This window comes from Balaenoptera musculus, chromosome 9 (genome assembly GCF_009873245.2).
Source record: "Balaenoptera musculus isolate JJ_BM4_2016_0621 chromosome 9, mBalMus1.pri.v3, whole genome shotgun sequence".
Taxonomy (NCBI): domain Eukaryota; kingdom Metazoa; phylum Chordata; class Mammalia; order Artiodactyla; family Balaenopteridae; genus Balaenoptera; species Balaenoptera musculus.
The window spans coordinates 73695977-73840155 of NC_045793.1; the positions used below are offsets into that span (position 1 = coordinate 73695977).

The 144179-nt window shown below is 36.3% G+C and overlaps 2 protein-coding genes and 1 pseudogene across 3 annotated transcripts; 1 reads left to right on the forward strand and 2 right to left on the reverse strand.

Annotated features, from left to right (window-relative positions):
• Positions 1 to 19848: 19848 nt before the first annotated feature.
• Positions 19849 to 40546, reverse strand: POLR1F (RNA polymerase I subunit F). Its single transcript, XM_036864107.1, has 4 exons — positions 40245 to 40546; positions 35525 to 35666; positions 23043 to 23251; positions 19849 to 21746 (listed from the first exon to the last, which is right to left on the reverse strand). The coding sequence occupies exons 1-4, from the start codon at positions 40496 to 40498 to the stop codon at positions 21350 to 21352; spliced, it is 1002 nt and encodes a 333-aa protein (XP_036720002.1). The 5' UTR covers positions 40499 to 40546; the 3' UTR covers positions 19849 to 21349.
• Positions 40547 to 53650: 13104 nt separating this feature from the next.
• TMEM196 (transmembrane protein 196) lies at positions 53651 to 104030 on the reverse strand. Of its 2 annotated transcripts, none has more exons than XM_036863677.1 (4): positions 103884 to 104030; positions 62045 to 62101; positions 57767 to 58021; positions 53651 to 53710 (listed from the first exon to the last, which is right to left on the reverse strand). In XM_036863677.1, the coding sequence occupies exons 1-4, from the start codon at positions 104028 to 104030 to the stop codon at positions 53651 to 53653; spliced, it is 519 nt and encodes a 172-aa protein (XP_036719572.1). The 2 variants fall into 2 exon arrangements, with proteins under 2 accessions (XP_036719572.1, XP_036719571.1); XM_036863676.1 differs by having other exon boundaries at positions 103866 to 104030.
• Positions 104031 to 120235: 16205 nt separating this feature from the next.
• LOC118900855 lies at positions 120236 to 120965 on the forward strand (annotated as a pseudogene).
• The last annotated feature ends 23214 nt before the right edge of the window (positions 120966 to 144179 follow it).

The following is a 144179-nucleotide window of genomic DNA, read 5'->3' on the forward strand; positions in this document are numbered from 1 at the left end:
GGACTGAGTTAGTGGCTCCCGTATCAGTTAAAAACTTGATTTTCTTACCTGCCACGTCAAGGACCACCTGGAGCTCCTTGATGGAGACAGACATCTCGTGGTGGGGAGCTGCCAGAATCCCCGGGCCGCCTCAGTCATCTAGCATGGCCATCTCAGGAGCGGGAGTCCCCCTTCCCCTTTGGGACTGGGGAGAGTTCTACTTACAATGATCGGTTTGTTTGCAGACTGGGCATGGACCAGGGGGCTCTTTCTGGCACTTTCGGCCCAGTGGCTGGTTGACTTACATTTGAAGCATTCCCCCTTGTTGGTTTTACCTCCAGTAGATGGTGAAGCTTCTTTGGCTCCCTTGGGTTGTCCTGAGGTTGCAAGGCATGGCTGACAGCAATGACCATCAGTTTTGCATGAGCCCTGGCCTGCCCGCTTTCATTTTGGGTTCTCTCTTCCTCCTCAGCTTGATCTCGATTATTAAATACCCCAAAGGCCACCTCTAGGAGTTGGGTGGGGCATAGGGATTTGTGGGCCTAATTGTAACTTTTGGAGTTTCCGCCTAATATCAGCGTGGACTGCCTGATAGAATGTTGTCCCAGCAGGGGTTGACCCTCATGGGGAGAGGGATCAATGTTAGTAAATTCTCTCAAAGCCTCCACAAGCCATCCCTGAAAGAGGGCTGGGTTTTCTTTTTCTTCTTGGGTCTCTCCTTTAACCTTTTCATAGTTAACTGGCTTTTTGTTACACTTTCTCATCCTTTCTAATACATATTTGATCATGTGGTTCCTGGCTTCTGTTCCCTCCTGGGAATTATAATTCCAAGGAGCCTCTGGTCTGGGACTGTCTCCACCCATAACAGAACATTGGGTTTCATCCCTGGCAAGCTGGTCGCCATGCCCCTGGGTTGCTGCCCAAGTCCTCTGTTTTTCTCAGGGGTACAGCATGTAGATAGGACTATTTGGACATCCTTCCAAGTTAAATCAAAGGCCAGAGTTAGGGCCTGAAACCCTTCAGCAGACTTACTAGGGTCTTCAGAAAATCGGTCCAGTCTCTGTTTGCATTGGGCTAAACCAGTTAAAGAGAAGGGCACGTGTACTCTAATTGTCCCTTCACTGTTTGCCACTTCCCTAAGAGGGCATATTTTCCCTGATCCTGGGTGATAGGAAGTTCACTACAAGTTACCCTGGAGGGACTAGTCTTTCCCTTCTGGGGCAACAGAGGATATAAAGGGACATGGGAGGCAGCGTTTGGTATCTGTCAGAGTCGTCTGGAGAAATAGGTGCCTCCGGGGAAGTAGGTGGCTCTGGAGAGGCTGGTGGCTCCAGAGAAGCAGGGGAGGCTTGGTTTCCCTGCTGAGAGTTAGGGAAGGTTAAAAGGGGGTCATCTGAAATGTCGGGAGTGTTTTCTGATTCCCCAGGCTTTTGATTACAGGCGCTGCATAGAGCAGGATTTTGGTAAAGGACTGTGAAGGCTTGAATACAGGGAACCTCAGTCCCTTTTCCCATCCTGCGACTGTAAAGATCCAACTGCAAGATGGTATTTAATTTAGAGACCCATTTTCAGGCCATTTTTCTCCATTCTCCAACTTATATAAAGGCCAGGAGGTGTTACAGTAGAGTTTAAGTTTTTCCTTTTTCAGCCCCTCTATTTTTAAAATTTTCCGGTATTTAAGGATACACTCCAGAGGTGTTTCTTTTGGCTTAGAAGGGGATCCTCCCATGTTGAGAAACCTGCAACCGAGAAAGAGCGCTCCTAGAAATGAAGTTCGGCCTTCCGGAGACATTTACCAGGAGGCTTTTGTCGGAAGGGGGTCGGAGTGTCCTCTGAATTCCCTTCTTACCTAATGGGATTTTGAGCATCCTCTACTTTCCCATCACCTAACCAGACGACTGTGATCGACCCAGTCCTTTGTGCAAGGGGTCCCCAGGTGGGACCCCTTTGTGCCAGTGCGTTGGCAGGACTCTCCTTGAGGGGGATCTGTTGTCTATAAAGCTTATGTCCTATAATAAGTTTCCCTGTACTGGGGTGTATTCCTCAAGATTGAGCATCTTTAAAGCCTAGGATGTGGGCTGCTTGGAAGTGACCAGCCCAATAGGCAGTCTGTAACAATATATAAGCTGCCAAGGCCTGGAGTGAAGGGGGTCCTAGAAGTGCAGAAAGGAACTCCTGGAGGAATTGGAGTTGGGCACAAAGGAAAATGCCACGGCTTCAGGACCTGAGGGCCTAGAGGTGGGAGTATTTCCACAGGGGATTTTTGGACATAGAGTGAGGTGAGAGACTAGACAATAGAAGAACCCAAACCCTTTCCCCCCATCTGTTTGGCGGCTATGATAAAACTGGGGAGAGCCTAATGATTCCATCTGACACAGGCAACAGCAAGTCTGGACAACGTTTCCCATGTAACTTAACATGCCAAATGAACCCAATTAGTTTAGGATCTCTCTTTGGGATGCTCCAGGGGCCCTCTGAAGCATCTCAAAGTTAGCTGGAGGTCAAAAGAATTTTAATCAGAATTTGATATTTGGGAAGTCTGTCAAAAATTTCAAAAAGTTTTAAAACACCTGATCAGATAGGATAATAGGTTGCTGTGAAACAATACTTATTCCTCAAGCTAAAGTGAAAAAAAGATTTCAAAAGTAAACACAGATCACTTAAAGGCACAGAAACTCACACAATCTGTTATCAAAAGCAGCATGTCAGGAAAACTTTGTTTTCTCTTATGAGAGAGAGAAATCAAATCCAGTCTTTCATCAGCCTACTATTGATAAAATCCACTTACCTAATTATATTTAATCTGACCTTAGAAAGTCCTGACCACATACAAAACTCTTTTCCCAGTGTTCCTTTTCCACAGACCTTCTGCAACTTTCTGTAGCCATATTATTTTGCCCCCGTTTCTTTTCACATTCAGAAACAACCAGCTTTAGGGCAAAATTTCCCTTTTTCCTTTAACAAAATATATTTCCATTTCTCACACCTTCTTTCCTGAAAACACACATCTTACTTCCCTTACGCAACCATGAACTATCTTTTACATTAGTATTCTCTGATTGGAATATACTGTAACCTCTAGAAACATGTCTTCCCAAAGCACAATTTGTTTCCTTAATGTGGAGCAAGACATGTGTCTGATAAACCCAAACATCTTTAGTTTCCCTCTCATAAGAAGACAAAAGTAAGTACACTTACTGTCCTGTTTAGCAATTAATGTTCTCATATTTTATCTTGTTTGAAATGGCCTAGATACTCAATGGATTCCTATCATTTGACTTAATTTAGTTTCAAGTCACCAAAATCTGGAGAGAGTATTTTAGATGGCCATTTCCAAAACATAATTATTCCTATAGAGTTTACCAAAAAGCTTTTATCTCAGTTATATTTACTTAAAAATTTAAACATATCAGGTGTTTTTCCCTGTTGACAGATTTTATAACAGAAACAATATGCATTTATTGACTTCCAGTAACCCTAGGTATAATAAAAGTATTATACTTAATGTTGATGACTGTAAAGACAGGTCTGTATTAATTAAACCCACAAGCTCAAGTTAGCTCTAATACCAGATATTAATTCAATATTGAGTATTTCCCAGATCACATGAACCTGAAATGTATTCTGGCAAATTTTCTTTTATATTTCTGAGAATGTATATAAGTGCTCAGTTTCCTTTAAGCAAATTAAATACAGCTCATTTACAAGTTAATTTTTACTTAAAGACAGACAGAACTAGAGATCGCATAGTTTTCCCACTAGAATTTAAAAAGGCCTCTTTTTTTTCCTCAGTCTGGGGAACTACAGATGGATCAAGTAGTTTCTGAGAGCACAGGCAGAATAGTTACATTGCAAAGGTGAAGAGGGCAGTGTAAGCTCCTCTTTTTTTTTTTTTTTTTTCCTTTAGAATCCCAATAAGTAACCCAAGGCTGGAATCTCAGGCAATGTGGGCTGTGTTTGTATATTTCAAGTCTTAAGCATCCACCGTCCCCACAGTTTTAGCAGAGACTTGCAGGAGCGGTTGGACAGACAAAACTACATAAAACAAAGATTAGCAGTGACAAAAACTTAAAGACACGAACAAGAAGTTTTCAGGATAAAGGGGATGGGAGTACAGGTATAAGGACTGAGGGAGGGGGAGAGGGAGGAGGGACAGAAAAGCCTGAAAAAGAGAGAGACAGCAGGAAAATAAAGGTGAGAATACTGGGACGATAGGACTTCCAGCCACTACATGATACGAGGTGTGAACCTCTATCACTCGCATACATCTCCCATCAGGGAGAGCCCGCGGGACCAAGATCTGTGCGGTGTGAGGCGAGCCTCTCCCATCTCTGCCTGTCACCTGTCAAGGTGAGCCGTTGCTGGCCAGAGGGAGCAGGTCTCACAAGCTGAGAGGAGTGATGCTGTAGCTGCCCGACATCCACTGTCTTGGAAGGAGAGGACAGAGTAGGAGAGGACAGAGAGAGGAGAAGCAGAGGGATTTCAGGAGAGGGAAAGGGACAAAGGGGAGGGGGAAAGCGTTGCCTGAATGAGGGTACTGAAGGCCTCAGTGGCCAGGAAGGCAGACTTGCCAAACGTGGTGACGCTGAAACAGAGGTTCAGGTGGCCACTTGTCACCCACGGGGAAGATGCGTTCAGTGGTCCTGGAGGTGCCCAGATCCTCTCCTGAGAAGGGGACAACTGCCCCATGTTGGGTGCCATAAATCTGCTACCAACCAGGGTTCTTGGCCTTCCTTAATCAATAGAAATTGATAAGAGGCCAGACAAGAAGTTCAGGCAAAGCTTTACTGGGGCCCCTGCTGCAGCGGGGGTGGGCGCAAAAATAAGCAAGCGCGGAAATAAGCCATAGGTTCCCTTGCTGGCTCCCTGGGGGGCGGGGGAGGGCGCAAGCTGGTTCCGTATATGGGGTGAGGCTAGGGGTGTGTCCAGGGGGTGGGCTGGAGGGGTGACTTAGGTGGTCTGCCCACCCCTTTGATGGTGTTGTGTGTAGAGGGCGTGCGCAGCACCCTGCTTTTGCTCCCAGCACCCTGTTTTTTGCTCTTGGCTCTTCAGAAGTGGCAGTGGTTTTTTTTTTTTTTTTTGGTCTTTTTTATCTTGTCCATAATTTGCCGCAGCTGCACATGCATGTAGCTATTTTTAGTCCCTTATAGTTTCTTTGTGTTTTGTTGCTTGATGAGACATTTGTCCAGGTGCAAGCAGTGCAGCAAAGGGTCCCAGGTCCCAGCCTGTCTCACTATCATACTTAATATTTTAAAGGCCTGGTTAAACAATGCAACAAGCTTACTTAATTAACTTAAATTCAGTCCTTACAATAAGCAGACCCTAACAATAGTAAAGGCTCTTTGGTTGCAAGAAACAGAACCCCCTCAAAAGAGTTCAAATTAAAAGGATGTTTATCATAAAGAGAATATTCTCATGGAAAGCTAACAGCAGGAAATATAGCCAGGCCTTACGTGAAGTAGAAATTTGGCTGGCAGCCAGTCTCTTAAACTCTATCCTTTTGGGGACATACTATCTTCTTCTCACAGAAACCCAGCTCTCTTTGCAAGGTCCTAATTTTTGCTTGTCAGTAATTTTAGCTTGCACCAGAATCTAGCTGGTTATTTTCCTGACCTTATCTCTACTCTCCATGAATTTACAACTCCAATCTCCATATAATATGTTGATTCAGTCTCTGTTTCTCTATCCAAAGTTCTTCAGAAAGAGAACATGATTATTTCAGCTTGGATCACTGTTCACCCATTGTTAATGAAATTAACAAGGCTAGAAAACTAGCTGTATGATTCAAAGGCTGCCCTTACTGGGACTGTGGGCCAGACTTGATGGGATTAAAGAGGGTGTACATGGGAAGAGAGGAACTTCATTTCCGGTTATACCTGGAAGTGTATTTCTCGCAACACTTGCTTGTGATGACAGTATTAAATTACATACTTAATTCTTTAGGCTATTAAGTCATATGGGTACATTGCAATACTCTCTATCAGACTAGGTATTTTTACATATTTTTAGGTATTATATATGTCCAAACATATGAAGAAAGCATACCTGAATCAATAATTTAAACTTAGTGAAAGATAAAATAGCCAAAATTTGACATCTGGAAGCTACTACATCATTTGTTACACAGGAGTAAGGCTATTTGATCTAATTAAGATAAACAAATTGAAAACCCATGAATATATTTTTTTGTAATTTGAAATCAAAACATATAAGGTATATTTCATGTAACAACAGTTAAAATATTTTTTTCCAATTACAGGTCTTTAGTTATCGTTGATATAATGGATATTAGAATAATTATTAAGCAAACACCATTAATTCCTTCAAAGTAGTTTCTTTAAATTATTGGCCAAGGTAAAATGATGTCATAAATACAAAGACTTAAAATGAAAAATTATCTTTCTCTGAACTCATCACATCTCATTCTCTGCCTTGTTCACTTTATGATAACCACACAGGCATCCTCGATTTGGAAATCTTTCAGAAATCTGAAACTCAAGACACTCATCCCATCTTTGGGCCTCTTCACTGACTATGCCCTAACTCTGAAATTCTCTACCTCCAGAATCCATCTCCATCAGTATTTGCTCTAATTTCACCATCTAATGAGGCCTGTATTCACTATGCTATTTAAAATTGTCATTGTAATCCTCACCACACTGACATGTCTTTCTGCCTTATTTTTCTCCATAGTATTTATCATTATCTGAAATACCACCTATTTACCTGTCAACGGAGGACAACTAAAATATGTCCTCCATAGACAGGTAATTTTGTCTGCTTTGTTCTCTGATACAATTCCAGTGCCTACATCAGAGTCTGTCACATAGTAGGCATACACTAAATATTGGTTGCATGAATGAATGGCTCAGAGGAAAAAAACAAAAAAGCAAAAATGATCTGAATATAACAAAGCAAATGGCCTTTTAAGGTGAGAGTATATTCACATTCAGCCTCATCAAATAACTTGGGGCCCCCAGAGACTACTAAGTCTAGGCCTTGAGGTACAACATCATGTGGTAAATAGGATATGCAGACTGAAATTAACAGAAGATAAAAATGTTAGTTTAAAAAATATATATTTACATGATAAGTTAAATGTAAAACTTCAATTTTATTGGGATTATAAATATACTTCTAAGAAAAATTGACAGAAACTCCTCTGTTGTGATTTGTAGAACCATACTGATCTCTGTTGGAGATTAGAGCTGTCACTTTTATGACAGTTTATTTGAACTTTTTTGGTCTATAAACTCTATTTGGAAAAAATTTGAAGTCTATTTTGGAATGTAGGTGGAGGAGTCTTACTTATTACTCCAGTCTTCTTTCTTCTCTTTAAATCATAAGTGATGTTCTTATAGCCAGTGGAATAGATTGAGAAAGAAATATATGCATAGAAAATACATTTTAAAACTTTGTCTTGCTACATTTAAAAAAAGAAAAAAAAGGAGTCCAAAAATAAAGTTGGTCATAGTCTTTCTTTCTTGTCTTTTCTTTTTGAGCTTTAGTCATATCTAGTCCAAGTCTGCCTCTGAAGTGTTCTTTGGACATTTTGGCGACCAAGGAGAAGTTTTCACCATTTGCTTTTTAAATGTGTTGGCAGTACAGGTTTTCCATATTTTGAAATAAATCAAAGTCGTAGAGACAGTTAACAAAGGAACACAGATATAGGCTGTTGTGCACATAGTATTTCTCTCTCCCTGTCACATGTGGATTCGTAAAATATACAGTCTCCAACATTTGGCTGGATGAAAACAATACCTCTCTTGGCTTTTCTTTAATCTGCTGATACACACACAAAGGCACTTTGGCAGCCTTCTTTACGTTTTCATTTTTTTTCCTCGCACAGAGCAATAAACAGTGTGCCAGCATCGCAAACCACAGCCTCCAGGGCAATGAAGGCAGATTCAAACAGTTGAATGGGAAGATGAACAAACTGTTCTGCCCCAGAACTGGCTCTAACTAATGAGTGATTTTAAAAATAAATAGCTTCTTTCCCATTTTAAAATTTTTATTATTTTTGAAAGGAGGAAATGGATGAGCCGTGTATTTCATATAATAAAATACAAACTTCCAGTACTATAGCTTAATAAATTTATAAATGCCTCTCTTAATCCTCCCACCACTTATGACCCCTTGTGATGACACAGGCATATTACCTCTGGGTTATAAAAACATAGCATACATCTTCTCAAAGCTGTATGTTCCCAACTTGACTGATTCAGTTAGCAAGAGCCTGAGCCTGCAATTTTCTGGTAGACTCAGATGCTAATAATATATGGATTAGAATGATTCTCCATGACTCTATAATGTTGCTACTTCTATCTCATGTCTTTTTCACTGAAAAGAAGATGCAACTCTGTTAAGAACTTCATGGGGAAAGAAAAAATACAAAAAGAAAATTTCACCATTTCAAAATGCTTAAGATGAATATGTTTATTGGATACCATGTGGGGAAGTCACCCTTTGGAGTATCTGCTATATAATAATGATCCCCCTTTTGGGAGGGCTTGTTCTTAAAAGCCCTCATAAATCCCTACAAATTCTCACAAGTCTGGGAGCCAGGCAACCGTGTTAGTACTACCAGGAGTAGTAGGACATCATCCCCAAAGTGGGCCAGATTCTTTCTTCTAAGAAGAATTTGCCATTGGGACTGACAGCCAAGGAATCACTCTCCATATGGTTGGGACTGCAAAATGTAGGGAATGCCTGCGAAAGATCAAGAGAAACTCTTGGTACTTTCCAGTAACTTCATCTAATCTTTCTTGAAGTCTTGCGGCATTCTTATCCTGGAATTTCAGTGGCACCCCTGAATTATTATAGCAGCTCTCGTTCATTCCCACTTTTCTTTAAGCTTATGTAAATTCTAGTAGTTTTCATTTGCTTGGGAAAAAAATAATTCTAAATTATAATATAGGATTATGGGGAGAGCAGTCAACATATTGTTTGTGAAATTCGTTTGCTCCAACAGAGCCTGTCAAGGTGGAAAATGCTAATTTAATGAGACAAGACAACGTGGCTTTAAAAAACAAAGCAAAACAAAAAAGTTGTTATTATTATGGGCATATAGCTCTAGAGAGTAAAGCCTGAAATATATAATATTAAAGTAGACTTAATAAGTGCTCTTCTTTCCTGAGGGTGGATTACTCAGACCCTTTTCTGCATTCAAAGTGGAATAGAACAAAGATTCTGCTCAGTGGATCTCCTGAACTAAAGTACACTTGGTTCCATGGCTGTCCACTGTATTTCCATAATAATCCAGCCTTAAAGTGGCTAGAGATTACAAAGAGAGAAATTAGAGTGTAATTTTTTCATTCATTCAACAAATATGTATTGGATTCCTACCAGGTGACCAGCAAAATACTAGTGCTCAGAATTCAGAGGCAATCTGGAACAACCATGTTTTTGCTCTCTTGGAGGGAGATAGGTAACGTTCCTGCTCTCATGGAAAAGGAGAGGTAGAGAAAGGAGAGGGAGGGGACTTCCTGGTTTATAGACGACATAAGTCCAAGAAGACAGTTCTGGCTTCAGATTGACTGGTTGTAGGAACTGAAAGAACATTATCACTTCTCTCCATCTCTCTGGCTCTGTGTTTTCCTGATTCTCAATAGGCTTATTCCACATGATAGTCAACACAGTCACCATCACCTTTAGATCCTACTAACAGCTAGTGATCTAGTTAGGTCTTCCAAGAAAAAGACACCTAAACATGATTAAATATGCAAGGATTTTGTTAGGAAAAATGCCTGCGAGAGAAAATGAGGAGGGAACTGGGGAAGACAGGGTAAGCTGTCAGACCACAATGTAACTGAGCCAAAAGGAAAGAGAGAGGGACGCATGGTTAGGCAGAAGGGTTCTAGGTTGCTGTGTAATCTAAAGGGGGTTCAGGGAAGGGCCACCGGGTTGTTTTCAAGTCCAAGTTGGTTGTAGGAGAAGTCAATGTCTGCAAGGAATGAGTCTGCCTTCATATTCACGTGACAAGCTACCTTTGGCTGAGAGCAGCAGTAGAGCTCAGCACAGCCTTGATGCATGTGTGATGGATTTGGATTTCACAGTGAAGCAGTGAGGGCACGTAGCTAATTAAGCTCCCTGTTTAGGAGGTCTGTGAGGTATATTGCCATGGAGGTTGAATGATCCCGGAGCTAAGAACACAACCTTCTCTCCTACAGGATCAAAATTAGTACTCCCAAATCTCCCCTGCTGTTTGCATAATCACATCATTATTTCAGAGCCCGTGATTCATGGGATGGGGTCAGCTGGGGCCCCAGTAGTACTGGGTCCCATGATTTCACAACCCTCTGTGAATCCATGTCGAGGTGAGGTGGTTTCTAAAAAAGGATGTAAGAAAAATTAGCATATATCCACTAGTATGTGTGAGTGCATGTATGTATAAATGTGTGTGTAATGCACCAAGATGTTAGCATTTTGACATGCATTCGTTTTAAAATAAGAAAAAAATACATTAAGAGTAAGCACCTGATGTTTTCTAAAGATAAATCCATTAAATAAAAAGAATCAGTGATTAGTTTCATATTAAAGTTGAAACCGTGGATTCTATTATTGAGTATATAACATATATTTGCATAAATTGTATCAATCTATAATGATATATAGTATATATTAAATTAGAAGATAATAATTGACCTTATCTTTTGGGATGAGCTGGTAGCAGAAGACAGTTTTCCACAAGTCTCTTGCATTTCTGCACATCTTGTGAACAAGTGGCACTCACAGCTTTTGCTCCAGACTAGCTTTTCAAGGATGTTTAAATAGCTAAAGCCTTAGAAAATAAAAACAGTGTCTCCCTCAACAGCAGAGGCCAGGTTTGTTTATCGTCCAGTGTAATAAAGATAACGTCTCCCACTGCAGCAAAAGTTGGGCAGGTTTGCTTGCAACCCTTATAAATGACTAGTCACTAAGCATAGCATTTCTTAGCTGTGACACAAGCTTTCTTCACATACAGCATCCAAATAGGGCCCTCAGCACTGTCCCCAGGGGACTTGCTGGGCAAGGGGAACTGACACAAAGAAGAAGCTCATGCTACTTTTTAAAAAAATTTTATTCTTTTTATTGAAGTATAGTTGATTTACAATGTTGTGTCAATTTCCGCTGTACAGCAAAGTGATTCAGTTATACATATATACATATTCCTTTTTTATATATTCTTTTCTATTATGGTTTATCATAGGATACTGAATATAGTTCTCTGTGCTGTACAGTAGGACCTTGTCATTTATCCATTCCATATATAATATCATGCTTCTTGATGTGCCATGAGTAATAAAATCCCTGTGTCTCTGACCTAGGAGTCTGATGTCTTATGTCAGCATCCATGAAACTGTGGCAGACTAACTTGTTAGCTTGCAAATAGGTTAAAATCTCAGACTCTTTATAGTTCTTAACAGATGCAAGTAAGTAAATGAGATTTCAAGTACATAATAAACTATTTACAAAGACAGCATTATCAGTGTCATTCAGGACTTTATAACTGAAAGGAACCTATAGATCATCTAGCTCCCAATTCAGTGTTCTCATTTTACAGGTAAAAGACCACACCCTAGGGAAGTAAGTGAAATTGTTCAAAGTAACAAATAGATAAGAATCAGGAACTGCTTCAGGGTCAAGTTTGCTTTACTCAACCCTCATGAGGTTAAATCACTGTCATTTAATATGCAAAGGTTATTTAAAAGCAGTGAATAAAAAGTGGGTATGAATATCTTAGAACATGAGGTATTGAAATATTTTTATATAATCATTCATTTTGGAGGATTAGTATTCTTTCAGGCTTCCTTGCACATATGCATGAATACTCACACAAAATATGTTTTTAGATATAAGAATCTTCCTTAACTGGTGATCTGGGCTACAGACAACCAAATCTGAAAGACATTAGACTGTAACAAAGTATGGTGGGATGTAGGATTAACAGGAACTTCTTTCATGTATTAGACGCACTGTGTTTAAATTTCTTTCCTTTCCTGCTCATAATCTCATAAATTTGTAGATCATTATATTTACTAATATATTCTAATTTTAAATTCTAAATTATGGTCCTTTTTAATGGATGTATTACCTTGTATCTCTGTTTACTAAGGCAAGCACTGGCATTTCATTTGTTCCGGTTTCTCCTTGAGTCAACAAGTACCAGAGCATTTTCTAATTATGTCCAGTAAATGTGGAACTAATTACTTATAACTGCTGAGACAGCAGCTTATTTGCTATTGAAATCCTGGTTGCACATATATATTTTTTCTGATTTTGCTTCTATTCTTAATTACTGCATTTTATAATTTACTAAATTTTTGCCTTACAAAAACTTTCAAATAAGTTCAGGGCAAGTTACCAAATTAACATAAGTAGGAACAAGTTTATCAGTCTAATGTCTGAGGAAAGGCAACTGGCCTTTAAGATGATCCAGTGTACTAAATATTTATTTGAAAGAAGAAGACAAAACAATACCAAGAAGTTATTTACTGTTGCCAAGGCAAAGGTCTGAGAGAGAAAACAGTTTAGACCAACAATCTGAGCTTTTTTTTTTTTTTTTAGTGTTTGTTATTTTTATTTTATTTAAAAACATCTTAGAGATGAAATTCACATAACTAAATTCATCACTTAAAAAATAATAGTTAAGTTTTTTTGTATGTTCAGATTTTGTGTAACCATGACCTAGTCTAGAACATTTCTATCACCCCAAAAAGAAATTTTGCACCCGTTTGCTGTCAGTCCCAATTCTCTCCTCTTCCCACTCCCTGGCAACCGCTAAGTTGCTTTCTGTCTCTAGGGATTTGCCTATTGGGAACATTTTGTGTAAATGGAATCATACAACATATAGTCTTTGGTGTCTAGCTTCTTTCTCTTAGCATGTTTTTAAGGTTCATCAAGGTTGTAGCATGAATCAGTACATCATTCCTTTCCATGGCTGAGTAATATTTCATTGTATGCATACACAACTCAACAGTCGATAGACGTTTGGGTGGGCTCCACTTTTTGGCTATTGTGAATATTGCTATTAGCATTCACGTACATTTTTTGTATGGACATATGTTTTCACTTTTCTTGGGTATATATTCAATATCTAAGAGTGGAATGGCTGGGACTTACGGTAACTATGTTTAACTTTTTGAGGAACTGTGGCTATACCATTTTACATTCCCATCAGTAAAATTTCTCCACATTCTGACCAACACTTACTTTTGCTAAAAAAATTTTTAACTGAAGTATAGTTGATTTACAATGTTGGGTTAGCTTCTGGTGTACAGCAAAGTGATTCAGATATATATTCAGATAGATATATTCTTTTACATATTCTTTCCCATTATAGTTTATTATAAGATATTGAATATAGTTCCCTGTGCTATACAGTAGGACCTTGTTGTTTATTTAATATAGTAGTTTGTATCTGCTAATCCCAAACTCCTAATTTATCCCTCCCCTCCTTCCCCTTTGGTAACCATAAGTTTGTTTTCTATGTCTATAAGTCTGTTTCTGCTTTGTAAATAATTTCATTTTTATCATATTTTAGATTCCACATATAAGTGATATCTTATGATATGTGTTTTCCTGTCTGACTTACTTCACTTATGATAATCTCTAAGTCCTTCCATGTTGCTGCAAATGGCATTATTGCATTCTTTTTATTGCTGAGTAGTATTCCATTATGTATATGTACCACATCTTCTTTATCCATTCATCTATTGATGGACACTTAGGTTGCTTCCATGCCTTGGCTATTGTAAATAGTGCTTCAGTGAACACTGGGGTGCATGTATCTTTTTGAATTATGGTTTTCTCCAGATATATGCCCAAGAATGGGATTGCTGGATCATATGGTAGTTCTATTTTTAGTTTTTTAAGGAACCTCCATACTGTTCTTCATACTGGCTGTATCAATTTACATTCCCGCCAACAGTGTAGGAGGGTTCTCTTCTCTCCACATCCTCTCCAGCATTTATTATTTGTAGACTTTTTAACAATGGCCATTCTGACCTATGTGAGGTGATACTTCACTGTGATTTTCATTTGCATTTCTCTAATAGTGATGTTGAGCATCTTTTCATGGGCCTGTTGGTCATCTGTATGTCTTCTTTGGAGAAATGTCTTTTAGGTCTTCTGCCCATTTTTTGACTGGGTTGTTTGTTTGTTTTAGTGATTAAGTTTATTTATTTTCAGCTGCATTGGGTCTTTGTTGCTGCTCGCGGGCTTTCTCTAGTTACAGCGTGTGGGCTTCTCATTGCAGTGGCTTCTCTTGTTGCAGAGCACAGGCTCTAGGCACTCAGGCTTCGGTAGTTGCAACACATGGGCTCAGCAGTTATGGCACATGGGCCCTAGAGCATGTGGGCTTAAGTAGTTGTGGCATGTGTGCTCAGTAGTTGTGGCACACGGGCTTAATTGCTCCGAGGCATGTAGGATCTTCCTGGACCAGGATCGAACCTGTGTCCCCTGCATTGGCAGGCAGATTCTTAACCACTGTGCCACTGGGGAAGTCCCTGTTTGGGTTTTTTTTATGTTGAGCTGTATGAGCTCTTTGTATAGATTGGAAATTAGTCCCTTGTCGGTCACATCATTTGCAAATATTTCCTCCCAGTCCGCCAGTTGTCTTTTCATTTTCTTTACGTTTTCCTTTGCTGTGCAAAAGCTTATAAGTTTGATTAGGTCCCATTTGTTTATTTTTGCTTTTATTTCTGTTGCCTTGGGATACTGACCTAAGAAAACATTGCTACAATTTATGTCAGAGAATGTTTTGCCAATGTTGTAATCTAGTGTCAAGTCTTATATTTGAGTCTTTAAACCATTTTGACTTTATTTTTGTGTAGGAGTGAGGGAGTATTTTAACTTCATTGATTGACATACAGCTGTCCAGCTTTCACCAACACCACTTGCTGAAGAGACAGTCTTCTCTCCATTATATATTCTTGCCCCCTTTGTCTTAGATTAGGTGACCATAGGTGTGTGATTTTATTTCTGTGCTCTCTAATCTTCCCATTGATCCATATATGTTTCTGTGCCAGTATCATGCTGTTTTGATTACTGTAGCTTTGTAGTATGTGTGAAGTTTGGAGAGTTATGCGTCCAGCTTTGTTCTTTTTCCTCAGGATTGCTTTGGCAATTCTGGGTCTTTTATGGGTCCATACAAATTTTAGGATTATTTGTTCTAGTTTTGTGAAAAATGTCATGGGTAATTTGATAAGGATCGCATTAAGTCTGTAGATTGGTTTGGGTAGCGTGGCCATTTTAACAACATTAATTCTTCCAATCCAAGAGCATGAGATATCTTGCCGTTTGTTTAAATGACCTAAAATTTCCTTTATCAGTGTTTTATAGTTCTCAGCATATATGTCTTTCACCTCCTTGGTCAGGTTTGTTCTAAAGTTTTTTATTTTCTTGATGCAATTTTAAGAGGGATTTAAAAAAATTTTTTCCCTTTCTGACATTTCATCGTTAGTGTAAAAAAAATGCAACAGATATCTGTATGTTATTCTTGTATCCTGCTACTTTGCTGAATTTATCAGTTCTAGTAGTTTTTGTGTAGAGTCTTTAGAATTTTCTACAGTGTATCATTTCATCTGCATATAATGACAATTTTACCTCTTCCCTTCCTATTTGGATCCCTTTCATTTCTTTTCCTTGTCTGACTGCTGTAGCGAGGACTGCCAATACTATGCTGAAAAGTGGTGAGACTGGGCATCCTTGTCTTGTTCCAGATTTTAGTGGGATGGCTTTCAGCTTTTCACTGTTGTGCATTACGCTGGCTGTGGGTTTGTCATAAATAGGTTTTATGATGTTGAGATATGTTCCCTCTCTACCCACTTTGATGAGTTTTTATCACCAATGGATGTTGAATTTTATCGAACGCTTTTCTTGCATCTATTGATATGATCACGTGGTTTTTGTCTTTTCTTTTCTTGATGTTCTTTTCTTTTGTATCACATTGATTGTGTATGTTGAACCATCCTTATGACCCTGGGATGAATACAACTTGACTGTGGTTTATGATGTTTTTTATGTGTTGTTGGATTTGGTCCGCTAATATATTGTTGAAGAATTTTACATCTATACTCATCAAAGATATTGGTCTTTAATTTTCTTTTCTGGTAATGGCTTTGTCTGGTTTTGGTATCAGGGTGATGGTGTCTTCCTAGAATGATTTTGGGAATGTTCCTTCCTCTTTAATCTTTTGGAAGAGTTTGAGAAGGATCAGTGTTAAGTTCTTCTTTGAATGTTTGGTAGATTTCCCCAGTGAAGCCATCCAGTCCTAGACTTTTGTTTGTTGGGAGGTTTTATTTGCTTGTTTGCTTTGTTTTTTAAATTACAGATTCTACTTCACGTATCAGTTTGTTCAAATTATCTATTTCTTCTTGATTCAGTTTTTTGTGGGTTGAATGTTTCTAGAAACTTGTCCATTTCTTCCAGTTATCCAATTTTGTTAGCATATAATTTTATATAATATTCATAGTATTCTCTTGTAATTTTTTTTGGTATTTCTGCAGTATCGGTGGTTATTTCTCCTCTTTCATTTCTTATTTTGTTTATTTGGGTCCTCTCTCTTTTCTTCCTGGTGAACCTAACCAGAGGTTTGATTTTGTTTACCCTTTCAAAAAATCAGCTCTTGGTTTTATTGACTTTTTCTATTGTTTTTTAAAAAAATACTTACTTCCTCTCTAATCTTTATTTCCTTCCTTTTGCTAACTTTAGGTTTTGTTTGCTCTTCTTTTTCTAATTCTTTTAGGTGGTAGGTTAGGTTGTTTATTTGAAATGTTTCTATTTTTTTGAGGAAGGCTTGTCTTACTATGAACAGCCCTCATAGGCCTGCTTTCTACTGCATCCCATAGATTTTGTATGGTTGTGTTTCCATTGTCATTTGTCCCAAAGTATTTTTAAAATTTCCTCTTTGATTTCATTGTTGACCCATTGGTTTATTTAGTAGCATGTTGTTTAGTCTCCATATAATCATTTTTTCTCATTTCTCTTTCTGTAGTTGATTTCTAGTTTCATGCCATTGTGGTTAGAAGAGATGCTTGAAATAATTTCTATCGTCTTAAATTTGTTGAGGCTTGTTTTCTTTCCTAGTATGTGGTCTATCCTAGAGAAGGTTCCATGTGCACTTGAAAAGAATGTATATTCTAGTTTTTATGGATATAATGTACTGAAAATATCAAGTCTGACTGTTCTGTCATTTAGGATCTCTGTTGCCTTATTTTCTGTCTGGACGATCTATTGATGTCAGTGGGGTATTAAAGTCTTCTACTATTGTATTCCCATCAATTTCTCCTTTATGCCTGTTAGTATTTGTTTTATGTATTTAGGTGCTCTTATAAATGCTAACAAGTGTAATATTCTCTTCTTGTATTGATCATTTTATCATTATATAGTGTCCTTTCTTTATCTTTCTTTGTAGCCTTTGTTTTATAGTCTATTTTGTCTGATATGATTATTGCGACCACTGCTTTCATTTCCATTTGCATGAAATATCTTTTTCCATCCCCTCACTTTCAGTTTGTGTGTGTCCTTCGCCCTAATGTGGGTCTCTTGTAGGCAGCATATCGTATGCTCTTGTTTTATCATCTAATCTGCCACTCTGTCTTTTGCTTGGAGCATTTACTCTATTGACATTTAAGGTAGCTATTTATAGACATGTATTTATTGCCATTTTAAACCTAGTTTTCCAGTTGATTTTGTATTTCTTCTTTCTTCCTTTTTGTTTTTCCTTTTGTGGTTTGATGGTTTTCTTTTTTTATATTATGCCTGAGTTCTCTCGTTTTTGGTTTTTGTGAATCTATTGTATGTTTTTGATTTGTGGTTACCCAGCTTTTCAAGTATGTTAACCCATTACTATATCTACTTGCTTTAGACTTGTAATCATATAGGATCAAACACATTCTAAAAAAAAAAACTACATTTTCTTACTCCCCTTCCCCATATTTTATGATTTTTCTGTCCTCTTTTACATTTTCATGTTTATCTTTTTGCTATTCATTGTATTTTCACTTTCACAAATTTTCTTGATGTTTAAAAAAATCTATGTACTGTCTTATTTAAGTAATTTACAATTGTGATTTCTTTCCTGTAGATTTTTGCTTCTTTTCTATTTAGAGAAGACCTTTCAATATTTCTTTCAGGATAAGTTTAGTATTGCTTTACTTTTTAAAATTTACTTGTCTGAGAAATTCTCTCTCTTATTCTAAATTATAATCTTGCTGGGTAGAGTATCCTAGGTTGCAGGTTTTTCCTTTTCAGGACTTTGAATATATCTTGAGACTCCCTTCTGACCTGCAATGTTTCTTTAGAGAAACTAGCTGATAGCCTTAAGGTGGTTCCCTTTTAACTAGCTCTTTTTCTCTTGCTGCCTTTAGAATCCTCTCTTTAACTTTTGCCATTTTAATTATATGTCTTGGTGTAGGTCTGTTTGGGTTCATCTTGTTTGAAACCCTCTGTGCTTCCTGTACCTGGATATCTCTTTAATTTTGAGAAGTTTTCAGCCGTAATTTCTTCAAATACATTTTCCATTCCTGTTTCTCTTCCTTCTCCTTCTGGCATCCCAATTATGTGTAGATTGGAAGACTTCATATTATCCCATAGGCCTCATATATTGCTTTCGTTTTTTTTTCATTTGTCTGCTGTTCTGATTTCCATTATTGTATCTTTCAGATCACATATTAATTCTTCTGCATTATTTAGTTTGCTATTCATTGCCTTTAGCTCAGCTTTCATCTTGGCAAATGAGTTTTCTAATTTTAATGGGCTCCTCTTTATAGTTTCTAGTTCTAGTGCATTTCTATTGATAGCCTTTAATTTCTTCAGTATTTTTATTACCTCCTTTTTAAATTCAGGATCTGGTAGACTGGAGAGGTCTGTTTATTATTTCTTTCCGGGGCTTTCTCTTGTTCTTTTATTGGGAGTGGCTCCTCTGCTTCTTCATTTTACTTATATTTCTCTGTGAATTTAGGAGAAACTTATCTACTGTGAAGGGCTGTTTTTATGTGGGAGCATCCCTGTGTAGCCTGTATAAGTCTAATAATTTTGGAGGGCTGTTTTCAGTATGGATGCCTGCCACATTCTTCCTCAGTATGTGCTGGCCATTATCCCCTTGATAGAGGGTGTGATTTGGTGGTGTGGTGACCAGAGCCCTGAAAACATTTCAAACTTCTGATTAATGATTAATAGGAACTGAAGAGAGGATAAGGGGTCTAGTCTAGGCTAGAGGATTTTAATGAGCAAATTCCAAGATAAAAAGGAAAAACCTACATTAGTGTAGCACGTGAGAAGTGTTTTGAAGGCTATATGGAAGATACCATCATCAGAGGTTTCTGTACCAGATGAAAACAACTGTCATTGTTACTTTATTCTAGGCAAGGCAAATGACCAGATCTGCCTTTTCAAAGCTACTGACATTGTGAAAAACCATGAATAAATCTAGTTTCAAGTTCAGCATACGTTTTTCTTCAAAGATGCAAATTATTTTAAAATACAACATTAACAGAAGCAGCAACTGAAGCAAAATACAATAAATATGCAGGAATTTACTTTGCTAAGCCACAAAGTATTTTTCCATGAATAGCATTAATTTAACAGCTTCCTTGGTATTTACCAGAAGGGATTTAGAATTGTTTCACTAAACATTAATTTTTCACATTAAGTCAGACATGATTATAATTATGTATTTAAATTTAAAAATTTAAAGGAAGTATTTATAAGACATTTATAAGACATTTTCTGGGTATGGTACTACATTAAACTCTTGAGAATATGGTATAGCTTGTTTTAAATCTTTTTCAACTCATCCTTCCTTTAAACCAGTGCTGTCCAAAACAAAGATAAGGTGGGCCCCTCACATGCAATTTTTAATCTTTAAAAAAAAATGAAAAAAGCTCATTTAATTGTAACATTTTATTTACCCCAGTGTACCAAAATATTATAATCTCACCAATATACAAAATTGAGATATTTTACATTCTTTCTTTGTACATCTTCAAAATCTGATGTGTATTTTATACTGATACCTCATCTCTATTTGGACTAGCTACATTTTGAGGGCTAAATACCCACATGAACCTAATGATAAGGAAAGACACTGGCCACTGTCTGGCACATGTGCTTGTAGACAAACACTGTGAATGACTGCCACTCTCCAAATTCTATATTCTATCATTACAGATTTGGATCTACTACTATGGGAACCCATACATTAACAAACATTAAACAATGTAAGACCAGTACCATGTCTCATACTAGATAAATGGCAATGACAGTGGCTGCCATGGATCACAACTAACAGTGAGTGGACAATCTTCTTTTTCTTTGTAGCACTTACCACAATTAGTAATTTTCTGTATTTTCTTACTTATATTGTGTATGTGCATCTGTTTTTCCTATGACATTCCATGAGGGAAGGAATTATTTCTACCTTGTTTGCCATTATACCCCTGGACCTTAGCAGAATGTGTTTTACACACAGATCATCAAACACCTGTTAAATTACGACCTTGCATTGATTATCAGGCTGAACCAGCTTGTCATTTCATTCTTCATTGTTTTCCAATAGTTAAGACACATTCCACATTTTCTCAGTGAAAGCAGTGAATAGCTGTTTTCTCTTCCTAATAATTTCTAGTAGCTTAACTCAAATATTAAAAGTAGGGAAATTCCTCACTAGTCAGAATCACATTTTTCCTGTCTTCAGCAGACTCTCCTCCTCTCCCACACACAACAAAAGCAGAATCAGAAAACAGCCTCTCCCTCAACCTCTTAGACTGAGAGAAAAAGGAAAACAACATGCATGCACCTAGAAGAAGAGATAGTGAATATTGTTTCCTACCACACAGTCAGTAGTGGCAAGGTTCTTAAGAGCTCTGGAAACTTCAGAAACTCCTTTGGCAAACCATTCTAAGTTAAACAGTAGAAATACTGTAGTAGCCATGATAAAAGAAGAAATCCTAAAACTGGTAATTTAAACAAAGCAAAATAGCATGTCATGTAACATCATGACGAAATGTGAAACCTGTAACAACAACAAAAAAAAACCAAAAACCAAGCTCAAAACTCATTCTGTATGAAATAACATTGTATTTTAAAAGTCCTTTTGTGGACTGTAGAAATCATTTTATTTAGAATGTATACACTGGAAGAATGAAGGAGTTGAGATTGAGGGCAGCTCTTACCTTTCTATTCTGTATACAGTAAAATGGCACTTTAATAATACTGGCATTTCCCAAATTATCAGTTTTGTAATTTTAGCACCAAAAACTCAACTCCTAATCAAATGTTCCCTGTTCTGCAAAGTATTGGAATACAAAACATTTCACAGTCAGTCACCTGTTTTGTGTAAATCAATTTTTAAAAAACCAAATTGTATTTAAAAATGCACTAAAGAAAATTACTTTTCCCTTTTCTTTTTAGGTGCATGTTCCAAAAGTGGTGGTGTAAATTCAGCCTCCTCACTGTGCTTTCTTTTCTTTTTTTTCTTTTTATGGTCACTTTGGTAACCACTAGAGTCACTGCCTTGGAAAACAGGGTCCTGGTGCTTTTTCTTCTTCTTCTTCTTCTTTGGCTCTTCCTCCCAGAGGCCACTCACATTGTTATTAATCTGCAGATCTGTCTCTTCCTTCATGGTAACATCTGCAAAATCTGCTAGCTCTGTGGTACCACCTTCCACTTCATATGGCTCTGGGTCTTTCTTCTTTTTCTTTTTCTTCTTTCGAGGTTTTTCAGTAGCTTCTTCAGTGCCAGTTTCTGTTACTTCTTCAGAAACTGCAGAGCACTTGGTTTGTAAACTATAAATTAACAATTTAAAAAATTTACAGAACATTAAGCAAAAATGAAAGAACAAAATAAGATCAAGAATATTCCCCACATGCTAAGGTTTTTCTAAATAATGACAGTAGTACAAGATAACATACCCAGGACACAAATTTCAAATATTCTATCCTATTATCCCCCAGCACATTGACATGTCTTGGAAATGTTAAATTTTTTGTTTCCCAAGTACTTTTCCCAGACTGTTTGTTTCACACATAAAAATGACAAACTTTTGTCAAAAACATGGCTTCTAAATTTTAGCTTGGTTCAGAAAACCAAACTGAACACTAAAACAAACATCACCATACTCAGCCTTATCAGCCAAACCAGTGACATTTGATAGGAAAAAAAGAAAAAAACTTCTTGCATCTATCAAAGTATTGGAGTTCCCCATCTACTACCTCAATCCTTGTTTCAAGTAATAGTTCATTGTTCTTCTTAACCTATGCTGAAGCAGTATGACTTCAAAGTTGTGAATATTTTATAAAAACAAGGATCAATGAAGTAGCCCTCTCTCTATAGAACTGCTGTCCCATACAGTAGCACTAGCCACCTATAGCTATTTAAATTTAAGAAATTTCAATAAGATAACTTAAAAAATTCACTTCCTCAAGAGTGAGGCTTGAGCAACAAGCTATATTGCACAAATATAGCACATTTCTATCATCACAGAAAGTTCTTTTGGACAGCTGCTGTAGAACTTGAACCCATACTCTTGTTACTTATCAAGGCCTTATCAAGGCAGAATCTAGAAAAAGTTGCTAACACAGGATGCCAAGAGTCCCCCCCCCCCCCCCCCCCCCCGCCATTAACTTGGCTCCCATGAACCCAGGCTCAGGATCAAAGTAATTCTTACAAGAATTCCAAACAAGAAAAATACAGAAATTAAATGATCCACCTGGTATAGTGACAATAATAAAATAAATTATTTCTGTTTCAACTGTGTAAAAACAAAAGGGTAATAGTTATGCAATATGATTAAGCTTCTAGTAGTCTCAAGTTCAGGGATCAACTTTTAAAAAGATTACCAACAAACTAGACAATAAAAAATTGAATTAATAAAATACAGACCAGTTAGATGCAGAGCTTTAGAATATTCAATGCACTGTCACAGCACTTATGATTCATATTTACATTGACTTTATGGTTTGGAAGTACAAATATTCCAGTAAAAAAATTAACTTTTTAAAAGCAGGACTTATGTTCCCTAAATTCAGAATTAATAGAAACGATTAAGTATCAAAATGATAATAATGTGATTAGGAACTGACCTAGTGATATTTAGTTTTCCCCGAATGCAGAATACTCCAGCAGCATCTGAGTCTAAACGAAATACTTCAAATTCTAGTTCATCACCCACGTTTATCTCCAGAGTCTGCCACTGCTCAGCTGGCATCTGCTCAGGCTTAGGAATGGAGGCATTGAAGCACCCGTGTACTAAACAGCCAATGTGGCTGGAAGACACTTTATTAACTGTACCCTGAGAAGAAGGAAAAAAGAATATTACATCAAGAAGAGAGCCAAAGAGTTAAAAGGTGAAACAAACTTTACAATCTTCAAAGTGATCTTCAAATAGAAAATATCAAAATAATGGTATAATTCAATATCGAAAAAGTTGATCCTCATTTAAAACTTACCACGTTACACTAAAATACCACTTTAGCAACACTGTAGAGTTTTTAGAAAGCTCACCTTGAGCATGGCTATTTTAACTAAACCATAACATTACTAGAAGCTTTGAAACTAACAATACTATATGATTTTAAGGTTAAAATGAAAATTTCCAAGAAACTTAGTTTTCTATTCCCCTAGGAATCAACATATATAATATGAATGAAAACCTGAAGCATTTTTTTAAAAATCACATATTTTGAGTTATAAAACTATAAGAAATATTAACACATATACAGTGCTGTTCAATGGCAGTACCTCCTTCCACATGTGACAGAATAAAACTTACTTGTCTCCTTATAAGGAGTCTGGAGTCCAGAATGGTACCTTCTGGATGGTCTGAAGAATCTGTGCTACATCTATACATTAGAATATTATTCAGCAGTAAAAAGAAATAAGCTATCAAGCGAAGAAAAAGACATGGAGGAACCTTAAACACATATCTGTACGTGAAAGAAGCCAATCTGAAAAGGTTACATACTCTGTGATTCCACTATATGACATTCTGGAAAAGGCAAAACTATGGAGACAGTTAAAAAAAAAAGTAGTTGCCATGGTTTCCAAGGGAGGGAGGGAGCAATGAATAGGTAGAGCACAGAGGATTTTTAGAGGAGTGACCAATTATTCCATAGGATACTGTAATGTTGGATACATGTCATTATACCTTTGTCAAAACTCATAGAATGTACAATACAAAGAGTGAACTCTAAACTATTGACTTTAATAATGTATTGATATTGGCTCAACAATTGTTAACAAATGTACCACATCTGTATGTATGTCAATAACTGAAATAGTATGTTTATGTGAGTTTTTTTGGGGGGAGGGGTGTGGAAGGAGGTGATGTATATGAGAATGCTATACTTCCCATTCAATTTTTCTAAAACTGTTACAAAAGACAAAGTTTTCAATTAAAAAATACTCAATGAGCAAAGGAAAGTCTTTTCAGTGTATGGGTTGAGAACACTGAATATGGGCAAGAGAATGGAGCTCAAGGACCTAGGAAGTACTACACACAAAAAACCAAGATTGATCACAGACCTACACAGAAAAGCTAAAACTATAAAAATTCTAGAATCTTATAGAAGAATATCCTTGCAACTGAGGGGTAGCCAAGTTTCTTAGATAGGATCTAGAAAGTAGACTGCATCAAAATTAAAAGCTTCTGTTCATCAAATGATACCATTAAAAGTTAATAAATAAGACACAGACTGGGAAAGAATACTCACAATACAGTTACCTGAAAAGGATCTGTATCAAAACTATGAAAAGAACAATACAAAACCCCAGTTAAGAAGGGGTAAAGTACTTGAACAGGCCCCTCTTATCGAAACACATGAAAAAGAGCTCATGAGGGAAATACAAATTAAAACCGTAAGGAAAAACTACCGTATGCCCACCAGTAAAATCAAAAGACAACACCAATTGTTGGCAAGAATGCAGAGCAACTGGAAGTACTGAATGGGAAATTAGTTCTCCATAAAGTTACACACGTTTACCCTGTGACCTAGCAATACTGCTTCAAGTTTCTACTTAGGAGAAATGAAAATACGTGTTCACAATAGCTCTGTTCATAACAGGTCCAGACTGGAACCAACCCAAATGTCCATCAATGAGGATGGATAATCAAATTGATAAAGTACATATATACTCATATAACTGAACACCATGGACGATTAGAAGACAGAATCCACCAATATACCCAATAGCATGGATATTACTCAAAAACATGACCAGAAGAAGGCAGACTGTGAGTGTATAACGAAAAATTCCACTAATAAGAAATTACGGAACAAGTGAAACTAATTTATGATAATGAAATCAGAATAGTGTTTGTATCTAGGATAAAGGGGGTTGACCAGGAAAGGGCATGAGAGTCACTTCTAAGGAGAGAGAATGGTATATGCACTTGTCAAAATTCACTGAGCTGCACAGGATGATCTATTGCACTTTACTGTATGTAAGTTAAACCTGATACATTATATTGTATGTAAACTATATCTCATATTATTAAATGGAAAAAAAATGGTCAAATGTATTTGAGGACTGGATCTTATTGTAGGGGATAGAGTAAAAGGGATAATTAAACTTGATTTCACTTTCTGTACAATTTGAATGTTATTTCCATGCACATATTTACATTTATGATAATTCACAAAAAGCAGATGACAGTTTAATTTGGGAATTTTAAAGTACAAATCTACCACCAACTTTAATAGTATGGAGGTTATAGGATCCCAGTTTGGAGGGCGAGGGTACTATTTCTAGCAGTTCAAATGACACCGAAAAACATTTTTAAGTTAGAAAGGCCTTGCAATTTTGTTATAGTGAAATCTGACCTACATTTTAATTAACAGTATCAAGGGCTAGTTAACAGTTCTCATGGACTAAACAATTCCTATAGACATTTATTTTAGTTAAAGGAAAAAATACATATATATACAAGTACATATGAACACAGAGAACTGCTGGTGGGAAAGGATCAAGTGATGTGGATAAATGTATACATTTCAGTAGATTTCACATCAATTTCTGCATTTTCACCTTCTCTTAAAAAAAAAAACAACTGAAAGACCTTCCCCACAGGCCCTTCATTTCCACAGCACAGTATGGATGCCCTGACCCTACCATTCATTGCCATTACCTGCCTGGTCCCACAGCTATTGGGATTTGCAACTCCAGTTTTATATATTGCTATACCATCTGAATCCTATATAAACAAACTATACTTGTATATATTTGAGAAGTTATAAAATCATAAAAAAAAATTTTTTAACCCTTTAAAATCACTCTGATGGTATACAGAGAATAAATTGGATGGGGCATATACTCTGTACATGCATGTCAGTTTTACTAGCATGGAGTTTAAAAACTTGCCTAGACTGCCACTGAACAGAAAAAAGAAAAAAGAATGAAAAGAAATGAGGACATTGTTTAAGTCACCTCTAGGACAATATCAAGTGCAGTAAGATTCACATGATAGGAGACACAGAAGGTTAAGAGAGAAAGGGCCTGAGAAAATATTTGAAGAGATAATAGCTGAAAACTTCCCTAACCGGGGAAAGGAAAGAGGCACTCAAGTCCAGGAAGTGCAGAGTCCCATACAGGATGAACTCAAAGAACATGCCAAGACACACTGAAAAGCAACAGATAACCTACAAGGTAACTCCCATGAGGCTACCAGCTAATATTTCAGCAGAAACTCCACAAGCCAGAAAGGAGTAGCAAGATATATATATTTAAAGTGATGAAAGGGAAAAACCTACAACCAAGAATAAATACTCTACCCAGCAAGGGTCTCATAAGATTTGATGGAGAAGTTAAAACCTTCACAGATAAGCAACAGCTAAAAGAATTAAGCACCACAACATGAGCTTTACAACAAATGTTAAAAGAACTTCTCCAGGCAAAAAAGAAAATGCCACAACTAGAAACAAGGAAATTACCAAATGCAAAAACTCACCAGTAAAAGCAAACATAGTAAAGGTAGGAAATCACCCACATGCAAAGCTAGTAGGGAGGGGAAAACACTAAAGTGGTAAAAATCACCTACATCCACAGTAAGCAATTAAGGGAAACACAAAACAATTAGATGTAAAATATGGTATCAAAAATAGTAATCATGAGGGGAGAAGAGTACAAATTCAGGGCATTTAAAATGCATTTGAAATTAAGAGATTAACACCTTAAAAGCAATCACATATATATATATATATATATGTGTGTGTGATATATCTATATATCTATATAGATATATAGATATATATATATATAGATACAGATATAGATATAGATATAGATATATATATAGACTGCTCTACAAAAACCTCATGGTAACCACAAACCAAAAATCTATAATAGATATACACACACGAAAAACAAAAGGAATCCAAACATAACACTAAAGATAATCACCCATTCACAAGAGAATAAAATTTAAAAAGGGGAAAAAAATAAGACCTACAAAAACAAGTCTAAAACAATTTTAAAAAACGGCAATAACAACATACATATTGGTAATTACCTTAAATGTAAATGGGCTAAATGCTCCAACCAAAGTTCACAGACTGGCTGGAGGGGATCAGGATGGCAGAGGAGTATGACATAGAGCTCACCTTCTCCCACAAAAATATTAAGAATACATCTACTAGTGGAACGATTCACATAGAACATCTACTAAACGCCAAAAGAAGACCTCAGGCTTCCGATCACAAGAAAACCTCCCCATAGCCGGGTAGGATAAAAGGAAAATGAAAAAGAAGGAATCGCAATGGGTCCTGCACCCCAAAGAAGGAGCTGTGAAGGAGGAAAGGTTCCCACACCCTGGGAAGTCTCCTCACCAACAGGGAGATCAGAATGTATGGAGGGATAGCTTCATAGCCTAAGAGGAGAGCGCAGCAACTGGTGTGCGGAAGGCAAAACAGACAATAACATGCACAGAAGATCGGCACTGCCACACTGCATTCCCCAGCCTGAGACACTCCTCTGTTGGTGTGGGTGGGGGCTGGGTGCTGAAGCTCAGGCTTCAGAGCTCAGACCCAGGGAAAGGACTAGGACCACCACGAGTTTCTTTCCCCTGTGAGTGCTCCCAGACAACAGGACACCGCTACAGGAGCTCCAGCGGTGTGCTGAGTCACTGCCACCATGGCAGGCTCCTGAGGCTGGCATGGACCGCCACTAAAAGACCCGCAAGCAGGCGCCAGGCCCTGCCCTGTCCCAGTCCCAGGAGTGCATGGAGAGCAGCCACCCATACGAGACCCTTCAAGCGGGCGTGAAGCTCTGCCCCTGCTGTCCCCGGAGTGCGCAGACAGCACCAGCCCATACGAGACTCATGAACAGGCATCAAGCACAGCCCCCACTGTCCCAGGAGGGTGTGGAGAGTAGTCGCCCATAGAACACCCATGAGCAGGTGCTAGGCCCTGCCCCTGCTGTCCCAGGAGGGCGTGAGAACAGCAGGCAACACGCCCTGCCCCCGGTGTCCCAGGAGTGGAGAGCAGCCACGCACACAAGACCTTTCACCAGGTGCCATGTGCTGCCCCTACTGTCCGGGGAGCATGTAAGGAAGGCTGTACCTACACACCCCATAGCAAGGGGATAATGGCAAGCACACACTGAGGAAAGAGACAGCAAGCATCCAAACTAAAAGCAGCTCCTCAATTCCAGAAAACACGGCAGAGTAGAAGGACCTGAGCTAGCCTCCTCTTGCAGAAACACCAAAATCACAACTAACTGCTGAACAATCATCGATAAAGAAGACTGGAACCCACCAAAAGAGATATTTTATATTCAAAGACAAAGAAGAAAACAAAGTGAGACAGTAGGAGGGGCGTTTTCGTGACATAATCAAATCCCATACCCACCAGATGGGCAACCCACAAACTGGAAAATTAATTATATTGCAGAGGTTCTCCCACAAGAGTGAGCCCCATGTCAGGCTCCCCAGCCAGAGGGTCTGGCATCAGGAGAAGGAATCCCTAAAAGCACTTGGCTTTGAAAGCCAGTGGGGCTTGAGTGTAGGAGCGCCACAGGACTGGGGGAAACAGACTCCACTCATGGAGGGCACACACAAGGCTTCACATACACTGGGACCCAGCATAATGCAGTAACTCCATAGGAGCTGGGGCCGTACTACCTATGGGTCTTGGAGGATTTCTGGTGGGGGAGGTGGGGGTCAGCTGTGGCTCATGGCGGGGGCAAGAACACTGGTGCCAGAGGCCCCAGAGAATACTGATCAGTGTGAGCTCTCCTAAAGGTTGCCATTTTGGCATCAAGACCTGGCCCTACCCAACAGCCTGCAGGCCCCAGTGATGAAAAGCCTCAGGCCAAACAACCCGCAGGGCAGGAAAACAGCCCCACCCATCAGCAGACAGGGTACTTAGAGCCACACTGAGCTCACAGCCACCTCTAAACACACCCCTTGACATGGCCCTGCCCACCAGAGGGACAGGACCCAGCTCCACCCACCAGTGGGCAAGCACCAGTACCTTCCACCAAGAAGCCCGCACAAGCCTCAGGACCAGCGTCACCAACAGGAGGGCAGACACCAGAAGCAAGAGGAGCTATGATCCTCCAGCCAGCGGAAAGGAGACCACAAACATAGAAAGTTACACAAAATGAGATGGCAAAGAAATACGTTCCAGATGAAGGAACAAGATAAAAACCTACAAGAACAACTAAATGAAGTGGAGATAAGACAACTTACCTGAAAAAGAATTTAAAGTAATGATAGTAAAGATAATCTAAGATCTCGAGGGAAATGGCAGCACAGACCAAGAAGTTGCATGAGGTGTTTTTAAAGAACAAACAGATGAACAATACAATAACTGGAATGAAAGATACAGTAGAAGAATCAATAGCAGAATAACTGAAGCAGAAGAACAAATAAGTTAGCTCAAAGACAGAATGGTGGAAATCACTGCCATGGAACAGACTAAAGAAAAAAGAATGAAAAGAAATGAGGACAGTCTCAGAGACCTCTGAGGCAACATTAAATGCACCACCATTTGCATTATATGGGTCCCAGAAGGAGAAGAGAGAGAAAGGGCCTGAGAAAATATGTGAAGAGATTATAGCCAAAAACTTCTCTAACGTGAGAAAGGAAACACTCAAGTCCAAGAAGCACAGAGTCCCATACAAGATAAACCCAAGGAGGAACACACCAAGACACATATTAACCAGACTGACAAAAATTAAAGACAAAGAAAAAATATTAAAACAAGGGAAAAGCAACAAATAACATATAAGGGAACCCCCATAAGTTTATCAGCTGATTTTTCAACAGAAACTCTGCAGACCAGAAGGGAGAGGTGCAATACATTTAAACTAATGAAAGGGAAAAATTTAAAACAAGGAATACTCTACCCAGCAAGGCTCTTGTTCACATTTGACAGAGAAATCAAGTATTACAGACAAGCAAAAACTAAGAGATTTCAGCACCACCAAACCAGCATTATAACAAATCCTGAAGGAACTTCTCTAGGTGGAAAAGAAAAGGCCACAACTAGAATCAAGAAAATTACGAATGGGGAAGGTCACCAGTAAAGGCAAACATAAAGTAAAAGCAGGAAATCGTCCACACACAAACCAGCAATCATGAGAAGAGGAAAGTACAAATGCAGGATATTGGAAATTAAAAGATCAGCAACTTCAAACAATCTTGTACATATATAGACTTCTATATCAAAACCTCATGGGAACCACAAACTAATAATCTATAATAGATACACAAAAAAAGCAATCCAAACACATCATTAAAGATAGACATCAAATCACCAGAGTAGAGAACAAAAGAGGAAGGGAAGAAAAAAGACCTTAAAAAACAAATCCAAAACAATTAACAAAATGGCAATAAAAACATTCGTATCGATAATTCCCTTAAATGTAAATAAACGCTCCTGACAAAAGACATAGACTTGCTCAATGGATACAAAAACAAGACCCGTATATATGCTGTCTACAAGAGATCTACTTCACATCTAGGGACACATACAGACTGAATGTGAGGGGATGGAGAAAGGTATTCCACGCAAATGGAAATCAAAAGAAAGCTGGAGTAGCAATACTTACGTCAAACAAAATAGACTTTAAAATAAAGAATGTTACAAGAGACAAAGAAAGAAACTACATAATGATCAAAGGAACAATCAAAGAAGAAGATATAACAATTGTAAATATATATGCACCCAACATAGGAGCACCTCAGTATATAAGGCAAATGCTAACAGACATAAAAAGAGAAACCAACATTAACACAATAACAGTGGAGGACTTTAACACCCTACTTTCATCAATGGGCAGATCATCCAGACAGAAAATCAATACAGAAACACAGGCCTTAAATGACACAAAGATGGACTTAATTGCTATTTTTAGAACATTCCATCTGAAAGCACCAAAATACACTTTCTTCTCAAGTGCACATGGAACATTCTCCAGGATAGATCACATCTGGGGCCACAATACATACCTCAGTCAATTTAAGAAAACTGAAATCATATCAAGTATCTTTTCTGACCACAACGCTATGCGATTAAAAATCAACCACAGGAAGTAAACTGTAAAAAACACAAACATGTGGATGCTAAACAATATATTACTAAACCATGGAACACTGAGGAAATCAAAGAGGAAATCAAAAAACACCTAGAGACAAATGACAATGAAAACACGATGGTCCAAAACCTTTGGGACGCAGCAAAAGCAGTTCTAAGAGGGAAGTTTACAGCAATACAATCTTACCTGAGGAAACAAGAACAATCCCAAATAAACAACCTAACCTTACACCTAAAACAATGAAAGAAAGAAGAACAAACAATGAAAGAAAGAAAAACAAACAAAAAAGTCAGTAGAAGGAAAGAAATCAAAAGATCAGAGCAGAAATAAATGAAATAAACAAAAAAAAACAATTGAAAAGATCAATGCAACTAAAAGTTATTTCTTTGAAAAGATAAAGAAAATTGATAAAAGTTTAGCCAGACTCATCAAGAAAAAAAAGGAGAGGACTCAAATCAATAAAGTTAGAAATGAAAGAGAAGTTGCAACTGACACCACAGAAATACAAAGGATAATAAAAGACTACAACAAAACAACTATATACCAATAAAATGGACAACCTAGAAGAAATGGAGATATTCTTAGAAAGATACAACTGAACCAGGAAGAAAAGAAAATATGAACAGACTAATCAGAAGTACTGAAATTGAAACAGTGATTTAAAAACTTCCCCCAAACAAAAGTCCAGGACCAGATGGCTTCACAGGTGAATTCTATCAAACATTTAGAGAACAGTTAACACCCATCCTTCTGAAACTATTCTGAAACATTGCAGAGGAAGGAACACTCCAAAGCTCATTCTATAAGGCCACCATCACCCTGATACCAAAGCCAGACAAAGATACCAAAAAAGAAAAATTACAGGCCAATATCACTGATGAACATAGATGCAAAAATACTCAACAAAATACTAGCAAACAAAATCCAAAAATACATTAAAATGATCATACACCATGATCAAGTGGGATTCATCCCAGGGATGCAAGGATTCTTCAAAATACGCAAATCAATCAATGTGATATAACACATCAACAAAGTGAAGAGTAAAAATCATATGATCATCTCAATAGAAGCAAAAAAAGCTTTTGATAAAATTTAACATCTATTTACAGTAAAAACGCTCCAGAAAGTGGGCACAGAGGGAACATACGTCAACATAGTAAAGGCCATGTATGACAAACCAACAGCTAATATCAAGCTCAGTGGTGAAAAGCTGAAAGTATTCCCTCTAAGTTCAGGAACAAGGCAAAGATGAGCACTTTCAGCACTTTTATTCAACATAGTTTTGGAAGTCTTATCACAGCAATCATAGAAGAAAAAGAAATAAAAGGAATCCAAATTGGAAAGGAAGAAGTAAAACTGTCACTGTTTGCAGATCATGATACTATACATAGAAAATCCTAAAGACGCCACCAAAAACCAAGTAGAGCTCATCAATGAATTTGGTAAAGTTGCAGGATTCAAAATTAATACAGTTTAGTCACCTACATTTGAACGAGTTCCATTCTGAGAGCACATTTATAAGTCCAATTTGTTTGTAAGTCCAACAAAGTTAGCCTAGGTACCCAACTAACACAATCGGCTGTACACTACTGTACTATAATAGGTATATAATACTTTTCACACAAATAATACATAAAAAACAAACACAAAAAAATAAAACATTTTTAATCTTACAGTACAATACCTTAAAAAGTACAGTAGTACAGTACAACAGCTGGCATACCAGGGCTGGCATCAAGTGAACAGGCAAGAAGAGTTACTGACTGGAGGAGGGAGAGGAGGTGGGAGATGGTAGAGCTGAAGGATCGTCAGCAAGAGGAGACAGAAGGCAAGCTGTGATTTCACTCACGCCTGACGTTGATGGAATGCATGTTTCCATCTTTGAAAGTTCGCAACTTGAAGGTTCATGTGTAGGGGACTTACTGTATATAGAAATCGGTTGTATTTCTATACGCTAAAAACAAACTATCAGAGAAATTACGGAAACAATCCCATTAACCATCATGTCAAAAATAATTAAACACCTGCAAATAAACCTACCAAAGGGGGCAAAAGACCTGTACTCCAAAAACTGAAAAGAAATTGAAGACAACATAAACAGATGGAAAGATATACCGTGTTCTTGGATTGGAAAAATCAGTATTGTTAAAATAACCATACTACCCAAGGCAATCTACAGATTCAATGCAATCGCTATCAAATTACCGATGGCAGTTTCAGAGAACTAAAACAAATAATTTTAAAATTTGTATGGAAACACAAAAAACCCCAAATAGCCAAAACAATCTTGAGAAAGAATAAGGGAGCTGGAGTTAATTAAGCTCCCAGACTTCAGACTATACTACAAAGCTACAGTCATCAAAACAGCATGGTACTGGCACAAAAACGGACACATAGATGAGTGGAACAGGATAGAAAGCCCAGAAATAAACCCATGCACTTAATGGTCAATTAATCTATGACAAAGGAGACAAGAATATTTAATGGAGAAAAGACAATCTCTTCAATAAGCGGTGCTGGGAAAACTGGACAGCTACATGTAAAAGAATGAAATCAGAACATTTTCTAACGCCACATACAAAAATAAACTAAAAATGGATTAAAAATCTAAATGTAAGACCAGATACTCTAAAACTCCTGGAGTAAAACATAGGCAGAACACTCTTTGACATAAATCACAGCAATATTTTTTTGAATCCATCTCCTAGAGTAATGGAAATAAAAGCAAAAATAAACAAATGGGATCTAATTAAACTTAAAAGGTTTTGCACAGCAAAGGAAACCGTAAACAAAATGAAAAGACAACCTATGGACCGGGAGAAAATATTTGCAAACAATGTGACTGACAAGGGATTAATTTCCAATATATACAAAGAACTCATAGAGCTCAGCATCAAAAAAACCAAACAACCCAATCAAAAAATGGGCAGAAGACCTAAACAGACATTTCCCCAAAGAAGACATACAGATGAAAAGATGCTCAACATCACTAATTACTAGAGAAATGCACATCAGAACCACAATGAGGTATCACCTCACCTTTCAGAACAGCCATCATCAAAAAGTCTACAAACAATAATACTGGAGAGGGTGTGGAGAAAATGGAACCTTCCTACACTGTTGGTGGGAATGTAAACTGATGCAGCCACTATGGAGAACAGTATGGAGGTTCCTTAAAAAATTAAAAATAGAGTCACCATATTGTCCAGCAATTGCACTCCTGGGCATATATCCAGAAAAGACAAAAACTAATTCTAAAAGATACATGCTTCCAATGTTCACAGCTGCACTATTTACAATAGCCAAGACATGGAAGCAACCTAAGTTTCCATGGACAGAAGAATGGATAAAGAAGATGTGGTACACACACACACATGCACACACACTGGAGTATTACTCAGCCATAAAAAGGATGAAATAATGCCATTTGCAGCAACATGGATGGACCTAGAGATTATCATACTAAGTGAAGTAAGTCAGAGAAGGACAAGTATCATATGATACCACTTATACGTGGAATTTTAAAAAATGATACAAATAAACTTATTTACAGAACAGAAATAGATTCACAAACATAAAGGACAAACTTATGGTTACCGAAGGGGAAGGGGAAGGAGGATAAATTAGGAGGCTGGGTTAACAGATACACACTATTATATATAAAATAAACAACAAGAACCTACTGTATAGCACAGGGAACTTATTCAATGTCTTGTAATAACCTATAATGGAAAAGAGTCTGAAGAAGAATATATGTATGTATATATATCACTTGAATCACTTTGCTGTACACTTCAAACTAACAGAACACTGTAAATCAACTATACTTCAATAAAAATAAAAATTAAAAAAACTTACCTAGATTAAACTGATGGAAAATAATTTTTGTTTCCTTAAAAATGATTTTTAGTTACCTACAAAAGCAATCCTTGTGAATTTCAAGGTGTACAGTCTCTTAAAATTTTCCTAATTACATAACTAAATAACTATACAAAGAAAGATAGAAAAAAAAAAAAAAGATACATACCCTAAGTTTTTGCCCTGGTTCAGGGCAGAAAATAACAAAATCTGCTTCAATGTTAAGATGAATGTGTCCTTGATCATCATAAATATCTCCTAATTCACCCACTACTTTGATGTTATCATAAGCAATGGGTACACCTAAAAGGCTGTAAAAAAAAAAGAAGAAAAGAAAAACGATATTTGTTTATCCCCTTTTAATTGATTAGATATTCTGAGTCCAAAGAGTATACATCTCCTAATATAATCACCCATGGCAAAAGCACAATAGTATATGATTAGTCTGCAACAACTTTAGAAGTTCAATTTCGCCAAAGGGTTCCAAAATAATGGCTAAGTTAAAAATAGTTATTCAAGATAGGTAGCCAGAAACAAAATGTCCAATTATGCAAGAGCAATAAGTTGACACTTCTTCCCTATTTGCTATTCATTTGAATTCTAGTCATGCTAGAATGAGAGAAAAAAACAGGACTTAGCAAGAAAAATGTCTATTTCTGTGAGTATTACTGAATCAAGGCAATTTTGGTGTTATCCACCATTACCGAATTTCTGTACTAGATGGCATATAGCAAGAGAAGTATTAGGGTCAAAGCTGAAGCTCCTGAATATTAAAGCCAATGACTTAATGGAGAAAAATCCCCAAACTGCAACTGTTGCTAGTGTAAGAAAATGTTAACAAATACAACTATTTCATTTTTTGAGAACTGATTCTGACACTTTAAACTGTATGTTGATTAAACATACAGGATTAGGGGACAACTACTATTTCCAAATGTCATTTCCAAGTTCTTAAAAAATTACAACTACTAAGGAGGCTGAGCTGGTGGCTTCACTGCCACAGCCACTGCCTACATGTTTCTGAAAACTTCCCTGACTCCCCCAGGCAAGGCTGAAGTCATGCTGCCTCTACTCCTATAGGACTCTGAGCACTGGTCTTATTTCCCTCACCTCTTTGTTTACATGTTTGGATTCCAGACAGGAGTCTAAGGCCTTTGAGAGCAGAGAACATTTTTGGTGAACTCAAACTTCTAGAATGGTTCACAGAGAATAAAAGTAAGAATTTATACCCAGTAGCAGTTGTTTAAAACAGCCAGGAGTCACTGGAACGGAACTTAATTAAATACCACATTAGGAAATCCATAAACTCAGAGACTTACTCCAGAAAGCACCCTTTTGAATTACTAATTTCTGCATGTGGCTTTCCTAAGCAGGGACTATACCATCACAAAGAGAATATTAGGGGCCCAGAAAACAGAAAGGAGGGGTTAAAAAAAAAAGTAACCGCCACATGAGAAAGAAAAACAAAATTAACACTTTGTTTCCCCTCATCAACAATTAAAGAGTTTCAAGTGGGGAAAACTGTTGTCCCCTAAGGGGCATTTGGGAGTTTGTGGTACTAATCATAGTTGTCACACTGCAAAGGCCAGGGATGGGAACCATTCTGCCATGTACAAAACAGTCCTACACAATGAAAACTGTCCCTAGCTCTACATGATTTAAATGAGTGGACAAACCTCATTTTATAAACATTTATAAATAGTCGGTCATAGTACCTAACTATATACATATATGCGTGTGTGTGTGTATGAACATAAAATCTTTGCATGGTTTCAATATAAATTAAAATTTCCAGGAATATAACTAATATATAAATTCAAGAGTAGATTGTTTTGCATGGAACTTTACTGAGAATGTACACATTATTTCAGAATAGCATTTTACCACTATAGACACTGTATGTTATGTGAGTTGTCAACTCAAGATCCCTGCACCAATCTACATTTGCAACTGATACATTCACAATGATTCAAGGTATAGGTTAAGGAGGCTTTATTCTTTCCAGGTAGTCATGCTTGAGCATTACCACACTGAAATACATTTTATTGTATTGTATTAGAGCACTATATGAATGTTTTTTCAATTGTGTAGGTAGATTATACTATCTTTAAATTTCATTTCAGTACACTAAAGTGTGTTTCCAATGACAGTAAAGGTAGTACTGCAAAATATTTCTTATAAGAGGGCGTACTGAGTTCTGCAGGGTTCAGAACTGCTGACTAGGGAATGTGACCATAGAGCCTAAACCGAAAAGAATTTGTGTAAATCCAGCAAACCTTTTGGGAAGCAACTCACTGCATAAAATTTACTAGAAATCATCAGACAGAGACAGACACCTCAACACTATATCTTTCCCTCTTTTACCATTGCTTTTCTGAAACCATCCTAAGTAGGTTTCAGGGCAGAGTGGTAGCCTCACTTGAGATATTTAGAAAACAATTAAATCAAGTGTAAGGGATGATTAGACTGCATGCACACTTAAGACTTTTCTGGAACTACTGGGAGGGAACATATTTGCCACCTTCAAATAACTCAAGAGCTGTCATATACAAAAGGGATAAGAATTTTTTTTTTCTTAATGACCTCTCAAAGATATAACTTAGAAATTGTAATGTGATTTTGGAAAACTACTCATTTTCTTTAAGCAGACTTTTCAAAACTGAAATGGTATTATCTTTAAAAAATTCTGTCACTGGGGAAAAAAAAGGTGGATAGTGTGTCACATAGGGGATGCTGTTGAGATAACTAATATGAGAGCCATTCTCAATTATCCCCTTTTTCCTTATTTCTTAAACAAAGAGAAGCATGTCCTCCTGATCGTATCGGATGGCCCCAAAGTCTAGAAACATAAACTATATATGATAAGTGGTGGATCGATATTACAATTCTTGATATATTCAATGTTTTGTCCCTCATTATTAATGCACAGTTTAATGTATGGTGCCACTTTTGCACAGAATAAACTAGAGTTTTTAGCACACCCCAAAAATAATGGCGGTAGGGTGGGGAGTTCAGATCTGTTCAGAGTGCAACTTAGGCCACATGGTCACACTGTCCAATTCAGTTACAGAAATTATCATTATCCAGTCATTTCCTCATCTCTCTGGTGTCATGGCTCCTATTCCTCTAGCCTGTCAAAGTGGAGGCATTAATTAGTTACAGATCAAACATCTGTCTATGTTTCCAGATTTTATGACCACCTTACATATCCTTAAATCTCCCAAATGCATCCTCTCTAATCAATTTTCTCTTGGACAAGTATAACAAGCTCTTAATTTTTCTTCATATTTACTGTCTCACCCTCCTTAAACCATCACATAATGCTATCAAGTGGTTTCTTAAACTGCAAATCTGCTTATGTCCCAGACATCACAGGTACCACTGTCTCAAGAGTGTGCCAAGTTTCAGAGTTGGAGGTTACTGAGAGGACAAAGTGGTAACCCTGCTTCCTGCTTAAGCAAACAGAAAAAACAAACAAAAAACACCTGGCAAAGGCAGGAAGGGAAGAGCAAAATGGCCATCCTTTCTGAATTATCCTCCACCCCATCTTTGAGCCACTGCCCTCCTCTCCAGCTGTACCCAATGTCTTTCCCCTGATATAAACTTTACTTCAGTTATAAAGTACTTACAATTATCTGGGCAAAGTATTCTACTTCACAACTACTATCCATTTGTTTATGCCACTCTTTTTGCCCAGAATGCTGCTATCTCAAAAGTACCCTCCTCCTATCAAGTTGTTCTCAAAGGTCCTAAGATCCAATTCACTTCTTCTTACTATAACTTAATTTAGATTTCTGTCAAGTTTTAATATTTCATTGATTTATCTGGCTTACATCTATATCTTTACTAGCGCTTAAAGCTCCTTGAAACAGGGATCTTGTTTTTGTTTTGTTTTGTTTTATATCCCAAGTCTCTAGTATACAAAATAGACACACAGGTGTGTGCTGGTGCTCGGAGGAAGCTGCAAATTCTAGATGCTTAACCTGTGTAGTGTTCAGGATCCCTTGAGAAAGTAGTGAAAACCTTGGATGCTTTACCCAAGAAAACTGACATAGGAAAACTGCAATTTCCATGGGTTCATTAAATTCCTGAAGGGTAATAACGAATCCCCAGGGAATCCACTCACTCTAGTTTTATAACCCTTACTTTCCAGCCAAGTGGTCTAGAGGAATATTAAGGTATATCTGCCCCCTCCCCTTGACCCTCCACGCTTGTAATTCTAAGAGTTTTCAAGTTATTTTCGAATATCTTACTTTAAATGCATCAAAAGGTTTTTTTCACCTTCAAGAGCAATAGGCTTTCCTTTTCCTACTCTTAAAAAGGAAACAAAGTAATAGTATTTCTCTCATCCCTGATCAGGTCCAAGAGAAAAGAACCCAGGGAAAGTACCAGGGCCAAAACAATAAAAACCGCCCTTCGTGGTTTATAAATAAACGACTAAACGAAGTATTAATGCTTCATGTATAACTTTCTATATAGTGAGAGAGAATCTTTTGAAGTACTGCATTCCACATTGTCAAATGAGAAGACATACAGAACTAACCGGTCTCCTGACCCCCGGTCTATTCTTACCTCTACCTCTCGTGGAGCGACCTTCTTCACCCCTTCCGCCGACACAATTCATTTCACCTTAACGTTTTCTTCTTTGCCTATGAAAGGGACTCTGTACAGATCTTGACCAGGGAGGCACTAGCCTCTCGAGGTGGACTGCCACTCCAGAATGCCTCGGGGTAAGCTCGCCAAGGCCGGTGCGACCTCCCATTCGCCCCTTTTCTGCTGCGCCATTAGGACGTCCACCCGCTGCCCCCGTCCCGTGCCCCAAAGAAGGAGCAGTAAGCAACGTTATGATGTTGTCCGCTCTGGGGAAAAAAAGTGTAAGAGACTGGTACCTCTCGGAATAGCGCAGGAGCTCGGCATCGAGCTGTTCTCGGATACCGGTGCGTTTCCTGTTAAGGTAGCGCGGCGACAGTGCGATGTGTCTTCGGTGCGGCCCCGCCACCAGGCAGGAGTAGCGGCTATTCACGAGCGCACAAGCGGCCGCGTAGGTAGGCAATTCTAGGCAAGGCAAGACGCCGGCCGGTCCCACCACCGGCCCTTCTGAGGCCGCCTTCGGCCGCGGAGACGCTGAGCAACCGGCAGCCATGCGGCTGGTCAGGTTTCCCACGGCGCGCACTGCTTGCGCAGTCAATAACCGCCTCTCTCCGGACGCCGGGTTTCTACGTCATCCACCAGCTACCACGCCCCTAGGAAATTTCCTCTCCTGGCGCTGAAGTACTCAGTTCTGACCAGCAGGGGGCAACCGCTTTTTCGCACTTGGACGCCTGTGGAGCTAGGAGCCTGGTTAAGCATTGAGCATGCTCAAAGGCCAACCATCACTCCGTCGCTTAAGAGAGCGCAAACCCGTATTTTCGCTACGTCCTCATTGGATTTAGAATGTCGATTTATTAGGGGTTCACACTTTGATCATATCCAGTCGTAAGGTGGTTTGGTAGGTTTACAAGCTTGGACGGTACCATAAATAAATTTAAAAATATTTATGGAATATATTTTGTGCAGAGAACCCAATCCTAAAAAACAGCCCAGATGCCTCAGATGCAACATTTCTGAAAACGAAACCATCATCCTTCTCCAGCCCGGCTTCTCTTCTCATTGTGTAATCACTAATTCAGGAAATCGTACCACCACTTTCCAAATGGCTCAGTCTGTCATCCCAAGGGCCTCTCTTGTACCCACAAACATCACATCAGCCCCAAGGCCTGTGGGACCCAAAGCCGAAACATCACTCTCTTCGGAGCTGTTTTTCCGTCCTTGCTTCCGAAACTTCAGAATTGCCTGTGGAAGCTTAGTTTTATGGTGAAGAGCATACTCTGGAGCAACCAGATCTCCATGAGCTTGCCCTGTTTAAAGCCTCACACAGGCACCCCATTTCCCTCAGGACGACACGGACTCCTTAATCCGGCTCTTAAATTACCAAACCATTTTATAATTTGCGCCCAGTATTTTCATTTACCACTCCTCACTTTACACTAGCTGCTGGCCCCAGCATGCTCAGTGAGCCACTTTCAGCCCACCTTCTGCCCCTCCCCACTCCCTCTCCCCCCCCCCCCCCCCCCCCCCCCCCCCAATCTTCCTCTCCCTTTCTCTTCAGTCTTATGCTATTCCTTCTATCTGGGAATAGGGCAGCTTCTCTCACATGGGAAAATTCTACTCCTGTGTCAAATTTTAGCTCAGATTTATACTCTTTTCCTCTGAGTAGTTTAATACCACCCTACTTCTCTTCCCCACCTAATGATAAGGTAGTTCCCCCATCTTTGTAAATTACCACCATCAAGCACTGGTTTTATATTAATTTTATGTTAATCGCCTGTTTGTCTCCCCTCCCCCGCCTCCTTACCTAAACTCCAAGGTCACTAAGGCTGGGACCATGATATCAGTCTAGTTCACCACTGCAACCGCCATATGACTCGAAAATAAAATAGAGATGAAATAAAATTCACATTTTATGGCAAGACAAGACAAATTTAAACGTAAGAATTTTCTCTGCTGATTTGGGCCTCCTCCCTCCCCATTAGTGTGTATTGTGCATCTGCAGTAACAAGACCTCCTTAGGAGATAACCTTCCTTCTTCATCCTGTAAGGGGTCATGATGACCACTACTCACTTCGTTAAGTGCATATCTGGATTGTATAAACTGTTGATGCCTCATTTGATGTATAACCCTTTGTCTCAAAAACGTGTAGAAGTGTGCTTTGCCATCTAACGGGCAGAATAGTTCTCAAAGCTTTCTGAAAGGCTATCTCCCAGGTTATAAACCTCAGGTTGGCTCGAATAAAATTTTCCATTTCTTTCTTAGATCGACAATTGATTAAATTTTTTGTCAACACAGTGCATCTTAAATGAATGAATAAAATAACAGGTGATAAAGAGCTTACAGTCTAAGTGAGGAAATAGGACTAGACATAAACATGTAACATGTATTAGACTGCATAAGTGCCAAGAGAAATGTATATCAATTAGTGGTATAAGTACTAACACCCTCCCACGTCCCCTAGGTACTGTGAAAAAACTCTCTCTATACCTGTTTTCCACTTGTAAAATAGGGATAATAATACTTGCCCTGCCTACTATAGAGATGATAAAAGGTTCAAATAAGGTAAGTAAAAAGCATTTTCTTTAGTATTCTTTAATTGACTTCAAATTTAGCAAGAGATGAGAATTGGAAGAAACTGCTCCCAAAGCCCAATGGTGAACATGTTAAGTCCATAAATGGGAAATGTAACAGACTTTACCTTGATTTTGTTGCAAAGCCCTGCAGCCGCCCTGTGCTGGACCCCTTTGTTCAGTGTTCTCAACCTTGGCTGAACATCCAAATCCCCTGAGGAGTTTTAACTTCTCCTGATGCGTAGAGGGCACTCCAGACCAATTAAATCAAAACCTCTCCTTGGAGTCAAGATGCATCTAGGCTGTCTGCAGATGATAAAACATGAATGAAAACAATTTGTCCAAACACAATTTAGTAAAAAACAAGCTGGACATCAGGACAATTCAGTCAAAACAAAACTTACCTGAAATCAATTACTCCAGTAATGATTACACACAAATTTAAAATATGAAGTTTTGTAACTCTTTGGATGTTCAAAGGCAATTTGCTTGTTTGATTTTGAGAATGTTTTCTACTTTTTAATCTTTTAAATCTGGTTTGATTGTTAGCCACTATCCACACTCTGCATGATTTCAAAGAGTGAAAGGGTGATTCAGCCTGTGTGTAAATTTTCAACATTATGGAGTGACTTTCCCAAATTAACCTATTCCACCTACCACTCCAGGGAAGAAGAAAACAGAAGTACAATGAGATCCCTCCTACCTATCTCCCATCCCACACACATACACAAAGTTTATTTCACTGTGACAGACCTATATTTGGTCTGCACCATTTTCTTTTTCTCTAAAATTTGATCAAATTGTAATAGGAAGTCAGGCAATGATGGTCCCTGTCTCATGAAAAGCCCTGTCAAGCCAAAGGCAAGTCTGTGCTAGGAAAATCCCCCTTTTTTCAAGAAGAGAGGAGGTTAGAAATGACTTTGACCTCATGTCCACTGACCCCAAAGAAAGAGAGAAAAGTGTTCCTGCAACTTGCTATACTTTTTTTTTAACCACAGATCCTTCCCTTTCCAACATGCACACACATACACTGTATTATGTTAGTCTGTTTCTATTTCTTTCAATCAAAGAATCCCTGGAGCAATATAAATATGCGATAATTGGTGGTTTGGCCAAAATAAATTACAAAGTAATTTGAGCTGTATGCTTTGATTTTTACTGGAAATATGCACACTTATGTGATTAGAAAAGAATATGGATATATAAATACCGTGTGTTAATACTAGTTATCTCTTGAGGGTGGGTTGGTTTATGGCTTTTTTTCCTTTGAGCGAATTTTCATATATTATTATATTGAGCGTGCATTGTTTTATACTAAAAATAAAAAATCAGAAAATCAGCAAAAGGATTCCCGTTACTGAAGATTTTACAATTTCCTACTGACAAATTTGCAATTTCATTTGTCAGTAGGAAAAATTAAAATAGCTTCAATACAAACTAGCTGTTTGAAATAAATGTGTTCACTTTGGGAAACAGTTGTATCTTAGTTGTTCAATAAATTGTGAAATACAGTGCTTTTGGGGAAAATACATGTATAAAATTTACCTAATGGGTTTTGGAAATGAAGAAACAAAACACAAAAATCTGAACACAATATATACCAACCATGCAGACTACTTGTAATTCACAAATGTGTCAGCAGATGGCAAACATGAGCTTTAAATTTATAAAGTTTTGCTTTAGCCCAAAGTACTGTAGGAATGGCAAAAACCAAGGCAACTATTCATTGACAGCTGGTTTTTTGTTTTTTTTTTTTTACCTATAATCCTTCAATAAAGGACATAGGATCAAGTTTTGACTCTGAAAGCCCTTTCTACTGGCTTCTTAGATTGTTGAACTAACAGGTGTACACCGTGCTTGCACTGAAAAAAATGAAATAAAAAAGCAAACTATATTACATTTTATTGGATGTAATAGATTTTATATTTTGCAAGCTATAGCTATTGCTGAAAATACAGAGAAATGAAATTATTCAAATGTATCTGTCTATAAGTTAAGACCTGACTGCTTTAATGAGGTTACATTTTATTGGTGGTCCTCAAAGTCAGGTCCCTGGACCAGCAACAGCTGCATCACCTGAGAAGTAGTTAGACATGCAGATTCTTAGGCCCCACCCAGGCTTACTAAATCACACCTCTGGGATGGAGCCCAGCAATACATTTTACCAAGTGCTCTAGGTGATTATAAAACCCGCTGAAGTTTGAGAACCAGGGGCTGTAAAGAGGCTTGAAATACAGAAGAGAGGCTCTGAATTTATGATTTCTGTTCAGGTATAACTGATGTAAATACAGTGATAATCAACAATGTAGTTAATTACTTCTTTCATATGGTTTAGTGTTCGAACACTATAACGTCTGTAAAATAAGGAACATAAAATAGTACCCAATTTACATTGACTCAGAAGGGTAGAAGCCATTACATAATTTCCATGCATTTCTTATACTGAAAGAAGAATTTCAGTTTACGTTCCCCTTTGCATTATATTGAAAGGGATAACATTATGGTAAATTTTGCATTACAACCTATCTATTGAAACAAATTCAAACGAAGTCAAAATAGGATTATTTCCAAGGAGTAGAGAATAATCTTCATGAAAGAAAACAGTCCTCTACAAAACATGTGTTATTCTTATTGTATTAACACACGTATATGTTCTGTTTTCTCTAAGGCATAGCCAAAACCTCCTGCAATTCTTCTGTCACTGAAATAAGAGGCACAGCCATTTTAAATTAACAACAAATACACCCGGACACACTTTCATTTGTAAAAAAGAGAAGGTGTACAAAAATTGTTTATCTAATGTGATAATTTTATCTTAAACACTACTATGCTTCAATTATCTTACTATTTGAATATTTTTATTAATTCAGAATTTCTCAAAGGATACATAAATTGCCAGTTCCCATGAAGAGTCAGTGTTTACTCAACTTCTTCAGTATAGAGGCAACCTTTTTTCTCATCTTTAATATATAAATACAGTTTTCACACAGTTTTAATAAATAGACTATTGGTAAATCACGTTAGGTGCTTATGAGGGTAATAACAAGGGCACAAATCTTAAGTATTCATTGTATTTTCACTCTCTAGATATGTAATTATTTGTGTCTGACTTCCGTGGTAACCAGATATAATAGTGTTGAAACATCCTGATCTTTATGCTTTATCTTTATCTCCTGGCCATAGTTCAGATGTTCTATTACCTAGGAATGTGTGTGTTAGAATTCTCTGTCTCTCCCTACATGTATATGTGTGTGTGTGTGTGTGTGTGTGTGTGTATTTGTTTAAACCTGAACTTTAAACTATGGACTTAGATAAAATCATAGAATCATATCAATGGGTTAGCTTCACCCACCTGAGGTTGCAAGTATCTACCTAGGTATCTATCAGTCATTACCAGGAAGGCAACTTCATAGCCCTTTTGGATGAAAGATTCTAGGTGAAAAGGATTGGCTTAAATAATAAATTTCATTTGGGATGTGTGTTTGTGTATGTGGGTGTACACATGTAGCTGTATGCACTGGTGATGGTTGGAAAGAGGTTAAGAAGGTATCAGAAGGGTTGGGTTACTTTCTGAGGATTTGGTGCCATCTTTATATAACTTCCTGTCCTTTGATGAAAACTAGGGACAGTATTTTTCCTAAGGCCCTATATTCTTCTCAACTAGATGTCTCTGCAACAGAGTTTCAACACCCCTCTTTCAAGGTTTTCAAATCCGAGGAATCTGGCCAATAAAATTAAACATGGTGCTTGCAAGGGTGTCTATGGAAATTCTCATCTACTTCCATCTGTCTTTAGCTCACTTCAGAACAAAAAGAGAAAACTGTTTCCTTTTCTATTTTTTGAATATTATTTTAAAGCTGTAGTTTAATAAACCACTTGCTGGCTGCAGAGTTCGTGTAGGTGTGAACTCACAGATCTTTGACATTAAATATATTCCAAAGAACATGGTATGGAAAGTTTGAGAGTGGAAAGCAGATAAACATGGAGTTTAGGCATGGTGCATTTTGACCTAGAATTTACTCTCAAGTAATTACACAAAATGCATACTAATGGATCATATTCTCCACTTCCTCTTATGGCTACAAGATGCTCTTAATACTTTTATGCTTCGGAAATGATTGCAATAATGAATTTATCTTTATCCAGTGGCAAAATGGACTTTCTCACTTGTGAAAGAATGCAACAGTGTGCAGAATTTACAAGGGAAGACACTACATAAAAGGCACATTTGTCAGTCAAATAAAACTCTGGAACTCCAAAATTCACACAGAAATGGGTATTTCTGGGCGAGGAGGACCAATGACTAAATGAAAGCAACTCTATCCCCTTGTGTCTCACTTTCCCATGACATTTCTTGGTGTGATTCCTGCTGTCATGCACCATATCGGCTTTAGAATGATACTTACTGACAGTGTTATCTCTGCTTGAATAAAACCTCTTCATCTGATGTTTTTTGGTGCAGGTGAGTAGGCTAAACTAGAGATTTAAAAGAAGAAAAAGACAGATACTACAAGAAATGAACAGATCTAACATATAAAAGCAGAATTTTGTTCATTATAAAATTAGTTTTCTTTATAGCTTACTGGTCCAATCCCCTTATGAAGCCCAAAGACACATGTACCCCAGTGTTCATTGAAGCACTGTTTACAATAGCCAGGACATGGAAGCAACCTAAATGTCCATCGACAGATGAATGGATAGAGAAGGTGTGGTACATATGTACAGTGGAATATTACTCAGCCATAAAAAGAATGACATTGGGTCATTTGTAGAGACATGGATGGACCTAGAGTCTGTCATACAGAGTGAAGGAAGTCAGAAAGAGAAAAATAAATATTGTATATTAACGCATATATGTGGAATCTAGAAAAATAGTACAGATGAACCTATTTGCAGGGCAGGAATAGAGACACAGACGCAGAGGACGGACATGTGGACACGGGGCGGGGGGTGGACGGGGGATGGGATGAATTGGGAGATTGGGACTGACGTATTGTGCACCGCCATGTGTAAAACAGATAGCTGGTGGGAACCTGCTGTATAGCGCAAGGAGCTCAGCTTGGTGTCTGTGGTGACCTCGATGGATGGGATGGGGCTGGGGTGGGAGGGAGGTCCAAGAGGGAGGGGATATACGTATACCTGCAGCTGATTCACTCTGTTGTACAGCAGAAACTAACACAACATTGTAAAGCAACTATACCCCAACTTAAAAAAAAGAAAGAAAAAAAGGAAAAATGATCTTGCCTTGGTTTCTTACTTACAGCTCCCTGGCTGTCTCCAATGACCCCCTAGATTTTTCAGTCTTTTTACATTCAAGGTATAGAGAGCTCAAGCTTTCCCTTTAGTCACCTGAGATCCTTCCTTTGAATTACTGTTTTCAATTTGAGCACATGCCTGTTTGCCAGGTAACTAATGTTGGTGAAGTCCTGTTGGCTTAGAGTGAAGCACGTGGCTGTGGCAGTCAAAGACTGTCAACCAGAGAGATAAAGTTTCAGGTTCAAGTTCAGGGGCCAGAAACCAAAATCAAGGTAGCACCACAGAGCAGATTTTGGATCTGAAATCAGAAGAAGCAGAACAAGTCAAGGGCAGTGCTTCATATGCAGTGGAGTTGTGGTTTGGGTTTTAGACCTAAGTGTATATAAGTTGCATGATTTGGTTGAATGACTTTAAGAGTCACAGTTACAGCCAGAAATGACCTCACCTTTCGGGTGAAATACTGATGTCTTGCCACCTTTTCTTTATTTCAAATAAAATAAATGCTATTCATATGATAGAGGAATAGTCACATTTATAGACAATGTACATTATAATAGCACTTAATAAATGGTTGTCTTTTACCTGCTGCACCACCATAGGTTTTGCTGACAGATGGCAATAGGCTGATATTGCCTCTCTATCATGACTTGAAAACTTGATATTCTTTCCCGCAATTTGTTTTATTATAAAGGACACAGAGCCTTTATTGTATTTTGCTTAGATATTGATGTAAAAGTATTAATACACTTAGAAGACAGAAAAGACAGATATGTCCAAATCTTGAAAGACTTTCGGGATAGTAATGGGGCAGTGGACATCTAGCAGCATAGGGCCCTTCAAGTCCATTTATGTGAAAAAGGTTGAGTGTTACCTCTTTCCTTGCTGATTCACAGTAAGGGACAGAGTGAAGGACAGTGTTGGCTTGTATAGCCACCTGCAAAGGGCTGTGGCTTTCTTGCCTGGGCAGTAAGCTTGGAGGGCCCAAAGAATTTCTTTTAGCCTCAGCCCCAGATGTTGTGGAATGATGTTTGAGGTCCCCTGCCTTAGTGAGTAGGTGAGGACCAATATCCTGATTGATTAATAACAAGGAGCGATCACTGTAGTCAATAAAAGACAATGCAAATTTGACAAGATTTTAGGTTTTTCTGTGAAGCTCCTAGAGTCTCTCTAGCAATTTTCAGTAACACAGTACATTTTGGCTTTGGGGGTAAGGCTTGTGATGCCTTGTGTGGCTAAAGAAGCACAGCCTTTGGATGCTAAGGCAGGAAAAGCTTTGAAATCAGTAGTCTTTAGCTGATGTGAAGGAAAGTGAAGATGCTCCTAGTTCTGCCTACAGTTAGTTGATGTAGATGATACTGAACTGTTAAAATAGTGAAATAAATTATTTTAGATCTAGAATTTGACTTTTCACAATATATTTCTTGGGAAATACATTCCTAGTAAAAGATTTTGTATTCAGTAGATAATTTTCCTGACAAAAAGAGTTTTAAAAAATCCTTTTGTATAACTTTACTCGGCATCCACATTCCAGCAATTTCTGAATTGGTTTCCTCTGCTGTGAGTAACTGATGACGTGTGATTTATGGACTTGGAATAATTGCATTTCTTGGCTGTCATATACTTTGAGTAAGAAATATTACATATGTTTCCAGAAAAATGATTTAAGGGAGAAAAGAGTGAAGTGATGCCAAGTTCTGAAACTTTATTTGGAAACGGTGTTCTAACCAAATGGTACTTAAGATGCTCTCTCTAAGTTTCTGAAATGTATTTGCTAAATAATCTGAAAATGTAGTTCTAAACATGCCACTTTCAAGCTAAGTCAATGAAAAAAGTAGAGGGCAGCATACTGTTCTCACCTTCTCAAGCCCAAGAAATGCAGAATTTTCCATTGACACATGGTGATAAGCTGAATAAATTTCTTCGAAAATAGGAGTTATACATCTCATTTTATCTGTCAAACATAAAATATTTAATAATTTAGTGGAATCTTTGCATGAACAGATTTTGTTTTTAAACATGAAATTTCTAAAGCAACTTAACTTTACTACGTGTTTGACCTACACTGTAGTTTTGCTAGTTTCGTTCAGTCCTTGGATTTAACTGGTTCACCAACTTCAAATTCCATGGAGTGTTTACCAACTCTTTTCACACATTCTGTTATAATGATAATTGGCTGACTGTGGAAGAAGTTTTATAAGTACTGAGGGTGAGGAACCATTATCTTCGATGTGCTTTTGACTAGCATTGTCCAATAGGACTTTCTGAGATGATGCATAATATTCTATAACTGTTGTCCATATGTGGCTGTTCAGCACTTGGACCGTGACTAGCTCAACTGAGAAACTGAATATTTGATTTTGTTTTAATTAATTTATATTTAAATTTAAATAATCACATGTGGATAGGATTGTGACTACTGTATCAGATAATATAGTAGACCTAAGAACAGTGAATTTATGACCCTGAGCAATTCACATCTACACTTGTGGGTAGCCCTAACATTGGTTGCTCTGGATCATGTTCAAGGGTTTTCCTCAGTGGTTCTAAATTAGGGGGCAAAACTTCCCTACCAAAGATATAGGTGCAAATTTGTTGGATAGTTTTTATTGTCACAACTGAAATGTCCTCCTGGCATTTAGTGGGTGGGGGCCAGAGATGCTTAATGGCCTGAAATGCATAGTACAGTCTGAACAATGAATTACTGTCCACCCTAAATGCCAGTAGCAACCAATCTGACAAATCCAAATAGGTCAGCAGAGTTCTCTAAATAGTTCAGGTAAAGATTTCATTTGTGAGATCTCCTATCTCCAGTTAATTCTATCTCCTATGATCTCTATCCTATTTCCTCCTGCCTCTTTAGGGATCTCACCTTCTTTTATCATGCTCATTTTATCCTGTATCTTCAACCACTTCCTGTCTACATTAGAGCATACTTTAATCTTTCCCATTTGCTCAAACAGGAAAGATTAAATGCCCTTTCTTACTCCCATGTCCTCTCCTCACTCACAGCATCCTGTCCCCTGCCAATCTCAGAACTGCACATCTATTCATCAACTAATTGGGGAAATTATTTTTTGTATCGTGATGGAAAGAAAGCTCACACCATATGTAGTTTCAAAACACACCATTTATTATATAGACATATCAATAGAGTCATCATACTATGTCCCACTTCTAAGCAACTCATATTATATATATGTATGTGTAGAGACACACACACATGTTGAAAATTTTTCAGGCAGAGTCCACTTTTATTGTTTTATGCTTATAATTACTGCACCTTTCTGTAGCTAGTCTCTACAGCACACCACCACATTAGTTTCACATATTTTTTTCTAATTTAGTATCACATTACTTTTTCCCAAGTGTGGGCTCATGCTAAAACTGTAATGTGGTCACTTAAAATATTCTAGTTCATAGTTCAATGTTTTATGAAAATTAAATTTTTAAGTACTTGAACAATGTCTTCCTAACTTCCCCTACTTATCTCAAAAAGAATCACTACACATCCCAAATAAATCACTCTAAATAACTGAGTCCTGAAACTACTAAGTTAAAATAATTACATTAAAGATATATCTATACTTGGTTAAATACACTGTAGACTACTGGAATAACTGTGATGATGGCATCTCTTCTTAACTCTATGTCTAAGCAGTGATATGCCTACTTTTGTCCTTTAATGGGTGATTTCATATATCATTTCAAAAGGAATTAAAACATCTTACTGATGTATTATAACTCTGTATTGTACAAACATGTCTACAAAGAAATGCCACCTAAAATTAGAGTCAGTGGTTATTCTTTCAGTACAAAACTACATCCTTGCATAAAATCAGTAGAACCATATACACACAAAATACCTGCATTATATAGTATAGATTTTCAGTGACAAAGATCATGCCTATTTATGGCATCAAATAAACAGAAATGAAGTTGATTCATTATTTGAGGCTGCATTTGTGGGCCACTTCCGTAAATCTGCTGGCTAGTGAAGTTATTCATACGAGTTGGGAGACTTAAAAAACTACACCAGACAACCACAGTCCCGTCATTTCTTTTGAACAGATACAAACAGATTTTTTATAAGCTGATTTAAATAGGGTAGGTGATGATCAAGTTGTTATAAATCTAAAAGACCTTCAGATTTCCATTAACTGGCATTATTTTTATTTTGTTAGCACAACTAAAACCTATATTTTGCTTCTAAATTATAACATGTTCCAATACTGGATATTAAAGGTGTTAATTTACCTATCATTCAGTAAGTAACTCATAAAAAATGACTTGAAAACTGATTAGCTTTGGGGAATAATAAAAGTATACAATACAATGAGAGTTATATATTTTAAAATATATACTTTCTTTATCTGTTGCCACAAGTTATATTCTCATAAATATTTTCAAAGACCAAGCTATTTTCTCGCCTATATGTAGTGTCATAGGTTACTATTTTAACATTCCGTTATGGAAGAGAGGGTTGAATTTAGCTGTGTAAATATAAGCCTATCTTTTAATTTCCTTCTACAGAGAATTCTTTCAGGTTCTTTGGATATAGGCATTCTTAAAAAATGGTCTGTATTTTTCCATGTGAATTGTAAAACAAAACAAAAAAACCTAAATTAAATTCTAACAAAGCTAATTGTACCTGCATCTTTTGGGCGTACATCATCTGTCCTTTTATATAATTTAATTGGGCTGTAAAGTGTTTGAAATATAAATAACATGAATAATTGCAAGTCATTCTGTCTATATTTATAAATGTGAAAGTATTTGAATTAAAGTTGTTATGCTTATAAATCAATATTAATAATTGTTTTTACATAAATATCATAATAATAGTAAAATGGCCAGATAATTAAGCAATCTATCTTGATACTACACTATTCAGATCACTTAACTCCATAATATCAGCCACAATGATATTTACACACAGCAGACATAATAAAGAAATAAAACTGAAAAAATATAGTAGAAATTAGTGACTTTGTGGGCATAGAAAAGCCTTGAACAATCACTTTCCCATTTCTGTGGGAATAGAATCTTGACAATATCCCCACAACACCACAATTTCCTTTCTCCTACTTATTTACATTCATGAATGCTATAAGTATGTCCCATATATATTTTTCTATATTTACAGTATACATACACACACATACACACACACACACATACTTTATTTTATTCTTAGGCTCATTCATAAACATGCCCATCAATCTACACAGTATAATCAAAACATATTCATTTATAACTTTTCGCTCTGTGGAAAAATGCAAAAATATCATACAGATTAATATTGTCTCTCTTAAAAAACCTCTTTTTTATGTTTTAGGTTTTTTGGTAATTTACAAATAAATTATGAAATATAGTTCATTCACAAATTGAAAATAATTACAATGTTTTTATAACAAGGCATTGCTGAGGTTTTAAATTGTGGCATTCTTTGAAGCTATTGTCTTTCAGAACAAAGACATCAATAAATTATTGTTATTTCGTGATATTTGCACTTTTTAATTACTTATATGAAATATGTCATTACAAATCTAACACTCATGCTAGTCAAATAGTGTTTGTGTAGAATGTGAATCTTTCTATTTTATCTATTCCTTTTTTTTTTTTTCCTGAAAAGTCTTTTTTAGAACAATCTGGAAAGTTGGTTGAAATTACTGTACTAGAACATTTCTGGAAAGCTTTTCACCAGTAAAAAAAAAAGCTGAAGAAGTAAAGTGAGGCAAAATAGAGGAAGAATAATTTTAGTAAGTACTCAGGAGAGATAACAGCAAATTCAAGAACTGTTTTAACTTATCTCCTAGTCCTTTGGTATTTCTTTGCCTCATGAAAATCTTTAAAAATGTTCAGTTCTTTAAAATATTGATTATACTCTTCCATTGAATATCAGCTGTGGTCCTCCATTGCTCATGTTGTCTGTCATTTCCTGTTAGGAAAATAACATGAATTAATTAAAATTCACTTTCAGAGTAAGACATTAATTTGATTAATGGGTTTACAAAACAGAAATTTCAAGCCATTGAAAAACTTGCTGACTTTTGGGGGAGGACAAGGATTAGTGTTGTTGCTGAATTTGAGGAAATGAAATTTCATGGCATCTTGGAACCCATGAAACGCTGAAGTGACAGTCTGTTAGACCGAAGTCTTCTACCCACAGCAACAGTTCAATCTCTCCTCAGCCCCCTTAGTTTCCCCTCTCAGCCCTCAACTCTGTTTTGGAAAGACCTCACCTAGAAAGAAGATGGTTAAATACTCAAGTTTTTTCAATGTAAAGGTTCCTCTGTTGAGCATGTCAACAAAATGCCAACAGATTCTAGGGGTTACCTTTGCTCTATAGAAAAATGTGTGGGCTTTTTGTGAAGAACTGAAAAATGTCCACCAGGGGATTGCCTATCTGTAACTGAAGATCACTAGTAATTCATAGTAGGACAGATTGCTTTTCACGACACTTCACTCATACAGTAAAAAACAAACCGTAAAAGCTGAAACTAACACACCATTGTAAAGCAATTATACTCCAATAAAGATGTTAAAAAAAAAACCACACGCACACAAAATAAATTTAAAAAATAAAAATTAAAAAAAAAATTAAAATAAAGCTCTTAACATGTTTTTTTAAGAGATCAATTACTAAGTAGTTAATAAGGAAAACTACATGGGAAGGCAACAGAAATTTCGATATCAAGAATGAACTTACATAAAAAGATTCACTTGCAATTTTAGAAAATATGTTAATTTAAGAAAAATTCAGATGCTTTGGAGTCATATGTTTTGTTAACGTTAAACTCTTCCCTACACAATAAAAGGTAATGAGGACATGTGAGGCCCATTCACATTTATAATGGTTAGTGCACCATATTATAAATAATATTTAGGCAAAACTATCTAAAAATAGATGAAAACATCTTTCCACACTTGAACAAGCCTATTTGCAAAAGAGCTGTAAAGAGGACTCCAATTGAAATAAATTATTTTCTCAATGATCTTAAGCCTATCAGGTATATCTAATTTCTGTTTGGGTGAATTAAAAGTAAAAAGTAATGTGTTTGCTTCTGTAAACTTTAGAAATTCTTCCAAATCTTTATTTCAAAAATGAAAAGATATCACATGCCTCATTTTTAGTATCTTCTCTTTGAAAACTCAATATAGGAGATGGAGTAAAATATAGATGCTTACTTCTTGGATTTGGTGGTTTTGAAAGTTGCTTAGGAGAATCAGTGAGGGGCTGGAACGTAGGAATTGGTCTGATTTTGGAACTTGGCTTTTGAAAACTTTGGTGTCTTTTAGAAGACGGGGTAGAGCTACAGTCAAGAAAATGCTGAGGAAGAAGACAATATGCAAGGAAGACTCTTCCTCTTCTCACATCAAGACCCATCTCTCCATGCAAAGTGCCTGGCCCCTTCCAGGCCATAAGGGTAGTCTTGTATGTGGGTATCCACTATACCTACCCTAATAAGGTGCTGAGGAATTGCCTAAGGCCTAAAAACTCAAACCAGTTTAGGGTAAAAGCTCTGACAAAAAGTGGAGAAGTTCTTTGGGCGCCAATAGCCTGCCTCTACTGTCTGGCAATGGTTCACTATAACTGAGAGGCTGTCTCTGCTAGACATATACTGTGAAAGTAGGTCTGATAATACATTGGGGTTATTGGGCTGAGGGTAAGTTTATTGATAAGATACCTGATTTGACGTTCATTTAAAAACTCACTACTGGTGGCAAGAAAAATAGAAATGATCTCTCCAAAATGATCTTTAATAAAATTTACTCATCCATCTATTTCTATTCCTTCTAGTAGGACAAAAACAATTTTCCAAGGAATTTATAGAAGTAAGATTCATAGATGCCTGTTCTTCTCCTAAAATAACTTTGCATTCAAAAAGTAGCTTAAAAATAATCATAAAAAATTAAGGTATAAACTTTTATTGTGGGATTAAGAAAAAAATCCAGTTTTTAAAAACCTTACAAAAAGAAAGAATCTTCTTAACTAAAGTCACCCTAATATGGACACAGAAAAATCACTGGTAGGAAAAGAACGGTGAAAATTAGTTTTTAAGTGGTCAAGTATCTTCAGTTTATTTGCAGATAGGCATGTCCAATTTAGCAAAAGATTATACTTTAAATTTGGGGAGGACCAAATGTGACTGTTTGCAAATGGATATACTTTCTGCAATTGGGCCATAATATCTGTGTGACTCCCTGTATTTCTTATTATATTTTTTAACCAAAGCAAGAATGGTGACTATTTATTTTCAGAAATATAAAATATGGGAAATAAATTTGAAATGTATCATATCAGATAGGTTTACAAGAAGAAAGCTTTTATACAGAATTTTTACTGTATTAGTGTCAAACTTAAGTTATCTACTCATGCAGCTTTAGCATGAGAGCGATACAAAGTTTGCCTTTATCAGACACATGTATTATTAAAAATAGAACTCTGGTCTGTGAATGATATCGAGTCAGAATCATGATGTAGCAGCGAGTAAAGGAGTCACAAATCATCCAAGCAGAAATGTGTTTGGATGCTTACAGGCAGGCTGAATATTTTAAATACTCAACCAACTTTCAAGCTGCAAGACTTTGCCATGTTGGTTTATGTCAGGTCCTCAAAGTAGTTCTCACAAAAGCAGTACTTTGAGGAACAATATCACAGCATCAGTCCAGACTGATCTGCTGACATCATGGCTTCCTAGAAGAGGCAGTGCTTCCTGCAGTGACATTACAACATGGTAACTCCCTAGAAATCAGCGTACCTTGTAGGTAACTCTGGTGTCGGGGGCACCACCGGGCAGCTGGGCAAGTCGGTTATTTCAATAGCCCTCAATCTCTAATATAAATATAACAATCATACAATAAATATTGCACAAGCATATACACAGAAACCTAAATCACACTAGTACAAAAATAGAGCACAAAAGAGCCATTATCCAAATATATAGTGATAACCTACTTTTAACAATCCATTTCTTTAAATTACCAGTCCTGCTATTTGTACTATTAATTCTTTTTTGAAGGATACATGTAGATCTGTTTAAAATTGCTTTCTTGGAACAATTTAAGAGCATCTACTCTCCTTATTTGAGTGTACAGATTGTATATGAAAGGGAAACACATAAACTACAGAATATTTTTTCTCAAAATCACATTATAAAGAAGTATGCAGTTGTAACTCTTGCTACTCTTTCTTCTATTCTGTTGTTATGCAATTTTAATTCCATGATATCAAGTAAAATGTGATGTGGCCATTATCTTAGTGAGTTTATTTTACAAATGTTTTATCTTTTCCTTAACAGATCCAGTAGCAGGAGCTGAATTAAGAAATACGGACAAAATGTAGAAGAAACACAGACAGCTCCCTATATCATTTGTCCTTTGATGCAATAAATGTAACTTCTTGTTTGAATGGGTATCATGAAACAATTATGCAAGGAACATTATTTAAAACACAGGCAAAGCTACCCAAATATGCAGGAAGCTTAGATGAGAATTAAATGAAGCTTTATGTGTATTGTAATATCTGCACGGATAGGCAGGGCTTTTTGTTGCCTTATTAAAAGGCCCCTTTATGCGTGAAAATCTAATTTACATAATCAAATGCATCTACTTACAAGCACAAGGGGTGAGCTAGAAAGGAGAATCCATCGGATTTCTAAAACTGACATTATTGAGTTGAGAGTGTTTTTAGTTTATGTTTTTCCTCAATACAATACGTAAAAAATCCATATTTATAAGACATTCAATATTTTATTAGTTCTATTTTAGGAGCTGTGTTTTTGTATAGATAGAGAAAATTATGTCAAAAATAGGTGTGCCCAGAATTACAGGGAAAAAAATAATTTAAAATTCCTATTCTTAGTCCAATAAGGCCACATTTTTATAAAATCCAATTCCTCAAATTCTCATCTAAAGCTGCAAGTTGATTCACCTAGATTTGGCTGCAGTCTTCATCGAGTGACAGCAATGAGAGGTAGAGGGACAAACTCACTTTCTCAGCCATTTCATGAGAGTGATGCAGAGAGTGCTCCCTCTCGGAGAACATCCTCCTCTGTTCATAGCTGGCTAGTCGACAAGTGAGCCAGGAAGAGAGGGTGCAGCCCCCGATCCCAATGCACGCAAGAGACATGGACGCGAGATGCAGGGGATAGAGGGAAGAGGTCTTCTTTGTCACCGCCCGAAGGAACTGAAAATTCAAGATGCCCCCAATGAGTCCACAGATGCAGCAGGCAGAAAAGAGGATCATCTGATACGAAAAAGAGAGGGGGAGTTAAAGCTGACTGGAACACACGGCACTGTCCTGCTGCACGTCAAGGATGGCTGAGTTACAATATAGAGAAGGTGCTTTTGGTGCTTCTTAGAGGACAGGGCCTCTCTTTTCACCAAGATTCTCTGCACTCTGACTCAATGGAGAGAGCGTAGACCACAGTGTTTCAGGAATTAATAGTTGACTATATAAAGGCCAGGGATACGTCTTATGAAAACTCTGAAGTAAGCAAAATTTATCTTCTAGGTAGATTCAGATTTAAATAATATCTAATATCTATTGCATGCTGCTATGCATTTCAATTAACCCACCAAGCTATCCTCTGAGAGGTGATATACATTTGGAAAACGAATGATGATCAGTTAACACTCAAATTTAGGAATTGAATCCAGATTTTTTGACTCAAATTACGGTTTCACTGTTAATTCCCACCCCCTCACCCCCAATATTTAAATGTCTTCTCCCTGAACTGTCATTAGTTCCAATGAGCTCCAAAACTCTGTACTTCTCTAGCTGTGTGAGCTTAGGGAATTTAGTTAACTCCTTTTCTTTTTCTTTTTTTTTTCATTTATAAGAATTTTCTTGCTTTAGTATCTATTTTCCCAACAGATAGTTTAGGGACCCTCTATGAACTGGTGCTTTATGTTACAAATCTTTTGTTACTCTGTGACACCACACAATAGATAGTCCAAAACCACTGTTTGGTTGACTGTTATGGAGAAATGCAGGATGTGGCTTTGCTTTTGATCCTACTCTTCGCTTGATCTGGGTCTCTGTTAATAGAGCTAGGGGTTTTTATTCAACCTAAATATCATAGGATCTCTGGTAGAACCAGGCACAATGCCTTTTGTGCGGTAAATGTTCTATGCATGTTTAATAAATTTAATTGAATATTCCAATAGTTTTAATAATTTTATTCTGTATTTGTGTCTAGTCTAAATTCTCCCATGAGCTTTGATGATACTTTATAGTGTGATACTAATTTAATTATCCAACCCTATTTCCATTTTTCTCTGGAACACTGTCTCTACTCTAATCACCTCCCTTGTCCCTCAGTATAGCTTGTTCATTCCCATTTCAATGATATTTTCATTTCCTGGAAACTATTTTGCTTCTTTCTTGGCTCCCTAGATGGAAGACTGACTCAAATCTAGTCCTAACTTCCTCAGAAAGCATTCCTGGACTTGACTGATCTCCTTTGGCATAAGTCCACAGGGCAAACAGCTACATAACTTACTTTAGCATTTAATTTTACTTTATTAGGTATTATTTTCTGTTGACAGTTAGTTGAATTTAGCAAACACTTAATGAGCACCTAGCATCTGTTAGGCCATGAGTGAGGCAGCGGTTGTCATTACAAAAAAAGAACAGCTGATAGTCATTCCCCTTGAGAACACTGCAGCCTTGTGTGAGAGAAGATCCAACGTTCCAACATGTTATGGCAAATATTAAGAAAGAAGGATGAAAGGTAGCCCTTGGAGTACGGAGGAGGGGAATGTAGCCCAACCAGGGGTTTCAGACAAGGCCTCCTTGACAATAGTTCAGTTAGGCTAAGTGCATGTAGTTCCCAGCAAAGGGTAAGGCCATGGATGTATGAAATAGAACAATGGGCAGAAAGAACTACAGGTAATTTGTTTTGTTTCTCTAACTTAATTCAGCATTCCTGCTTGCGTCTGTCTTTCTGTACTTATCACCAAAACTGAAAACCCAGTGATGGATGAGTATAATCTTCTAATGGCTGATGAAATATAGCATTGAATGTCAATTACCAAATCAACGAATCATCCCAAGTGGGAAACTGTAGCTCCCAATTTCAAATAGAATCAATCAGTTATATTTCCTTTTAAAGTACATTCAAATGACATGCTGCTTCTCGGGAACATATTTTGGTGTTTACTCATTCCCAGAAAATATGGAAAGATATTACATTCTAGCCTTCAAATAATGAATTACTGGTAATTAATAAAATAAATAACAAATTTAATAGACTATTACAGGAAAACACTATCTCTCCTGATGTTATTGCCATTAATTCCTTAAAGGCATGATACTTCATTAACATGTGCAGACAGAACATTCTCACCCAGGAATTAAAACGTTAAAATCTGCACCAAGTTTATAACCACACACTATTTTTAAATCTTACCAGACTAGAGATTCTAGACTTTAGAGATATTTGGAGCGGAGAAATTTTCACACAATTTGATTAAAGGGTAGAGAATCTTAGACAGTTAACGTCATCTATGGGAACCTCAGATGGTACAAGAGGATAAAGTGGATGGTAGTTTCTAAAAAGCTTAGATCTTATAATTTTTTTTTTTATAACTTATAAGAAAATTAGGAAAACAGAAAAGACACTAGTGGCCTTTAAAAAATCCCTTCCCTTCCCTTCTTCTATGAACTGAATGTTTGTGTCCCTCCAAAATTCATATTTGAAGCCTAATCCCCAATATTATAGTATTTGGAGGCAGAACCTTTGGGAGATAATTAGGTCATGACAGTGGAGCCCTCATGAATGGGGTCCCTGTTTTTATAAGAGATTCTAGAGAGCCCGCTTCCCTCTTTTGCCACAAGAGAACACAGTCAGAAATTTGCAACCCAGAAGAGAGTCTTATTAGAACCCAACTATGCTGGCACCCTGATCTGGGACTTCCAGCCTCCAGAACTGTGAGAAATAAATTTTTGTTGTTTGTAAGCCACCCAGTCTATGGTACTTCGTTACAGCAGCCCAGACGGACTTAGATGTCTCCCCTCCCCGACCCGACCCTCCCCCTTCCTCCTTTCTCCCTTTCTCCCTCTCCTCTCCCTCCCTTTTCATTACTTCCCCTCCCTCCCTTCCTCCCTCCCCCTTTCTTTCCTTCCTTCCTTCTTTTGTTCCTTCTCTCCTTTATTCCTTTCCTTTTCTTTCATCCATGTTCCAAGAAATTGTTACTATATAGCCATGAAGAGTCTTGATAGAGGAAAAGTGTAGAAAGAAAGAAAGCAAACCATAGTAAAGAGTGATGGGAGAATTACAAATGCAAATTACAAGCCTCCAAAAAAATTTTTATCCAAAGGTTTCCCTTAATGTAATTTTTAAAAATTACATCTCACATATCTAAAGCAATGGGGGCTTCATCCTTTTTGTCGCAATAGGTATTCTCACAAAGAAAATTGTGATTAGAAAAAGGAGTTGAACAAATGACTGCAATACTTCCCCTTCCCTGGTATCCTGGTCCCCTTCTCCTTTTTTCAGTCTCGAAGACCACTTTCTAGGGTCCATGTACAATATTAATTTTGCTAACTTATAAAGGTCTGTGATATTTCCTATTGTCCTCAATAAAATAAACATGCTTTTTCCTACTTTCTAACTCTCAAAAAATGTCATGAAAGGCAGTAGGGAATCCACACTGCAGCACGCAGAAATCCTCCTCCAGCCAATATCAGAGTGAACTGGGAGTGTATTCCACAACCCCCAAAACCCACAGCAGTACCATAAAACTTCTGAGAACGCTTACATTTGCATTCACAGTCATAAAATAAAATTAAATAAAAAAACTTTGGGAATTAACTACAACTATAACAACACAGCTGTTTTGCTGCTTTGCAAAATTAACTTCACAGTCAAGGCTAGTAATCTTTAGGCCCAGTTCCATATCTAAACAGTTAAATTTCCCATGAACTCAAGCTCTGTCTTTTTCAGCTCGATGAAGGATTCCTGTGAGTGTCTGGGAATCTATAAAGGAAAAGTGGAGACTGCCATCCACAGCAGTCATTAAGGGTTGCAGATTCATGTATTTAAAGAGTATATCAAAGCTCCTCCTTCTTTTTCTTTTGCCATAGTCTATAATAATCTTGATGGTTTTCTTTGAAAAGAAAAAAGCCAGGATTTATTTGTCAGTCTTCTTTTTATCCTAAATGAGTAACATTCAGGATATGAAAGTTGGCTAGTCATCATTTCCCTTTTCGAGTTCTTACGTTTCAAACACTTCAATGCACAATACAAACAAGGCAAAAACTTACGACAAGTCCAGATTTTTTTTTGGCGCACAATATTCCACATATGCCACACAGAAGAAACTGAAAAGGAAAAGAATAACAATTATTTCATATCCAAAGATAAGAGAACTCCTAGTTTTTAGTTTATAGTTCACTCATGACACTTTCTCCAGGGAAGCTTGAAAATTTTACATTCCCATCAAAAGCTGAAAAGGAAAATACCTGATTCTAGAATAGTAAGGGATAAAAATGCAAACTCTAAAGAAAGTTTTGTGCAAAGTTGATATAGGTGATTGTGGAATTTAAGCAAAACTTGAATCTGTTTTACCGCCAGGCAAAATGATGAAGTAGATGAATTTAGAGTTTTGTTCCTCCTGTCTACTTTCACTGTCTTCTTATCCCTTCCTATTTTCTCAGGAGAAGAGTGGTATGGTACATTCACTGGTATGGCTGTACTGTACATTCATTCACACAAAGTAATTAGAAATCAATGGGCTCTGCTACAGGAAGGGAATATAACACACATAAAAAGGGAAGGCATCAGACAGGGAGATGTTTTTTCCGTAGAGATATTCTTTGTACTTCTCAAACTGTGTCAGGTAAAATAGCTGCCTCCTCATTCTACCAGAAATGTCAGAAGAACACAACGGGATGAAGCTATCAGTGGTATGTAATTGCTTGTAAATAAGCACATTGGTGACATAATTGCTTTGCAAAAGCAGCTGCATGAAATCATCTACCCGTTCCACACTATTACACATTTTGGTTATCAGAAAGGGATAAATTGTTTAATTTGGAGACAAACGTTTAGGGCCATTTGTGCATACTTTTGCTGGAAGTAAACCATATAAGTAAAATAATAAACTCATTAATAAGGACTTTCAGATTAGCAAAGAAAACTGAATATGGTTAAGCTTGTTTTCATTTGATTTTTCTTTTAAATGTTGCTATCTCAAGTCAGAACTAATAATATAAGTGGTTTTAACTGAATATTATACACATGAATAGATTTTAAAATATACACATCAAAATACTCTAAGGATTATCTGAAATAAGTAATATGCTTGTGGGAAGCACCAACAAAATTTGATTAAAAATAATAGGTAAGAAAAATTTACCTTCGCAGGGAACTTTCCATACAGGGGAACAAAATGATTAGAAAGCAAGCAATGATGCAGCAAGACAGATAAGGGACCACAAAGATATATAAGAATTTGGTATATAATATAGATGACCTTTCAAATTCATGGGGAAAAGATCAGAACTATTTATTCAATAAATGTAATTGGGACAATTTGTTAATCTTCCCTAACATCATACACCAAATGCCTACAAAGCAGTTTGAACAGTTAAATGTATAAAAAAAAAATGGGGTAGGAGATGATAAAGTAAAGGATTTATATGATTTTAGAGAAGTGGGAAGGATTTTCTAAACATAGCAGCAAAGTCACAGACCAAAATGGAAAATACTTACAAATACTAACACATACAATTATAATTTTGATAGTACAAAATATCATAACTCTCAAAGGCAAAAAATTAAATTGGGATTATATTCAGAAAGTATATAACAGACAAAGGGTCGACATATCATATAAATAGATCTAACAGAATAATTTTCATACCATAAAACCATGAGCAGATAGAAACTCAGAACTTTATAAAATGTGAATATGTGCAGAATTTTCAGAAGCCTTAAAAAGCAACTTCTGAGTGACTACTTCTCACCCCTCTCTGTGTTCTAAGTCTAGATGATCTTGTCCTCATATGGACTCTTTCTTACTGATCCCATCTCAGACCTTTCAAGGTTATGCTCAAGTCATTCCAGTTTGGACCAGTTCCGTGCCTCTCAGTGCTTCCAAGCTCCAAATCAAAGCTTCAGCATGTTTTACTCCTGCTTCCCTGACTAACCCATTATTCACCCTGAAAGTCCATTCACCCAGAACTCATTATTGAAATAATTTGAAAGCAGTGCAGTTTTGTGTTCCTTGGATCTTTTTGAAATCTATAAACATTGCTATTATTTATTCACAACAAAGCCCAAGGGGACCTCAGGACCATAAGCAGAGCTCTCCAACCTAACTCTCCATTCACTTGGTTGGAAAAACTAAGCGCAATAAAATTGCTTCTTCCTATTGTACCTCTAAGAAATTTGGGGAGGGGGAAGGTAGAGTAGGAAGGGAATCCAACAATGTTTTTCCACTCTCAAGCAGGCCTGCAGTGTAAATACTTCTGTTGGGTATCCAAAATCCACACTCCTTAGAGAAAACTGTAACCCGAGAAAAAGTAGACCCATGTAATGGGAAGTATACAAAATCATGCAATTCTGAGGAGGCTTTAAGGGATCCTGGCTTGAGTTTAGCCATCACAGTTTACAGAAAAGAGTAAAAGCACAAAAAAGCAGTAAATAATCTTTTATTTTACTGGCTAACTTTACCCCAAGTCATAGCACCACAAGGGATCTTAAAAGATGACTTAATTCAGCCCTTGCAGTTTGCACATGGGAAACGAGTGGTCCAGACAGGTTTAGTGACTTACTCAAGGTCACACACCAAGGTCACAAATCACACATAAAATCCCAGGCTTGATTAAGTGTCTAAGTTAATTTATTTCTAATTACATAATGGGAATGCTTTTCAAAAGGATTTTTCAGTGTTAGTGCAGACTGCATTATGCTAGCAGATCCGACCATAAGCATTCAATGACACTTCATCATCTATAACTGCACTCTTTACCCTTGCCATTTGTTAATTTTTGTTGTAATAAAAGTAATTATAAGATTAGTTGACTGTATCACAGTCCAAAATTAAGTGTACCTTACTATATAAGGAGTCTGTTATAGTATTTCAAGATACTATTTTTGTTCAACATAACTTTATCCAGGATGTAGAATACTGACCCACATTACAGAAATTATGAAACAAGTGAAAAACAAATTAGTTAAAAAAAAAAAAAAAGTAAAACTGATAGCTGGATATCTATATCTCTATCTCTATCCTGAATTAGATACACAATTTTACATGAGAAAATATAATTTTATTTCTGAGAAGGTAGGGAGAATTATTTGCTTAATTTTAATTTTAATCCAGGGAGAATTATTTGCTTTGCTCTTACTAGGAAGTTATATAAATGAAGCAATCTAATGATAGGGCATCAAGGGCAACTATGTAATAAAACTAGTTAAGTCCTCCAAGTGGAATTTGTTTGCTTTCAATTTAGATTAAATTCAATAGATAACTAAGGCTGCGACTCATTGTAGAATGAAATGGGGCTGTTATGGAAATAGCATTCTATATTTTGAGTGGGTTTTCTTAATGAAAGGTCCATGGAAGCTTCTGCTGTTGCTTAGGACGTAGAAAGCCTAAAGCAATACCACCTTAACAGTAAGAAAAAGTGAATAAACTACAGACTGATAACTTTTCTAGAACTGAGCAGGGACAATGGAAAGCTGAGGGTGAGGCACTGACACTGAAAAAGTTCAGGTAACCACAGCCCTCCATTAATGGAATTTGAAGACTTGATGCACCAAAGATAATCAATGTAACAGTAAAATCAATTCCTCACAAGGATGACTCCACCTTTCACACTAACAGCCTAAAAGAAGATATTAAAATACAAGATTTTGAAAGAAAAACTTGAATTTGTGCTGTACGTTCAGCCAATCTCTCAATTACACAAGAGATTACAAAGAGATGTGCTCATTTGGGCAAAAGAACTGTGGTAGGCTGAATAATGGCTCCCAATATACACACATCCTAATCCCCAGAATCCATGAATGTTACCTTATATGGCAAAAAAGCCTTGGGCAGATGTGATTAGATTAAGAAGCTCAAGAAGAGGAGATCATTGTGCTAAATGTAGGATCAGGTAGGTGCTGAATGTAATCACAGGTCCCTTAAGAGGAACACAAGAAGGTCAAAAGACAGTTATATGAAGACACAGAGACAAAGGTATTTGAAGAGGTTACACTGCTGGCTTTGAAGATGGGGGAAGAGAGCCATGAGGCAAACGATGTAGGTAGCCTCTGTAAACTGGAAAGGTAAGGAAATGGGATTCTCCCCTGGACCCTCCAGAAAGAATGCAGCCCTGCAGACCCATTTTAGACTTCTGCCTCCCAGCACTGTGACAGAACAAATTTCTGTTATTTTAAGCCACTAAGTTTATGGTAATTTGTTCTAGCAGCAATAGGAAACTAATACAGGCTCCAAAACATTATTTCACATGACAGTGTCTAAAAGAATTAGAAGCTGTTAAAAGAACTAGAAGTTGTTCTTCAGGAAAACAAACAGGGGAAGACATGAGTTAAGAAAGAAATATAGTAGCAAGAGCACAAAATAAAGCAAAACAGGAAATATTTTAAATAGAAATGTACTGATTAGAAAAAATACTATCAGTTTAGAATGAATATCCCAGGTGATGTTGGCATGAGAGATGGTGGGTTAGAGGTAAAGACGATGTAAGTAAAATGTTCTAAGATTCTTGTATCATTTGGCAGAGTACTAGAGGCACTAACGTGCCAGATATTGATGGAAAAGTAGAAGTTTAAATTTGAGCATTAAAATATCAAAGACCAGAAAAATAAAAGTAAGGAGAAAAAAATACAACAACGACAATAAAGACTGAACCAACAGATGTCAGGAAAGTTTGAAAAATGAATGGAAATAAAGTGAAACTATAAAGTAAGTTGGTATAAATAATTTCAGTAATGTAAAGCAATCAGAACATATGTGAATGTATTCAATTTCTCTAATAATAGGGAGAATAGAGAGAGGGAGAGACACTCTGCTAGGTAAAGAGGAAAAGATTTGTTAAAACGTTCCTAAAATGAATGAAAACCTCTTTCCTTTCTGGTTTTCCCTTTCTCTCTCTCTCTCACTGGTTTTCCCTTTCTCTCAATCTCTCTCTCTTTCTCCTTCAGCCCTGACCTAGATGCTAGTTAATGACTTCCTTATTACTATTTCTTTCTGTCCAAGAAGCTTATTTTGCAAAAGGACTGAGAGAAAAAAGGCTATTGTAGAATTTCTATTTAAATTATGTAATCGAAAATTTGGGAAACATGGTTGCAATGGAAGCAGATAAAAGCAATGGTTCTATCAGCTGGCTAGGAGAACAAGCAAGTGCTGGGCAGATGGGATTATGAAAGACAGTGGGCCAATCTTATTTTAACACAGCTTATTAAAATTTTTCTCACATAACATTTAACCACCTCAGGTGAATTAATTTTCACTGAAATTCACTAGCCATTACAGAAGATATACACATTCAAAAAATAGGAATGGTACTTTTCTCCCCTTCAAGATAATGAGATGAACCACAAATTGAACTTAATGCTTTGGTAACATTTACTGATTTATACAGTTTCATCAAAATTAATCAGTTTCTTTAAAACATATAGAAAAACTATTAGGAAAACACACAAAAAAATAATAAGTGTTGAGAAATTGATTCAAAAGAAATCTCTCTGATTAAAATGGTATATTTCTCCTTGTACCTGGATTAAAAGTTTGATGATTTGTTTTGTTACCATCAGTTCTTGAATATTTTTACTCTACTTCAATCACGTGTTAAAGAATAATAACTGAAGTCTCTAACAGGATTATTTTGTAGTTTAGCTCACAAAATGCTAGTATGCCAACGTAGTTCATAGTCTTCCTGACACTGTGCTGATATGATTTTGACTTCTTATATGACACCTGGCTAGACTCCTAAGGATGTCCTCTCTGTCATGGGCTTCTTTTCTTTTGGGATCCCATTTCTCTAGTGACTCCAGTACCAGTATCAATTATATGTGTAAAATGAGGACAGTTTATCAAGTTGGAAAGCCTGTCCAAAAGCAGTGATTCTCAAACCTGGCTGCTTATTAGCTTTTAAAATTCCTGATTCTGTGGCCAATTAAGAATCAGGATCTCCAGGCTGGGACTCAGGCATCAATATTTTAATCTTCGCAGGTGACTCCAATGTGCTCTCATGGTCTGGAATTGCACTCAATCTGTTCACCTGTGCTTTGCCAGCAGGCCTACTCATTTTGGAGCTCTTCATTGAAGCAGTGATATTCCCCTTAATTACTCTCAGTGAGATACCAACAAATACGAAGCCAAATAAAGTGCTCTTCAAGGGAGAAACACAAAGTCCTTGTTCATAACATAAGTTCAAAGTGTCAGGGCTGTTTGGTCTCTAATGGTTCACAGAAATAGAGATCACTATTTCATAATTTTTAAGCTTATTCTACCCAGTGTCTTTTGTCATTGCTAATAGATTTTTCTCTTAAGAGAAATCCTAATCTTCCCTAAATTTTCTGTGTTTTGTTTTAGTTAACTAGATCTAGAATTGAGCATGATACACTATTATCTGGAAGAATCTGACTAATTTTGTGTTGGGAATTAAGAAAATAAGCATAATAAAGACATTGATGCAAATAATCATCATTGGAAAAATATTGGAAGGAAATAGGTTGAAATAAAAACATGATCAACAATAAAAAACAAACAACTGAATTAACACTTGGGGAAAAGATCTTAACAGACATCTATCCAAAGAAGATCTAAGGATGGCACGTATGAAAAGATATTCAACATCATTTACTGTTAAAAAATCATGAATTTAAACAACAATGATATACTACTACACAGCTATTAGAATAGCTAAAATTTAAAATAAACTGGAAATACCAGTTGCTGGTAGTGTGGAACAATAGAAATTTTCATTCATTTCTTATAGGAGTGGAAAATGGTACAGCTACTTTGGAAGACGGCATGGTAGTCCTTACAAAGTCCTTACATAGTCCTTCCATATGTTCTAACAATTGTGCCTTTAGGTATTTACTCATCTAATTTGCCACGTTATAGCAGTTTTGTTCATCACTGACAAAAACTGGAAGCAACCAAGGTGTCCTTCAATAGGTGAATGGATAAACCAGGTATATCCATACAATGAAATACTATTCAGCGATAAAAAATAAATGAGGTATCAAGATACTCAAAGACATGTATGAAATTTAAATGTATATTGCTAAATGAAAAAAGCCAGTCTAAAAAGTCTGCATACCATATAATTCCAATTATATGACATCCTGAAAAAAGTAAACAAAAGAGACAGTGAAAAGCTCAGTAGTTTCCAGCGTTTGGGGGAAGGTAGAGGAAGTTGAATAGGTGACTAGGGGATATTTTTAAGGCAGTGAAATTCTTCTGTATTACATTGTAATTATGGTTACATGACACTACACATTTGTCAAAACTCACAGAACTTCACAGCACAAAGAATAAACCTTAATGCACGCAAATTTAAAAAATCATTTCAAGGGTCATGGAATCACAGGATGGAATGCAGAACATGACAAAGCAATCTACGGTATAACAACGAACGTATGAAATGGTTTCCCTGAAGGAGGTGAGGGAGAAGATACTGACCTGAGTAAATAAAGGCAAAAGAAACTGTATATAAGCACCATACTCTGTCGGACAAAGTTGTTTCCTACAGGGTTACTGATTAACAATTCTGATCCTACTATATATGTATACTAAAATTGAACAATTAAATTAAATGGATGATGGACGGTGGGAGACAGGTGTCTTAGTATTGGAGCGCGAGTTTATAGATAAGCATGGGGAACAGCCTAGAATGATCCATATGGGAACAGATTAGCATTGTAGATAGCAGTGTGAAGTAATTTTTAACTTAATATTTATAAATATAGCTACATATAGAACTATTTATAGGTCTGTGCATATACACATTAGTATACACACGTTTTCTTGCTGTCAGCTGAGAGGGCCTAGATGTAATGATACTAGTAGCAAAGAACACACCTATCACTCGGCTGTTGGTTTCTAAAACTGTCCTCCAGTAAAAGGAATCACAAATCCTTAAAGAAATGTCTGTTCCTTGGAATGCAGCAGAAAATATATGATACGGGCTAGGAGCATACTATAGTGTCAGAAAGTATGGAGATACTCAAAAGCAAGCAAAAAACCCACACTGATTGAGGTTTGCCAGAGGGATACAGAGGCCAATTGAAAGAGCTCCCAATGATTCAAGCTGGAACAATTTGAGCAACAAAATAAATAAAATAGTATTAGATTGTGACCAATGAGTACAATAAATATTCATGGGGCCGTACTGATATAAATAAATGATTGGATAAATAAATACATAAATAACTATGGAGAAGAGACAAATCTATGCAGAAAAATTCCAAATATTTTATGTAGATACCTCACTCTCAGAGAGGTGTGGTCCACTCCCTAAGTGTGGTCCACACATAAAGACTTCCTTCCAAAGAGTATCATATGAAAAGGGGGGGAAAAAAGAGTAACTTAGAGGAGAGATCTAACAAACACTACCTCAGTCAGGTGACCATGGTCAACACCAGCAGCAATAAGTCACGTAGATAATCAGTATGCCCAGTATCACTACTTTTGTTGAATATTGGAATGGAGCTACTACACAACTAGACAATGCAATTGGATAGTAGAACGAAATTAAAGGTATTAAAATTGGAAAAGAGAAGTTAAAAATATCATTGTTTGCAGACAGTATGATTAACACATGAAATTTCCAAGAGAATCAACTCTAACATTCACTACAAAAAATAAGATGATTTAGTAAGGTAGCAAGGCACAAATTAATATATGGAAACTAATAAATTAAGGTAAACAAACAACATCCTACTGGAGGCTGTAAGGGAAGAAATCCCATTTTCAATAAGAAATAATAAAATTCTTAAAAATACATTTATAATACAAGTTTTAATGAATAAAATAAACCCTAAAAACATTAAAAAATAAGGTAATAGAATATTTTTACAAATGGAAAAATACATGATCTTGGATAAAAAGCTTTAACATAAAAATCATGCTAGTACTTTCTAATCTAATTTGTTAATTTAACATAATTCAATAAAAACAACAAAAGGATCAATTTTTTAACTGGAAACATGATCCAAAAATTAATATAAAAGAATAAATACCTAAACTTTGTCAGTAAAACTCTGGCAAAGATGAGCAATGAGGGTGAATGTTAGCATCAGATATCAAAACATATTATAAACCCTCAATAATTAAAACAGAATGACATTGACACATGAACAGAAAAACTGAACAGAAGAATAGAATTATAAAGCCTAGAAATAGAATGTATATGAAATTTAGTATATAATAAAATGTCGTCTCTAAACATTTATGAAAAAACAATTTTGTAAATGGTGTTTGGACATCCGTGTATTCATATGGAAAAAGAAATGAAACTAGATATATACACTTTACACCATATGACAGGGTAATAGCCTAATGTACTAATGATTTAAATTTAAAACTAAATCATAAAAATACTAGAAGAAAGAGGAATTCTTTTATTACTTTGAAGTTACAAAGACCTTTTAATTATGATTAAAGTCCATGAAATAAAAGACTGATTTGTTCAAAAATTAAAGCAAGAAGATAAGCAAAAATTTGCTACATGGCAGAAAATTATAAACAAGTTTAAAGTGACAAACTGGGAAAAAAATTTGCAGTTTATAAATAAAAGACTAATCTCCCTAAATTAAAGTGAACTCCTGGAAATCAGTAAGAAAAAGATTTAACAATCTGACAGAAAAACAGGCAAAGCATATGAAAAGATACTTCCCTAAAATACAAATGACTGCTAAACGTGAAAATGCTCAACTTCATCTACAGTGAGAGAAATGTAATTTCAAATGAACTCAGATACATTTTTTTCAATCTATCAGATTGGTGAGAATCCTAAAGTTTGATAATCTTGGCAAAGATATGGGAAACCAGATTGTCATACATTGCTTGTGGAAAGATAAATTGATACAGACTCTACTGGGAGGAACTTGTCAACAATTATCAAAATTTTATATATATATGCATATATATTACACACATACACACACATATAGATATACAAGCATACCTGTATATCTCATTTGCCTCAGTAATTCTGCATTTGAGAATTTATCACATATAGCTGCAAGTGTGCAAAACGATCTATGTGTCAAATTATTTATTTTAGCATTGTTAGTAACAATACAAGAGGAGCAATCTCAATTGTCAATCAGTAGAGAGTTGATTAAATTCAATGGACTTCTCTGTGTCTATTAAAAACATGTGAGAATGTTCTCTATACACTGATATGGAAAGTTCCCTACCATATATAGTTAAATGAAAAAAGCAAGATGCAACATGGTGTATGTAATAAACTACTTTTACAAAAAGAAATATTAATAATCTATGTACATATTTGCCCTTACACACATAAGGTAATTCTGGAAAAACATGTAAGAAACATACAGTAGAGTAGCTGTGATTATGTGGCCTGGAGAACTGATGCCAGCTGGATAAAGGGGACTAGACTTTTCGTTGAATACTTTTGGTTATTTATTTTTAAGCCATGTACAGGTGTTACCTACTCAAAGAGTTAAATGAGTAGCCCCCTATTTGCTCAAGACCAAATTATTAGTGAGGTATTAGGAAAGAATAGCCCATGAAGATTCATCCTTACTAGAGAATGACTTCCGTCTTGTGGCTAAGCAGGCAAGATAAATAGATATATAGACTGGTGAATGACTCAAAGTTCCATGCCTCTTGTCAGTATTAAAAAAAAAAACTAAAAACTCCCTAATCTATATGTTTTCAGAATGCATATTTGGAAAGGAGGATGGCAGCCCATATTCTGGAGTCAAGGAGCTGTGCTAGTCTCTCTTCAATCACAACACTAAGGCCATCATTTGCTTGCTTTTATGCAAGGCTGGTTTAGCCTGGTGAACTGAGTTTGGAACCTGCTATGGTCAGAGCTTTCAGGCACAAATCCAAAAGTGCCGCAGAATAATTTATAAGAATTGGGTTCAGTCCTTTTGAAATTAATGGAGCCAATCATGGATAATTGTGATTGAAGGCTGAATGTGGTTTTATTCTCAGTTAAGTATAACGAATCATAAACCACTACATATTAAAGTAGATGCAGCTTCACCTTCAACGACCATCATATTTCATCTTTATTTAGAAAAGGTTTTGTAGTTCTACACATTCATAATAGTAGCGGGAATAAACCTTTTATTTTGCAAAGCATTTTGATAGTCTCTCAACCCTCCAGAAGAAAAATGGATTGAAAAAAGGGAATTTTGCTCCGTGTTGGACAAGTAAATGAAGAAAAGAAATAATGGAGCAAAAGAACAGTTTTGAACCTCATATCACTACAAAAATGGAATTCAATGTGTTACTTCATTTGCCATTACTGGGACTCTTACGGTGAGAAATCATCTATTTTTATATCCAACTTTGCCATATCTCCTCAGACAAAGTTGTGCTGTTGAAATAAAGTTTCTAGATGACATAATGGAATTTCGAACTGAATGAATGAATTAGTAGGTGGATGCATTAATGTATTTACAGTATGCATGGGGAAGGGCAGAAATTAATGAAATTTAGCCAATTCCAAGACATATAACTGGGTGCAATTAGCCTTTTCACTGAATAAAATCGAATTAATTTTTGTTTTTATGAAACACTCATGATTGATCAGATTAGGTTAATTCTCTTATCAATGGTAGCATTTGAAAATAATTTCGATGTGTTGACCTTTTAAATGTCACAACTGTAGCTTTGTGGGTTTCAAAAATTTCCTTCACAAACCTCAGATGCTCTTGAGATGTCAGCATAAGTAGACATTTCAACAGCAACAAAACAAAACAAACAAAAACACTGAAAAAGATAGTACCTTGGCACTGAGTGATAATTGCCAGAAGTTTCTTTTTAAAGATGAGAAGTAGCCTCCCAAACTAGAAAACACTGTGCTCTTTTTTTAAAAAATGTTTAACTTTTTTTACTGTGGTATAATTGACGTATAACGTTACATGAGTTTGTGTTCTTAGTTCTGTGAGAGAGAAAATGATCTGGGAAAGTAACCAATGAGTATATATCCCAGGTGTTGATTCATTTTCTCTCAGAACCCCAAGCGTGGCTTCAGAATAGACCCAGAATAGTTTTTTCCCCTTTGGTGAAATTAGAAGTTGGGCAGTGTCTTAGTACTCTCATCCGAATGCTATTACCTACTATCTGCTGGTCTGATCTATAGTAAACTGTTCTGAGTGATAATAATGTAATCTCCCCTTTAATCACACTTTAACCTTGATGCACACTATTGCAATCCCATTCAGAAATTTGCTCCTGGAAAAAATCCAGACGCTTTTCATTCAGTCAAGATCAAATAATGTAAACACAATCAAAGGACATCACAAAAAGCTTCAGGACATCAAATTATGAGAATACAGTTTTGTTTTTTTTTTAAATATAGGTCAATTGTTTTGTTACTCTGTGGTTCTTGTAAGTCTTCTTGTACTACACCTGGCAAGCTGAGCACGTCTGAAAACAGACATTCTAGAGCAAGGAGAGTACCTCATTTTCTGATTATAAGCAGTGGGATGTCCTGAAATGGCTATGACTAAATGGAGGTAATTATTATCTTCATGTGTTCCTTCTGGGGAAAAAGAGAATACTATGGCAGGCACAGTAGCCTCCATAAAAACAGCTCCATCGAACCTTAGGGCTTATGCCACAATAAACTAATCCTGACTTTATGTCCTCTACTTAAAATTCTTTGTTAAGATCTCTCTCAAAATAAAGGGAGCTCTCCCCATCTGAGGACATATGTTTCACATAATAGTCCCGTCTGAATATGTATCCAGCCAGTTTCAAGCAACAAGATTTCCCCCAACACTCTTCCGATTTAGGCAGTGTATAAAAGCTGCTCACGCTACATCCCTTTTTCTTCTCCAAGAACAGTTTTTGAGAATACGCTTTTGGTGGTCTTAACAATTGGACCCCCTGTCGCCGAAATGACTGAGTTACAAAGCACTGACTAGAATTTTTCCAAGAATAACAACCACAAACCATTTTTATCATAATGACATGGAGATAATTGTTATAAGCGCGGTCATGAGCCCCTCTTGAATCAAATGTTCGTGGTGTAGGGTTCAAGAATCTGCATCTTGGATAAATTCCAAAGTAACTGTTAATGCTTCCGATAATTTGAGAACCTTAGCTGTAGAATCAAAGGAATGATTTAACTTTCTAGTTTGGCTTAGATGAGCTGACCCTACCAGGAACTGGCCACCTATGGAACCTAGCATAGGAGTAGTAGTCCCAAAGGGAGCAGGAATGGATGTCTAATATAAGACTCTGAAGACTCCCTAGGCTTATATGGTCAACCAATCTTCTTCTCTTTCCTGAAGGGTTTAAACTCTCATAGAAAACATGTCTGTTTCCATTCCCAGGTGTTAAGTCAGTTGTCAGAAGAACTCTAGCAGAAGTAAGAGTGTTTTATTCATACATATCATCAGCCACAGAGGAAAAGAAGTTGATGTTGCTTTCTCTGGATCCTATTGTAGATACTTCATGCCTTTGCTTATCTTTGGCAGATTCACTTCTCCCATCAAGAAATGGTGGTATATTGGGGCTTTTAAGGTCTTTTAAGCTTTGTTTTTTTCTCTGTTTCCCATGATGATGGATCATTTCTGGTGATCAGAACACCTAGACTGAAGCGAAGGTGGGGCTATCAGTATTCCACATAGAGCCTCTCAGAAATGAGAGAATTGCTTTTTTACAGGGCATTAACAAAAGGGAAGTTTTCTTGCCCAACTTCCTCTGTCTTCCTATCTCTTTTAATAGAGTCTGGAGCAGTTGATTAGTCTTGTGAAATAAACACAGAAAATTTTATTTTCACTCTGTGGTTCAGTATTATAATTTGTATTACTTAGCCAGGCTTTCTCTGTTTGCTACAGTTCTTATAATGAATATTTTGGATCAGGAAGGAAATTACAGTTTTCTTCCTGAATATATTTATGCCAGAGCTTGTCAGTATACATAATAGGACTACGAAAACCACAAGATTGGAAAGAGTGAACTAGAATAGGGTGTTTCTATAAACCATGGGTAACCAATGAGTTGCAGAGCACTATTTATAACTCGCCTGACATTTCTAAGGGTGAAGTGTCCCTTCTCTCCACATACCTATTTAATTAACTTTAAACTGGTTTTAAATGCTGGCAACCATCTTTCCTGTACCTGGTTCAGTTTGATTCGCAGAGAGCCCTAAAACCTTGATAAGGTAAATAGGGAGACTTGTATGTCAATTCTCAAAAGAAGTCATTAGAAAACATAAAATTGAAAATCGATTATAAATTTCTCATTGCCTAAACAATTTTAAGTACGATCTTACAAAAACGTAAATCAGGCTGTTAAAACTAGTGGATTCTAGGAAATGAATCTGGAGAGTGAGGTTTTTGAAGACCAAATTTTGGAAGGAATCATTGTAATCGAAGTGCAATAGTGGTGAAGAAGATTTATAAACTTAAGCTAATAAAAAACCCAGGGAAGATGCTGAGTTTCTGAATTGTTTCAGAATAGCTCTGAATGATGGTTTCTGAGCTTCATTGATTTATGCTATAAATGGGATGGCTTTCAGCTTTCTCTGGATAAGGAAGACCATCATAAAATAATTTTGAACCCTTATTCCAGCCTTCCATTGATTCATTTCTTTATTACTCAGCAACTTTATTATGCCAGTAGTGGCACAGACACTTACAAGTCTTTGTAGTATTATAAGATGATACGACTGTGAATAAAAAATAACTTAAACTCTCAACACAGCCAGACAATAAGTGTTGGCTCTTAAAGAAGCAGAAAAATTAAGCCTGACAGATTTTCTATTTCCTGGAGTTAAGGTGTGCTTTTACTGAAAACCCCACAAAGATTACAGGAAGAAATAATAATGTGGCAAAAAGAAATGATTGTGGAGCATAAAAAAACACTTGGGTTATAGGCTTTGGAGAAAATATTAAATGCTGCACTCTCCATCAGTATTCTTCAGCTCAAAGACTATTTGCCTTACTGGAAGAAAGTTCTAAGTGCTAAGTCAAGATGTCTTAGCAGATGAACCTTTATCCTCATCATCCAGTCTCTTTATTTTGATTCCTGTTAAAGAACCCCAAATGGAAACAGTTTCTCAAGTATTCTGTTGGTATAAATTCTCAAATTTCCATAGTTTACTTTTTCAGAAGTTCGTAACACTTACTATTTGGGTTCTCTCTCCCAGTATTTCTGGCAAGGCTGAAAAAACTCCTTAATATTTCCATTTTGTGGATGGAGGAATTAAGATGTCAAAAAAAAAAAATCACATAGCAAGTCAGTGGCAGAAGTTCAATGAAAACTGAAAATTGGTGTTCCCATATCATTGCTTTTTGTGCATTCCACCCTGCTTCATGTTAGCTCTAAGTATATTAGAAGCACCTTGTCAAAAAGGTTCTTTTTAATAGACAAGTCATAAAATGTTCCCAGTGGAAAGCTTTTTTAGGAAAATCTCCCTGGTAGGAAGGACAGCTATATAAGTATGACTATCACCTTAGCTTTAACCTTCCCCTGGAAATTTTTTATCTTTTTCCTCAAAGCCACTATCATACTTAGCTTGAGGTTCCCAGCTACATCTGCAGCTCAGTTGTAAATAAAACCTAGCATAAAATAAATTCCTTTCTATTATCCCCTCAACACAACTAAAATAAGCTGATGTTTTCAAAGGAACTTGATAAAAAAGCAAAGGGATACAAAAGCAAAATTAACAAAGCAATTGTAAGATGCATGGAAATGGTCCCCTTCCTGGTGCATTACTCATTTAATATGCAGGCTGTGTTCCATCCCACATCCTGTTTGAAGGACCCCATACTGATGATTCCAAAAGGATATCAAGTCTTAGGAGACAAGGGGCCAGAGGCCACTTCTGTGGTCATCTGCTCCCAACAAATCATTCTTTGGAGTATTCTGTGAATTGATTTAATAAAAATGGTGACTCTTTTGCATTTCATTCTGATTTCTATTCAGATTTTAAAAAATCAAATAACTCAGAGGATCTTTATTTTTATTTATTTTAAAGTGCTGAGACCACTAAAATATCTGTCCATGACATTGCATGATTGCTGAAAAATAAGCTATTTTTTTTAGCTTATTTGAACTTAAATGAACAGGTACATTTTGTGCTGCAGTATACACATATTCATAGGGTGAAGCTAGTATTATCCAAAATTCTGGTCTTTAGCCTATCTGGGAAATGGGCATAGCCTAAAATGTTGCCTATTATTTTTAGATTTAAATTCTAGAACCAAGAATAACGGATAGGAGTTAACATGAATGGAGATTTCCACTCATTACCAGAAAAATTTTTCCAATGAACAGACCTGTCCACAAAGTAGCTTAGGCTTCCTCATAAAATTAATGAGGTCCCTTTGGAAATGTTTGGGAGTGACTGAATGATCACCTCTTGGGATGCAGACGACAGGTTGTTACAGTTTTGACAAGGGGCTGAAGTAGGATCCTATGAAATATACTGACATTTTAGTTGAGAGTACTATACCATATGGCTAGATGATCAACTTTCAAAGAACTGGAGTTCAGTGACAAACATGTGGCACCATGCTATCTATCTCTGATGAAAGAGAAGACATTTTAGGCTCCTCAGTGTCCTGAGCTACTTACTGTCATGACCATTAATTACCTCAGCAGGAAAGAATGACTGCCAGATCTAGATTTAGAATTTAGAGGGTTTCTTCATTCCTGTGTTCTCAGCCTAGTTCTCTGTGGAGCTAGACAAATCATAGAATGTCCCTATCATGCATGGTCAGCAAAGTTTGTTGTTGTAGGGATTTTACCTTCTTAGCTTGAACCTCTTTAGGGTTGGGTTGAATGATATTAGTACTAATTGCTAGGACAATAAATATTTATTTAGGATTAGGGAAGGGAGATGTAGTATAATAGTCATAGTAATAAAAGAACGGGCTAACATTTATTGAGCACTTGCTGGATACCAGCCTCTAGGCTAAACATTTTACATCCATCATCTAACTGAATCCTCACAGTCAACTAAGAAAACTGATCCTATGACCAACTTTTTTTCTCCCACATCACACAGCTGGTATGTGGCAGAACTCAAACACCTATCTTTCTAACTCTAGAGACTGAACTACATTAGGATTTTCCAATCATGATTTTACCCCAACTCTGTCAGCATTCATTGCAGTTATATTTCTTTTTTCTTTCTGTATTGGAGAAAGCCCCTGGGACAGCCATCAAAATAAGCCTTAAGTTTTCTCTTTGGACAGGAAGATATTTTGGTAGTGTGGTAATAGAAATCAAAGACAGCTGGGCATTTAATGAAGATCAGATTTTGGGTGGTTATGATGCAATAGGAAGGGATGAAATAAATTCAGGTCCATGGGGAATTACTAAATTTTGATAACGGAGCTTTCCCCCCTAAAGGCTATTGGATTCTTGTCTCTGAAGAAATATTTTTCTACCACTTGAGGGCAGTAGCTACCAATTAATTTACAGGGTTGTTTTTCAATTTACAACAGAAATACTGGTCTTTAGCTGGGAGTGATTTCTTAAAAATTTCTCCCTTCAAGTAATTAACCCTTTCATGTAATGCATTTACTTCTATCAGTTCTTCTCCCATGTAGCTTTATGATAATGATGATGATGTCTTGGATGTTATTTGGATGCCCTCCTGCCTCTCCTAAGTTAAAGTCCTTTGATTCCCTTTAGAGTAAAGACTATACGTAATTACTATAGAGAAGTTTCGTCCATTCAGCCTTATGATTTTCAAGGTATTTATCGTGTATCTGGCCAAAACAGGGTGATGACAGAGCTAGGTAAGAATGCATAGGAGGGCTTATCAAAACATAAGTGGAAGGAGACTTATAATCATTGACTTATTGAGGATTAACTTATCCACATTTAAAATAAGCAAGAAACTTCAAGCATGTTGTTTCGATCCACAAAACCAGTCCATTTTACAGAAGAAGAAACTGAGGTTGAGAAAAATATAAGTGATCTTGTCCAAGATATGCTTGGATGGTATTTAAAGTTATTGAATGGCAGCATCAGGATTCAAATCCAGAACCGGCTGCCTCTGCAGCATGCATACTCTCCACTGTCTCATGTTGACTCTGATAATGGTATTATCATGTCCAAGGAAAGAAGCAGTTATGAAAGACTTCTAATTTTCAAGCTTAAAAGGGAATATCAAAATTCGAAGGACACTCAACTCTCTGATGTAGAGATAAGAAGAAATCAGTTTATCGGATAAAGAAGACAATTTGAAGTCAGGTAGAAAGTTGGAGTGGTCTACTAAAGGCAAATCTATTTTACGAGGTATAGATAATATTAATCTTTAGTAACTGTATGAAACTATTAAAAAGCAGAGGACTGGACCAAAGAGCTAAAATTTAGTCTTTAAAATTCTGTTTACTTTGAATATGTTAGGTCATGATGAAATGCTTATAATACTATTTTAACAAAACAGTGGAATGCAAAACTTCATGCACACTTTATATTGCAAAAATTATTATTTTCATACAAAGTTAAGGCAATATACCACAATATAAACACTGACTATCCCTGAGTGGTGGAATCATTGGTGATTTCAATGGCATTTTTGCTCTTTTGTATTTTCCCAATTCTCTACAGCAAACTTATGCAAAATGATAGGATATTTCACTTAGTATTTCCAGAACTTTGTTCTGATCACACCACATAAGGCTTAGCCTATGGCTTTAGCATTTAGAGGAGTTAATGAATATGAAAAAGATGGAAAATAAGACAGCAGAGGCAACCCTTCTTAAAAACAGAGAAGGATCTACTTATAAAGTACAATATGGAAAGAGCTAATCAAAATACTTCCCTCCTTGGCTTTAAGTTCCCACCGTGTGAATGACATATTTGAATTAAGTTACAAAATCCCAAAGGGCATCCATTTAAATTCTAACTTACAACTTGGGTGGGTTTTACATACAAAAATTAGTATCCATATGGGCAAAACACCATTTCCTTGTTTTATGTATATGTCAGAACCCTTGGTAATAATCCAGAGCAGTGTCATTCACATGGTGGGAACTTAAAGCCAAGGAGGGAAATATTTTGATTAGCTCTTTCCATATTATACTTTATAAGTAGAAACTTCTCTGTTTTTAAGAGAAGGACTTAACACCATTTTCTTGTTTTATGTATATGTCAGACCCTTGGTAATAAAACAGAGTTCTGTTTTTGGTGAAAGGGAAGGTCACGGCTTTTTGTGAGTTAGCCTGTGTTCCTTAACAACTCCTCCAAATTCTTCTTTCATTTATCCTCCTGCTTCCAAGCAAACAACACTTACAAACAATTCTCCAACTTACTGGGGCTAAGCTCAGTCTGTTGCACTGAAAATTAGGATGTTAGTGAATCATATAGTCATAATGTGCCCAACCAATATCACTCTACTACTTGCTTTCCTTGCTTGACAAGAGTGTTTACAGTTTTGGTTCAATCTGCTCCATCAAAAGAGTCAGCCTTCTTCATCTTTAAGTAACTCTGATTGTCAGAGAGTTCTTTCTTTCATTAAGCCTGAAGCCTTAATCCTGTGGTATCTACCCATCATCCACAATTTAGGACAAGGACACCATTAACCCTGTGTTTTCTCTAGGGCAAACATGCCCTGGTTTCTCAGCCATCTTCATGATCACTTTCTCCTGAATGCTCTGGTGTCCTCTGTCAGCAATGGAACTGCATGAAAAGCAAATCAATAAATTGGCAGACCTTCTTTTAGCCAGGAGAAGATTTCTTTCTAGCAGATTTCCAGATCGTTGATGTCTCTAATCATTATTATGTCTGGTCCACCCTCCCTACAGATATTTCTGTCTCAGAAGAATTAACACATATCAGTCTTAAACTGGTGGAAATTTGCTGTTGGGTGATAGATACTTTCAAACAGTGCCCCTCTGGTGTCCTTTGTCTATTCCAGGCCATTCTCTACTTTCAAACAGGACAACAGAGATTAAAATATATGGGGTCTACAATGTTTAGAAGTCTATAAACAAACACGATCCATTACCTAGTTCTTTTCCTTTACGGATAGTTCTATACTTTACAGAACTCAATAAAAGTAACATCATTCCCTCAGAAATAAAGTGAAGCCTGCACAATTTATAGCCAAAATACAGTTTCAGAATCTCTGAAGGAGAACAAATTGTGTATTATGCTCTTTTTAAATATTTGTTATAGAGGTTATAATTTCCCAGTGCTCATTTCCTTGAATAGTGTTTTGTTTCCAAAGGTGTCTGTGAGAAGTAACTGTAATACTTGGGACAAATTGAGGGGGATGGTGAAAAATGGAATGCAATTTTAAGTTTGACCCTGATTTCTGGAGGAAAAAAATAACAAGAGCATCTAATTACAGGAAAAGGCTGTCGTGTTATTTTGTTTAAGTACAGAACTAGGAAGAAGCAGGTTGGCATGGTTTTTCTGTTAATCGACATGAAGAAGAAACACAAATACTGGAAGAGAAAATAACTTCTTTCCCCTGACAAGAGAGATAGCATGATGGCTGTGCATCAGCTAGAAGAATGGAATTACAAGTGGGAGAAAGGTATCTGCAATTTCTTTTCACACTGAGCTGCTGGGTACTCTGAACAATCAGAGAAGCCGTATTTATGCTCTAGGACATTTCTCACTCTGGGAAAAGATGAATCAATGGGCGCTGTTGACTAAGGTCTGGGTTATAGAACCAGAGCTACTCTTCACAGCCAGGGCTTGAAAAAATGGATGGAGTACAGCGTAATGGTTAAGAGTACAGACTTTGGAGTCAGGAAAACCTGGGCTTTAAATGTGGCTATGCCACATAGTAGCAGGACTTACAGCAGCTACTTAAACTCTCTGAACCTCAATTTCCTCATCTGTGAAATAGATACACTACTACAGGTATCCTAACACTTATCTTACAGTGCTATTAAAATGATTAATGAGATAATGCTTGTGATGTGCTCGGTATAATTTCTAATACCTAATGAACCATAAGCAAATGGAGCTATTCATAATAATTTTTAAAACTATATAATATTTTTGAGTATCTGATGAGTATAGACCAGTGTCTGAATTCCTGACAGGAATTATAAAAATATTTTGTGCGTGCATTCTTTGTTATTTTGTTCTCATTCACGAAATCTTGTCTTATACCAAAACTGTATAAATATTTGCTCCTTCATGGATGTGGGTTGTCCCACATCAAAACAATATGTACTCAGGGATTTGGGCACTATTATTCTCTCAAACTTCTAGCCCTGATATGCTGAGCTGCAATGAACACTTCAAGGTTTATAAGTGGACTACCTTCTAGAAAGTAATTATCAAATGTATTAATTTCTATTTGATGTAAGGGAAGTCTTCTAAATGTTGCCAATAATATTTACTTCTGAACGTGATGTTTCAAAGCAAAATGTTATGTCTAAAGTGGGCCCGTGTTCCAAGGGACCAGAGGATAACAAAGGATGTTGGTTGTCATGAAAGCTTCATCTATTTTTAACTCAGCCTACAATCATTCTGCAATTCAGGGTGCTCACAGCCAGATGCATGGAAGTCAAAGAAAGAGGCCCACTAGGGACACTCACAAAACGAGTCTCGGATCTACTTTCACTCGTAACTTTACTATTTCTATCACTTTTTACTACTGTTCTTTCAAAACTCAGAGGCACTTTAGAGTTTTCCCCCTTTCCATATCATTTTCATCAAATCAATGACTACGTGCTATTAATTCTACATCCACAATGAACCTCTTATTTCGTTCAGGCTCTCACCAGTCCTCCCCTGGATTATCTACGAGCTTTCTAGAGCATCTCTGCCTTCCGTTTCTCCAGTGTCATCCTAAGTTCTTTCTAAGCATGATTTTTAGTGCCTCATACAATTTTTTCCCCAATGGCTCAGCAAACTTCTTGGCTTGTCATCAGGGCCCAGATGGGTAGTTCCAACCTAATTTGCGAACTGGTCTCTTGCTGATATCCTACAGCCAAAGTGAACTTAATAATCCCTGTACACGCTCAGTTTATCATCTTTGCCTATATTCACTTCTCTGCTTACAAAATGTTATTCTTACCTGTTCTCCAGGGTCCATCTCAAATCACACCAGGTGTGATCCCATCTTTTTTTCTGAATTCTCATAGTATCTTAGGCACCTGTTTTTAATGTTCCTTATTATATTTCCCTTGTATTACAGTTATTCATGTGTTTATTATCTATATCATTAGACAGTAAGCTCTTTAGAAAGAGACTCTTTTTTACTCTAGTTTTTATCCCCACCCAGAAAACTTAGCATGGTGCCTGGTTTATAGGGCACACTTTCTAAATTTTTGGAGTGGAAGAGTAAGATTCTTGGTCACAGGACTTCACAGTCAGTAAGTTCTCAGTAATTATTTGTTGAGTAAATACAGTGATACATACAGTTTTTACTCCCACACTTCACTAAAATTGCCCGTTCAAAGATTATCAGTGACACTGTATTGGCCATTCCTTTATTTTTGAAATAGTCTCCTCACTGGATTCCATGGCACTGAACTCCCCCGGCTGTCCTCCTACTCTTCTGCCCAGGCCTCCTCAGCCTCCATTGTTGGATTCTTTTTCCATCTTATGCTATAGGCTGCTATTCCTGAAGTTTCAGTTCTCTTCTCACTCTGTGTTCTTGGTAGAAGAACTATTATTCTCTGCCAACAACTTCTCACATCTTGTACATCAAGTACTGACCGTTATCTAAACTCTGAAACAGAATGCCAACTGTCTTTTTCACAACGATGTCCTCCCCAAATTTCACACTATACATTTTTCTCTTTCTTTTATTCACTTCTATGGCATCACTGATTACGTGTGGTGGTAGAAAGCTGTTTTTTGCTCTTCCGAATGTATTTATCTGGCAATTTGTACCTCATTTTTCTGCTAGAAAACCACCCATCTCTCACTCTCAGTCATGTGCTTCTCATCCCCCACAGACCTGTGAGCCAGCTATAATAAATTAGGATGTTCTGTCCCCTTGTCACAGTGATGGCTTCAGATGTGACCACAAGATACAGTTAAGGTCAAGTTAGGGAAAGAGAATATATTTTAGAAATTTTGTTTCATCAGCCAGGAAGCAGACTGTCTTTTCTACTGGCCTTGGTCCAGTGATGATATGACCTGAGAACTGCTGGGGGCCACAGTGTGAAAACTAAGAATGAAGCCAGCTAGGGGGACCAGGCACCGAGGTGCCTCACAAAAATGCTTTACACTCAGAATGTCCTCATCTTCTACCCCTGAAAATATTGTGAGCGTATTCGCCTGAAAATAGTCATCTTCCCCCTGAAAATATTTTGCTCCTCCAGCATTTCTCACTTTCAGAAATAGCACAGTCATGCAACCAGTTCTCATTCTTGACATCCGGAACGGCTTACTGACACCTCCTTCCTACCCTCATCTACCACAGGCAGTGAACCACACAGTGTTCTTCTTTTTGTCTCCAGAACATAGCTGAAATCTACCTGCTTCTGTTCACTTCCATTGTTTCCACGCTCTTCCAAACCGCTAACATCTCTCATCAGCATTACAGCAAAAGCTTTCAACTTGTTCTTACCACCCTTGCCTTCATCAAATCCACCCATGTCTGAACTTGTTACTTCCACATTTTACATCTTTTAATGTTATCCCATTGTCTTTAAGAAAAAAATCCAAAATCTTTACATGGTTTATAAACCGTTTCATGATCTGTCTTCTTCTACAACCTCAACATTCACCGATCTCTCTCTTAACTTCTTGGAATTCATCCCACTCAAGGAAAGGACTTGGAATATGCTGTTTCCTTAGCCTGAAATAGTCCTATTCTTCTCTGACTGGCTAAGTACTATCCCTGATCTAAATAGGATCTAAATATGACTGCCTAAATACTACTTCTTCATGGAAGAATTCCTTAACTTTCTGGATTGAGTTCCCATTTTATGCTCTTATGGCATCCTGACTCTTTCCTTTGTAGCACTGTAATTAAATACTTATCTCTATACTTATTTGTTTAATGTTTGCCTCCCTACCATAGACTGTAGTTGTCTTGAGGTCGGGACCTCATCGTCTTGTTCTTTATTGTATTCCCTGTATATAACACAAAGTCTGTTATAAATTGACGCATGAATATTTTGTGAATAAATGACTTAACAAAGCACAACTTGTCTAAACTTAATTTGTTTTCTTGCCTTCCACACATGCCTCCATTTTTGTTTTCCTCATCTCTGTGAAACTCTCTCATTCTCCTTAACCCAGGCAGAAAGGCAGCCTTAATTTCCAATCTCTTCCACCCTCATTTTTCATAACCTGCTTCCCACCAAGTCTTGTTGAATCTATCTCCATAAAGTTGCTCACATATGCCCTTTTAATGCCCATTCCTACTGGAGTTACCTTCATCCTGATTCTAAATTTTAATATGAAAGATATTCATAATGCCCCTGGCTCTAATTCTTCACACTGCTTCCTAGGTGATTATTCCTAAAATACACTGACTCTTGTTACTTATATCCTCAAAACCTTTAAAACGTTTTTAGTACCTGTCCATTTCTTAAAAAGTGTAAGTTCAAATCCCATAGTATAGTACTCAAGTTTCTAACAGTTAGCTCAACCCTACCTCTTCAGATTCTCGTCTTTCTTCATATTCTGTGCTCTGAAACCAATATCCTCTACCATTCTCAAGCTCTCCACGGATCATGTCTGCAACCAACCTGAAATGCCTTTCTTTCCTCACCTCCCATCAACCCCTCCCTACTTCATTTTTTTCCAGACTTGCCACTAAAACACATCCTCCATGAAGTCATCTGTCTCCCCCTTCACTTTCCTTTGCGCCATCTGTCTCCCCCTTCACTTTCCTTTCGCAGGATTTTCATACACTGCATTCTGTATTTAATCTTATTTGGATTAGTAGGAGTCAATATATCAATAGTTTAGTGATTAAGAATGACTGCTCTAGAATCGAATTGGCTGAGTTTGAATCATGGCTCCATCATTTTCCAGCTGTGTGACTTTGAGAATGTTACTTAATTTGCTACAGTTTTCCCTTTAATTAAATACATAAGAGAACACACTTCATAGAATTGCTATAAATATTAGATAAAATAATAGGTGTAAAGCACTTAGAGGAATTCATGTTCAATATCTGTTATTGTTTACATGTATTTCCCCCACCAGCTATAAAACCCTTAAATCCAGAGTCCAGATAATTATCTATCTTCAAATTCTCAGCAAAGCACTTCATTTAAAGACCAGTAATTATCTGTCGAATTGATTTATTGGGAAGCTCTAGGGTCCTGTGTATATCCTGAAGCTTTAGATTACCATAACTATCTCAACAAGATGGGTCTTGTTAAAGGAACACATATTTAGGAAAGCAAGGAAAGAGGAGGGAAAATCATCAGAATTTCAAAACAGGAGAAATTATGTGAAAAATTAGCAATAATATTGTAATTGCAGCTCTAAATAGTAGAATACAGAAAGGAATCTTGTACAAATAAGCTGAAAGCTTGCAGTAAATGATGAGCAGTAAATAATGTGTTGTTACCAAAGTGCAGCTTGTGATAGAATTACTTTCTGTAGTCATGGGCTTAACAAGTTGTGGCCATGCACTACTGAGAAAAAAAAAAAAGGTTCTCATTCAGTCTTCCTTTGTCATTTAATTATATTAGGTGAGTCAATTGAATTCTCTGGGCTTCATCTTTAAAAGGAGGGATATGAACTGGATGGGATTTGTGACGTTCTCCCTGCTCTGACATTCTCTGATCCGTAAACCAAGCAACCCTATTTTTTCTCCACTCATTTTCAGCAGACACTTCTCCAGTACTGACCATATGTACCAAATATTTCTCCAGTATCTACCATGACATATATCACAGCTCTCTGACACGTTCTATCATTTATAATAAAATGATATTCTCCATTCCTTTTATAAGAATGAGGAGACTAATACTAATATCACATGATTATGGAATTAAAAGAGACAACCCACGTGATAGTGCTTAGCCTTGACTGTGGGACATGGCAGGTGCCAATAAATGTTTATTTTCTCCCTCTATTTGGAAAATTATTTTTTAAACATCAAGATCCATTATTTGTGAAGCCTTTTCAATCTCTCTATGTACTCCTAGTCAGAACCTAACAAAATATATTATATTCATGTCTATTATAACACTGATGCACTGATCATTTTTTATGGTAATTATTCACTATATAGCTGTCATTCTAAAAGTTCTTGAACTCCTTCTTGTCAGGTGTTACGTATTTTAATCTTTAAAACTTTAGCACTAACACAGGACCTCACACATACAAAAAGTTCACTGAATATATGTTGATGAATGGATAATTAATTAATTTCAGGTTAGTAAAAGAAATGGGAAAAAGCTTCTCCTCTCCCAAAACACTTTTGATACTTGCCAAATAATATTTGAAATCCCTTTAACAAAAAGTCACACAGAGTCTTTGATATCACCATTTAAAAAACAGAGGTTGAAAGGCTCGTGTCATGGGAGCAGGCTCCTTAGGTATCCGTTCTGGGAAATGCTGTACTGTAACACGTAGCTGCTTCTAGTGTCTCTACCGGCTGACTAAGCCAACACAGCCTTCCCAGCTCGCAAAGAACTCCAATTGTCTAAAAGGCTTTCCTCATCTATAGTTCATGTCTTAGGTAAACAAAGCTTGACAATTTTCTTGACCAGCTGACTACTTTTTTTTTGGTGAGAAAAACATATCTAGATGAGAGCTGTCTAATAGAAATTTAACCTAAGCCACAGATGTGAGCCACATGTATAACTTTGTATTTTCTGGTAGTCACATTAAAAAGAAAAAGGTGAAAATTTTAAGAATATATTTTATTTACCTCAATATATTCACACTATTATCATTTTTCCATGAAATCAACATTAAAAAACTTGAGGTACTATATGTCCTTTTTTCCTACTCAGTCCTTGAAATCCAGTGTGCATTTTACACTTATATCTTAACTCAGACTAGCCACATTTAAAGTGCTCAGGAGCCACATGTGGCTAGTGGCTACTCTATTTGTGGAAATCTAGAGAATACCTAACCCTAGTTATGGTCACAAGTCAAAGAAAAACAAGTGCCCCCCCCCCCCAACCACCAAATATCACCCAAGAGATACAATGATTTCCTAAATTAGTTAATTCCAGTTACGTGAGAGCTAGATGCAACTTGTTCTCTATAGGCCTAAGTTTCCTGATAACCCACTGCATGATGTCTGCCAAACTTGCATCTTTTAACGCAGTAGATACTTTCAACTCGATATTTCATTAACTCCTCAAGTATCCCTCTAAGAGACTATTCTGAAGGTCTGAGAGCTGAAGGTGTTTGATGATACTCCTTGGCTAGAGCTGAAAAGACATTAGCAAAAATTACAAGTTAAAGTTACACCTCTTTCGCCAAATGAACAGTTCCTTTGAGAAAATCCTTTCCTTCAACTACATGTAATTGGGGTACAAAGGTGGTGAAAATTGCTAACCTTTCATAATGATATTTTAATTTTGTAATGTCACACTAGAAAACTCAGCTCATCCCATCACTAGTAAGTACACTCTGCTATATTCATGGCCAAAGATACATTTATGGAAAAGAGCACCTTTTTTTTAGTGTGGCCCTTTAAAGAAATTTATCATTATAAAATATTTTGACAGTTTTTACAACAGTGTTGGATAAGGGCATTTTACATACATACATATATATACATATATATATAAGCATACGCATATTTGTTTCTAGCCACTTTAGGCAAACTGTACTAAATCTGACTTAATTTTGATTTCTAGATGTTTAAATTAAAAAGAATAGCCTCGGACAGAAAATATTCAGAACTACAGGACTTTGACATTCCCTGTCCAAGCTCTACAAATGCATAAAGCTTGATAAATGAGCTTTGGAATTTGTTTTTAAAGCCTTCTTGAAAGCAATCTACTTACTTACCTAAATTGATCACTAGCTTTTGTGGGTTTGGAAACATTAGTAACTTTTAAAAATTAGCTTTGGGACTTCCCTGGTGGCGCAGTGGTTAAGAATCTGCTGGCCAACGCAGGGGACGCAGGTTCAATCCCTGGTCCAGGAATATCTCACATGCCGCGGAGCAACTAAGCCCGTGAGCCACAACCACTGAGCCTGCCCTCTACAGCCCACCAGCCACAACTAATGAGCCCGTGCGCTGCAACTACTGAAGCCCACGTGCCTAGAACCAGTGCTCCTCAACAAGAGAAGCCGCCGCAATGAGGAGCCCATGCACCGCAACAAAGAGTAGCCCCCGCTCGCCGCAACTAGAGAAAGCCCACGTACAGCAAGGAAGACCCAATGTGGAAAAAAAAAAAAAAATTAGCTTATCTCAGTCAGTTTGGAAAAGCACCATGGAGAACACGTCACAATTTCACAATTTCACAATTTCTTTGGAAAGCTGTTTCCCTGAAACTCCCAACTGGGAGGAAACCCCTGAAATCTGTTAAAATAATTATTACATCTCCATGATAGTTAGCAGTGCCAATAATTTGAGATCATTCCTGTTCAGTTTGGGGCATAGCCACATAATTTCATTATCCTTTTGGTTGAACACTTATTTTAATAATATTTAATGTTTTGAGGCATCTTGGCAAATAGTGTTAGACCAAGAATTAGATGACTTGGACTCTTGTCCTGGTTCTGTAGTTAGCCACCAGTGCTAATTCTCTGGGTTTGTTTAGTTATCTGTAAAATGAAATTGGAATAAATTATTTTTATGTCTCTATCCTGTTCATATTGTATGACTTAATTATAATTCTCAGTCAAGAGGGAGAGAAGACATTTTAATCATGTTCTCAGAGTCAAACCAGACATTTGTTTCTTCTTTACCCTTAGCTATTGACATATATCAAATTAGACAGAAAACACAAAAGCTGTCAGAGAATCCTCTCTCTATTCACCATTAGATGTGACAAGCTCTGCATCTTAACTCATATTATCTTGCTTTATTACATGAAACAAAGATAAAACTTATCAACACAAAACCTCCATTTTAGCTCTAAATTCAATCACCCTTCACTTACTCAAAGACTTTCTTTCTCCCCCTTTATAACTCTCCCATTCTACTCCATTATTCACATCAGCATGCCAAAGTGTTCCAAAATCTCCCTTAAAAATGAAAGCCTTCCTTGACTCCAAATCTTTTTACACTGATTGTTCTTTCTCTCTACGCCATCTTCCCTTTACTGCCAAGCTTCTACACTTACTATTTCTGCATTCTTACTTCCCGTTCTCTCTCAGACTTCAGACTGCCTTCTGCACCATGTTTTATTTCATCTTCTCTTGCTAAAGTAAGTAATGACTTCCACATTTCACTCCTCATCTTACAAGGAACCTCTCTCCTTTGGGCTTCTCTGATAACACACTCTCCTGGTCTTTAGCATATTTTTCTGGTCACAACTTCTCAGTCTCTTTTTTCTACTTCTGAGTATTATAGTAAATTCTGAATGTCCAGCTTCTGAATATAACAGTAACTGAAGGCATTGTTTTGGGTGGTTTCTACAAGTCATGTGGTTTTAAATACCTTTAAATATATTTAATGTATTTACAGTCTACTCCCATTTTTAGATTTCCAGCCCTGAACTCTAGACCCATCTAATAGCCCACAGCATCTCTCCATTTGGATGTCTCACAGGCACCTCCAACTTAACAGATCACAAATAAATCCTTGATCTCTTCCCACCATACACAATTATCCCCTACACACACACAAACACACACACACAAAGAGTTTTTCCTTCTCTAATCCTCTAATCTCAAGAGTAAATAGGACCCTATCAGTTGCTCAGTCCTGAAATCTGAGACTCATTCTTAATACTTTACAATGGCATCTAATGAAACACAAAGTCTTGTCAACTCTGTATCTCAAATATCTGTTCTTATTCTATTTTTATTTTATTCTTTAACTCTCATCCATGTAACTATTGCTTCATACACCCCAGCAGCCTCCTAACTAGACTTGTGACTTAATTTGTGACAAGTTAAGAACTTGTCTGACTCCAAAAAAAAATTTTTTTTAAATGCAGCCCCAAATGAGCTTCTTTAAATGCAGGTATAATCCTGTTACTTTCCTGCTTAAAATCTTTTGGTGGCTCCTATTATAATTAGGAGAAAATAAAAACATTGTACCATATGTATAAAGCCTAAAGTGATTTTCATCCCTCCGTTTGTCTCTTCACCTCACCCAGTGCCTTATATCTCCTCCTGCTCATTAGTCTTACTCCAGTTACCCTGGCCTTCTTTCAGTTTCTCAAACACATAGATCTTTTTATATCTCAGAGTCTTTACACACGGTATTCCCTTTGGTTGGAACAATGCTTTTTTCCCTCTTTATCTGGGTAATGCCTCATCATCCTTCAGAAAATATTGCTTCCTTAGAGATGCATTTTCTGATTCTCCCATTATTGACAACTGTTATAGTCTTCATAAGCCTATACTTCTCCTATTTAACAGGTACAACATTTAATTGTTAAGTTGTGCATTATTTGTTCATCGTCTATATTCCTTTTTAAATTAAGCTTCAGAAGACCAGGGATCATGATAATTTTATTCACTGCTAAATCCTCAGAACCTAACTCAGAGCATAGAATGTCGTAGCTGTGGAATCAATACTTGTTAACGAAATCTTATAAGAAAGTGAATTGAGGAGAATAGCATCTGGCTTATGAGAATGGGAACAGGAACTTGACTCTCCTCATTTTCCATAGCTCTTCCTCCATACCGTGCTGTCATTCCTCTTCTTGACTCATCCCAACCCAGTGTAGACCATGTAGCTCAGGCTGATCAAGTGTCTTTGTCACTGACTTCAACGTTGATTTGGCCCCATTTTCATAAGCCTAACCCCTGGGGGGTTCCCAGGCCCTGACCATGCTATCTAACAACGCAGTTTCCTGGGCTTTTTCTGCCTTTATTAGATTTATAGATCTCCTCAAGGGCCTCTGCTTTCTCCCAATTATTCTGCATTTTCAGCAAAGCGTTCATTTTTAAAATAAGTCACTTTTCTACTTTCTTATTTATATTCCTTTCTTTTCTTAGTCTATGGCAGATCCTGCTAATATGCAGTGTTCTTTTTTTCCCTTCAGCTAGATCTAATTTCTTGTTTTCCATCCCAAAACAGAACACTGAAATAAAGTAAGGCATTCTATATACATTGATCCATATACTATGTTTCTTCCACTCCAGGAAAATTTGAAACTTAAAAAAATTTTAAAGTTCAACTGGGAAAGGGTAAATGTACATTTTTTATCAACAGAGCCATTACCTCTCACAAATATAATCACCTTCACAGGAAAATAAAATACCAAGAGGATAAAGTGTACAAGAGCTACGCTGATGTGATAAGCGAGCAGTCCTCCATTAGCACCAGGCCATCTTGGTAGCCTAGTAGACAGCATGGGGTAAGAGGCAACCAGAGCAAATAAAGAAATTACACCAAAAGCACTCAAGGGAGAAATGGAAAGAAAAACCCCACAGTAGTAAATGGGGATGCACAGCAAGTAGTGAAAGAAACCTTTGCAGAGACTGCAAAGTAACTGAATGAAACTATCAACACGCAAGAATGAATTTCAGAAGAAAGCATCAAACATAGCATAAGGCTGATCGGCAGGCCAAGCTCTTCTAAATGAACCCAAGTCCAAAAATCTCAGAAACTTCTTACTGGCCTGGGACCCAAATCCTTCAGTGTGGAATTCTTTCTTTCTTTAGAAAGAATCAGCCTTGATGCTCAGAATGCCATTCATTCTTTCACACCCCCACTCAGGGTTTAGGTAATGTAATCTTTCTTGTATTTAATGAATTATGCATTGTGTTCTGTTACAACTACTCTTTGTGATAGATTTTCTTTGTAAAAAATAATCTGTTGAATATTTTGAGTATGCTAAGTAAATAAGGCTTTTTGATGTTCGAGCTATTTCTGCTCCAAAAGTAGCAAGGAAAATTTTAACTAAACTTGTAAATTTTCAGCAAGAGGGACTTTGAATTTGCAGTATATTTAAGTGGCAATTGTCCAAGTAAATCTTAGGTATAGTCATTATTCATGTTCGTTATTAAAACAAAACAAAATAAAACTATTTCAGAGATAGGAAAAACTCAGAAGAGTTTACCTCCTGAGTCCAAAGTTTTATTTTAGCCAAATATAACATATAAATGAATTTTAAAATTCAAACTTACTTAAAATTTTAAAAAATGATTAGTTCTGGAGGGAAGTAAAGGAAGATGCAATCAATATTCAACATCCAGATACAGATAATGCTGTCCATGACATTCTACTTATTAAAGTAGCATCAACTTTTTATATATATACATTTTACAGGAGCTCTATATATTTCATAATAACATTTTTATGTAAATTAAGGTAGTTTTACATTAATGTGGGCTATCCCAATTTGCAATGTTTTCACTTGTATTTTTATGTTTAAGATTCCTTCGTGTCATATAAATAATATTAACTTAAATACTATAATATATTTGGGCAACATTCAAATATCAAGCTCACGACTTGATACACGTGGAAGATCTAATAAAGTTAAAATTGTAGAAGACAGCTTTGGTGAAGAGGAAAGGAAAAGAGATACTTCCTTGGGTATATGCCAGCTTTGATTCTATGATTTGTGGCCTGTCCTCTCAGAGTTGAAAATATCCAGGGGATACAGGAGACTGGAGGGTAGAAGTTATACTCTTTCTAAGAATTGTCAACACCACGAATGAATGTCCATCCAACATGCCTGGCAGTTTCTGAAAGCCTGCCAGTTATGGAGATGAGAGGCAGCTGATAGAGGGTCACGACGTTGTGAACTTGCCCCCAAATCAGGGCACTAGCAGCCTAAATGCAGCTTATATTGTGTATCAGTGATAATTATTGACTTCCTCCTAGGAATTACTTGTCTCTCCATCTCCATTGTACATGTATGAGCACCTGCATGGGCGCATGCACACACACACTGACACACACATACATATACATTCTTTCTTCAGGTGATTTAGGTTTCTACCCTACACCTGTAACTGATTTTGCTTTTCGATCTTAAATCACTGAATCCTAAACCCTTTAGGTTCTCATCCCTTAAGTGAAGAAACTCACCTGCTAAGTGTTATAACAAAAGTAGGTGGAATTCTTAGGCAATGTAGTATATTATAAACATAAGCTGCCATTGCTGTTATTATTTATGTCATCATTATTATCATTAATTATTATTTTAATTCTTCAGAGTAATCTATATAGGAGATTAATTGGCAGAAAACAAGTAGAGAAAGAACTAAAAATTCCAACAACCCAGCAAAATTAATGAGAAAATCAAGAACACATCTGTATTTGATAGAACAAACAAAAATTATACCTCTTTATCTCAATATTGACCTAGAAAATATTCCTGGGACTCTGGGACAAGCACACTAAATCACCACTACTAATGCCCAAAATCGGTTATGACTAGTACATATTTTCTAAGAGAGGATATATGACCTAAATGTTGCTAAGTCTTGAGTCCAAGGTCAATTTCATCAACGGTCTTACAATAAGCTCCCCTTCAGAAATGTATAGAAATAAAATGTCTATAATGCACAATAGAAACCACACACAGAAAATGGATTTTTCCAGAAACATGGCAAAAGCGTGCAGTCATTGTTGTGGACCAGTCACAGTTACTGCATTTATCAAGCCCTTTATGGAAGTACTACATTTAATTTTTGGAAAACTCCATGAGATAGGTAGTAGGATTGCTATTTTACCAATGAGTTAGCTGACTGCTCAGTGAGATAATTCAAATCATTCAAACTAAAAAACTAGAAAATACTAGAGCTAGAATGTGAACCCAAGTCTTAATACCTCTAAAACCTGTTTTCATTTCTGTGTGTCATGCCAATACTTCCAATTACACAAATGAACTCTTACTTTTGTATGCCAGGCAGCCGTAAGAATAACTGAACAAAAGGAACTTATGATCTTACAAATCCACCGTCAATAATAGGAAAGCCATTTGAAGTTGGAGTTAGGTTTGTGATGAAAGATTTTCACTTCCTTCAAGTCTCAAGATTTCCCTCAAGTCTTTCTCTTGATCCTGCATACACATCTTGGAACCAAGGGCTGGTGTTTTGCCTTGAAACTGAGCAGCAATGCCTGGCCCCACTGCCTTGGCCTCACGATCCCCAAGTTCTACTGAGCAGAACTCACCAAGCTTAGTTGGGAATCAAGAGCAGACTAGTCTTACCATTCTTTCAGGACCCTTTTGAAGCTGGACCCATCCTATTCAGGTGAGGTAGATCTTCACTTACCAGTTTTTCTGTGAACATGTCTTTGCTCTAACAAGTTTAGTCTCCTCAATCCTCCACAAACTCTCCACTTTATTATCCTTTCCATGACTTTACACATACTAATAACTGCTTAGCACATCATCATCTTTCCTCTGCCCACTGGAAATCTGCCCGATCTCCAAGGCCTGGGTACAGTTCTCCCTCCATGAGGAAGAATACCCTTGATCCTTCATTGATACCTCTCCTTCTGAACATATTTAAACAAATATGTTATTTTGTGTCTTCCTGATTTGTCCTCATAATGTTTAATGATTATTTGAGATGCATAATTTAGCTTTATTTTTCAAGGCTAAAGCTTAAGTTTTACGGATAGGAACAATTTAATCTATTATCTCACACTCTTTTGAGAACATCGGGGTTGTGTCATTGATCAGTTGACTATATCAGTCTCTTCCGGAAAATAGATACAAACAGTGATCGGGACCCGGCTTTTATGCCATCCTGCCTAACTCGTAGATACAGGGATGGGAGCAAATAATGAGGTCAGGCCTCAGTGAATGACTTTTTCATGAAAATATCCCATGTTCCACACAATGCAATCAAAGAAGTACAGATTTTGAAATAAGACTGCTCTGGCTTTAAATACTAACTCAGCTGATTAAATAATGGTGGACCCTAGGTAAGTTCTTTTTCCTACATAAATTTTATAAAACACTACATTGTTCACAAAGTTGTTAAAATTAGAAATAAAATGTATGAGAAAGCATATAGACCATAGTTAACCATTAATAAATCATGTCTAGTATTATTTCTATAGGATAAAAAGCTCAAGGCACCCTCTCCCCCAAGGTGATACACTTAACCACTAATATTTTATTTTTGCCTTAATTTTTTCCAATATTTAATAACAGATCATGAACTAAAGGAACTTTCAATTGCTTCTTGAGTTGTAATATTGGCGCTAAAAATCATGATCACTAATTAACATTATAAGAGTCATTGTTGAAATCTAGATATTTCATTGATGAATCTATTAATAGTACAACATGTAATCAACATTGCTTCAAAAGCTATTTGGGTAATTAGGGCAAAACCATACGAATTTCCAAGATATTGAGTATCTCTGTCAGAAGTATTAATTTGTACTTTTATTCTGACTTTATGACAGTAACATATAGTTTTATATGTGTTTCGAAGACTTTGTTTTATGATATAAAAAGTAGTTACCATATCCCCCCTGTCTGACTTGCCTAACTTAGATAATTGTCTAACTTATCTGATTATCAAATATTTTTATCACAGGGTTTCTACCACCCTCTCCACCTCCAAAAGAAAAACAAAGAGAGAGGTGTCTTACAGCAGCAGCTGTTTCCCCATTCGGTTTTAAGCTGAATATTTACATGACTTCTCTAATGTAGATATTTTGGTACATTTTTGTAGTTGTTCATGTATATACCTGGATTAAATCAAAAGTTAACTACATACTATACATGAAAAGAAAAAACAAAAAACAAAAACAAAAATGATGAGTCAAACTAGAGTTGATTAAGGGTGTTGGACAAATGTTAAGAACCAGTGCACCACTAGTGGGTTAGTGGTCCCAGGCAGTCATGGAGCCGAACAGGGCAGTAGAAGAAAGGAGCAGCTAATGCTCACTGAGCGCTTACTTTGTGCCAGGCTCATTACTGACAGCTTTATAAGCATTGTCTTAGCTTCACAGCAACCCGTAAAATAGGTACTCCTTGACTCAGTGAAGAAACATAAGTTATCCAGAGCTACAGTAATATTGAGTGAGATGTATGAATCCCATCTGTCATTCAATATGAGTAAAGTATATATAGATTAGATCTGCATTCATGACAAGGATTGCATGGCTTTATACATCACAGAGGAAAGTAGTCACATAGTGTCTTTTCTTTCTCTCTTTTTCTCCTAGAATGATGCTCAATGAGAGTCTTTATATACTATCCTCTAATTATTCTGCCGTTGTCCATGTATTTCAACATGGACACCTATCTGCAGAGTAACCACCTTGTAATTTGACTAAATTAGGACAATAAAGTTAAATATTTTGAACAACTCTGGGCTCATTTAGGTATAGAAATGCCATTTGAATGAATAGAATTATGTATCAATATATATATAATGCAGTAGTAGGATGAAATTTTGTTCACTTCATAAGTGAATGAGCCAACATCATTTGAACAGAAAATTGTTGGGGTTTTTCCCCTTTGGTGGGTGTGTAAACACACACGCACAACAAAATCTATTCTAATTTTTACTGAATTTTAAAGATAGGTTTGGATGAAGTTTGGAGGGCTGGGTTATGCCTCCCATCTACTAATAAAATTAAGTATTATCTGAGGGCTAAGTGAATATACAGGAAAGTTAAATTGCTTAGCCATATTCAAAGCACATATTGGATGATCTGGCTAATAATTAAGTCAATATAGAGAGCCAACTTGAACATTTTACGCAAAAACATCCAAATGAAAAGATGTGACTTTGTCTAGATCATGTTGTATGGAGCAAATTGTCAACAAATAGGTGACTGATGTTATTATTATCACTTATTCCCTAATGTTTCTATGGCAAATTCTTCAAGACCAGTTATACCCTTGAATAAGGGCCAAAATCCTGAAGCAGAATTTTTCATGGCCTCTGGATAGAAATTTCAACACATGTCACTTACATGTGGGTGAAATACAGACTAAAACAAAAAAATATCATCGGATAATGGCAAAACTCACCATTTTTCTTCCATCTTACCATTATCAATCAACACCAGAAATCGGCATTTTATTTTTTTTGACACAAGAGTATGATTCCTTGAATAATAACTACATTTTCCAACTGTTTAGCTTGTCTAACTTATTTAATTGCCAGTTATCTAATTGCCCTGACTTGAGTAGATAACAAGTAGGACTTGAGTATAAGAGTGTGACTCAGATAAGGAAGATACTCTTTACCTGGGCTCTAGAGAGAGTGCATGAAGGGGCTTTATTATATCCAGAAACTTGGTATTAAAATTAGTCTATATGTTCAAACAATACTATTTATGCATAAAGAAATATCTTGAGATTACACACTAAATTTATAATGGTGGCTAATCTTGATGAGGTGGTAGGGAAGAGAACTTCAGTTTTGATCTTTTTTTTAACCCTTTGAAACAATATTTATGAATTACTTATATAATTAAAATTTAAAAATTGGATATAAATGTACATTTGTAATTTTTTCTGAGGATAGGGGCAGTGTTTTCATCTCATGACAAATTATATGTGTCCTTTATATTATATATTTTAACTTTAGAGAAAAATGATGTATTATCTGGCCAGAGACACACTAGCTTCAAATTTTGTACAATTGAAGTAACTGTTTGAGGGGTTTCTTTCACTTTATTTTGTTTTTCCTTAAATGAACTGAGCAGACTTAAATATTAGAAATAACATTTTTTAGCAAGTATCATTTATACACAGCACCTCATTTGTGGTGCTATGGTATGGGTCAGAATGTACAGTAGGTGAATTTCAACACAATCTTACCACTGGCTGAGTTGTTGCCATGGTGAATCAGGAGTCTATATACTAAGTATGTGACTTGATTATGCTATAAATTTCACTCACCTAAAGTATAGGATTTTTTAAGCAGATGAAGTTATGATGTACAAATCAAGTATGCTTCAGAAAAATAAGCAATAAAAATCACTCAAACTTTATATGATTTTGATCAGAAAAACTTTGAATATTTTAAAAGACTATTTTACATGTGGGGTAAGGAGCCTAAGAAAAGTTATTTTAATATAATTTATAGAATGAATATCAGATATAGATGGATGGAATTCAGCATGGTATGTATCAAATAAAACTCAGTATCAGATGCTTCTCTGGACACCACCATTTGAATCTTTAGATTTTTCAAGTACCAACTTAGAGCAACAAAATAAAATTCTCTTGGATCTGTGTACCACTAAATATAATCCACTTCCATTATAGATGATTCACTGGAAAAATGATGATTCACTGGAAAAATGAGACTGAGAAAAATGACTATCCCACAGCAGCTTGGAAACATAGCCCTGTCTATTTAACTCCCTGTCAATATACCTTACACATCAATTATATTTCACCATGCCTATCTCTTTTCTAAAGCAGTTTACTCAATGGTTCATTTATTGTTATCTAGTAATAATGTATTCTTTCATGCTCTCAATGAGGTGTCTATATAAACTGTAACAAAGAATCAGGAGGCAGCCAAAATCCTATAAGGCATTTATAGCTTTCTTTCACTATGAAATTATAGTTAAGTAATTGTTCCTTCTAATTGCCCACATCTTTTAGCCTGGTCCCAGGATGTACCCTTTGCCTGATTGTGAAATAGTGACTGGAGACAGTCTGTATAAGCATCCACCTTGTGGATTTTAAGCCCTTTTTCTTTTTTTAAGCCACTTAAAAAATTTGGTCCAATAATTTTTCCAACAATCCAAAAATATCCAATAATAATTTAAGTCCAAATAATCAAATAGTTGCCTGAAATCTTAGTGCATTTGACCTAGAAAAAAGCTTATGATGTTGAGGTCCATTATAATAAGTAATCCCTTCATAGTGCAGTTTTTATTTCCATTGGCTTCTAAAATTTAATTCAAAATCTGGCAATAATGATATTTATGCGTTGAATAAAACTTCATGGCACCAATCAAAATACACTCTGATAATACACTATGACCTGAAAGGTTAATTAATATAAAATCCCATCCACTGTTTGTAAATAACACAGATTTTTAATTCACCAAATACCAAAGAGATTAGTAGTTTTCAATCTAGTTTTCTGCTGCATATTCCTGCAGTCTCTTTGGGAATTAAGAATTGGTATTATTATTATTACTATTATTATTATTATATTAAAACTGTGAGGAAATAAGTCTATTGCCTTAGACTGGCACACAGCCTCCCATGGTCTGGTCCCTTCCACTCTTTCCATCCTTATCTCTCCCTCACACACCTAAGCCCCAGAAAAATAGAAGAGCCTATTCTACCTGAAACACAACCCATCCTGTCCCAGTTTTTTGTCTTCATCCTTGCTGCCTAAAAGTTTCTCTTTTTCATGCCCTTCACTGTTAGTCTATGCACCCAGTACTAGCTGTTTGCATTTATTCAGTGCTTAGTACATACCATGCATTTTACTAAGAGCATTATTTCATTTGCGACTTCTAGCAACCCTATTTTACAGAGTATGAGGAAACTTTGGCTAGTCATCCGGATAGTAAATGGCTAATGGCTGAGCTGGGATTTGTACCCAGGCAAACTCCAGATTTCATACTGTGACACATTACTTAACACTGTGATACATTAATTCCAAGTTTCAATAAACTTTAAAGATCAAGAGAAAAATAATAGTTCTCCCATGGGTATTTCCTCTCTCCCCTTTATCTACTCCTGTAACTCCCTGAAGTCAAACTAATTTCTCACTACTGATAGTTGGCGACATACCCATCTTGTTTCCTCTGCTAGGCATTCTGATTCACCTTAATAGGCTTTGTGTTAAATAGTAAAACACCTTGCATATGGTAAGCCCTCTATAAATATTGGTTATATGAATTCATCATTGCCAGAATTAAGAGATAATTCAGACTGTATCACAAATGACCTCTGAAAAATTATTTCAAAAATCAATTTAGCATGCCTATAATGTGATAAACAAAGATCAAATTTGGATATTTATATCTTCACAAATTTGATTTTTTATGTTGAGTTTATAAAAGTGACCAACTCTTTGAGCGCTCAAGTTTTAAATCCATTCATTCAATCATATGGATTTTTTTTTTAAACTGAATCAGACAATAGAATTTGAAACTATTATTTGAGAATCCTAGGTGAATTTTGGTTACTCTAAGGAAACAAAATGTTAAAGCTGGAAATAATTCTTTATGATAATGACTGTATAATTATTTTATTTGCTTTTCACTGAGCTGCTTCAGAATTTTCATTTTCTGTACATACACATATGTCGACTCACCTAGATAATAGTAAATAGTTGGGAAAGAAAGAAAAAAATCAATTAATTATTTTTCTTACTTGACACTAAGCAAATGTAACCACTTTTTTTATTCTTGAAGGTAAACTGGATACTTTAATGCTACGTAGAGATAACCTACATTTATTTACTCAGTTTCTTGAATTTCAGAGGGGAATTGATTTGAAGAGTATTTGAGGCTTCTTCCTCATAAGCCACCAAAAGATCACATTTTCTTCCCGTGATTTAAATGTTGACATTACAGTTAATTTTGACAGTTAATTTTGACAACTGTCTGATAGAAGTTTTAAAGTCTAACAGTTTCAATTTAAATAATAATAACAATAAATAATACTACAAATCTCAAAATAATCACTACTACATGTAAGATGTAAAATTACTAGGTTGAAGATTTGCCTTTTAGTCTTTCATACTTAAATTTAAAATATACATTGATAAAATTACATAATAAAGAAAAAGGTAATTATTTGAGGTTAGTGGTAACTTATTGAATTCAGAACAAGGATTCCTAGAAAAATTCAATGTTAGAATTGAACAATATTTTTCTTTTTTTTTTTAACTTCTGCAATTTAAAAACACTTCACTCTGAAAAGTTAAAATATAAAAACTAATTTTCTAAAGTACAAGTATGCCAGTTTTAAGAATGCTAGAACTTCTCTCAAAAATAAATTGCTTCAGAATTATTCTTGAACTCTAAATAATTTTTTCCTCAGTGACCTAGAGCATGACTAAGCCATGATTGTTAATTATACTCACTGATTATCTGTGACAGAATAACATCCTATTAAATTATCTGAGAAAAACAGAATCGAGCCAGAGACCCAGAAGGATATGGATATAGCAGCTATATAACTTAAAGGAGAAGAAAAGCTGGTTTTCACAATTAGGCTCACACTAGGAATAGTGTTGAGTTATTTTATTGATCCTTGGTGGAAGGAATGGGTCTCCAAAGCTTTCCTGGAGATTCACAAGATAAACAAGAAGCTCACTGGGTCTGCCCTCTGACCTAGAGAAAATTATGACATTTTCTCTGAGCATTAGGTACTCTTTAAGCTGAGTTATTCTTTAATTAGAGTGTTACATATCATAATCTGTTGTTTAACTTATTGCCTAGAACTTACAAAGGAGTTCTATAGACGCTAACAAGGGAAAATTAAGAGCAGTGTTTTCTGGGATAAAATGCTCCTTTCACACTCACACCCCATTTCTCTCTTTGTGATACCGGTGTTGCCTTTAGTGTACTTTGGGCAGTGTTACCCAGAAATAAATGCACAATTCTATCCTTGCTTGTTCCTGGTATAAGAAAATGAAATGACACTTTCCTTTTGATTTTCCTTGTAAAAGAAACTAAGCTAAGTGAGTCTGCCCTTGACAGGTGTAATGCCCCTAATCAGCACCACTCCGCAGGCTTTTGCAGATTCAGCCAGTGGAAACTGCCCTCCCCCCAACTTTAAACAAAGCCATTTAATTTGGTATCAAGTCAAGTTAAGAAAAAAAAAAAAACAAACACTAATAAATAAAGGACAACATAAAGAAGTATAGCCTGCCAACATGAACCTACATGCAAGCCAGAGGAGATTTATAATTTCCTTCCCCAGGGAGGGAGTGACTAACGCACGCACACTGACCATCACCGTAAAGAGGTAAAGAGAGAGTGAAATGGCTCAACGTACACACACCCCGCTCCATACCGGGGACGAGTCTCCAAGCTGCGGCTTGTGCTCTCGGAGGGCCAGGCTGAAGCTGACCGCTCCTACGGCCACGCTGGACACCCCCAGCCCTATCTCCAGCACAGAGAGAACCAAGAGGCTCCCAATAATCTGACCGCTGGTGCACATCCTTCCTCGGTCATCATTCCTTCCAGATCAGAGAGGGAAGCCAACCATCCACCTTCTTTCTTCCGCTATCCTCCTCACCCCTTCTGCCCCCTACCAGACCCCAAAACTTTTCTTTCTTCACCAGCGAAGCATTATCCACAAGGACTGGATTTCCAGAACTGGAGACCCTCTTCCCTGACCGGGTCAGAGGCAGAGTCGCTCCACCCCCTGGCACGTTCAGACAGGGATCGTAGAAGGATTTTCCCGGTTCGGTTCGGTGGTCGGAGTCCAGGAGAGGAGAGCACACCGGGAGAAAGGGCTTTCAATAAGGAGCTGGAACCCTGGGGGAGCCACGGAGCTCCGGAGCCCCGAGCCTGCAATCCGGCTCGGGAGGCGCTGTCCAGAGTTCTGCCGCGTCCCAAGTCTCCGCAGGGAAATCCCGTTGCCTCCTCAGCCTCCCAAACCCTTTCAGGCTCCCCTTTCTTTCCTTGCCAAGTAGATGAGCGTTGCTTCCCCAGATCCAAGGCGGAACTGCTCAGAGCTTCTTCCTCCCTCTCGTCTCCTTTCCTTTGTTTTCGTGGTAACACAAAGTGCTTCTACGAGTCCCTTGGTCCCCAGGCTGAGCGGGCAGATGATATTCAGCACCACACTCCTCACAGCTACTGTGTCGCCAGAAAAAGCGACCTTGTCTGATGGCCTTTTTCCGTCTGGGTTTCTTCTCCCTCGTCGTCGTCCTCTTCCTCCCCTTCTCTCTTGATCTGATTCTCTCTCGATCTGATTCTCTCTCATTGCAGTGACCTCATTGGGATTTAAGAGGGTGATGGAGGAGGGAAAAGCTTGATCTATTTGTGTGTCCAGAACCAATACTCTTGTCTGGCCCTTGATCGGCCCCGCCTCGGGACGCTTACCACAGGGATCCAAGCGATCCCTACCTTCGCATTCCCCCAACCCCCCTCTCGCTCCCTTCTGGGCTTCTGTCCAGATGGGAGGGGAGGTGATGCCTACGTCAACACGGGGCTCATTCTGTACAAAACTTTCTTCTGCGTGTACACGGGGTGACGTGGGAGCACAGTGTGTAAAGAAAGGCAGAGAGAGAGCACAGGGGATGGAGAAAATACAGACTCCTAAATTCACTAGGACTCCAAAGGACACTCATCAAGGAACTCCTCTCTCAAGAAGAGTTACACTCAAGCCTGCTTTAAGGAGTTGGCCACTCCCTGCTGTCACAACCTGTCACCTTCCATGTCCGAAGGTTGGGAAGATGCAATTGGCTGGGGCCTCACCCCTGCGGGGGAAGTGGCCGCGGTTCCTCCCCAGCTCTCTCCTAGCAGCGCAGCTACGCGTTCTGGGTGGCATCACCAGACCACATGCCTGGGACTGCGTGTTCTCACTCATATTCAAGAGATGTGTATATTTAAGTACTACATTGGAAAGGGAATTATTAAAAACAAAAATCTGGCTCACTGCACAACTGTTTATGACAGTTTGACCTCGTCAGAATCCTTAGAGCAAGGGCCAACTATGGCTCAGGTATTTTTGTGTTGTAGTCTGATGCACGTGGGACTCTAGAAGTCTGGGTATCACTGAGTCTGGGCCCAGTTTCATGTCCCTGATTTTACTTCATGAAAAATCCCAAGGTATTCCACCAGGAAGATCCAGGGAGTGGGGAGGATGAGAAGATGTTTATGGGTCATCTTTCTCAAAAACTGGTTTCTGGGGAACTTGGAGATGGATTGAAGGAAAATAGAAGAAAGGAGGATTGAGTTAGAACACATTGCACAAGACCAGGGCATCTTGACCTCTGAATGCATGCTGACTAGAGCAGGGCAGCTTCCTCTGATTAGAAGCTTTTTTTTTTTTTTTTTTAAGGCCCCAGTGCTGAGAACACTAAAGTGGAATGATATACAATCTATATCATAAGTGCTCATTTTAGTTTTTTTAAGTTTCAGAGCTTCTTTCAGAGTTTAAATTCAAATGTACAGGATAATTTATTTTCCTTTTGATGTATTTATATTCCACATTTTAGAAAAATTGAGTCTTCTTCCCTTAACAAAAAGCAAGGAAGGAAGAATTATGAATTATTAGAGTCTTAATAAGTCTTAAAGAGTCTTCAGCTACTGTGATATTTGGAGAAAAACTCAAACATTTATTTTCAATAATTAGTGAATTCACCTTCCACTTCTTGAAAACTTAGTCCACCAAACAGCCAATCATTAGAATCCTTCATATAGTTTTTGGCTTTAATAAAGGATAGTTTATTTTATTTAAATCTTGTAAAAGTCATTTAAATGATCCAATTTATATGTAGAAATAATGGAGTAACTATGTTGCCTAACTTTTTGTTTGTCTTTAGTCACTGTTTTCCTTTTTTTTTCTTTTTATATTCTTCCCCATTGGAAGAGAAAGTTATAGTAAGTGTTAAAGTAGACTGCTTAATGCAGCCATATAAAAAGGAGTGTAACTTACAGGATGGAAAATTAATTTTTAGAGGTAGTGTTAACAATGGACGAATTTCCCAGAGAGAAAGAAATGAGTAAATTATGATTGAATTTTCATCTCTGAATGCAATGGCTAGAAATGTGTTTTCTTATAAACCCAAGGCCTAATCATATGCTTGACTATAACCAATCTTCATTTTTTGAAAAACAAATATACATGTATGATATCACTTATATGTGGAATCTAACAAAAGGATACAAATGAACTTATCTCCAAAACAGAAATAGATTTACAGATGTAGAAAACAAACTTATGGTTACCAGGGGGTGGGGAGAGGGAGGGATAAATTGGAAGGTTGGGATTGACATATACACAATACTATATATAAAATAGATAACTAATAAGGACCTAATGTATAGCACAGGGAACTCTACTCAATACTAGAAGAATCTAAAAAAGAGTGAATACAAGTATACATATAACTGATTCACTTTGCTGTACACCTGAAACTGACAAAATGTTGTAAATCAACTATATTCCAATAAAAATTTAAAATAATAAGAAATTAAATCCATCCTCACTTATAAATGACTACCAATGAGTCACACCAAAACAGAAATATTTATAGGAATAAAATAAAAACAATCGTTACCATGAACAAGTTACTGTTTGTATTTAACAACATGAAGATCAATGTTGTTAGGACTTTCAAAAATATCTTACATTACTTGTTCTGGGAGACAAATTATATTTTCCATGCCCTTTTAAATGATGGAAAGATCCCCACTCCCAATTAAATACAGCAACACTAAATTTTATTCTTAATCATGGAAATCATGACAAAAAAAAGGGGAGGGGGCTCAATTGGCATCCTCTATCTCTCAAAATTATTTGTTAGAGAAAGAATTACAGGATAGAACAATAAATCAAGAGAAACACAAATAAAGTATTGATACATTGGTATCTAAACACCAGTGGCTCTACAATTAGAAGGTTTAATTTTTCTTATGTTACAGTACAACAAAAAAGCTATTCATAAGATCCATTGATAGATATATGGTTCAATACTTGTACTTCCTCAATAGGAGCAATAGTATAAAAAATCTCAAGTTTGCCACCTGCTGGCTTATGTAGGATACAGTGAATATGAACGTATAGGTAATCTCAAAATAATTTTTATTAAACTTACTAGCGAATCAGAAGAAAATCCTCTGTAATTGCTCTCTTTACGGACTTAAGTTCTGCCAATATGTATCTAAGAGTTCTGAGATGTTCATACATCCATTTACCCAAATAAGATTTATAGAATTTTTTTATTAAAGTATAGTCAACATACAATATTATATTTGTTTCAGGTATACAACATAGTGATTTGATATTTATCTACATTATGAATTGATCACCACAATAAGTCTAGTAATCATCTTTCACCATACAAAGTTATTAAAATATTATTGACTATATTCCCTATGCCATATATAGAAATTTTAATACATGGAAAAAGGAAAATCCAGGAGCTGGTAAACAAATACCACCTGTCTCAATATAGTCAAGTAAGTTGGTGAAATAATCAATTCAGTCACTAATATAAGGTTAGTAAATGAAAAGGTCAAAATTTTAAACTGATTAATTTTGAGAATTGATTTAAATTGTTCAAGCTATTATAAACTAAATTTGTATGGTGATCTTAGGAACTGCACTGAATGACCAGTGTAGTATAGAAGATGAAGAAAAATAAAAATCACAAAATTATTACAAATCATATAGCAGTTTTTAAGTGCTACAAGTCTATTTAATATTTCAATACTCTTGTCAGTGTGTCTAGAAATGATGATACCTAAGACTTAGCTAGGACTTTATAAAGTAATTCTGCTAAAAAAAGAAAAAAGGAAATAACATTGTGAGGACCTTTTTTTCCTTATTTAAAGCTTAAGAAGAAGAGATAATTAATCCTGAATTTATCTTTTGCCTTTTTTGTCTTCTAGTGATAATATAGCTTAGAAGTCATTATCTAATAGTAACATCAGTGCTTATGAAAATTAATTAGAATAAGTATAGTACTCAGTATTGTATTTATCACAATTTTCCATTTATGTCTGAAATATCTTTTGATTATTAATGACTTAAGCATGTAAAAAACCCAAATTATGTATTTTATACTGACATCTATTTTTTAATAAAGAGTGTGATTATTTACACTTCTAGCCTTTATGGAGTAATTGGGACTGGATTTACTCTCCTACTATTTACAATATATTCAAATAAACAGTGTTAGGATACCATACGACAGGTAGAGCAGAATTTTAATCCCTGCGAGAAGAGAAACAAGCAAGGTTTTCTCTCCTGGTCTTTTGACTATAGGCATCTAACAAGCTGTGTTACAAGAGGGGTACCAAGCAGAGCACAGTAGTCTTAACAGAATTCACGGGAAAAACTGCAGAATTCTTGGAGGCTGAGGTACCCAGTATTTTCAGGACAGAGTACTAGAGAGGAGGGTGTTTAATAGAGAAAGAGATCCATAAATCTCCACAGGGCTCCCTTGAGCCTCTTGTTAAATCTAAGCTGCAAAATCAGGGGGTGCAACTACACAAGGCTAGAAATGGAATGACCAGAGAACTAACATCTGAAGCTTACAAGATGTCTGGGAAATTTTTCAGGTTCACAATAGCCAGTGAGAGTTCTTGTTGAATACTCAGCCTTTGGTGGAGAAAACAGGTAGAGCACACATAAGCAGTGGGGCTAAACTATGCATAAAGGCAACTCTATATCGGGCATAAAAATGCTTTAAAACAGGCTTCTAAAGTGTCAATCTGTTTGGTAAGTAACTTACAAAGTCTAACACATCTTAAATAAAATGACAAAAACAATCATTCAACAATGTAACACTCACAATCTATACTAATTAATACCTGAAATATGAACAACCAGGAAAATGTGATCCATAACCAGGATTTCAGAGATGATGGAATTTGTTAACACTTGAAGACTTCTATTATAAGTATTAGAAATACATTCAAAGATGAAGAGAAAAAACATTAATATAATAAAGACATAAACTGAATTTGTAGCAAAAAACAAAATATAATTCCTATAGAAGAAAAATTATATATCTGAAATGAAAAATAGTGCACTGATTTATTAGATTAGACACCGAAGGAGAAAAAATTAGTGAACATTGATACAACAACAGAAATTAAATTACACAGAGAAAAATCTCAATACAAATTAAATCACAGAGGAAAAAAAAAAGACTGAAAAAAAATTAAGAGAGACTCAGTTACTGTAGAACAATTAAGAAATGATATATGGGGCTTCCCTGGTGGCGCAGTGGTTGAGAGTCTGCCTGCCAATGCAGGGGGCACGGGTTCGAGCCCTGGGCTGGGAGGATCCCACATGCCGCGGAGCAACTGGGCCCGTGAGCCACAATTGCTGAGCCTGCGCGTCTGGAGCCTGTGCTCCGCAACAAGAGAGGCCGCGATAGTGAGAGGCCCGCGCACCGCGATGAAGAGTGACCCCCACTTGCCACAACTAGAGAGAGCCCTTGCACAGAAACGAAGACCCAACACAGCCATAAATAAAAAATAAATAAATAAAAAAAATAAAAATAAAAAAAAAAGAAATGATATATGGACATAATATAAATTCTAGAAGAATAGGTATGTGAAAATATTTTAAGTAAAAATGACCAATTATTTCCCAGGTTTGGTGAAAATTACGAACCCACATATCCAAGAGGTTCAGTAAAATACAAATAGAATAAACACAACAAGGCATACCACAATCAAATTGCTGGAAAACAGTGATAAGGATTAAAAATTAAAAGCAGCCAGAGGAAAAAGGATGCATTATGTGTAGAGGAAAAGAGGCAAGAATTCCAAACTTCCCATCTAAAGTTATTCAATCCAGAGGACAAGTGAATGACAATTTAAATTACTGAAACTTAAAAAGAATCAGAAAAACCTATTAATCTAGAATTATATTCCCAGCAAAAATACCTTGAAAAATGTAAAGGAAACAGATCCATCAGACCAACAAAAGCTGAGACAATTTACTTAGTAAATTTACTAAGTGAAGACATGAGATCTTCACTTTAAGAAATATTAAAAGAAATATTCTTCAAACAGAATTAAAATATATCAGAAGGAAACTTGGATCTACACAAAGAAATTCTGAGCATCATAATGGTACATAGATGGGTAACTGTGAACAAAAGTTTTTTTCGGATTTTGTCTCAAACAGACTAAAAATATGCACAGAAACCAGAGCTGCTGTGCAAGAAACAGAGTTTACAGTTCCAGCACAGCCCAAAAAATTAACAGCTGAAACAAAGGATATAATGCTTACTAAAGAAAAATAACAGAATCCAGAATCTTTACAACTTAATATTCCTAATATCCTAGATGTAATAAAAAATTATCCAACATATGAAGAACCAAAAAATAAAATACATTTTCTCTCATGAGAGAGAAAAAATCAAGCAAGTCTGACCAGAAAATAATCAGATGTTGGAACTAACCGATTAGGATTTTAAGACAGTACTTACAATTATCCCCAATGATCTAAAAGAGAACATTTTTTTCAACAGATGAATATTTTAGTAGAGAAATGGGAAGTTTTAACAAAGATAAAATCAGTTTAAAATCGAAATTCTAGAAGTAAAAAATACAATTTTGAAATAAAACTGCAAGGACTTAGTTCAATGAACATGACAGCATAGGCTAATTTAAATATAGATAAATAATAATTATAGTAAACAATATAAATGTTTTTAAAATGAGTGGTGGTGCAGGAACATCTTAAATTATATCAAATGGTCAAAGATAGGTACAACTGGAATAGAAGAAGAAAGGGAAAGAGGACTGGACAGAAAAATATTTCAGAATATAATGGCTAACATTTCACAAATCTATGAAAGGGAGAAATTCACATATTTGAGTTTCTAAATCAACACCAAGCAGAGAAAATATAAAGAGGCTAACAACAAAGCACAAGGCCAAGTCAAATTGTTGAAATCTAAAGATAAAGAGCATCTCTTAAAAGCAAAAAGAGAAAAGTGGCATATGTGTCATCACCAATGACTTCTCATCAGAAACCATGGAAACCAGAAGACAGTGGAATAACTTATTTTAAGTGCTTAAATAAGAAAAAACAAAAACAGAATTCTATATACAGCTAAAATGTCCTTTAAAATAAAGGCAAAATAAAAATATTTTCAGATAAAAGAAGACTAAAAATCCATGTCCTTCAGCCCTGAAATGTAAGAAATCACAAGTTCTTCAAAGTGAGGAAAATGATACTCAGATCCTAAGAAAGGAATAAAGAACATCAGAAATAGTCAATATCTGGTTTAATACAAAGGTTACTTTTTTCTTTTTGACTTTTTCCTCTTTATATCTTTATAAGCCATTTAACTGTTTAAAGCAAAATCATAACATTGCCTTGTGGGGTTTATAATGTATGTAGATTGTTATATACAATAAATTATAATGAAAAGGGTGGGAACTATGATTCTTTATGTTTACAAGATTTTCATATTTAAATGAAGTAGTACATAATTGACTCTGAGTGTATTATGACAAGTTAAGGATGTATTGTAATTCCTGATGTAACCAAAAGGAAATGCAAAATATATAACTAAGCACAGAAATATAGCCAAGAAGTAAAATAGGAAACTTAAATTCAATTCTAAAAAATATTTTAGAATCCAAATAAAAGGCAGGAAAGGAGAAACACAGGAACAAACATAGAGGAGACAAGTAGAAATCAAAAAATAAAATGGCACAACAGTATTCAATGATATTAAAAAACTGTATTAAACATTAATGAAATAAAAATTACAACTAAAAGGCAGAGATTATCAGAAACAATAGAAGGAAAACAAAACAATCATATATTGTACACAAGATATACACTTTAAAGGAAAAAAAGTTAGATAGAAAGTGAATGGAAGGAAAAAGATATTCCATGCAAACAGTGGCTATATTAATAAAAGATAAAATATACTTCAAAACAAAATTATTACCAGAGATGGGAATGGACATAATAAAAGGATAAAAATTTAAGTTAACAAATAGATTGTGGTAGTTATCTTCTGACAATGTCTCACAATGATTTCTGCCTACTGGTACTCAAACCCTTGTATAATTCCCTCCCCTTGAATGAGGACTAGACCTAGTGACTTACTTCTAACTAACAGAATTTGATAAAAGTGATGGATGTCACCTCTGTAGCTAGGTTACAAAAGACTCTGACTACCATCTTATGGTCATCTCTATTGCCTTCTCTGATGGTAATATGCTAATATGTTAGGAGGCCCACAGACAAAGAATTGAGGGCAGCCTCAGAGCAATGGGCAATGAGGAATTAACACTCTTGGTCCAACAACAGGAGGAGGGACTGAATCCTGCCAACAACATGAGTGAGTTTGGAAGCAGATCCTTGACCATGGAAGCCTTGAGATGACTGAATACCTAGCCAACACCATGACTGCAAGAGAGGACCCACCTAAGATGCACTCAGATTTCCAACTTCCAGAACTGTGAGATAATAAATGTTGTTTCAAGCCACTAAATTCTGGCATAATTTTTTTTTTTACAGAGCAATAAACTAACTAATACAAAGGCATAACAATCATAAATGTAAAAAATCCCAAAAAGAAAGTGTAAAAACATATGAGGCAAATTGATAGAATTTAAAAGAGAAATGGAAAATTCCACTATATTTGGAGATTTTAAATACCCAACTGCTAGAACAACTAGAGAAAAAAATCAGCAAGTATGTAGAAGAAATAAACAAAACTATCCATCAACTGTCCTAATCAATAAACCAGGGATAATTTCTGCTGAGACTTGCTTTTTACCTTAAAAAGAACCAGCTGCTTGACTATTGAGGTTCAGTGAAATGCAGTGTTCTGCTCAAATTTTTGCTGCCAGAAAGAGACAGTTTTCACACCTATTTCTGATTTCTGATACTCTCTTAAACACTTTAAAAAATGAGTGCTAAGATATTTAATACTCATTTTGTTATGCATTTATTAACTGAGCAACTATTTATATAATTATTTTAGAAACAGATTAACTGATGAGAAAAAGCTATTAGGTTACATTAACAAATATGAAAAGTAGGTTAGCATAGAATGGTAGAGTTGATAGGGTCACGAAAATCCCTCTTGTTAGATTTCATCCTATATTTAAATCCTTTCTACCATATTCCTGACCTCTTCTTCAACTCTTCCAGTGACTAGGAACACAATGCGTTAAAAAAAAGTCTGAATATTAGACCAACATCTAGATTTTTTGTGAATTCCATCCACTGCACTCAGTTCTATCTTCTGGAGCAACAGAGAACAAGTAAAACCTATTTTTGTTATCACAGTCATTCAAATAGTTTACAATTTTCATGCCTTGTGTCATGTTCAACATTTACAGGAGAAATTTCTGAGTCTCTTAAAGATCATTCAAAATGGTCCAGGTCATTGATAGTAGTGAGTCTTAACTTGCTCCTGTTTCTCTAAAGTAAAAACATTTATAGCTGTGTAAAGTGTAACAGGTGTGTTCTGATAAGGGCCAAGTACTGCAGCATAATTATCTCTGTAATTCTGTATTTTTGTAAATGTGCTCTATAAAGATTGTGGCCATTTTTGGCTGCACTCTGAATGACAAATTCATATTGAGTTTTCAATCAATGAAAAACCCAGAGTATTTTTCCTGTAGACCATCCTGTTTCCCCAATCTTGCACTTGTTCAGTTGATTTTTTTTTTAACATAAGGACAGGTTGATTTATTTATCACTATCTAATTTCATCTTGTTAGCTTCGGCCCTTCATGCTTTCCTGTAGAGATCTTTTTGAATCTTCTCTTTGTCATCCCATGCTTTAGCTGTTCCTTCCAGAATTATGTATGTCATATTCCCCCCAAGCAGTGGGCCTATTCTGGCCTCATTCTTCTTGTTCTGAACATTTCTAAAAATGTCATTTTTACTGTCTTTGGCATTTTTAACAAGCCTCTGCTCATTTATGCCTCTTGCTTTTCTGCCTCTATATTTCCAGATTCCTGTCACTCAAAGGTTTATCATCATGTATATGCCCCCGCTTTTAGCTTTTCCTATTTCCCTCAAAATACACGGCTGAGTAGTTCCTGGGCAGGCACAAGACTTAATAGTTTTTATCTTTTTATTTTCCCCCAAATGAAGAATTTGTAGTTATAATCACAATTTTGGTTTTAAGAGAATCCTGTCCAGTTCAGCTATCTTACAACTAGTGTGTCTGGTCAGTGCCTCATCTTATGTATTCTAGAGATTTGGGTGTATATTTTACTATGTCAGTGCTTGTTTCCTGCTTTTTGAGTTGACACTAACTTGTAAACTTACTGAACAAATACTTAATAAATACTTGTTTAACAAATATGTGAAAAATCAAAGAAAAAAGAATTGATGAAAAACTGAGAGATAACGATATTATTTTTCTAAGACTATCCACTTCAACTTCTTCAGCTAGTTATATTTAATTACAAAAAATCAGATCAGCATGGTGACTGCCTCTCCTTGCTTCCTTCATTGATTCATTTAGATAAAATTAAAATAAATACTTGGAAAAAATGTGAAACATTTATGATAAAGTTTTAGTCTTCACATATAAACAACTATTTCAAACAAAAAGAAAACAACCAGATTTAAAAGGTCACAGTGTATGAGTAGGCAATTTTCACACCCAAACAAAATATTACAAATGGCCAGTTAACACGTTAAAAAATGTTCAGACTCAGGAGCAAACAAAATGTGCAGCTGGTCGTTAATTCTCCTATTGGACTGGCAAAAAATTATTTTAAAATAATAATTATTGTTACTGGAGTAAAGTTAAATGGTTATTCTCATAAATACTGTGGAAATATAAATGGGTACGATATTTTAAAAAGATATTTAGCAATACATATCGAGTATTGAAAACGCTTATACACTTTGACTCAGTAATAACCTTTGCATTTTACTGTAATAAAATACTCATTGATGATCAAAAGGATTTACATATAAGAATGTTAACAACAGTATTATTGTAGGAAAAAAGTTAAAATCAGCCCAATTTTCCACATAAAGTCTAACAGTGAAATAAAGAATTGTAAAGTTATAAGATAGAATAATTCATAGTGTTAAAATTATATTAAAATCATATATTTTCTAGCTATAAATACGATTTGAAACTATACTTTATAAATCATATAAATAAACAAAACAATCCTAGTTTTCTTTAAAAGTATGAATATAAAGAACACTGTAAGGAATTACACAATCATTTTATTAGTACTCTAATGTTTATTAGATGTTTATTATTTTCTCCCTTATGCTTTTTGTACTTTTCAATTTGGGAACAAAAACTTGTATTAATTTTTAATCAGGAAAAGTCATACAATAAGAAACAGGAACTAAAAAGCACAGCAGTCTGGGGTCACTTAAAATGGGTGGGAAAATGCATATGAATCTCAAAACCTCCAGAGAACATCATTTTATGATACTTTAATTTAGAAATTAAAGTTAATAATGATAATGTTTGGATATTGAAGTTATATTAAATATTGTCAGCTTATATTTAATTTAATTAATTTAGGGGAATAAATTACAAGTTTTAAAGAGGTCTTTTTTTTTAATCAGAAATCTTTAAGCTGTAAAAAAGCATATTCCTCTGCCCTTAAGTAATGATAAGGGAATATGAAAAATCCAATAATATGAAAGGGTTGATGGGCCATAACTGTAGTAGATCATTATGCCACAGGTGCTGAATAAGCATAAAGTTTCTGAGATTTCAAAGGAAACCCTTTCTACTCAGTCAACACTATATTCTCTTAGCAAATATGCCAATTATTGGGAATAAACACGAAAGATAGAAAGTTCTGTTCCATTTTCAGGCCACGTAGACACCAGTAAAATTACTATTTAATTTCACTTCCTGTTATCTTCAATCAGAAAAATCTCGAGTAATAAAAGTAGCTTTTACATTTCCTTGATAACTTATGAATGGTTCTTAGTTCAGAACTCTGTACATACCCAACAGTAACTAAAAATTATAGGTTTACTGATTGGCTGGACAGTCACAATGGCATTGTCTATAACAGAAGAAGATTTAAAGAAGTAGATCAAACTTTATTATGAGGGCCTTGAGTTAGGAAAAGAGATATTACATAATAATTTTTGAAGTTTGATTAATTTTCATTCTGAATTATTCTAATTAGTTTAACCTCACCCTCACACCAGATCTTGACTTGGGGTTCTAGGTATGGACTCAGACTCTGGGAACATTTTCTGGGCAAAAGGACAAGGTAATATTGATTCATGAGATAATATTGAAGATGAATAATGGCTAATATTTATGGAGTGCTTACTATATACCAGACACTAGTTTAGCTACTGAAGATATCCCATAAACAAGACAGAATATCTGCCCTAAAACAGCTTACATCCCGTGGGGGATTCAAACAACAAACAAGTCAACAAATAATTATATGACATAATTTCAAATAGTGAAGTAAATTAAGTCAAGTTATGGGAATGAAGTGACAAAAGGGTAGTTTAGATAGTGTCCAGTACGTGACACACGATCAGAGACACCTGAATAAAGTGAGCATGTGAACTCAAAGAAGAACTGGAGAAAAAGCATAGCAGACAAAGGGAAGAAGTGAGTATTAAGTGTTTTTAGAATGGCTAATGACTAGTGAGTTAGGCGGAAATTGGGTGGAAATGAAGTTGAAGGGGTAGCCAGGGACTAGATTATTTAAGCCTGCTTGACTGTGGTAATATTTTGTATTTAATTCTAAGTGGATAGATTGAGGGTTTTTGAGAAAAGAAGTGACATGATATGATTTACATTTTAATAAAATCAATTTCCTAATCTGCTGACTCCAGATACAATCCACTGAGGGATGGAAGCAGTTGGAGTCTATTGCAATTGTAAATAAAAGCTTGAACTAGAAAGGTAGTGTTAGAGGTGGTGAGAAGTACATTTTGACAATATCACACAAGGGAGAAATCTGAAGTTTTTAAAAAAGTAGAACATTCAACTGCAATCTTATTTTATAGTGCTGGACTGAGAAATTGAAACAAGGCCAAGGAATCAAAGAGGAGACAATCAGGAAGAGTGAATCCTGTAAAATTGCCTAAGTCAGCGGTTGGTACTGGTATTTCACCACTTGGCAGCACGGTAAAATGTATTACATATGTGCCAAGAAATATCTGGCTTGTCAGGCTTTAGAGTGCTTGGTAGGGTGGGGTGTTGGGTGGATGGAACCCTTCCTCCTTACCCTCATCACTCCCCATACCCACTGCTGGATACTTCTCAGTGCTGGGTGAATCTGCAATCATTGCAGGCAGTAGACTATTCAGTACCATCCAGTACTTGCTGGTATGGTATGTGATAGTGAACATTGCCAAGGAGGTGCTCTATCTTTTGGACATCTGCTTAATTAGCCAGGTGCAAACATATTCCCTGGATAAAGTGGCTCACGGAGGAACCCTACTCCAGGTACCTAAGGATCAACGGAGTAGTACAAGGTGATAGAGTCAGTGAAAAGGAATGGTGGCCAAGTGGAAGCTTCTGAAAGGTGCAGCTTTAGGTAGTAGTGTCTTCATGTTTATTGGAAAATTCCTTTTGTGGCTCTTGTGTCCTTTTAGTTCTATGTAAGCCAGGTGCAAACAGTTTTACAATTACAGATGGTTATTAGGAAACACTTGATATAAAAAAATCTACTTGAATTTGAAGAGCATTCACACTACCATAAAAAATTTCAAAAGTACATTTGTAAATTACAGAAAAAAATTGCTGCTAGAATTTTTACATTTCAAATGTTATCATTTATGATGATTTATAGTAATGATTTAAAATTATTATCTGCTTTATTTTATATCTAGTAGCTTGTACGTCTTAATTCCCTTCCCCTACATTTTCCCTCCTGCCACCCGCTCCCCTCCAGTAACTGCTAGTATGTTCTCTGTATCTGTGAGTCTGTTTCTGTTTTGTTATATTCATTTGTTTTATTTTTTGGATTTCACACATAAGTGAAAACAAACAGTATTTGTCTTTGACTGTCTGACGTATTTCAATAAGCATAATACCCTCTAGTTCCATCCATGCTGTTGCAAATGGCAAAATTTCATTCTTTTTCTTATGGCTAATATTGCATTGTATATATATACCACATCTTCTTTATCTATTCATCTACTGATGACCACTTAGGTTGCTTCCATATCTTGGCTATTGTAAATAATGCTGCTATAAACATTGGGGTGCATATATCTTTTCAATATATAAGATACAGGGATGTAATGTATAGCATAGGGAATATAGCCAATATTTTATGATAACTTTATATGGAGTATAATCTGTAAAAATAGCAAATCACCAGGTTGTACACCTGAAACTAATATAATATTGTAAGTCAACTATACTTCAATAAAAAATGTATTAGAAGAACATAACAAATAAAAACAAAATAAAAAAATTATTACCAACTACTGATCCAAAAAAACTTTCTTGTCAAGAATTTGAATTTTAGCAAAATTTTGATCAGGGATTATGTATCCATTTCATGGAAAAAAAACTTGATATAATATTATTTTCCATAAAATTTTTGTTAGAGTATATCTAGAAATTTTATACAAATTCAAAATGTAATATTTTCCCTAATACTTTAAATGGTTTTTAATCAAAATTATGCTGTAAAAAGGAAATGAAATGATTTTTAAAAAATAAAATCCCATAGAGATGTCCCCAAATTCTCTCCATCTTTCTCCAACGGGCCATACATCTCCCATGATTTCCTCTATGTGCCATGACCTGAAGAAGGTCGTGAAGCTTAAGAAATACTGCACCTCAGGGAGGAACAGTTAAGAGCATGAAGCCAGTTCAGATATTCATGTCTAAACAGACTAACTGAGAAATTATCTTGCTCTATTGCTTCTTAGGCTCTTCAAGAAAGAATAAGAGGTAATTTCTATTTCCTCTTTCAAAAGAGCAAGTTGATCTTAAGACTTCCTTTGCTCCAATAGAGAGCCAGGAAGCTTTGTTTTGATAGGGGGGAAGAATTGGAGAACTCTTGGAAGGGTTGAAGAGAGGTTGGGGAAGATTGGATTTATGAGGATTAAGAATAGTGAAGGAGGTAATTTCTCTCTGGGTTATGAAATCTGGTCCTCATTCTCATTAAGGGGCCTGGGAGGTGGAAAGAGATCTGATGGAACTGGTACACGTGATTGCTGGTACAGGGGCCTTGGAAATGTTAAAAAGTCCCAGTGGCTGAGAGGAGATGAATGCATGTTGTAAGTAGTCAACGAATAGGCTTAAAACGGATGACATGGATTCAGACCACCCTTTCCCAACCAAGGTTCTACAAGAAAGTTAACCGGAAATGAATATTTCCTTAACAAGAAATGAATATTTTGTCAGTTCTCCCAGGGATGAATTATAGGTAGTCCCATTCTTGGAGCAAAAGAAAAAAGTTAATCATTATATACAATGAAATATTTAGGGCTTTGGACTTAACTTTTATGGAACTGTTGGTTGGGGAGGGGTTGATTTGGATAATGACCTTCTCAGGGTGGACCACGATAAATCAAGGACAAAATCATTTTTCAACTTTCTGAATTGTTTATGATCTCTTGAACTCTTATACAACAATTCTTAGGCAAAACAAAAATGTCTCCCCGGGCCTCCATCGTAATGACTTTTATTAGAAACTCTGGAAATGGTGATTTAAGTCAAAGTATGTAAATTAAAACACAGTGTGGGCTAGGGTTGTCGTGAGTGCCTCTGAGGAAGGCCGGGTTTTGGGGGCGTCTTGCGCTCGCTGAGGGGGCACCTCGGGAACAATGGCGGAAGGAGATAATCGCAGCACCAACCTGCTGGCTGCAGAGACTGCAAGTCTGGAAGAGCAGCTGCAAGGATGGGGAGAAGTGATGCTGATGGCAGATGAAGTCCTCCAATGGGGAAGAGCCTGGTTTCCACCTGCCATCATAGGTGTGGTTTCTTTGGTGTTTCTGACTATCTACTATCCAGATCCATCCATTCTGTCAGATGTTTCCTGTTTTGTTATGTTTTTGTGCTTGGCTGACTACCTTGTTCCCATTCTAGCGCCTAGAATTTTTGGCTCCAATAAATGGACCACTGAGCAACAGCAGAGATTCCATGAAATTTGCAACAATCTAGTAAAAACTCGACGCAGAGCTGTAGGCTGGTGGAAACGCCTCTTTACGCTAAAGGAAGAAAAGCCTAAAATGTACTTCATGACCATGATCATTTCTCTTGCTGCGGTTGCTTGGGTGGGACAGCAAGTCCACAACCTCCTTCTCACCTGATAGTGACTTTCTTACTCTTGCTTCCTGGACTAAACCAACATGGAATCATTTCAAAGTACATTGGAATGGCCAAAAGAGAGATAAACAAGCTTCTCAAACAAAAAGAAAAGAAAAATGAATAATACATCTGCTTTATTCAGTGTGATTAATGGCGTATACATTGTCCTTGGGGACAGTGTCTGTTATGCTGTCTGGATACTAAAATGTTACAGATGTAGCTCTTTGCTAACCCTTAGTTAGTAGAAATTCCGACTTGCCAAGTAAGGCTTTATGCCCAGTGTCTTCAAGGGTGCGTTGTCATCAGCTGGCCTTATATGGACAACTCATTCATCATTACCACTTGTCTTGGTTTTTCTCACCCAGGGTTAATTGAACTCTTACTTTTAAAATAATATAGTGGTGAACTTCATCCTTTAGTACAGTTAACAGTGGCTTGGGATAACTGTTCAAGTTGATCTTTGCTTTAGCTGGATACAAGATAGTGCTCTGTGACTAAAGGAAGCTGGTTCTACTGTCTGCTTCCACAGTCTGCTTAAACAACTGTCTGGCTTCGTGAATATAGAAACCAAGTTTACCACTTCTGATGAAAAGACCAGTTAAGATTCATTCCTCATTCTGTTTCGATACTGTGGGAGAAGAATCCTCATGGAATACAATGAAAGTAACTCCATGGCCTAGTATGTGTTGGCTTCTCCCTTGTGCAGAATTTAGCAATTTGTTGGAAACATTGATCCTTCCTCCCAAATGGGGAATCTGACAGGCTTAGAACCCTTGTTCCCGTGCACTTAAACTTGAAGTTAGTACATCCTTAAGGGCTTTTTAGTAGCAGGCTTACACAAGATGGTATTTAGGATTTTTAGCATGCTTTTAATTTCAGATTTTCAGCTAACTGAAACTAAAGTACATAATAGGTTAAGAGCCATGTCTATGACCTTCACTCCAAGACCAGCCAATAAAGAACAAAACTCATCCTGTGTTTAGTCAAGATTCATTTCAGTAGAAAATCCTACTAGTTTTTCAAGACCAGAATAAGCCTTTAAAGCTAAGCCTCAAGATTCTCATTTTATGGTAACACTGGCTGCTTTTGGTTCCCATAGATGGAGTAGTTGAAATCTGTAGGAATGAACCTCTGAGGGCTGGAAATGTGACATATTTGGGAACAATTCTTAAACTGATTATCTAGCTGTAATATAGTTTTGTGAATTTATTGCACTGATGCTGTAAAACCTGGACCTTGTGGTATATCTGTTCCTAAATAAGTGTTGTTTTCTCCCCTTCAATATTGCTGTAAACAGTGGCACCCATATAGCATGTTTGACTTTTCTTTTTTAATGTTTCGTATACAAACTACCATAATTTACATGTGTTTCCTCATTGTAAATAAGCTTGTCTTCCTAGATTTTTGTGTGTATGTGTGTTCTGCCAATTAACTACTTTTGCAGTTTTAATCCCGTATTATTTCTTCTACTTTGTTTTGTGTAAAAGGGGAAAAATGAAAAAGCTGGAAGCCCCCCCCCCAAAAAAAAAACACAGTGTGATATTTCTCATATATAAGTTTTGAGGAGAATGATTATACCTATCTTATGAATAGACAATTTATAAACAAGAAGACAGAAAAAGGGTGAACTAATGCTTCTTTTATGAGAATATAATTGTCCCATAAGGTATTAATTGGTCTTAGAGTCTTACCATGATACTTTGCAGTATATGTATGACATCTGTTTACAGGAGATTTAGAAAAAACCTGGCAAAACATGTTTCCTCCGTGAGGTATCCCAGCAAAATAGTAACTTGTCCATTTCACCTAGTAGGGTTTTGTTTATTTTTCTATATAAACAATGATATTTACAAAAAGATTTGGTACGTAGAGCTTGCTAGAATCAGAAATTCTTATTATACTTTTACTTCTACATAGGAAATCTAATACTGTACTACTTTTTGAACTTCAAAGAGATTTAAGGAATAAGAAAAGATTAAATAATTGATTTCCAAATATATAAGGATTGAACTTATTCCATGGCACTTAAATACCCAAACAAAATCTAGGATCCAATATGGTTCTGAAAATTGGATTTGGCAAGGCCTAATAATTTGTCCATTTTCTATTTAAATACTGAGCCTAATTTAGGTATGTGTATTTTCCACTATGTTCAATCTTTCATCATTTAGCCAAGAAATAATTAATGCCTGCCTACAAGGCACTGTTTTATGAACTGAGAATAGAAGAGAAAGACCTGCATTTTTTGTTTTGTTCAAAACTTTAAAAATATCATTAGCTTTAATGACACAACAGAGGTACATTAACATATTCCATAATACCGACCTTTTATCTTTCTTATCTACTCAGAGACAAACAATAGGTAATAAGACAAATTAAAGGCAAAAATAAATATATCCAAACTTAGGCATCTCTTAGTGTATACCCATACTTTCAGTCTGTATGTGTCCCTAGGTCTGAAGAAGGTCTCTTCTAGACAGCATATATATGGGTCTTGTTTTTGTATCCATTCAGCTAGTCTACGTCTTTTGGTGGGAGCTTTAAATCCATTTACATTTAAGGTAATTATCGATATGTATGTTCCTATTACCATTTTCTTAGTTCTTTTGGGTTTGTTATTGTAGGTCTTTCAGATATTTTAACATCTTTATTGGAGTATAATTGTTTTACAATGTTGTGTTACTTTCTGCTGTATAACAAAGTGAATCAGCTATACGTATACATATATCCCCATATTCCCTCCCTCTTGTGTCTCCCTCCCACCCTCCCTATCCCACCCCTCTAGGTGGTCACAAAGGACAGAGCTGATCTCCCTATACTATGCGGCTGCTTCCCACTAGCTATCTGTTTTACATTTTGAAGTGTATATGTGTCAATGACACTCTCTCACTTCGTCCCAGCTTGCTCTTCCCCCTCCCCGTGTCCTCAAGTCCATTCTCTACTGCTGCCTCTTTATTCCTGTCCTGCTCCTAGGTTCTTCAGAACCATTTTTTTTTAGATTCCATATATATGTGTTAGCATACGATATTTGGTTTTCTCTTTCTGACTTACTTTACTCTGTATGGCAGACTCTAGGTCCATCCACCTCATTACAAATAACTCAATATTGTATATATGTGCCACATGTTCTTTATCCATTCATCTGTTGATGGCCACTTAGGTTGCTTCCAGGTCCTGGCTATTGTAAATCGTGCTGCAATGAACATTGTGGTACATGATTCTTTTTGAATTATGGTTTTCTCAGGGTATATGTCCAATAGTGGGATTGCTGGGTCATATGGTAATTCTATTTTTAGTTTTTTAAGGACCCTCCATACTGTTCTCCATAGTGGCTGTATCAATTTACATTCCCACCAACAGTGCAAGAGGGTTCCCTTTTCTCCACACCCTCTCCAGCATTTACTGTTTGTAGATTTTTTGATGATGGCCATTCTGACTGGTGTGAGGTGATACCTCATTGTAGCTTTGATTTGCATTTCTCTAATGATTAGTGATGCTGAGCATTGTTTCATGTGTTTGTTGGCAATCTGTATATCTTCTTTGGAGAGATGTCTATTTAGGTCTTCTGCCCATTTTTGGACTGGGCTGTTTGTTTTTTTGATATTGAGCTGCATGAGCTGCTTGTATATTTTGGAGATTAAGCCTTGGTCCGTTGCTACATTTGCAAGTATTTTCTCCCATTCTGAGGGTTGTCTTTTCGTCTTGTTTATGGTTTCCTTTGCTGTTCAAAAGCTTTTAAGTTTCATTAGGTCCCATGTGTTTATTTCTGTTTTTATTTCCATTTCTCTAGGAGGTGGGTCCAAAAGGATCTTGCTGTGATTTATGTCATAGAGTGATCTGCCTATGTTTTCCTGTAAGAGTTTTAGAGTGTCTGGCCTTACATTTAGGTCTTTAATCCATTTTGAATTTATTTTTGTGTATGGTGTTAGGGAGTGTTCTAATTTCATTCTTTTACATGTAGCTGTCCAGTTTGCCCAGCACCACTTACTGAAGAGGTTGTCCTTTCTCCATTGTATATTCTTGCCTCCTTTATCAAAGACAAGGAGACCATAGAGCGTGGGATTATCTCTGGCTTTCTATCCTGTTCCACTGATCTATATTTCTGTTTTTGTGCCAGTACCATACTGTCTTGATTACTGTAGCTTTGTAGTATAGTCTGAAGTCAAGGAGCCTGATTACTCAAGCTCTGTTTTTCTTTCTCAAAAGTGCTTTGTCTATTCGGGGTCTTTTGTGTTTCCATACAAATTCTGAAATATTTTGTTCTAGTTCTGTGAAAAATGCCATTGGTAGTTTAATAAGGATGGCATTGAATCTGTAGATTGTTTTGAGTTTTACAATCACTTTCACAATGTTGATTCTTCCAATCCAAGAACATGGTATACCTCTCCATCTGTTGGTATCGCCTTTAATTATTTTCATCAGCGTCTTATAGTTTTCTGCATACAGGTCTTTTGCCTCCTTAGGTAGGTTTATTCCTAGGTATTTTATTCTTTTTGTTGCAGTGGTAAATGGGAGCGTTTCCTTAATTTCTCTTACAAATTTTTCATCATTAGTGTATAGGAATGCAAGAGATTTCTGTGCATTAATTTTGTTTCCTGCTACTTTACCAAATTCATTGATTGGCTCTAGCAGTTTTCTGGTAGCATCTTTAGGATTCTCTATGTATAGTATCATGGCATCTGCAAACAGTGACATCTTTATTTCTTCTTTTCTGACTTGGATTCCTTTTATTTCTTTTTCTTCTATGATTGCCGTGGTTAAAACTTCAAGAACTATGTTGAATAAAGTGGTGAGAGTGGGCACCCTTGTCTTGTTCCTGATCTTAGTGGAAATTGTCTCAGTTTTTCACCATTGAGAACGAAGTTGGCTGTGGGTTTGTCATATATGACCTTTATTATGTTGAGGTAAGTTCCCTGTATGCCCACTTTCTGGAGAGTTTTTATCATAAATGGGTGTTGAATTTTGTCAAAAACTTTTTCTGCATCTATTGAGATGATCATATGGTTTTTATCCTTCAGTTCATTAATATGGTGTATCACATTGACTGATTTGTGTATATTGAAGAATCCTTGTATTCCTGGGATAAACCCCACTTGATCATGGTGTATGATCCTTTTAATGTGCTGTTGGTTTCTGTTTGCTAGTATTTTGTTGAGGATTTTTGCATCTATGTTCATCAGTGATATTGGCCTGTAGTTTTCTTTTTTCGTGACATCTTTGGTTTTGGTATCAGGGTGATGGTGGCCTTGTAGAATGAGTTTGGGAGTGTTCCTCCCTCTGCTATATTTTGGAAGAGTTTGAGAAGGATGCGTGTTAGCTTTCTCTAACTGATAAAATTCGCCTGTGAAGCCATCTGGTCCTGGGCTTTTGTTTGTTGGAAGATTTCTAATCAGTTTCAATTTCAGTGGTTGTGATTGGTCTGTTTATATTTTCCATTTCTTCCTGGTTTAGTATCAGAAGGTCGTGCTTTTCTATGAATTTGTCCATTTCTTACAGGTTGTCCATTTTATTGGCATATAGTTGCTTGTAATAATCTCTTATGATCCTTTGCATTTTTGCAGTGTCAGTTGTTACTTCTCCTTTTTCATTTCTAATTCTGTTGATTTGAGTCTTTTCCCTTTTTTTCTTCATGAGTCCTGCTAATGGTTTATCAATTTTGTTTATCTTCTCAAAGAAATAGCTTTTAGTTTTATTGATCTTTGGTACTGTTTTCTTCATTTCTTTTTCATGTATTTCTGATCTGATTTTATGATTTCTTTCCTTCTGCTAACTTGGGGTTTTTTTTGTTCTTCTTTCTCTAATTGCTTTAGGTGTAAGGTTAGGTTGTTTATTTGAGATGTTTCTTGTTTCTTGAGGTAGGATTGTATTGCTATACACTTCCCTCTTAGAACTGCTTTTGCTGCATCCCATAGGTTCTGGTCATCGTGTTTTCATTGTCATTTGTTTCTAGGTATTTTTTGATTTCCACTTTGATTTCTTCAGTGATCTCTTGGTTATTTAGTAGCATATTGTTTAGCTTCCATGAGTTTGTATGGTTTACAGTTTTTTCCCTATAATTGATATCTAGTCTCATAGCATTGTGGTCAGAAAAGATACTTGATACGATTTCAATTTTCTTAAATTTACCAAGGCCTGATTTGTGACCCAAGATATGACCTATCCTGGAGAATGTTCCATGAGCACTTGAAAAGAAACTGTATTCTGTTTTTTTGGGATGGAATGTCCTATAAATATCCATTAAGTCCATCTTGTTAATGTGTCATTTAAAGCTTGTGTTTCCTTATTTATTTTCATTTTGGATGATCTGTCCATTGGTGAAAGTGGGATGTTAAAGTCCCCTACTATGATTGTGTTATTGTCAATTTCCCCTTTTATGGCTGTTAGCATTTGTCTTATGTATTGAGGTACTCCTATGTTGGGTGCATAAATATTTACAATTGTTATATCTTCTTCTTGGATTGATCCCTTGATCATTATGTAGCATACTTCTTTGTCTCTTGTAATAGTCTTTATTTTAAAGTCTATTTTATTTTATACAAGTATTGCTACTCCAGCTTTCTTTTGATTTCCATTTGCATGGAATAACTGTTTCCATCCCCTCACTTTCAGTCTGTATGTGTCCCTACGTCTGAAGAGGGTCTCTTTTAGACAGCATATATATGGGTCTTGTTTTTGTATCCACTCAGCTAGTCTACGTCTTTTGGTGGGAGCTTTAAATCCATTTACATTTAAGGTAATTATCGATATGTATGTTCCTATTACCATTTTCTTACTTCTTTTGGGTTTGTTATTGTAGGTCTTTTCGTTCTCTTGTGCTTCCTGCCTAGAGAACTTCCTTTAGCATTTGTTGTAAAGCTGGTTTAGTGGTGGTGAATTCTCTTAGCCTTTGCTTGTATGTAAATGTTTTAATTTCTCCGTCGAATCTGAATGAGATCTTTACTGGGTAGAATAATCTTGGTTGTAGGTTTATCCCTTTCATCACCTAAATATGTCCTGCCACGCCCTTTTGGCTTTCAGAGTTTCTGCTGAAAGGTAAGCTGTTAACCTTATGGTGATTCCCTTGTATGTTATTTGTTGCTTTTCCCTTGCTGCTTTTAATATTTTTTCTTTGTTTTTAATTTTTGATAGTTTCATTATTATATGTCTTGGCGTGTTTCTCCTTGGATTTATCCTGTATGGGACTCTCTGTGCTTCCTGGACTTGATTGACTATTTCCTTTCCTATGTTAGGGAAGTTTTCAACTGTAATCTCTTCAAATATTTTCTCAGTCCCTTTCTTTTTCTCTTCTTCTTTTGGGACCCCAATAATTCGAATGTTTGTGCATTTAATGTTGTCCCAGAAGTCTCTTATACTGTCCTCCATTCTTGTCACTCTTTTTTCTTTATTCTGCTCGGCAGTAGTTATTTCCACTATTTTATCTTCCAGGTCACTTATCCGTTGTTCTCCCTCAGTTATTGTGCTATTGATTCCTTCTAGAGAATTTTTAATTTCATTTATTGTGTTGTTCATCATTGTTTGTTTGCTCTTTAATTCTTCTAGGTCCTTGTTAAACGTTTCTTGTATTTTCTCCATTCTATTTCCAAGATTTTGGATCATCTTTACTATCATTACTCTGAATTCTTTTCCAGGTAGACTGCCTATTTCCTCTTCATTTGTTTGGTCTGCTGGGTTTTTACTTTGCTCCTTCATCTGCTGCGTATTTCTCTGTCTTCTCATTTTGCTTAACTTATTGTGTTTGGGGTCTCCTTTTCGCAGGCTCCCGGTTTGTAGTTCCCTTGTTTTTGGTGTCTGCCCCCCAGTGGATAAGGTTGGTTCAGTGGGTTGTGTAGGCTTCCTGGTGGAGGTGACTGGTGCCTGTGTTCTGGTGGATGAGGCTGCATCTTGTCTTTCTGGTGGGTAGGACCGTGTCTGGTGGTCTGTTTCAGGATGTCTGTGAACTTATTATGATTTTAGGCAGCCTCTCTGCTAATGGGTGGGGTTGTGTTCCTGTCTTGCTAGTTGTTTAGCATGGGATGTCCAGCACTGGAGCTTGCTGTTCATTGAGTAGAGCTGGGTCTTAGCGTTGAGATGGAGATCTCTGGGAGAGCTTTCACCATTTGAAATTACGTGGGGGGTGGGAGGTCTCTAGTGGTCCAATGTCCTGAACTCGGCTCTTCCACCTCAGAGGCTCAGGCCTTACAGCTGGCTGGAGCACCAAGACCCTGTCAGCCACACAGCCAGGTACGTGGGGAGTTTCTTCCCTTTTGGGAAGTCTGAGGTCTTCTACAAGTGTTCAGTAGATGTTCTGCAGGAGCTGTTCCACATGTAGATGTATTTTTTATGTATTTTTGGGGAGGAAGGTGATCTCCATGTCTTACTCCTCTGACCTCTTGAAGGTCCTCTGTCTCTTAGTATATTTTTAAATGAGACCAGTTTCAGTATTTAATATGCTAGACCCAAAATTATGATTACCAGAGGGTTAAGGGGGGCTGGGAGGGATAAACTGGGAGATTAGGATTGACATATACACACTACTGTATATAAAACAGATAACTAATAAGGACCTACTGTAGAGTACAGGGAACTGTTCTCAATACTCTGTAATGACCTATATGGGAAAAGAATCTAAAAAAGAGGGGACAGGGGCTTCCCTGGTGGCACAGTGGTTAAGAATCTGCCTGCCAATGCAGGGGACACGGGTTCGAGCCCTGGTCTGGGAAGATCCCACATGCCGCGGAGCAACTAGGCCCGTGAGCCACAACTACTGAGCCTGCACGTCTGGAGGCTGTGCTCCACAACGGGAGAGGCCCTGACAGTGAGTGTCCCGTGCACTGCGATGAAGAGTGGCCCCCGCTCGCTGCAACTGGAGAAAGCCCTCGCACAGAAACGAAGACCCAACACAACCAAAAATAAATAAATAAATTTATTTTTTTAAAAAATGTGATATATGTGTATGTATAACTGATTCACTTTGCTGTATACCTGAAACTAACACAACATTGTAAATCAACTATACTCCAATAAAATTTTTTTAAAAAATTAAAAAGATCTAAGTTCCATAATTTTTTTTTCCATTGGAGTACAGCTGCTTTACTCTGCTGTGTCAGTTTCTGCTGTACAGCAAAGTGAATCAGTTATACCTATACATATATCCCCTCTTTTTTGGATTTCCTTCCCATTTAGGTCACCACAGAGTACTGAGTAGAGTTCCCTGTGCTATACAGTAGGTTCTCATTGGTTATCCATTTTATACATAGTAGTGTATATATGTCAATCCCAATCTCCCAATTCATCCATAAATATTTTAATAAATAATCTTTTGATAAGGGGGGAAAAAGATGCTAGACCAAACTAACCTCTCATCAGCAAAATATTACTCCCTGTAACTTATCATCTGCCTGCTTAGCCTGCTTCTGTTTGCGCTGTCTTGAGAAACGCGGCTCACATTGCCTCTCTTAAATGAATGTTCCATAGTTGAATTGTTGTTACTCTGAGGAGACTTTTCTTTCTGATGTTTAACCTAAACTGTTCTTTAAAAAGAATTATATCCTACCACTCATAGATATACCTTCTTATACTTGACTGTAATCATTTACCCTTATCTTATTTTAGAATTACACCTTTCCCATATTTATGAGCTATTATGTTCATTCTCACTGACAAAGCAAAACTATATGCATTTTAACCCATCATCTTTCTTTCTTTTTTTTCTTTTTCTTACAGGCATGGAAAGTTCCTAAGCTTCCCACCACTTGCTCTATGGCTGGAGGCTCCTGAGGTATCAGAAGAAAAAAATAGTTTTCAGGTGCAATCTTAATACAGTCATGTTGAAAGTGATAATAATCCTCTTACTATGACACACTGCCCAAAATAGCATTGGCATCCTTTGACACCATGAGAAAGCAAATTTTATTTTATCTTATTTCATTTTATGTCCACTTGGCAGTCATGCCATGTGACACAAGCTCATAAAAACAGAACTCCCTTGATGACTGACTTTGAGATAATCATTCTCTGGATAAAGAATACGGAAAGTAATTGAAAATGAATAATATACCACTCATTTCACCACATCACTGACACTGACAATTCAGCAGTCTGAAACGTAGGTAGGCATGGTCAATACTGATTGAGTTTTTTGTGATGCTTTCACATACTTTAATTTTATTTAATCTTCACAATGACCCTGTAGTATATTGTAAATGGATAAATTCTGTTTCAGAAGTAGCTCAGGCTCTTACAGCTAGTTACTGACAGCTTCCATAAATGCAATGACCTTTATATGACATCACAGTGTCCTCTATGTTTTTAACATTTTTGTAGTGTAATATACAAAGAGAAAAGTGCACTTAAGTGTATAGGCTGATGGGGTTTTGCAAATTGAACACACATGTAACCAGTACCCAGATCCAGAGCCTCAGAAACTCCCCTATGCCCATTTGTAGTAACTATTCACCCTACCAAACTCCAAAAGTAACCAGAACCCTGACTTCTAACAACACACATTTTTGCCTACTATTGTAGTTTACATCAGGGGAATCATACACTCTTTTATATTTGACTTCTCTAACTTAACATTATATTCATGATTCATCCATATTGTGGCATATAGTTCTATATCATTATTCTAATTGCTATATGCCACTCCATAAAATTTAAATATATCACAATTTATTTACCCACTCCACTGTTGATGGGTATTTGGGAGTTTCTAGTTTTGGACTATTACAAATAGCACTATTATGAACATTCTGGTATATGCCATTTGGTAAAATATGTACTCATTTCAGAGACACACCTATACACACACCTCCTAGGAATGGGATTGCTGAGGCATAGGTTGTACAAATATTCAGCTTTGATAGATGCTGCCCAACAGGTTTCTAAAATGGTTCTGCAGGGCGTATCTTCCATTGTTATTATTAAATAATTACTGTCACTGACTATTTGTTCAATTATGACTCCTACCATCACCACTATCACTCTCTGAGTAATGATTATGAGCCAGGCACTGTGCTAAGCATTATATATATTAAAAATTATAAATATATTACATATAAGTATATGATATTTATAACATAGAGTTAATATATATGGTACATATAAATATATTATACAAAAGCACTATATCATACACATATGTACATACTATGTTAAAATAGAAATAATATATAAGCACTATATTATATATGTATATACATATATATACATACATATATATTTGTATTATACATAGCAACTATAATACAGTTATACTCCTTGAGGTTGAAACAGATACTCATCCTTGAGGGTGGAGTATCTACATAAATTCTTTGAAATTATTCTGCATAAGAGATTTGTCTCTTCTCCCTATTTATTTATTCATTCAGTCATTCATTTATATCAATATAAACTTACGGATATTTATACTTTGCATTATAATACATTACTATTTATTTTGATGCTCAAATTGTTCTTGCTTTGGCTATTAGGATCTCCTTCAGTGGTTCCAGCCCTAGACCTAGAATCAGCTATTTATCCAAGGATTCTTGGTTCTTTCTTTGTAAGTATGGTGTTAGAAACCAAGTTCTGGATGCTTGGTGCGCTAGTTGCTACTGGGGTATCATTGCTTGTAAGTCCTCTCAGCTGACAGAACAAATAACTATGTGGTGTGCACACCAACTAACCTGTGTATATGTACATCTATAAATATGTCTATAACTGACTTTCAATACCTATATTAATTTAAACATGAGTTAATACTGATATTTAACTCTAATCCATTTCCACATGGACCATTATAGCCTCCTCCCCATCTTGATCCATAAACTCCTACAACTGAGGAAAAACATGACTCCCACCAAGCTCCATCCATTTACTTAATTATTCACTTCTAGTATATATGTATGTATAGCAGTATCAAAAAAGTGAATCCAGTACTTTTGTGGGAGTGAACTTTATCAACTAAAGTACAGTACTTTTGCCTTTAGTCTTACAGAAAGAATCCACTCATTTTCAAAGTTATTTAGGTCAGCACCTTTCCCTCCACATCATTTAGTGAGGTTGTTTCATACATTTGTAATACAGTTACATTTTCTTGTGACAACTTGCATTCCTTCCTGGGATCCCCAGCCTCCTAAATGATTTTTTTAAAGCTTACAAATGTTGTTAGCTGTTTTTGCTGTACAATTCTATGGGTTGACAAATTCATGTATCTACCATTGGAATATCATACAGAATAGCTTTACTGCTCCCAACAAACCCCCCATGTTTCACCTGTTCAACCCTTCCCCCAAACCTGTAGCTACCACTGACCTATTTACTATCTCTATAGTTTTGCCTCTTTCAGAATGTCATATAATTGTAATTATGTAATTATACAGTCTTTCAGACTGGCTTCTTTCATTTAGCAACATGCATTCAAAATTCATCCATGTCTTGATAGCTCATTTCTCTTATCAATGATTATTCCATTTTATGGATGTACCAGTTTTTTTATCCATTCACCTGTTAGTGGTTGCATCTATCTTCAAGCAATCATAAACAACACTGTTGTAAACATTTATGTGCAGGCTTTTGTGTGGAAGGATTTTGAATCAGTTGAATCTTCAAATCAGTTGAATCTTTCAGCCCATGATCATGGAATATCTTTTCATTTATTAGTATCTGTGATTTTTTTCATCAGAGTTGTACAGTTTTCTGCAGCTCTGGTCACAGGTAGATCTTGGAACTCAGCAATGACCTTGGGAAAATGTCTCTTTTTCCATTTTTGAATTCTATGTTCTTTTGCACTGGCTCTTTTCTCAGATTGGCTCTCTCCAAGAATGACCTTGGAATATCCACTTATTTTCAAGAAGTTTAGCAACATGGGGAGAAAGAGATGCTTCTTCTAATCAGTGAAAGTTTAGGGAGGGACTCCTGAGCCCAAGCTGTATCCTGTGCCCATTATGGACAAATCATAGTTACTCTGATCAGCCAATGAAGCTAGAGGATGAGGTCAGTCTCATTATGACCACATAGACTGAGAATGGAGAAGACTGGTTCTCCAAAGGAAAATTGAAGTTACCAGAAATGGGGTAGGGGATTATTGATGCTGGCCAGACAAGAGTCTACCAGAGTGAGGAAGTTTGACATCTAGTCAAAACCTAAACATGTATATTTGTTTTGTTTTGTTTCATTTTTTATAGTAAAGAGATTTGGATTATACCCATACATACATGGTTAATCTATAGGACAATAAACAAGTGGTTTGTCAGATTTCTATTCTTAATTGATCCAATTATCATTAAAAATATGATCTGAGATTTCTACCTGCATATGATTAATTTCTGATTCACAGCCCTGCCTTTTCTGACAATTTGCCTTTAGAAATTTTCCAAGAGAAATAAAAGCTTAACAAATGAGTATTAGCTAATGTGAAATATCTGGAGCTCAGATGAAGGAAATAGAGCTAATTTATATAATGAGGCTCTAATTTATTCAACTTTAAAAGACTATACAAAATTTGGGGTCTTGAATTTTTAAAGTTATGGTTTAGACTTGGATTTGGTAGTAAATATCCATATTTACATTCATTATGTATAATTATTATTCCAGCAGAGTAGATGAGGTATGAGGGTTTTTTAATTGATATATAACTGACATATAACATTATATTAGTTTTAGATGTGTGACATACTGATTTTATATATATTATATATATTATATATATATATAATATATATATATATATACTGCAATATGATTACCACAATAAACTTAGTTAACATTCTTCAGTACACATTGTTACACATTATTTTTTCTTGTGATTAGAACTTTTAAGATCTACTCTCTTAGCAACTTTCAAATATACAATACAGTATTGTTAACTTCAGTCACCATGCTGTACGTTACAACCCCATGACTTATTTATCTTAAAACTGAAGTTTTGTTACCTTTTGACCACCGTCACCCATTTTTCCCACCCCCTTTCCACAGCCTCTGTCTCTAGCAACCACCAATCTGTTTTCTGTATCTATGAGTTTGTGAGTTTGTTTAAGATTCCACATGTGAGATCATACAGTATTTGTCTTTCTATGTCTGACACATTTTGCTGTGCATGTTTTTTAAAACAAGCCTTACTTAAGCTATTAATCTTTGGAGGAAGCATGATGAGCATATTCCCTCCTTAATAAGCAATCATAAGTAAAGTTTCTAAGCGTAGTAGAGGAAAGAGTAGGCAACTAATATCTCATCAAAGTAGTGTTACTACACAGGAGCAGATACAAATGAATTAGAAATACTCTATCAAATGAATAAGTTCACTTTCGAAATATGAGTACAAATGTTTTTGGTGTGTGGCAGACTCCCTTGAACATAGACAAAGTCAAGAGAGAAGGAGGCACATGTTTAAAAATAGCTCTCATAAAATGTGAATTAGTCAACAGATGAAATATCACATTATTTGAGCTGAAATTTGCATGGTAAACATTTCATTACTCATTCCATCCCCTTCTCTCTTACTGAGCTACTCCAGTATCCTTAGGAGGGAGAACACACTGAACGTGCTATTTTTATGACAAACCAGAAAGCAATAAGGTTACAGAACAGTTTACACATCAGCAGTGATCTGAAATGGAACACACATATTATTTTTTCCCTTGGCGTTATTTCAACTCTTTGTCCATACTGATACCTCATGTTTAAAAAGACAATAATAATATATCCTGTCAGGTGCAAAGAATGGAGAAGTAATTCTTTTATCTCATTAGCTATTCTTCCCCAGAGCCAGGTGTGAGCCTTATGCTTGGGCAAATAACAGTCCTACCCTGTTGTGACCACAAAGTAGTTTCTTTCCATTCTCTGGGAAGCCACGTTTCTAGGAAGCTATTATTGTGTGATATACAGAGGTCATGGCCTTGCTCTCAGCTACTTAATGACTATGATGCCTTTTAGGAATAAATCCAGGATATATCGTAGGGGAGAGGTGCCATTAAAAATAACCCAGTTAGGGAAGTGTACGAATACTGAGAGGGGGTATTTCACTCTTTCCCAAACTAGGTGGGATTCAAGGCATATTTTAGCTCACAGTCCTTGACTCTTCCTCAGTGAAACACTGTGTCATTAAACCCTTGCTTTACCCCATTCATGAATACTTAAAAATACAGCAGGATGGATTATTAATAGCTTACAATTTACTTTTAGACACCTGAAGTGAAAAATTTGTGTATGTGTATCTCAGGGGAGATTATTTAGCATATCTGGTTATTTTTTCACTTCAGTATTTGTTCCATCTCACTTTTAATTCAATGAGCATTTCTTAATCATGGACTAAGTCACGGACACTCTGCTAAGATGAATGACACATGGTTCCTTCACTTACAATCCAGAGGGAAAAAAATAGATGTACACAAAACAAACTACAACAAAAGGTAGAATAGAGTGCTGCGCAATATTTACATATTTGTCTAGTCTGAGCCTCACAAAAATCATTAAGCGAGAAAAGATAGCTAAGAACAGATCCTTTGGGAACGATCCTTTAAGGGCTGGATATTACAAGAAAAGGTATTTCAAGAGAATTCCACTGCAAGTTTAGTTTTATAAGACAAAGGTTCCTGAGCCACTGTCTAAAGACATTTTGGCCCATTTTTTCCTCAAGGTTTTGGATAAATAAGCATGATGAAAATCAGCCGCAATTACAAAGTTTAGACAAGAGCAAAAACCAGAATTTAGAATAAGGTGAATAAAAAAGAATTACAGAGAAAATATATTGCTCATCTGTTTATTTTGGAGCAGAGATTCTTTTTTCCCCTTTGGACCGTGTCTTTAGATCAGTCCATTTAAGAGGTAGAGGCTGGAGAAACAACAAGAGAAGAACCAGTGCAGGAACTACAAGGAGTGAAGGACAGCATCCAGGACTGTGCCTCTCTGCGTCAGCAGCTATGAGTCCCTAGACATACATTAATTTCATCCTTATAAACAACTGAAGAGTAGGTGTTGTGATCCCTGTTTCCACTGTTGAAAACGGACTATGACAGCTGAGGGATTACCCTTAAGACTTGTAGCTCTAAGCAGGGAGCATGAAGTATAGCTCTCACCAAAGTCCCTCCACTACCCCCTGAATGAATCTTTCAAGAGTCAGACTTTGTTAAGACAATTCAATACAATTGCATACATTCAATTGGGAATTTGTTTGGATGGCAATGCTGTTTGTCAATTCCAGTAGAATATTGACAAGAGATATATTTCAGCTGGTCTGTATCAGCGCTGCCATTCTATTAGTTTATGCCTGAGCCTACTTGTTTGGTGGTCTGTTCTGACTGGTGGCTGCCATGCCTTATCAGTAAGTATTTTGAACATTTCCTCTGGGAATCATGAATATCGTGTAAGGTACTGAGTCTTAAGCAATCGATCTTGATAAAAGATGCATGTTATATGTAGAGAAGAAAGAGATAAGGAGAAATTTTGTCTAAGATCTCTATTATGGAAATTCAGATGATGGAATTGATTGGAAGATGCAATCCAGACTAATAAAATTTACAGGCTTTTTATGAAAGAAAAACCAGAGGTTGAATTTACCGCATTTTCAATCACTGTCATAGTGGATAGACTATGCTTATTTTGCAGTCAAAGTATCCTGTGTGCAAATCTTATCTTTCTTAACATGCTAGTTTTAAGACAGTGAAAGAGTGATTTTGTCTCTCAGATCCTCAGTTTCACTATGTGTAAAATTAGTACAATAATACCATACTTGTAGTAGTCGTTATGAGAAATAAATGATATATTGTAATAGGCTAGTCATAGCATCTGAGATATTACAATGAATCACACTTTTAAAAATATTATTAATAGTTGAAATTATTTTTTTGAAAGGCAGAAATTTTGGCATGGGCATATAAACAAATTCCTCTTACAAGAGAAGAAATGCCAAATAATTGAAGGTGATACATTCTTCTTTTAGTAAACTAAGATAAATAGGAAATGAGAATAAAGGGTCGTGCAAATATTCCATGCCCTTTCTAAAGCTGGTTTGAGAAGCATTAATCTTTGGTGCTCCTCTGAAGAGAACTGCTACATATTTAAAAGAGAATTGGCCCTTATACTGATCTGAAGTATTATATTCTCATCTACTCTTAAGGGTATCTCTCAATGAAATACATTATATGATTCATATTTTAGCCACTGTTCCTGAATTACAGAACTACACTTACAATGCTATTCAAGGTCCTCTAAAGACTGGACCCAGTATGTATTTCCAAACATTATCTACTATTGAATTTCAATCATTCTATGCTCTAAATCAACTGAAGCGTGTGCTCTTTTTTATCGACATCCCACACTTTCCCACTTTTGTTCCTTTTCCTTTGCTCAAGTTGTTTCCTTTCCTGCTTATGAACCGTGATCCACAAAGACTTCCTACAAGCAGAAGTAATCCTCCTGCTCTAAATTAATCTAATATTTTGCCTTTATCCCTCTGATGACCTTTGCCACTTTATTAGATTATATTTAAGTATTTTTAGCTTCTCTGTGAGACATTAGCACCTTGAGGGGCAGAACTGTAGCTGATTCACTTTTGCACTCCTACAATGTTTAACATGGGGCCTGGATGCTATACGGTAAATAAATAAATAAGTGGAAGAAATAGTTTATCTAGGTTTCATTGTATATGCTGTCTTGGACTTTGAGGTCACCTGTTTCCCTCAGGACATGTAATAAATGTGGACACGTTTTGGAGAGTTATTCAATTTCTATGTCATAGAATCTTAAAGAGGCATATTGACTTTTCAACTATCACCTGAATTAAACTGATACTGAGGGATTTTCAAGTCCTTGATTACTTTGGCTGAAATTTGGTTTCTCTTTTGTAATATTGGGAGTAAGACCTTTCTCAGTATTATGAGAAATAACCTACAGTTTTGAAAATGCTAAGTTTTCTTTAAAAACTTTTCTTTCAAAACGTGTTAATATTTCCTATATTGCTTTTTCTTCTTCACACATTTCAGTATTTTTTGATAAAAAATCCTATGTTTGACTATGTTATAGATGTATTTAAAAAACAGTCCTTATGTGTTTCAAGGGGACTAGTGGCTCACTATCCCTCTAATGCAATCAAATTACACTTTTACATTTGATGCTTCAATCTGAAAATTTATGAGGAATATAAAAATATTCATACTAATATATGAATATTATCTTTATGTTGAAGAGCATGACATATTTTGACTCATTTAGTCATCTCAAGTCTTATTTCAGACAGAATTACATTTGTTGCTATTTATACATTTAATGTGTAACCCATGTATTATTAGCAAATGAGAAGAGGCAGGTTTTATAAACTATAAACTGATTCTTAAAATGAACTATTCCGCTACACACCTATTAGAATGGCCAAAGCCAGAACACTGACATACCAAACGTTGGCTACAAGGTGGAGCAATAGGAAGTCTCATTTATTGCTGGTGGGAATGCAAAATGGTACAGCCACTTTAGAAGGCACTTTGGCAGCTGCTTACAAAACTATTTATATTCTTGCCATACAAATGACCCAGCAATTGTGCTCCTTGATATTTACCCAAAGGAGATGAAAACTTAGGTCCACAGAAAAGCCTGCATATGAATGTTTATAGCAGCTTTATTCATAATTGCCAAAACTTGGAAGCCAGCCAAGATGTCCTCCAGTGAGTGAATGGATTCATAAACTGTAGTACATGCAGACAATGGAATGTTATTCATCACTAAAAATAAATGAGCAATCAAGCCATGGATGGACCTTGAAGGCATTTTTCTGAGAGAAATCAGTCAGACAGAGAAAGATAAATACTGCCTATTCTCACTCATGTATGTGTGGAATCTTTAAAAAAAAAAAAAAAAAAAAAAAAGCCAAACTCACAGAAACAGACAGTACGGTGGTTACCAGGGACTAGGGATGGAGGAAATGGGGAGATGTTGATCAAAGCACACAAACTTCCAGTCACAAGATGAATAGGTTCTGGGGATCTAGTGTACAGCATGGTGACTATAGGTAACAATAGTGTATTATACACTTGAAAGTTTCTAAAAGAGTAGATCTTAAATAATCTCACCACACACACAAAATATGATTATGCGAGGTGATAGATGTGTTAACTAACCATATTGTGTAATAATTTTGCAATATATACATATATCAAATCATCATGTTGTACACAAACTTACACAATGTCATATGCCAATTATATTTCAATAAATCTGGAAAAATTTTTAAATAAACAAATAAAGAATGAACTAGGAAGTGATGATGCTCAAGGCCAGAGAATTAAGCAGAGGTGAGGTCATGGAGGTCCTTAGACCTCAGGACCTATGCAAAGGTGGTTAAAGTGGCTCAAGAATGAGTGACAGGATGAGATTTCTATTTAGAGAGTTTTCTGGCAATGCAGTGTAATTCCGAGACATTATATTAGATGCAGGGAGCTTATTTAGCAGGATACTATGGAAACCCTTTGGAGAAATATTGGCTTCCTAAGACTAGGAGAGTATCTTTGAGAATGGAAAGGGGGAGTGGATTCCTATGTTTAGGTGTTAGAATCAATGTATTTTGGAAATGGCCGATGTGTGAGGTGAAGGGGAGGAAAGAATTAAATATAATGCCTATGTCAGTGCCTTGATCCCTGCAAACTAGAGTACAGGGTTGGCTGGTTTGGGACATGTAGAGTTGGAGCTGCTATAGAGCACTCAAGTAAGTTGACGGATGGACAGATGGGTAGTCAGACCTATATTTGGGGTAGGAATTTTGATTTGGGAGTCACATAGATAGCAGTTGAAGACTCAGAAATGGATAAAACACCCAATGAGAGAAGAGGGCCCTGGACAGAAAGAACCCAGAGAATCACAGATATGTAATGAATTGGCAGAAGAAGCACTGACTACAATGAAGACTGAGTAGTAGTAACCGGAAATCCAAGGAAAGGAAAACCAGGACAACATGGGATTCTGTAATACAAGTTAAAATACACTTCAAGAAGGATGGAGTGGGCATCAGTTAATTATTGAGAGGCTAAATAAAATATGATCTGTAAGATATGTTATATTTGGTATCTTATTTATTAAAATCTACCACCAGTAAGAACATAGGTGATTATAATAATGGTAAATTATTATCATTATTATTTTTATTATCAATACCATTATGTTACTATTAAGTTCTGACTAGAGATATCATTTTATTTTTAATTTTTATAATTTCAATTTTATAAACATTTTTATTCATTTAAACATTTTTGTCTCTTGAAGTAGAATGAACACTTTATAATTGAACTAAAATAATCGTATATACTTCAAAATCCAAATAATAATATTCAGTAATTATCTGATAATAATCTGAAGATTTCTCTGGTGACACTTAAATTTTAAAATATCAAATAGCTGTTATTCTAGAATTTATATTTAATTAGCTGACGTTCTTAGAATGCGTTATATTGTTTGTATAGTGATTTATTTTAAAATGCTGCAGAATAAACAGTATGCTGTGTCTAATTTACTTTAATCTAAACCTGGGGAGTGGTTTTTAGAGTCTTAAATTCCTAATTAAGAGTCAATGCTCTGAAGGTGGCTCTATAACACTATAAAGATGATTATCAAAACTTATCAGGAGTATGTTAATTAGCATCAAAGACGCTAGAAATAATTCAACGTGTTGTTAGCTGTAAAACTCTATGAAATATAAAAGCTTTATTTTTAAATTAATGAAAAGAATAAGCTGATATTACCTTTTTTAATATACCAAAGTTGATATTCTAAAACACTTCTAGAAATAAAGTCTTATTCTCTGTGTAAACAAAATGCACAAATATTTTTAGAGGTAATTGACAATATTCTTTAGAGTGATGAATTAAAAATCAATTTCAGATTATGACTTTGTTGAATTCAGTGATGCTATAATTTAAATAAAATAAATGATAAATTATGCGTCCCCAAAATGTACATTAAGAAGCATAAACTTTTTCCAATTTGAAGGTAGCACTGTATATATTTTAGAGCGTGCACTACACTGTTTTTAATCTTAAATATCAATGGGATGTCTGAAAAATTTTGGAGTTAAGAAACCACATTCTTCATTTCTTCCTTCTCTCAGATCCTTAACTCTCACTCTAAGGAACCCAAAGATATTTAGCCTTTATTGATAAGCAGGAGAAGTCCAGGTTAATGGAATCATTCTCAGTTGGTAAAAAGAAATAAGAAGAAGAAAACATAACTCTCATAACTCTAACTTATCTCTGTGACTTCCAGTAGAATTTCATGTTAACCACCCTAGAGACTTCTGGAGAAAGCTATTACACATTCAGGGTTTTATGATCCTTAGTGCCAAAAGTTTTTCTACATCTAAAGCAAGTGCTTAACTGACAAAAATCATTAGAGCTACTTCCTCTTTTTCTATCTCCGGGCAACATGCTATACTCAGGAAGATGTTGTGTACTTAGTGATTATCATCTAGTTGCTCCCCTGCTTGTTATTCAGTGGATGGTGGTCATTGCTCATATATAGAGTCAGCATTAGTCTGACTCTAATGCTAGCTTGGAATCTCCAAATAAGGGGTCGGGGGGAGCTGGGGTGGAGGTAATCCATCACTCCTATGGAGCTGTGGAAGAAGGCCAGGCAGAGGGCAGGTAGCAAAAATCACAGAAGACAGTAGTTCATGTAGGGATGACAAGCTGGGTTCAGAAGTTTCCTGGCAGAGAGAAAAGAGGCAACCAGCAGGCTAGCCAGAAATAGCATACCACAGACTATAACATAAGTGACTACACTGTGGATTTCTTAGAAAAATAAACTTGTAACAATTCATAGATCCAGGCAAATTTCGCCTTTGAAGGTTGTTAACAAGGGAGACCATGCACTTTGTTGGAATGGTGTCATTGCCCAAAACCACCTGGGAATTTTTTTGGAAAAGTCTTCAGAACCTTTGGCATGATCATCTAGCTTTCCTTAATGGAAGCAGATTTCCATCCATTAATGTAATATTTACCAAAGTTCCCCATAAACTACCTCAGAATTATCTAAAATACCTAGATGAATAGGAATTTCTGAGGTTAGGGCACAGGGATTTGCATTTTGTAGGCTTTTCAAGTTCTTAGTAAACTACTATATTAAATACAAGATGATTTGGTAAACAGAGAATGCGGCAGGGATAAATCAATGGCTCTGCAAAGTTATACAAAAATGGGTAATAGGTATATATGGCTATAAAGGAATGAGATGGATTTTCCTGTCTTGTGTATCAGTTACATTAGACTTTTCCAGATGAAAATTTGCGACTGTTTTGAGCAACATTGTAATGGTAACATTTAGGTCATAGTCCTTTGGAAACTTTGAAGGTCCTTGAAAATATGTAAAATGCGATATGTCTATTTTAAAAAGAGTGTTATTTAAAGAGTCATACCTTGCAGTAAATTATTTTAAAACTTTTTAAGCCCTTGGCTGCATATTATTATTATAATATAAAAATATCATGTTTTTTCCCCCCAGGAGATTTTGATGTATTCCCTTGTGTAGGGCCTAGGGCATGTTTTGTGGAGTATTACTATGTGTTCACATTTAAAAGAGCAAGAGTTATTTTTTTCCAAATTTATAATAGTTTAATTTGAATGTACCTTATTGAACAAGCTATACTTGCTTCTCTTCAAGATTCTGATACTTTCCCTGGAGGGAGTAATTTTTCCTGTTTGGAAACACTGTCATACAGACAATGTGGGAGGGAAACTGAAAAGTAAACACTAATTTATGTACCTGCTTTTTTTTTTCCCCCTCCAGGCAAATGTTGTCAGTAAACTTAAAATACCCGTCAAGGACAATGTTCCTGCCCAACTCATTGGAGGTACTGTTTAGCTAGAAGTTTTCATGCCTACTGTGATCAAATTCATAAGATGATTATTTAATTTTCACTTTATTAAAGACTTCATTTATTAAAGACAATGGGAGAACGTACCTCCTCTTTCTGAATTAAAAGTGTTGTCACTTAAGCAGTGGCAACAGGCAGTGTTCTTTATTTCCTTATGTGAAAAGATAGTGGTATAAACTTAGAGAACAAAATTTCCAAAATTTACTTTTTCAGCAGTGTTGTCCCAGGTGCTTGCTAAATCTTGAGTGTCCAAATTCAGCTCAGGTTCCATCTTGGCATAAACAACAATATGAAATTTAATGACATCCAGGTGTGGAGATGGTGGCCACTCTCCTGGGAGTTGGAGACCTGATTGGCAAGTCTGAGAACAGTTTCTGAATTCCATGTATTTGCATTCTCTTCTTTCTGTTCAGCACAAGGAAACTGTGCTAAGGAAACTTTGTTAACATCTAATTTAAGAAGAGCTGGTAAATGGCATTCACAGAATGGGCAAGATAAATTGAAATCTTAATGGGACAGCAGTCAGATCCCAGACAAAAAGATTCCAAGATTCTCCTTGGAATCTTTTTGCCAAAGATTCCAAGTTTGCTCCTTT

Coding starts and splice junctions, on each gene's coding strand:
- TMEM196 (XM_036863676.1), bottom strand. CDS start 104,030: ATGTGCACCAGCGGTCAGATTATTGGGAGCCTCTTGGTTCTCTCTGTG. Junction 62,102..103,865: donor CGGTATGGAGCGGGGTGTGT/GTACGTTGAGCC, acceptor TTTCCTTTTCAG/TTTCTTCTGTGTGGCATATG. Junction 53,711..57,766: donor CTCATGAAATGGCTGAGAAA/GTGAGTTTGTCC, acceptor TTTTCCTAACAG/GAAATGACAGACAACATGAG.
- POLR1F (XM_036864107.1), bottom strand. CDS start 40,498: ATGGCTGCCGGTTGCTCAGCGTCTCCGCGGCCGAAGGCGGCCTCAGAA. Junction 23,252..35,524: donor AACCAGGGCAAAAACTTAGG/GTATGTATCTTT, acceptor CCTTCTTCTCAG/GGTACAGTTAATAAAGTGTC. Junction 21,747..23,042: donor GGAAAACTAAATATCACTAG/GTCAGTTCCTAA, acceptor GTTAATTTATAG/TTTACAAACCAAGTGCTCTG.